Source organism: Nelumbo nucifera, chromosome 8 (genome assembly GCF_055504915.1).
Source record: "Nelumbo nucifera cultivar China Antique chromosome 8, China Antique-T2T, whole genome shotgun sequence".
Taxonomy (NCBI): Eukaryota; Viridiplantae; Streptophyta; class Magnoliopsida; order Proteales; family Nelumbonaceae; genus Nelumbo; species Nelumbo nucifera.
Window position 1 is genome coordinate 57424400 of NC_142656.1, and position 116282 is coordinate 57540681.

General features: G+C 38.1%; 3 protein-coding genes across 9 annotated transcripts; all 3 read right to left on the bottom strand.

Moving 5' to 3' along the window:
- Window positions 1-10703: 10703 nt before the first annotated feature.
- Window positions 10704-19796, bottom strand: ACOS5 (acyl-CoA synthetase 5). Its single transcript, XM_010280196.2, has 6 exons — window positions 18779-19796; window positions 16803-17384; window positions 15664-15862; window positions 15222-15367; window positions 12516-12583; window positions 10704-11048 (listed from the first exon to the last, which is right to left on the bottom strand). The coding sequence occupies exons 1-6, from the start codon at window positions 19370-19372 to the stop codon at window positions 10787-10789; spliced, it is 1851 nt and encodes a 616-aa protein (XP_010278498.2). The 5' UTR covers window positions 19373-19796; the 3' UTR covers window positions 10704-10786.
- Window positions 19797-27381: 7585 nt separating this feature from the next.
- On the bottom strand, window positions 27382-60430 carry LOC104612658 (CemA-like proton extrusion protein-like protein). 7 transcript variants are annotated; one of them, XM_010280176.3, is made up of 9 exons: window positions 59251-60430; window positions 58194-58279; window positions 50185-50358; window positions 40346-40460; window positions 38676-38773; window positions 37210-37345; window positions 34239-34344; window positions 28619-28736; window positions 27382-27937 (listed from the first exon to the last, which is right to left on the bottom strand). In XM_010280176.3, exons 1-9 carry the CDS (start codon window positions 59854-59856, stop codon window positions 27907-27909), a joined length of 1470 nt encoding a protein of 489 aa, XP_010278478.1. In that variant the 5' UTR covers window positions 59857-60430; the 3' UTR covers window positions 27382-27906. The 7 variants fall into 7 exon arrangements, 5 of the variants coding, with proteins under 5 accessions (XP_010278478.1, XP_010278479.1, XP_010278477.1 ...); XM_010280175.3 differs by lacking the exon at window positions 27382-27937 and adding an exon at window positions 28215-28499; XM_010280177.3 differs by lacking the exon at window positions 34239-34344 and having other exon boundaries at window positions 59251-60428.
- A 6956-nt stretch (window positions 60431-67386) lies between these two features.
- Window positions 67387-89216, bottom strand: LOC104612656 (Golgi transport complex protein-like protein). The gene is made up of 3 exons (XM_010280174.3): window positions 87986-89216; window positions 76890-77363; window positions 67387-68787 (listed from the first exon to the last, which is right to left on the bottom strand). Exons 1-3 carry the CDS (start codon window positions 89093-89095, stop codon window positions 67843-67845), a joined length of 2529 nt encoding a protein of 842 aa, XP_010278476.1. The 5' UTR covers window positions 89096-89216; the 3' UTR covers window positions 67387-67842.
- Window positions 89217-116282: the final 27066 nt, after the last annotated feature.

A 116282-nucleotide genomic window follows, 5' to 3' on the forward strand; every position in this document is an offset into this window, starting at 1 on the left:
TTCAGCTAATCCGAATTCAAATCTCGCTACCACTCCACTGGGGTAGGGGTGTCAATTGTTATGGATTTGGTCCAATCCGATCTAATCCAATGTGAATCCATTATAAATGGACTAGGTCCAATTCAATCCAATAAATATTTTGGACTGGTTTAATTCAATGTCTGGACCGTCCAATTTATTCAAATTCGTTTTTGATTTAGATTGGTTTCAATCCAAATTCGATCCATTGACACCTATATTCTTATCTTTTATCAATGGACAAGATATTGACTTAATCAAACACAGTCCAATATAAATGTATTACGTTCAGATCAGGCCCAATCCAGTCCAACCCAATCTAATAAATATTTTGGATCGGATTAGTCCAATCCGATGTGTCTTATTGGTTCATCCAACCCATCCAAATTGATTTTGGACGGGACGGGGTCCAATCCAAAACCGGTCCATTGACACCCTTACGTTGGGGTAGGGGGTCTAGGCCTGAAGGAGATGGGAGATGGGCTACCCTTGCCCTATTGTGTAGAATTTGGATTTCCAAACTCCAATGGAATGAAAACATACAAGCATGATAGATGTTCCCCCGACATGCGGTTGCAACATGCTATGATATGTGTGCGAGGACCCTATTTTGGATTACAGATTTCCTCAGAAAATTGGTCTTTACACCCCACTTAACTGCATTCATTGGGAACATCTCCTGATACAAGAAAGCATACAAATAGAGAGATGCCGCTGTGAGGATCAATTCTCTGAATGGTGAGGAAATCTGAAACCCCAATAGAATCCGGATTTCATCCTGACAGAATGGTCCTTGCACCACTCACACCCACTTCAATCCGGTTTCGATTGTGTAGCCCCATGAAAAAACAGTAAAACCCACAAACCAAACGAAAAAAAAAAATAAAAACAAAATCTGCTACTTTCAAAATGCTTAATTTTCCCTGACTATCTATCATCATTCATATTTTTTGTATAGGGAATAACATGTGACTCTCCGACTCGTTGTCATGGAGATTGGAGAGCCCTCGTACCCTGAAAACAGAAGAAAAATAAAAAATAAAAAACTGAGAGAGCCTCTTTAATCGGATTGGATTGTTGGACTTTGGTGATCCAATTGCAGGAAGGAATCAAGGAATGAAGGTTGGCATAGCTAGGACTAGGAAATAGGAATATGCAAAGGTACACCCTTACCAGTTACCAATTAAATGGAATTACAGCTAGAGTTGGACCCTTTTCCCAAATACGGAAACTGAGCATGCATGTACAGCAGCCAGACCAATCTCTCCACATTGACAGTAGCTTTCTCTTCTTTTGTCCATTCTCTGTGAACTGTGGAGTGTGGACGATGGTCGATCGAGCACTGTTTATTATATCTTGTTCACTTTGAATGGGTAATTAACTCAAACACTTGGTAGGATTTATGCGCTACATAACACCTGCATGTGAAGACAAAGTTGAACCCATATTAATTAACTAATTTCCACGAAAACATTTACGTACAGAGAGGGAAAACCCATTAGTATTTGATAAAGGGGCACTCCCTATTCATGAAGAAGAAGAAGAAAATGTTTAATTAAAAGACAAAAGCAACTTATTGCATGTTTTGATCTTCATTTTGGGTTATCAGTTGTGATCCGGCTAGCTCTCTTTCTTTTGGCTTGGGTTGCACCGCAAGTCTGCAACTGCATGCATAAAGATCCTTGACGACTGAGAAACTACAAAGGTACGATACACACAACACTTTACGATTACTCCAAGGATGGTGGGCTCATGTGGTATCATGACTCCATAGTGGGTCCATCACCCAAAGGTTGGAAATTTGCAGACTGCTCAAACTCAACCATGTGTGCAACTACTGATCACTGATCCAAGTCTCCATGATCATATCATGCTCCATCATCCATTTCCAACTTCTTGTCTGGTTAAGGGTGTATCTTAGAACGGCGACGGATCGTGTCAGTCCGGTCTGGTGAAGTGGTAGAGTTAGAGAGAAAGCCTTCCCGGCTATCAAATAAGAAATAATAACTCTCATCATTTAATAGCAAAAAAGAAGTTGAACTCTCTCCCTCTCGCATGCACTTTGAAGTTCTAACTAGTAGTAGAATCTTTTATCCACGTGGCTAATTAGCTGGTTGCACGCGTAGCGGAATTAACAGTGGTAAAATTTGAGATTACCAACATCCTTCCTTACCCTAGAAGAATTTGTAACCATGTAATGTTTGAAGCTGATTTTAAGGCTTTTGTTTTCCTAAAAAAAGAAAAGGGTGGGGCTGGAAAGGTGTGGACCGACCTTCTTATGATTGACTTGAAGAGTGTGTCTAAGGAAAGGAAAGTAAAGCAAAGCAAAGTAGAGATAGACCTTTCTCCCGGTTATCTTTTATGATGTTTATGTCTATGTTTTGTACAAGTGTTTTTAATTTCTATGTGATTGTTAACGCTAGGTTTCCTTTGAGAGCTTCCATATAACACTCAAAAAGACGTGGGATTCACCTCTTTTTCTTATAATTAGTAATATTGCTACATGTCTCTTTTAAGTTAGGTATATAATTGCAGCTTAGCTAGCTTTGTCGTGGGGAGGTTGTTAGACCGTGTATATCCTTAACTCCAATCAGATTGCTGTACATTTGACATTTATTATAAATGAACAATAGTACATAATTGATTCATGTTATATCTAGTGTATTTCTATGTAATTACTCTTAAATTGGACATTTATGAGACTTGTGTTAGTTTAAAATGTTCTAAGCCGTTGGATAGACTTGGGAAAATTTATCCTGTTAAGGCTTACACTAATGTACTGCCAAGTTAGTTGGGGTGGCTTGTCTCAGTTGTCATGGTCAGACTCGAAACACATGTAGTGTGCGTTTGTTTGAAACACTGAACCCAAATCAATTTTCAGTTATGCCCTGGACCTTAGAGACTGATGGGCAAAACTGGAAAGTTACACCTAGCCCCTAGACTCGATTATGGTACTACACTGGGTGTTGGATTGGGTTGTCTTTGATATGCCAATCGGTGAGATCCTTTGGGGGTCAAAACATGGGTATGTTGGGACAGTCTGAGAATTCACTTGAATGGGTGATTATAGTGACAGAATCAACCCCTTTGTTGGACAAAGTGAATGATCGGGGATTGCACTCTCTCTGATAGAAACCTAAACTGCCGACAGTTGATTTCAAACTTGTTTGAGATTTGTTTTGCAAAATATATTTATATAAAGATATATGTATATTATGTTTTATGAAAAATGTTTGCAAAATATTTTAATTCATAGGATTCATCCGAGTAGAGAGTGCAACTCTGTACCTTGCAATCGAGAGAGAGGTTATCTCTTGTCAGACAGTGTTTGATCATTAAGGGCTGAGAAGTTAAGTGTAAGACCATTTAGGGCTTTTATACCTGATGGGTTATATCTCACTTAAATCCATTGTCTTTGGGCCTTAATAGGATGGTTGGACCTATGGACTATTTAGTTTAAATGCTGGGCCCATTAAGAGCGCATAGTGATGGACTTAGGGGTTCACTGCATCAGTAGTGAATTCGGCCAGGCTTTGTTACAAAAGCTGGGTAAACCCATTGGACTTTTATGGGGTCAATGTTAGGATCCCGCACCATACAAAGAGAGCCAAGTTAGCCAGCAATTAATAAATGGACGTGAGCCACCTACTTAATGGGCCTAAAGCCCAAAGAGTAATTTGATTAATCAATATGGACGAATCTGGGTTTTGATCAATAGATAAGGATAAAAGGATAAGTCTTATCCACTTAAAGAGTCTAGATTCAAATAAAGATTTGGATTAGGAAACTCCTAATTAGATTATGAGATCATCTCTTTAAAGGTTATAAAAAGGGGAGGGCGAATTCTCCAGTTTACAACACTGTTCTCAGTTCTCTCTCTCCCTTTTGCTCTTGCTGCTCTAATCTTTATTCGATTTCCATTCTTGAGCTGATAAAGATCAGTTCTTGGTTTTGATTTTTGCAAGAAAACATCAAAACAAATTCGTGCTCACCTCCCTTGCTCAATCCAAGTTGTTGGGTTGCAGTTATTGTTGAAGGACTGCATTGCTGAACTTGTTTTATCTCAAGCTACGCCATTTTCAGTGGAGGCGGGTTTTGGTACCCTCTTTGGGCGTGAACACCTACGTTGGGAGCTATACGTGTGGATTCCGTATCAGGTATTACTCTCCCTTTCTTTTGGTTTTAGATCTGGTCCGGTTTGGTACAAGAACGATCATTGAAAAATGCAGTTTTTTTCTAAAACTAGGAATAGGATTCCTAGAAGGGAGAAAAAAAATTTGAAAATTTGCCCAACCACCCTACAAGGTGGTTGAAAAATGCAGTTACTCTCCCTTAGAAGGACTGAGCTAACTACTTCGTCACTCGCAGAGAGGTAAAGTTTAAGCTCGTCTCCAGCCTCAGACATGGTCAGCAGGGGTGGCAAGTTGAGACTGTTTTAGCTTGTCAAACACGAGCTGGCACTCCTCAGTCCACTCAAAGTCTTGGTTTTTCTTTATAACTTTGAAGAAGGGAAAACACTTCCCAACCAATTTGGACATAAATTGGTTCAAAGTTGCTACTCGTTCTATCAGTTTTTGGGTTTCTTTAACCGAGCTAGGCGGTCTCATGTCTAGTATAGCCTGGATTTTCTTGGGATTGGCCTCTATGCCTCGCTGGCTAACAAGGTTTAAATCAGAAATCAAATTCTTTGAAATAAGTGTTTTTACAACAATATCATCCATGTAACATTCCACTTTATCACCCATTAAATCAGAAAAAATAGAGTTGACTAAGTGCTGGAAGGTCACCCCATCTTTTTTTTAAACCAAAAGGCATGACCTTGTTGCAATACAAGCCTATTTCAGTAATGAAGGCGATCTTTTCTTGGTCTTTCGGATCTATTAGGATCTGGTTATATCCCGAGTAAGCGTCCATGAAACTGAGTAGCTCAAATCCTGAGGTCACATCCACCAGACGATCTATGCTAGGTAGGGGAAAGCTGTCTTTTGGGAAAGCTTGTTTCAGGTCCATAAAGTCGATGCACATCCGCCACTTGCCATTTGCCTTCTTTACCAAGACTGGATTTGCTATTCAGCTCGAGTATTGGACTTCTTTTGTGAAGTCCGTTGCTAGCAACTTTCCCAGTTCCTCGTGCACTATGTTCCAGCTTTCCGGGGTGAGGTTTTTCTTCCTCTGCTGGATGGGTCTAATTGTAGGGTCAACATTAATCTTACGAGTTATCAGACTAGAATCTATTCCAAGCATCTCAGTTGCTGACTAGGCGAAAGCATCTAAATTATTTAACAAGAAACTTACTAGTTTTGATCGTAGCGGTTCTTTCAGGCGAGCTCTGATCTGGAGCATTTTCTTAGGCGAGCTCTGATCTACGAGCTCTGATCGTAGTGGTTCTCCGACGGTGGTTCTAGGTTGATATCTGTGGCAATCTTACCCTTAGCTTTCAAGTACGCTATGTAGCACTTCCTGGATTCTAGTTGGTTTCCCCATAGCATGCCTATACCTGTTTCCATCAAGAACTTTAGTGCGAGGCGGTATGTTGAAACCACAGCTTGCAATGCATGTAAAATGGGTCGCCCCAAGATTGCGTTGTATAGTGAGGAAGTGGCGACCACTAGAAAACCATGTTCGAAGCACGCCGTGTGGGGTGGCAAGGCCGCCTCAACTAGCAGCACTCTTACCTTACCAATAGGGCGAACTACCTCACCACTAAATCCTGGTATGTCCATAGGCTTTAGGTCGGTTTTGCTGAGTTCCATTCTTTTGAAGGCTTTTGCAAACAAAATGTCTGTCGAGCTACCTGAATCCACTAAAATCCTCTTCACCCTGAAATCGTTTATTAACAATTTCACCACCAGGGCGTCGTCATGTGGGTATTGAATTATGTGCATGTCATCCTCTGTAAAGTATATTATTTCCTCCTTTTGGGGGTGCTTGGTTGGTTGGCTGTCCTCCTGCTCTAATTCTCTTACCGCATTCCTTCCATCTGATGTGGTGTAGCCTGCTACTACTGAGCCACCAATAATCACGTTTATGGTCCCGCAGACCTGCCTTTCTTGTGTTTGCTGACTCTAGGGAGCCTGTTCCTATTGTTTGCTGGTCTGTGGCGCTTCCCTACTCGTCCCTGCTTCAACTTGTTGTTCATCCTTGATGAAGCACCTTAGATAGCCTCTTTTAATGAGGTCCTCTATTTCGTTCTTCAAATTCCAACAATGCTCAGTGTTGTGTCCAATGTTTTTTGTGAAAATGACAGTACTTATTTCGATTTCGGATGGTGGGGTCCCCCCCTCATCTTAGGAGGCCATTTCACATAGTCATTGGATTGTATTTGCATCAAGATCTCCTTCATCTTGGCATTCAATGGGGTAAACGTCTTGGTGTACGATGGTGGAGACACTGGTTGTCTGCTTGTCCCCCTTATCGGCGACTTCCTTGGTGCGACCTACTTCTTCTTGGTGACTTATTTCTCCTCCTAGTTCTTCTTGTGCTACCTCTGTTTTCAGTTTTTTTCCTTTTTCTAGCTTGATCACACTTGATCCCACAACTTCTTTCGCTTTGATGAACCGATTTGCAACGTCAAGAAATTTGTCCATCGTGACTGGTGGATTTAACTTGAGCTCCCACTTAAGCTTGCGATGTTTCACTCCCTTATTTGTTGCTATGAGCTGTATGGTGGGATCTAGGCCTAGGGTTTGCAGACGCTCCATATTGAACCTCCTAATGTACTCCCTGAGAGTTTCGTTTGGTTTTTGGACAACGCTGAATAAGTAGGTCGCTGACTTGGAGCATCTCTTGCTAATTGCGAATTGGTTGATAAAGAGCTTGACGAACTGATCCCAATTCTTTATGGAGCCTGGGGTTAGTCTAGAGTACCAAAGCCAAGCCTCTTCCTTCAGTGTCATGGGGAACGCAATGCACATGCTATCGTCGTTTTCCCCATGGAGGAGCATAAGGGCTTGAAAGCTACTTGCGTGATCTACTGAATCTGTCTTACCCTTGTCGGACTCTAAGTTGGAGCTCAAAAATTCCGAGCTTTTAAGATTTCAGGGGCCAATGGGGTTTCGCGCGTCAAGCTGTGTGGTTCAAAAAGAGAAACTAACTTGCTAGTTGTGACGATGTTTTCCCCATGTTGAGATTCACTACTAGCACGGGCGAGCTGGATCTTCCTTCCAGCGCGATATGTACGTTTCCTGTTCTTTTTCTTAGTAGCTTCAGTTGAACTGGTAATGTCAGTCTCAACTGGAGCCTCAGATCGGCTCTCCGTTGGGACCTGACCATGTCGAACTGCTGCATTAGCATTCTCTTGATCATTGTACCTATCCAGGACTTGAATCTGACTGCGAATTTGCGGACGAGGTGCGTCTTCCTGGTTCAAGTCACCATCTCGAGGTGGTATTTGCTAACTATTCCTAGGTGCTTCCTGGTTGCATGTGGGACTTTCTGGCTGTTTAGCTGCTGCTGTTGACTATTTTTGGGCATCTGTTGGCTGCTCTGCTGCACCTACGAGAATTGTGATTGTTGGTGTTGCTGTTGTTCTGGTCACTGCTGCTGCTGTTGTCCGATGATAAAGGCGAATCGGTTCTCCCATGATCTGAGTTGTTCAGCCATGACCTGTATGCATCTTACCATATCATTGAACTGCTGAATGTCGACTACCGCCGGGGCTGCTATAGGATCCGTGGCTGGAGGTGGCATGTTGGTGTTGTCTTGCACTCCGGCCGGTGGTAAAGGAACATCGATCTGACCAATTGTGATGGTCGGGATTTGGCCATTGATATTGTTATTTGCAGAGGAATTGTTTGAAGATGCCATCGGAAATGGTTTTCCTAGAGAAAGAATAATAGAATAAAAGAAGGGAACACTATCTTTTCGCTGTGTTTCCCACAGATGGCGCCAATTGGTGACGTGCAATTTGCTCACTCCCTCGTGTATGATGACTGGGCTCAAACTGGGTCTGACCTGGCGGTGCCGAGCTGTACTCTGTGCGTCCAAGCTAGGTGAAGTGCTGTAAAGAAAGAAAGGTTAGAGTGCCTAGGGAGGTTTTACCTAGGAGAATACTCCGATGCTTAAGTCAAAATGGGGTTTTCTTGGAGAACGTATAAGAGAGTTCAAGAGCTTTAGTGCACATACCTTTCAAAGTGATCTTGGGGTCTTTTTATAGCCATCTGAGGTTTAGGTGCCCTTAGGCAATGTCTCTGAGTTTTCTTCGGAGCTGTTTTCGTAGTTTGGGGTGTGCTGGATTATTAGTTGTTAGATTCGTATGGCGGTTACAGGTCACCCCCGGGTCTTGTGGCGTACGGTTCAGTGAGCTGTTCCTGTGGTCGTGGTAATGGTGTTCATGAGGGCACGTCATGCAAAACGGTTTTGAACGAATTGATGTTGGGGCGAGCTCGGCCGCACACCTGATGTTGGTTGCCATGTGTTGGTTTATCAAGCTATCTTGCTGAGTTGAACGTTATGTTGTTGACAACATCCACATGTCAGTAGTTACGCGAGGTGACCAAAATGCCCCTCATCAGTTTAGGTTGATAAATTTGAGTTTGACATCAGTTTGGGTTTTAGGTTAGAGTTCATATTTTGGGTTGATTTCAAGTGGCCTTTAACCTGATCTAATCCATCTAATTTATACCTTTTATTTATTAGAGAGACTCAAAAGGGGTTGAGATGGAGAGGAGAAATTTAATGGATAGGGGAGATGTTACAATGAATGAGTTCTTGGGGGTAGGGGTGCCCATGAAAATTAATATTGTTGAAATGTTATTATGGACCTTTATTTGTTTGTTGGTGATGAAATATTAATTGACCGCTTTCTTTGATTGGAAAGAAGAAGAAACTTTTCTTTTGCATGAAAATTACAATAAAAACCAAAAAACTGATCAACTGAACCGGTTAGCGGGTTAATTTAATTCGGATATTTCCTAACAAAAAGTTTCGGGTAGAAAAATAGAGCAAAATATGCCCTCTAATAACTAATAATCTTGGCCAAAGATTTTATTTGTTATTAATCAATAATTATAAACAAACACTATAAAACAATTGATTTTACTACTTTTGGTTCTCAGGTTTGATTCTAGATTTCTTTATATATACTGTTACTGGTACGAGGTTGGTTCTATATGATTTGTATGGAGAAAGTTTTTAGAATTATTATAATGATAATTATATTGCACGTTATGTATTGGAATTTGTATCAACACTCCTTTATATATTAGTTTTTTTTTTTCAAAATAGGTTCAGGGGGTTGGTTAAAGGCTTGGTTACACCCAGATCTCACCCCGAAACTCTTAATATTTCGCGTATCGGCTGATACGAGACAAAATGTGATTAAATTTTGAATCTTACTGGTTAATTAGAAGACTATAACTAATGTTCTTTATGAGTTTATTATTATTTAATTTTTAAATTCTACCCAATTTCATTTTCTTTTTTCTCTAAGAATATTGCCACGATTTGAATTTTGATATATTCACCAAATTTAGAATGTTCTAGCAAGTAGCAAATGTATAGTTTCATTATATTGCTAATCGATCTGAGCTCAAATATATTGTTTTATTATATATCATATTTATTTATTTATTTATTCCCCTTAGTTTAATGAGAATGGGCAATTTTGATGTATTTTTTGTGGTAACAGCCAAGGCAAGTATTGAGCTCAAGCTTGAATTCGAGTTCAAATTCAAAGTCTAAGTAAGCTTTGCTCACTAGACACTATAAAGCTAGACTTGAGTCTATAGTTGAAATATTTGAGCTTGAGTGGAATTGAATTTGACCTAGTATTATTTCTAATCAAATCGAGCTCGAATTCAAACTTTTTATTTTTCTGCTGAATTGAGCTCGAATAATCTAATGTCCCAATTTCATTTATTGCTTAAGCCATTCCATGTGAGCTTCTGAACTTCCAACTTTTCAAAGGGGACCTTTGGTTGATCACAATTTTAATTCTCCCATGCCTTGTCCCCTTCCTATTTAGGATTCCATCCTTACACTCTATATTTTAAAACAAGTACGTATCTCTCTCCACACACCCCAATTATTCACATGGGAATTGGGATCTTCTCCTCACAATAACTTTACAGGCACATCCAACCATGCATTGAAAAGATGTTTCTAATTCACAGTGGGATGTATCTGTGAAATCGGTGTGAAGCGCCATGTGTGAGGAGCAGATCCGGTCTCCTCACATGGGTGCTGCACAACCGCAAACAGACATGTAAACACACACAACTTCCTACATTTGTGGGTTGGGTGAGATTGATGAGGATCAACTAAAGACTCGTTCCAATCACAAACTAGCAATATGAGAGCTGGTAGGGATGGAATAATGAGACAGTTGCAACAGTGGCTTCCATTCCTCCTTTATTGTAACATGCACCAAACCCTAACTGCTCGAGTCATTTAAGCATGCATTATTTCCACCAGACTGTGGCCCCACTTAGGGTCTCAATTAGGTAATAAGATGACAACATGCCAGCTATACGTTGGTTACTCTCTAATTTTGATTGGAGAGAGAAAGAGAGCACATCATATTTCTGCCTCACAACGCCCCACGGCACATCACATCACCACCGTGTATTGGAAATATCTTTTTATAATGATATCATTGAAAGATGTTTCCAATGTACGACAGGATGTGCTGTGGGGCGGCTGGGCAGAGAAGTAATCGAGAGAGAGAGAGATCTTTGATATATAATGTGCAGTAATATGCATGAAATGTTGATCAAAGGAAAAACAACATTAGGTAATTAATTAAGAAATCAACGAGATATGTGAAATGTTAGGCAGTGTGGGAAGAAGAGTGTGCAGCATTAGCAGAGGAGTTGGTCTCCTTTTTCTCCATCTTCTCTCGAAGGAACCTTCTCATAATCTTGCCTGAGGGTGATTTAGGTATGGAATCCACGAAGTGAACCAGCCTCACCTTCTTATAAGAGGCTACGTTAGATGCAACATAGTTCATGATCTCTTCTTCACTCTCCTTTGCATTTGGATTCATTACAACACAGGCAGCTGGAATTTCCCCAGCATCTTCATCAGGCAACCTGCGTTTAATAAACACCCAGAAATCTGATGATGAGGATGATGAAATCTTTAATTAATCATTAAGTAAAGTATGAAAGTATGCAATAAAAACAACTAACTAATACTGCCCCCACTCCCACTCAAAGTTTTGACAGTAAAGCTGTGTTTGGTTTGAAAAAAAGAAACACCAAAAGGCGATGGAGATAAAAAGTTGGGAGGGAAAGTTCTCAAAACAAAGTACCAAATATAGCCTAACATTTTATCTTTCTCCTTGCTTTCTCCCAAACAAACTTTCTCCTTGCTTTCTCCATTCTCTTTCATATGTGGAGTACATAATTTTACTTCCTATTTTAGTATTTTACTCCACACAAATAAAACAATAAAAGGCATAAAATCAAAACTGAAGCAAAAGCAAATCAGAAGTTACACTCAGCTCATTGGCATTATAATTACAAGTTTCTATTGCTACTGCATATACTAGGAGGTTAAGGCTTGGAACTGTTAAGACAATTTTTTTTTTTCAATGCCACAACTGTGGAATTAAAGTAAACCAACTGATAATAATTATTTCAAAAGCATATTGTATTTCACAAATGTTATATTTGTATCAAGGCAGAAAGTAGAGGTTGGGGTTGGAAATCTATAAATTCTCAGATTTTAGTATCTGGGTTCAACGCCGTTGCCGTAGAAAACTAAAATTCGAAACCCAATGGATTTTAGGTCTTCCCTAGTTTTTGCACATCTCAATGTTCTAGGGGGCAGGATTCACTTCAAAATTCAAATCCGTGGATTTGAGATTTTGGGTCATAACTCAGAAGCGGGATTCTTCCTTCCACCCATTTCCACTCTCACAGTCACTGTTCAAATTCAATACTATTCGATTTTTGGTTGGTAAACGTTAAGCCTACACTCGTTCTTATTTCTTACTGCCTGTTTCTTCACTTCTTGTCCTTAGAATACTCTAGTTCAGGCCAGCCTATCCACAAATATTCACAGACCTTTTTCTTGGATGAAATCAGGATCCGTTTGATTTATAGTTGGAGTATTCGGAGTTCAAATTTCTATCAAAATCGGAATGGTCTATTCCTATAATCTATCTGATTCAGACAGAAATTAAAATAAGAAAGAATTAAAATTAGTTGGAATGAGATTTCATTCCCAAGGAGGAGGGGGAGGGAATGACCATCCCACTAAGAATAAGAATTGGATTCTAATTCCGCCCAACTAAAAAATTGGTTTCAATTCCAATTCCATTTCTCTATTACTACAAACCAAACAGACCCTAAATTGTTGAAATCAGAAACCTGTCCATGGGTAGAACTGTAGAAGGTAGGGGGACCCTTTGGAACCCCAACTAAGCTACCACCTACTAGATTCCTACATCATTTGTGTCCTCTAAATAGCTCATCATCTAACAAATTTGCTCCTAACAACAACAATATCATTATGACAAGGACAGAAAAAGTAACAAAGATGAATATACTCACGGGAACACTGCTGCATCTTCAACCGAAGGATGAGAAAGGAGAATGGCTTCTAGCTCTGCAGGAGGTACCTGCAAGTCGAATGGGAACATTTTTAACTCAGAAGCAATTCCCAAAGTAAAATGTAATTTAACTTCTCTATAGATGTAAAAAAGCAATTCCAACCCAATTTCCTACTTGGGTCAGTCATGTAGAGTTATGCCCTACAAAGCCTCCCCCATTTCTATTATGGGGATGGGCGGTGTTGTGGATCCAAAGCAGTCACCAAGCAGGGGACCCTCTGGATTGGCTGCATGTTTAGTCCTCCAACCCATATGCCATATACCAACCATGTATTAGGTGGCTTTCCCAACAGACAACATTAACATTTTAAGATCTGCCCATAAAAGAGGCTTCATTTGCAGAGAGGAGGATCTCTTGGAACGGAGTAATATACTCCAAACCCATTTATCAAAAAATCTATAGGTCGTTTAAGGGTTTCCCAAAATAGCTTGAATAGCAAATCCATTCCCATAAACATACAATCATGCACATGTATTGAAAATTGAAAGCAACGTTTTAAAAAACGACCCAGAAATGGAATCGTTCTGGCCACTGGTTTTTGGGTTGATAGTCCGACCGTTTGATTCAAATGGACGGTTCATTCTGACAAACAAATTAAAAATAAAAAAAACAGCCAAAAACTGTTGAACAGATCGACAGGTCAACGGTTTAACCACTCAGATCAACGGGTTATTGACTTTTTCAATGCTTTTTTATAAAAAATCAGGTTTTGAATAAAATAGAACCAATTGCCTAGATGGTTCCTAAGCCAAACGGTCTGACTATCCGAATCAACGGCAGTTCAAAAACCTTGATTGAAAGATAAGAAAATCCACGATTCCCAGGGCAAACGGTCCGACTATAAAAAATCAGGTTTTGAATAAAATAGAACCAATTGCCTATATTCCATTCTCATAAGTGTATTTTTTGAGGCTTTCTTTGTTCTTCTCATTTATTGTTGCTGAAATTTACTGAAACAAACTTTAATTTATTATTTGTTTGGATAAACGATCATCAAACAATTACCCTTCCTTGTTATATTGTCCTCTGGTTAGTCCTATGGTTTAGCTTTTTAAGACGTTAGGTGATACTCATTATTGCCCTTGACAAATTTGCATCTCTCATATGCATGCCCATATGCAATAATAAATATTTGGACATGACATAAATTAGGGTTTAGTGTTGATGTGGACAAAAGGATTCTTTCAAATGTCAAAAGGAGGGGTGAATATCTAACAGGTTTCTCCGTATGGGCTGCATTTTGTCCATGAAAACGAAGTTTTGGTCGTAAAAGAGGCACAAATATTTACTATTTACTGTAGTTTTGTAGATTGAAATGCTTTTCTACTTGCTTGGTGGTGAAACAAATAGAATACTTTGACAAATAAGCCGCGGAGGAACATGTGGACCCATTTGGGCCCAAATCATATTTGCACTTGAGAAAGAAGTACAAATACAAATATGTACATAGAGTGTAAAATCTTATATTTTGTATTATTTTATATATATTTATATTGTATATATTTGTATTTATACTTTTTTCAAACACTTTTCATCTCCTTCTTCAGGAATTTTCTTTTTTTGTTGTTGTTGTTTGAGGGGAATTAAACAAGAAAGTGAAATAGGGAGTACAAGAGGTAAGGGTTTAAAGAAAAATGGGGTGGAAATGTTTGGGTCTATTATAGATTTTTTTAAAGAAAAATAAATAATTTTTTTTTTTAATTTTAGGAATTAGAAGAGTATTATAGAGTGATCCTCCACTTACTAGCTATGTAAATGAAAGTTTGGGGGAGCCAAGGAGCCCCCACCAATATACTTGGCTCTGCCCTGGCCCAGAAGATGAAAAGTGTTTTGATTTGTTTTACAAAATCAGAATTTTCGTAAACCCGATCATTGTCATTGCAGAATTCTAGTTTTTTGAATTGTTTGTCATACATTACCCAAGTGTTAAACCTGTTGGAAAAAGTTATCTGTTACAAGTTGAAAGGGTTAAAAGAATTAGGGGTAGATTGAAAGTAACTTAGGCGAAAGTGACAAGAAATGATTTAAGCATCTATAATTTAACAATGGATATGAAAGTGATGGTGGAGCTAGGAAATTTTTATGAGGGGGGCCAAAACTTAAGGTAGATTGGGATGAGGGGGATGAAGAATAAATATGGATGGTCGTAGGGGGGGCCAACCCATTGGGGCGTGGAGTGGGGAGGGGAAATTTTATATAGAATAGTAGGGATTTTTTGGGCCATAGGGGGGCCATGGCTCCCCTGAGTCCCCCCTGGCTCCGCCCCTGACTCTATCCACCTTGAATTGCAGCCACACATTGCCATCTTGTATTCCGTTGAAATTGGAATGAGCATGGTTTATTCCCATAGTCTGATTGGTTCAGATAGGAATCAGAATGGGATTTGAAATCAACTGGAGTGGAATTTCATTCCCAAGGGAGGGGAAGGGAATGATCATTCCCTCAAATGGAGAAATGCCATTTCACCAAGAACGGGAATAGAATTTCAATTCTATCCAACCAAACAGTTGGAATTGAAACAACCCATTCCAATTTTGATTCCAGACTCCTATTCCCATAAACCAAACGGGCCCTTAACACATTCAAACTTTTGTGATCCATTTGACAGATAAATATAAAAAGTCCAAATATAAGACGGTATCTTACTTGAAAGCCCTTGTACTTGATCAGCTCCTTTATGCGATCCACGATAAATACATCCCCATCTTCGTCTATGTACCCAACATCTCCTGTATGAAGCCATCCTTCTGCGTCGATTGTCCGTTCTGTCTCCTCCTCCCTTTTATAGTAACCTGCATCCATACTTCACTTCACTTCACTAAATAGGAGTGTGGGACTCTCTCAACCACAATTGTTCTATTTGTTACAGCTTGCAACTAGGAGTCTGCTCTCTAACCGGCATGGTTATAGACAGGGTCACATGTAGTGGTTGGCCCGCTGGTTGGTCCATTCGGACCACTTTCACTTAGTCCTGGACCCTGGTTGCGGGTCCTTGACGGTCTGACCGGTTCAGTTTCTAGTAAGATGAGAGTGGCCATTTGATCTTGGATCACATCACATGTATAAGGTATTGTTTGTAGTGGCTTACCTTGCATTACACATTGGCTTCTGACACAGACTTCACCGGGGATGTTTACGGGGAGTGACAGGCCGCTGTTGGGATCAATGAACTTCATCTCCAGGTTTGGGAGAATGAATCCCACCGAGTTTCTCTTTGCTATGCTGTGGCCTTTGTTAGGATCTCCATGGGTAAGCGTAATGCAGCTGTGCTCTGTCAGTCCATAGGCCTAATGGTAATGAAGCACACATTCCAACAAAGCAACCATCTCCATTAGAACCATCATGCATGAATGTAACCCATCTCTCTCTGGGCAGGCTGGGTCGGGTTTAAGTTCAATCGGGCCTAAGTCTCTAGTCCAGCCTAAACCTAAGATCAAGTCTGACATTTTAACCTGAGCCCAGCCCATACAGAAATTTAATGCACAGGTTCATCATTCAGTCCACTCTGAATTTAAACATAAATATGTTTTTATTAATATATATGTATGCATGTAAATATGTGATATAGATCGGTTTGGGGTTGGGTTGAGATAAGATAAATTCGGGCTTTATACTTAGGCCGAGTTTGGAAGGAGTACAAATGCAAATATGTATTTGTATTATTTTGTATGTATTTATGCTATACATATTTGCATTTGTACTCTTTCCAAACTGAGCCTTAATGGCTAATTCCTTACCCAGCCCAAACTTTTAAGCTGAGGTTCAGCCCAAAGACAAAAAAAATAAAAAGAAAAAAAAAAAGAAAAAAAGAAAAAAGAAAAATCCAATCCAACCTGTATAAAATTGTGGGTTGAGTTGGTCCAGGCTCAAGTTAGGCTTGTCCAAATTGCATACTTAATACAAGTCATTTGGGCCAAAAGGCAAAAACAGTGGGTTCAGATAGTCCTGTGAACCCGTCCAGTTTGCCCATTTGACCTGAAAACTTACCAACCCGGTTTTATTACGGTAGTAAAGTAGTAATATGAGGAGAAAAGAAGTAAAAAAGAATGATTCGGATCTCCTGTCCACGTCTATCCACATAACCTTGCAGTCATATATGAAGAACATCTCATCTTCCTACATAGTATTATGCAAGGGAAGACGTTCCCAATTCACAGGGATAGTGTGTTGTGGGTAAACATGAGCAGAGTTCACGTGGACAAGATAACCCGAATCAGTTCTGTTTACCTCTTGGACTTGGACGTCGGGGAACTTGTGCTCAAATGCTGCGAGCAGCTCCGGTGCAAGAGGAGCTGCCGCAGTCATGACAGCCCTGAGCTTGAGCCGCCGGAGATCGAATTCATCAACCACTGGATCCTTAACCAATGCCAACATGATGGGCGGCACAATTGGAGCAAACGTGATCTCATGGTTGATCAACGCATTCAAGAACGTCCTGAGATCGAACCTTCCCATCACCACAACTGTTCCCTTATTCCTAAGGGTGGCGCAACATATTCCCGTGATCCCGTATATATGGAAAAATGGCATGAGGCCCAGCGTAGTGATCTGGCCCACCATCTCAGGCCCAACACTGAAGAGTGTGGAGCACAAGTTGGCTACTAGGTTCCTGTGCGAGAGCATCACACCCTTTGAAGTCCCTGTGGTACCTGACGAGAACGGAAGGGCACAGAGATCAGTCTGCTTGATTGTCTCGTCGGCGGCATCGGAACCGGCACGGTCGGCTGCCTCAAGTAAATCCTCCCAACAGATGACATTTTCGATACGTTCTTCGCCCATTGCTATGATTGGCAAGCCCAGACTCTTCACCTGTTGGAGGTGCATTTAGCACAATTAGATTTTGAGACAATCTTCAATCGGACGGTCTACTTATTTAACAGAAGACAGTGGGGCCATTTACAAATTACAAAGGATGGGCTGGCCCATTTATCAAGTGTTCATTTACAAATGATCAAGATCCACCGTTGGATGGGTACATAATCTATTAACGTAGACAGCCAATGGAAGGACGCCGCCCTCTATACATGGAAGATGGAACAACAAGCAGCAGGGAAATGTTTGGAGGTCGGTTTGGTTGCAGAATGTTTGGCCAGCTGAACTATCCGGTTTGGTTGAGAAAATGATCATCCAAAATGGACTGACCATTAGCAAAAACCAATCCAAAATGTAAAGAATCGGCTTGGTCCATCAATTCAAAAGACGACTCAAAAATAGTTTTTACAAGTAGGAATAGCAATGGGTAGGGTACCCGTTCAAATGGCCCTACCCATTCCCAAATCCGCCTATATATTCTTAAATCCATTCTGTTTCAAATCTGTTAAACCCGTTCTACCCGTTAAACCCTTTGACCAAACGTTTTCTACTAAAAAAAAGTTTTTTAATGCTTATAGTGTGACTTGAACCCGGATCAATTAATGATAGCACCAAAACAATCAATACATCTATCAAATCCAAATTTACATCAAATGATAATTTTAATCCCAAAAAATTTATATAAATAAACTATTAATAATAGAATAATTATCTTAGTACTTAAAATTTATGAATTTGTACATGATATATAATATAATAGGTACATATTTATGCATCTTGGGTAGGATACCCTAAAGTCAAAACCCAAACCCATCCCCAACCCTATAGGGTTTTAATTTAAAATCTCAAACCTTATAGGGTTTTGATAAACGGGTCCTATTAGGGTCGGAACAAGTCGGGCACCCGAAAATTCATGTGAAATTTCCATCCCTATTTACAAAGTAAAAATCATATATTAAATGGTATTATGAAAACCATTTACTGTATATGATTACAAAAGTGTTTTTTTCACTTTTTCATATTAAGAAATTTAAATTTAAAATATAAATTATTAATATATAACTATAATCAAATCAATTACACACAACCAACCCAACCTCTCAGTTAACATAATACATAAACCGCAACCAATAAAAAATAATTAAAAAGCGACTTCAAGGCCCAGTAGTAGTAGTAGGATGGGTTGGTCCAATTCAGAGCCAGACGGTCTGTTCTGGGCTGACCAATTGGCCACCCAGTGCCAGTTGATCATGATTTAATGAATAGGTCCATAAACCAATATCTTTTACAATTATGGGCTTTGATAGAACGTTGATTTAGAGCAAGATTGTCTGAACTCTGAAGCAAGGACCAAGGATTACCACTAATTAATAACAAATCAACATCATCACCTTCTCGTAGGTGGATCCACTTGTAACAAGGAGCTTAGCATCAGCATCCTCAACCTGCTTCCTTATCTCTGATGCATGGGCCAATGGGTTTGCGCCGGAGAAGACTCCCCCGGCCATCATAATCCCAAGAGCAACAATGGCGTACTCCGCCACATTAGGGAGAACAACCACCACCACCTGCCCCTTCCTCAGGCCAAGAGACTTCAAAGCCTTAGCAAACCTTCGTGTGTCTCGGGTCACCTGGCCATATGTGTACGCCTTCCCAGTTACAGCCTCGACAAATGCTACCTTGTTGGCGTATAATTCAGCCTCATGAAGCACAAAGTCTGGCAGAGTCATGTTTTCCGGCACCGGAACTGCCGGAAGCCGACTGCGAAAAATATGTTCATCCTCCTGTTTGAGCCCTTGTGGTTGTGGTGGGTGGGTTTCCATCATGGTGAGTACTACTGGTGAGTGGTCGAGATGTGAAAGCGTGGGTGGGTGGACTAAGAAGCGCAAGGGCGGAGCAAAGGTTTTAAAGGACTCTCTGCTCGAGTTGTTGTTGTAATGGTTTACATATGGGATGGTGGGTGGGTTAAAGGGTGAGAATTGCATGAGCTTCAATAGGTAGAGGTTTGTTGAGTCATGAATGATCAAAATCAAATTTGTGACTAGTAATTGCACTATATTTTCTTGGGTTTAATTAAAATAACGAGCCTTTTTATTGATGCAAGACAATGAAAGAGTTCTAGAAATTAAGACAGATCAGAGATTTCTGTTCCACTTCAATTACATCAATTCTTTCATTTGAGAAATATAATTTTGGGTAGTCTTCTGTTGCAATTTGCAATTTATAGGCTCAGTTTGGTATGCACAGTGCAATTATAAGATCTATAAGTACAAAATACTAGGTTTTTGTACTGTACATATTTATGTTTGTACTCTTTCCAAACTGAGCCTTGTGTATGATCTGAAATAATTGCTGAAGCCGTTTGAATCATTTTAAGCATGGTCCTAATCCAATTCTATCCAATTAGCCAGCCCATTGGACCACCAAGATTGCTTTAGAATTTCCTCTATCAAATTGAATTTTGGCCATTCATTGTGTTTTGTTTAATTTTCTTCCCTCCTTTCTTTCTTTTTTTTTTTTAATCTATTTTTTCTGCTTGTTTCTGTGTTTTGGGCTGCATAACGCATGGGTAATGCATCTATGGGACAAAGCAAGGTTTTTAAAATCGATTTGGACAGAGAATCGTTCTAGGGTCTGGTTCCTGGGTTGAATGGTCTGACCGTCTGGTTCAAACGGATGGCCTCTCTGACAAAAAATAAAAAAAAATAAAAAATTTTAAAAAACCAAAAACCATTTCAGGGTTGAACAGTTTGACCGCCTGGGTCAGCGATTCACTGACCAAATCAACAGATTTTGGCCAAATAGCGATTTTAGGATAAAACGGAACTGATCAGGTAACCGTCCTAGCTAATTTTTCCAGTCCAACCATCCGAGCCAATCCAGTTTTGAAAACATTGGGACAAAGACGGAAAAACTAATAATAATAATTCAGTCTTGTGAACAAGGCTGGTGTTCACAAAAAATTCCAAAAAAATACATTAATAATATTAAATTTGAGTCTTTGATTATTATAAATAAGGAATATACACATATACTTTGATATTTTATGTAAAGTGTAAACAACTGGAACACACTTGAGAAATATTGGAAATGACAGAAGAATTAAAAATATATGTCTATCCTAATTCTTGGGGAAACTAGTATAATTCTTATTAATATTCAAAAATGTATTAACATTACTTTTTTTTTTTTAATTTTTCCATGGATATACTTTAAGAAAAGAAAATTTCGAAATGCTAATTCAGAGTTCATCTAATTTTGATAACTAGGTGAAGCATCAAACATGTAGTGGTGGGCTTGATGCCTTTTCACCTAGAGGTGAGGTGTGTTCAAATCTTATTAGATCCAATTTTTATACTATAAACTTAAGGTCATTTTTATAGATACCCTCTATAGTTTCATCTATGTAATTATCACCTCCTATCCTATGGTTTGCATATTACTAAGATACCCTTATAGTTTTGCAGCTGTTTTACTTATGAGTCTGGGATCTCCTGCCCCCAAAATATGTTCCAACACTCTTTCAATATGATATGAATCCCCACATCTCATACATGGTGGGTCTCAGTCTCATGATAAGATGTGCCATGTCAGATCATGTTGGAAGAATTTGGAACATATTTTATTGGCAGGAGTTCCCAACTCTTTACTTATGACTGTTTTTCTTAGATGAAGGGAATATTAAATGAAGTCTTTGGTAAATATATGGAAACTATAGGGAGTATCTAAATAAATGACCCTAAAAGTAATGGCCTGATTACAAGTTAATGAGAAAAATTAATCAAAGAATAATAGTTTATAGTGGATCCTAGTCTCAAGTTCAGATGTATAGTGTCAGATCAAGTTGGTAGAGAGTTGGAATGTGTTTTAATTTGTTGGCAGAAGATCCCAATTCGGTAGAATGTGGTTGCATGCATTAAGTGGGAAAAGTGGGTTATAGTGGAGATCAAGTCTTTATAAGTCGGTTATATTTCAAGAGTTTATTTAAGTTGTAATTCTCCTCTTAATTAAATTCTTAAGAGAATTATCCCTTGTATGTTGACAATTATCTATTGGAGGTCTTCGTCTTCCTAGAAGTAGACAATTCACATTGTGTCTTACTCGGGATTGTAACTTTTTCTTGTAGTGTGAATTTCATTTAAATTAGTGAAGATGCATGTGAGTGCTTTTTTTTTTCAGATTTGATTTTGTTTTATTTATTTGTGAAAAGTAAAATGATGTGATCTCCACCTTATATGAAAGAGAAGGGAGGTAGGTCTAAGGTTATTTGATTGGGAGTGAGGAAAAAGCAAGATGATGTGGTCTTCATATGAGAGTCCTTTTTTCTGTTGTTAAGGTGGTCTCCACTGTTTGTGACTCAGGATTCTATTTTATCATCAATTCAATCACCATTCACGTTTTTTCTTCTTCTTATCAATGAATAGATCTCTTTACTTGTACAACTTAAATGTCTCATACTTCTCGAAAAAGTGATTTGATTGATAGGATTTAGTATGATATTTATAAGATTGATGAGATTGATATTCAAATATTTCTTCTCAGAACATATTGATTTGATCCCATAAGAAAGAGCACCGCCTAATAGCATGTTGCCACCAGAAACAGAACCACGTATTTCTTCTAGAGAATCTCCTAATTATTTCAGAGTAACTAAAAATAGATTCTTTAACCAGAAAGAATTCAGTTCAGATAAGATACCTATCCAGAAGTTTTCGTAACTCCACCATGGATGATGAAATCATCAAAGAGATTCTCACTATTTAGCTAAATTTGATTTATCTTGTAACAGACGTGGTCTTCTATTCCCTCTTTTCTACATTATGTTATTTGAAGTGAGATGCTTGATGAATGAATTTAGCCTTTGGGATTTTCAAAAAAAAAAAAATAATAATTGATACAGGAAGGTGGAGCAAATAGCACTGCGAGTGAGTGCAAATGAGACAAAAACTACAAATTTTATACTAGCAAGGAGTGCAAAACATAGTTACAAAATAGATACAAACAGGGTGCAACTTGGGCAGACTCAGGTTGAAGGTTTGTAAAAATTTGAATGGTCTGCACAAAGGTTCAAGCCTGAAGTAATGTAAAATGTTATCTCAGGCCAAGATTTGTAACGCTAGATACAAAATTGAACAAGATGCAAAATTTATATTTACTTCCAATTAAATTACTAACGAACAAAGGGAGAAAGGTAGAGAGGGATGGCTTGGTTAACTCGATTTCTAGTGGTTGTAGCATTCCTGGATTTCGGCATCCTCTTCTCTCCGGAAGCCTTCGGATCAAAATCAGATGGCGGATATTCATCCAAGCTCACCATCACTCTAAAGATCGTTCATCTCTTGTGTTTCTCAACCACTTCTGGTGCAGCTCTTTGGGTTACCTTCATCGGCTGAATTATCATGTTCAAGAATCTCCCGAGACACCAGTTTGAGAACCTGCAGAGCAAGATGTTTCCGGCCTACTTCTCACTGGTCGGGGTCTGTTGTGCAATATCGGTGGCCTCCTTCAGATACCTCCATCCATGGCGGTCATCTTCCCCTGCCGAAAGATATCAGCTTGGGTTTCTAATCTCTTCCTTCACTTTCAATATTGCCAATTTGTTCTATGTTGGGAAAAATCACTTGCACTTTTCTTTGTGCAAATCAGGGATATCCAAAACAATAAAAACAAGTATGTAGTAATAAAAATGAATTATAAAAAAAAAAAAAATAGAGCAAACAACAGTAGATACCAGGTTTTTACGTAGAAAACCCCTTAATGTGAGGGTAAAAACAACGGGACCGAAGTCCAAATCATCCATTATCAGCAATGAGAATGGGATACAATATTTTTCTATCTATTGAGAACTAGATGATGAACATCAAGAAAAACTCGCGTTCCAACAACAAAAACATTAATGGAGTAAATAGCAAATAAGAAATCTCTCACCAAAGGTGGAAATATAGCAATGGAAGCAAGAAGAGATGCTAAAAAATGGATTTCTCTTCCTCGTTTCAGTCCTTGTAAATCTCCTTCTTCTTCCCAAAAAACTTCTTCTCAAAACCCCTTGTTTGTTATCTATTGTCTCCTAGAGAGCTACTAAAGTTGTGAGAGTGGAGAGTGTGAGCTCTCCCAATTCGTTGGACACCAACAACATATTGGCTTGCAAGACAAGTCAAATAATACAAAAGGCTCTTTTTGTTGATTTTCCCTTTTTGTCCTTTCACTTTATTTCATTTGTCTTTATGATTTGTGGGTCCCACCTCATGAGGAGGACAACTCAACAAATCTCCCCCTCCGACTCATGAGGAGGTCTTCTTCATATTCAAACTTGCCAAGCCTCTATAGAAATCAAACTTGTTCTTGGGTAAACATTTAGTCATCATATCTGAACCATTCTTTTCCATATGGATCTTCTCTAGCTACAATTACTTCTCCTCAAGAAAATCTCTAATCCAATGATACTTAACATCAATGTGCTTTGACTTGAAATGAAAAGTTGGATTTTTAGCTAAGTGGATAGCACTCTGACTGTCACAAAGAACAACAAAGAATCGCTTCATCTATAAAATTTCCTTGCAAGCTTCGATTGCAACAATGTTTTCAACTTCTATAGTGGATAAAGCAACACATTTATGTAGTTTGGATTGCCAAGACACTGCTCCCCCTGCAAAAGTAAGTAAGAAACATGATGTGGACTTCCTAGAGTCAGTGTCCCCAAAAGCATAAACATAATTCAGAAGTGTCCCTAGGATACCTGAAAATCCACTTAACTGTTTTCCAATGCTCTTTGTTTGGATTTGCAAGAAATCTGCTAACCACATCAACTGCATGTGCAATGTCAGACCTAGTGCAAACCATAGCATACATCAAACTTCCTACGGCTGAAGAGTATGGCATATTCATCATTTCTTCATTTTTTTTCACTTGAAGGACTTTGTTCAAGACTTAACTTGAAGTGACTTGCAAGTGGAGTGCTAACTGACTTGGCTTTGTCCATATTGAAATTTTCCAATACTTTCTCAATGTACTTTTCTTGTGATAGCCATAGCTTTCTAGCTTTTCTATCACACCCAAGTCTTTCATAGCAAAACATTTACCTAACTCTTTCTTCAACCTGTTAATCTTGCTTATGTCCTACCCAACAATCAACATATCATCAACATAGAGCAAAAGAATGATAAAATCATCATTAGAAAATTTCTTAATGAATACACAATGATCTGTAGCTATTTTCTTATATCCATTGTCCACCATGAATGACCCAAATTTCTCGTACCATTGCCTAGGTGCTTGTTTTAACCCGTACAAGCTTTTCCTTAGCTTACAAACTATGTGTTCTTTTCCCTTGACTTCAAACCCTTCTGGTTGTTCCATGTAGATGTCTTCTTCCAAATCACCATGAAGAAATGCAGTTTTGACATCAAGCTGCTCAACCTCTAAATTCATACTTGCTACTAGGCCCAATACTACTTTGATTGATGACATCTTCACAACTAGAGAGAAAATTTCATCAAAATCAATGCCCTTTTTCTGACCAAAACCTTTCACAACCAACCTTGCTTTGTACCCTAACTGTGAGCCTTTTTCTTCTGTTTTCAATCTAAATACCCATTTGTTCTTAAGTGCCTTTTTGCCTTTTGGTAACCAAGTCATAAGTGTAGTTCTTATGCAAGGAATCTAACTCTTCTTGCATAGCTTTCAACCATTTTTCTTTTTCTTTGCTTTCTACAGCTTCCTCATAACATTGTGGTTCACTTGCATCACTAAGCATAACATACTCATGAGGATAATATTTCTTTGATAGCACTCATTCCCTAATAGATCTTCTCAATTGTGGTTCTTCTTCTTGAGTTTGAGGTTGCTCTTGATGTACTTAAGGAGCTTCTATGGGCTTATCCCCCTCTTCATGATCAACTTCACCTAGGTTGCCACTTGAAGTACTTTCATCATCAACCACATTATCTTGTAAGTCTTCTCTGTTTTCACCATGCACAATAGAGGAAGGAACCAAATCCAAATCAGTAAAGCTTTTAGGATTTGATTGTGACTTTGTAGTTTTCTCAAGCTCAACTATTTGATCTTCAAGGAAGATCACACCTCTGCTTCTTATTAGTTTCTTGTCAACTGTTCATACCAAATACCATTGATTTTACAATATTCCTCAAATGGACCAATATATTCACTTCCATTGTTTGTACGGATGCATTTTAGAAATTTTCCTGTTTTTCTTTCAACTTTAGCATAAAAATGTTTAAATATTTTCAATATCTCATTTTTATGTTTCATGGTATATGCCCATACTTTCCTAGATGCATCGTCAATGAATGTAACAAAATAAGAGGCACTGCCAAGGGACTTGGCTTTCATGTCACATACATCAGAATGAACCAATTTTAAAACACTTTGCTTTCTATGAGGAGGATTTCTTTGAAAAAAAAAATCTTTGTTGTTTACCAGCAAAACAATGAATGCATGAATCTAAATGCGTACCTTTCAAGCCCGGGAGGAATTGTTTCTTGGCAAGAACTTGAAGTCCTTTCTCACTCATGTTTATTAGGAATTTCTTAAAAATTGCCATGTGTCTAGCTTTCTAGAAAATGAAAAGGCCACTTGTTTGAATGGTGGTAGTGGGTTGTGGGCTTTAACAACTTCTTAGAAAATGCAACGTGTCTAAATTTCCAAAAAAATGAGAAGTCCACATGTCAGAATGAAGGGAGCTGTAACCTATCCAGGCAACCGGTTTCGTTTTACCCCAAACCCGGTTTTTGGCCAAAAACCTTTGAAAAAGTCAACAACCCATTGACCCGAGCAGTCAAATCGTCAACCCGTCGACCCGTTCAATGGTTTTTGACCATTTTTATTTTTAATTATTTTTTTTATTTTTTAAATTTATTTGTTAGAATGGGCCATCCGTTCGAACCAAACGGTCGAACCGTCGACCCAGAAATCAGTGGCCAAAATGGTTCCGTTTCCGGGTTGTTTTTTAAAACCATGAACATCACAATTAATTACAAAATTTACCAAAACTAATTTAGAGGAATTAACAAGAATAAATTTCCAAAACAATTATATATTGTTAATTATTGTAAATTTACAATAAACATATTGATAATTTACTGATAATTAGTGATAGTTTACAAAAAAATATTTTACTGATAGCTAATTTTGTCATATTTTACTGATAATTACTAATTAATAATTCAGATACACAAGTTAAATCAATTTCTTAATTAAATCCAAATACTGAGCTGGCTTAAAAATTCGATTACAAAATTTACCAAAAATAATGTAAAGAAATTACCAAGAATAAATTTCCAAAATATATATACATTGTTAATTATTGTACATTTATAGTAAATATATTGATAATTTACTGATAATTAATAATAGTTTACGAAAAATATATTGTACCGATAGCTTATTTTGTCATAATTTACTGATAACCACTAATTAATAATTCAGATACACAAGTTAAATCAATTTCTTAATTAAATCCAATTACTGAGCTGGCTTAAAAAAATCCAATTACTAAGCTATTAAAGTAATGCAACTCTATATTATGTAACTATGTTTTGTTGTGTTTTAATTTCTTGTAATTGTTTCTTTTACTCTTACCCTGCAGGGTATGTTTAGGTATGCATCAGAAATAATGTATGGTTCTTGTCACGACCATAGAGAAAATGCATGGGTAGGTACAATGACAGTTTGTAATGCATTGGCTGTAGGCTTGTAGCTACTGGTTGTGTGAATGCGTGCCTGCTTTTGTACTACAATATTTGATTTGAAGATCATGGGGCTAATAAGCATCATCTATATTTTACTATACAAACCCAAATTAATTAAATCTGTTTGATCATGATTCTTTGTACTGCTAATTGAGCACCTCTGCCCTCTATTCAATCAGAAATCAGAATAATCTTGATAATCTACCATCCATTCAATACAATTTAATGGGTCTTTTGCTTTCAGTGATTCTATATTCGTTTGGCGCCTTAAAAATTAGCCTGGAGTGTGACTGTAATCATATATATTCTTAGTTTGCTGAATATCTGTAACATATGGACAAAACAACAATAATGGAGAAATATTAATTATTTTCTATTAAACGATAACACCCATGTGATTGATGAATTTTGGGTGGAAACCCTTTTCTGTGGCGTGAACCCTCAGTTATATTTCTATGTTGTAGCCTTGTAGGTCATGATCCTCTGAATTGAACTTACAGCACTAGGGAATTTACAGCTTTGTAGGTCATGTGGCTTCACTCTTTAGAACAGTCCCTGCACTATCATGACTTTAGTGCCCTTTCTTCTGTCAATAAGTTACATAGAGACTAGAGAGTATCTCTTCGCTCCCCGGTTCTGCAAACATTTATGTTTCACCAGCATTCGTTACTGACTCAGCAAAAGCAGAAATTTTACAGACAATGGTTCTGCAAGCATTTCTTCAAACTTGGCCGTGTTCCCAAGTCTTCCCTTAGAAATCCTTTTCAACTTGGAAACGTCTTTGTCTCTCCAATATATGTATAGCTGCTTACCTAGGTCTTCCAAAGAAGAAGCTTGCATTTTCTGATAAAGAAAGTGATAAAATGAGCTAATTAAGCGACATCAAATTAAAGCTTGAACTAGGATATCTTTACCAATCGGACCTGAAGAAATTGTGATGAAATCATTACAATTTATTCACATTAAGAACAGCTCATTTATCATCCAAAAACACATTACAATTTATTCACAACTCTTTTCATGCTCTGTTTCACATTAAATGATTCCTTGAATGGATATTAAAGGGTTTTGGATACACTTGATAGCAATGCAGTTTTCTCATGGCTCCTTTGTGACTATATGCTGGAAAGAAATATTTATATTCTCTATCATTTTTTCATACATGTTAGTGAGAGAATATCATTATATCATTATGTACTTAATTTGTAAATTATGTAATAGTAAATGTAAATTTTGACAAGGCAATTTGTTGTCTCTCATGCATAATTAATAACATGGAATTCAAAACTATGAATTTTTCAAATCATAATATTACAATGAATGGCTGATGAAAAACGCAAGGATTTCTGAATGACAACAGGCTCTTGCATAAAATAGCTTTAACCTTTTAACCTTCACTTCAACCCTATAACATTCAATACATTAAATTGATTATGTCGTACTTACAAGTCTTTAGAAAACCATGTAACATAAGTTAAAAGAAAAGATCAAGGGGAAGAAATATAGCATTAATTATATAAAAACCTGGCCAGGTGGTTCCTTGGATGGAGAGAAAAAATTCCAAATAAGAGAACTAATGTCGCTTCATTTCCCTGAAAATGTTTGATACTTTTGGAGACAATCTTGGAAGGAATTTGAATAACTGTAGCAAAAACAATAAAGGAAAACAAAATAAGTTTTGCAGGCATGGTTGTACAAAATGAAGTTTAGGTTTCAGTAACATAATAACATAACGAAGATTTCCAAAAATTAGCAACAATTCCTTTTAGAAGGATCCTAATCTCAAAATTAGAAATTCATCCTTGCTTCGTTGCATACAAGCATGCAAGTGAGTAATAAACCACCACAATAGGTACTCTTCTGTTTGTATTGATGGAAGAAAGTTGGGGAACGGAACTGGTGGTTCCAATTCCAAAAGCTTCCAGATACTACTGGTTAACACCAAAGCCAAAAATTGATGGAGTTAGCTATTCATGAAAAGGGAGGGGAATTGAATTTGTTTCTACTTAACTCATCAAAACCTTATCCCAAGAAAAATCTACATATTCAGAGCAAAGGCACTATGCAAAGATATACCAATTGCAAGCTGAATCATCCACTTGTAATAAGGGGGAGAGGAGTCTCTCAGTATATTACTAAGATTTGACATTGATCTGGAAAGAGTTGGACCATTATCAAAGTGTGAATTGGAAATGTGATGAAAATGCAAAAGCTTACAAGTCCCTTGTCTCCCAGCATCAAGCATTTGCTTTTCTCTTGGGACTGAATCCTACTTAGGAATTTATCAGAGTACAAATTTTGGGAAGTAAGAACTTACCTTCAATCCAAGAGGCCTATGCCTTAATCCAATCTGAAGAGAGTAGAAGTGTGGTGAATTTTTTAGAAGGGGAGCCGGTTGCCCTAGTAGTCAAAGGAGGTACAAGCAGAAAAAGATGGAGTTCTTTTAAGAAGGGTGGCTTCCAAAAGATGGTAGATGACAAAGACAAACTTTGGTGCACTCAATGGGATCTCCATGGGAAGCCCATGTGGCTCGGGAATTAAGTATAAAATCAGCATCTAATTAGACTAAGAAGCTAGTTTAGTAGAATCAGAAGAAATATAATTTAGCAAGTGTGGCCTCTCAAGAGACTTGTCCCACGGTATCTTAGTAATGTCCCTCTGGTTCTGACCCCAAGGAATAGATTATCAATTCTTGTTGTGACCATTTGGAGTTATATGGTAGGACACTTCGTCAGGTGGATTTTGGCCCTACTCCTACCTCTTTTGCATCTACATCAAGTAACTTTGCCACTGCCTTCCATGTGTCATCTCATACATCCTAATCTCCTTGGATAATTGACTCCGAAGCTTCAAATAACACGATTGCTAAGTCAAGTCTATTTCAGGCATATAGCCTCCTCTCTGAGAGAGATAAGGTGAGACTAACTGATGGGTCATTCTCTACCATAGCCGATCAAGGAACCATCTCCCTTCCCTTTGGCCTTACCTTCTCTAAAGAGTTACATGTTCCAAAATTGCCTATTAATTTACTTTCCATCAGCAACATTACTCACTCTTTGAATTGCTTAGTAACCTTTTTTCCTTCTTCTTGTGTGGTTCCAGGATTTGACCTCCAGGAGGACAACTGATAAAGGAAGTATGGTGGATGGTCTCTACATTTTGGAGAATAAAGCTAGTCTTGTGGTTACAAAGTCATTTAAGTCCATCTAGTGAGAGTTAAGCCTACTTATGGCATAGTCGTCTTGGTCATTTTTCTTTTGAATCGTTAAAGGTTGTGCTTTCAGAATTATTTAAGCATGTCATAAAATGAGTTGCAGTGTCTGACATGTCAATCAAGCAAACATTTTTAGAAGTTATTTTCCTTTAAGAAATAAAAGATCTGAACTTCCTTTTCACATTGTTTATTTTGTTGTTTGGAGACTTGTTACTCTACCTTTTGAAACTGGCTATAAGTATTTCATTGCATTGATTGATGATTACTCTAAATATACCTGGATTTTTCCCATGCAATCTAGAAATGAAGTGTCGAAGCTTGTGAAAGATTTTTGTTGACAGATGTTGTTGTAAACAGGTTTAGTACCGCAAGGGTACTGTTGTAATTTCCCCATATTTTATGTTGTACAACCAGACTAGTATAAATAATAACTACTGCACACGCCTGCAGTACTTTTTTGGGGCTTTCAGTCCTCTCGCCTATCCTCTCTTCTCTTCCTCTCTTCCTCCTCTCTTCTCTTCCTCTCTTCCTCCTCTCTTCTCTTGCTCTTGCTCAACATGGTATCAGAGCAAGTCATCCAGGCCTGAAGGGTGGTGTCAAGAAAATCTGTTGTGTTCAATGTCAAGCAGTTAGTCTCTTCATCTCCCAGAACTGTATCCATCGAACTGCTAATCTGTTGTGCTCAGTTCGACCTTATGCAAGAAGATGCCTGTCTGATTTTTCATCTTCCAGCATAGAAAAGGGTTCTAGTTATAGAGACTTTTCATCTTCCAGCCCAGAAGTTGTATCCATTGTCTGTTCGACTGTAGAGAGGCTATCATCTGATGTTCGTAGAGGAAGTTCTGGTTTACAGAGAGGCTATCATCTGATGTTCAAGAAGGTACTGTTCATCCAATGTTCGGGTGCCCTGGTATTCAACTTTTTTTTTTTTGTATTTCTTTGCACCCTTTGATGGACTATTGATGCCCTGAAGTTGGTATTGTATTTTCCATTGACTGTTCACCTACCCTGTTGATTGACTGTTTGGCTACCAGGTTTGCCGATTAGGTGTGTGGTGAACTTCACCATGTATTTTCCATTCTGTTTGGGGGTCATATGACTTCTGTAACATCGTAAATCATATAGACCTGGTTATGTAATGCAACTGCAGTGTTGTTTTTTTGGATTCCTACAAAATCGTAGGTCATACAGACCTGTTCAAGTGCTGCAACAGCAGTGTTTGATCTTGGCTCCCAGTGAAACCGTAGGTCAGAAGGACCTGATTGTGTGCTGAAACAGCAAGTGTTCTTTCTTTCGTGGACTGAAGGTCATAAGGACCTGTTTCTGTAACAGCTCTGTAAGGTAGTACTCCTTTGGTTGTTGTCTTCTCTTAAACCCGAAATCATGAGTAGTGAAGATTCAGCCACATCTGGAGTTTCCTCAATGCTGAATAGAATGGGTGGGGGTGACCTATCCTTTCCTATGGCTGTTGTCCCTCTTGATGGTTTAAATTACCTAGAGTGGTCAAGAGGGATCAAGCTACCACATTCTACTTTTTGCTTCTCCAAGTAACTAGATTTCCTCCTATAAAGGTACAGTAGCCACTAGTTAACTTTCTATCATTCAGGGATCCTGCCCAATCTGCATCAGTGTACTCTTCAACTTTCAAATGTCCGTGCTTTTGAAACAACAAGCCAGCACCTGGGAACTTCTTAAGATATCTGAGAACTCTTTCTGCTGCTTCAAGGTGAGTGGTCTTGGGAGCATGCATGAACCGGCTAAGAACACCGACTGCATAAGCAATGCCGGGGTGGGTCATAGAAAGATATAACAATCTTCCTATAAGTCTCTGAAACTGTTTCACATCCTTGATAGGTTCACCTTGGCAATCACCTAATTTGTGGTTAGGATCAATAGGGGAATCAACTGGCTTCACTCCCAATTTTCCTGTATCCTGGAGTAGATCTAGGACATACTTCCTTTGGGAAATGAAGATACCCTTTTGTGAGCGGGCAACTTCGATTCCAAGGAAGTATCTTAGGGGACCTAGATCATTTCCTTCAAACTGTGTAGCAAGAAAAATCTTCAACTTTTGGATTTCATCCTTCTAATCGCCAGTGATAATTATATCATCAACATATACTATCAAAGCAGCAATTTTTCCTTCCCCTCTTTTCACAAACAATGTGTGATTAGATTGGCATCGCTTATATCCTTTCTACTGAACCACTGCATGGAACCTGCTAAACCAGGCTCTCGGTGATTGTTTCAGCCCATATAATGACTTCTTCAACCTACACACTTTCTATTCATTACCTTGAGCCCGAAAACCAGGGGATTGTACCATGTAAACTTCCTCTTCAAGGTCACCATTCAGGAATGCATTCTTGATATCAAGCTGATGTAGATCCCAGTCAAGATTAGCAGCAATGGAGAAAATGACTAATGAAATTCATCTTGGCAACGGGTGCAAAAGTCTTTGCATAATCAACTCCATACACTTGTGTAAACCCCTTTGCCACTAAACGAGCTTTATACCGCTCCACCGTGCCATCAGCCCTATCTTTGACTGTGAACACCCATTTACATCCAACTAGATCTTTTCCCTTAGGAAGATCTACTAGTTCCCATGTGCTATTCTTATGTAAAGCATTAATTTCTTCCTTCATAGCATCTATCCATTCAAGTACTGAAAGAGCTTCTGCCACATTCTTGGGGATAGGAACACTGTCAATGGAAGTGAGAAAGGCCCGAAAAGAGGGTGAAATGTTTTCATAGGAAACAAAATGGGAAATGGGGTGTTTAGTGGTGCAAGATCTAACACCTTTTCTATGAGCAATAGGAAGGTCAAGGTCATTAGCATAAGAGGTATCAATAGCAATAGGGTCGGGGACATTGATAGAAACCAAGATACCTGAGTGAGTATGATCTGCCCCCGGAGAGGTTCTCCACAGCTCTTGAACTTGGTTGGCCTTTGTGACAACGAAAGAAGACACGAAAAGGAGTAGGATCAGGAATAGGAGGGAGATGAACCAGTTTCTCCTCATTCCTACACTCCCCCTGAGGAGAAACAGGGAAAAAAGGCTCACTCTCAAAGAAAGAGACATCCAATGGATACATAAAACTTTCGAGAAATAGGATTAAAAAAACGGTATCCCTTCTGAGTGAAAGAATACCCCAAGAAGATGCAAGGAATAGTACGAGGGTCTAATTTTCCACGAGTAGGTGGCAGATTTTAGACAAAACAACAACAACCAAACACACGAGGAATGGAAAAAAAGGGAAACTTAGGAAAAAGGAGCTGATGTGGGGCTTTGTACTCTAACCAACGGGAGAGCATACAGTTGATGAGATAGGTAGCACAAAGGACAGCCTCAAGCCAAAATTGTTTCGGGACATTCATATGGATTAGTAAACCCCGGGCCACTTCAAGGAGGTGTCAGTTCTTTCTTTCGGCAATACCATTTTGTTGTGGTGTTCGGGCACAAGAGTTATGGTGAAGTGAACCACGTGAAGCAAAAAATTCCGTGAGATCACTATGAAAATAATCTTTGGCATTATCTGATTGAAAAATCTGGGTTTCAGTTTGAAATTGGGTGAAGATCCTCCGCTGAAAATCTTGGATAATTTTTAGTACTTCATCCTTGGTCCGCATGGGATATACCCATGTATATCTAGAATAATCATCGATAATGGTAATAAAATACTTGTAGCCACTCTCAGATGGTAAAGTAACAGGGCCCCACACATCGGAATGAACAATGTGAAAAGGAAATTCAGATTTATTAATTTTTTAAGGAAAATGAGTTCTACATTGCTTACTCAATTGGCAAGTTTGACAAGAAAAATCTGAAACTGACATCGACTTAAACAATTCTGGAAACACTACTTTTAAAGACTCAAAATATAAATGACTAAAACGACAATGCCATAAATAGAGTTAACTCTTACAGGATTGACTCTTAGACTCTATGACTTGAAGACCATCCTTATTCTCCAGCATGTAAAGTCCATCGACCATATATCCTCTACCAATCATCTTCCCCGAGGCCAGATCCTGGATCACATAGTAAGAAGGAAAAAAGGTTACTAAACAATTTAAGGAATTAGTAATACTACTAACAGAGAACAAATTAATGGGAAATTTCGGGACATGTAAAACATCAGAGAGGGTAAGGCCAAAAGGAAGAGAAATGGTTCCTTGACCAGTTATGGTAGTGTATGATCCATCAGCTAGTCTCACCTTGTCTCTTCTAGAAAGGAGGTGATAGGTTTGAAAGTAAAAGGACGTACCAGTCATGTGTTTAGACACTCCAAAATAAATGGTCCGAGGAGTGTCAAGGGTATGAGATGCAACATAGAAAGTTGTGGTAGAGTTACCTGATGTAGACGCAAATGAAGTTGAGGGAGGGGCATCCATCTGACGAATTGCTCTCCCATAGAGCTCTAAATGGTCACGGAAGGAATTAATAATATCCTCCCTTGGGTTAGATCTAGAGACGTGAGTCGGTGTCACAATAGTAATGGGAGGCTGATTTTCCTGAGAGGCCATGTTTGCCACAGTGTTCTTTCTTGTACTTTGCTGTCCAGACTTTTTATTCAGATCTGAACCTTGCTTCTTATTCAAATCTTGACCCATTTTGGCTTCCCATGAAGATCCTAGCATGTATCTCGAGTGTGTCGGGGTTTCTGGCAACGAGTACACCACAGTTTGTCTTTGTCATCCGCCCCCTTTTTAGAGTCCCCTCTCTTAAAGGTATTCCCACCACCTGTAATCAACTTCCGTTTGCTGCCAACCCAACTACATCCCCTCCAGAACTGTTCATCAAGTTCCTTCTATTTTCTTTTGATTGTACAAGAGCATAAACTTCCTAGACGGAGGGAAGAGCCTTGCTACCTAGGATCTGAACTCTGATGGATTCATATGTCGGATTCAAGCCATGTAGAAAAGCAAACACTCTTTGCTAAAATACAAGTTTCTTGTATAATTTTGCATCTTCATCACACTTCCAGTCCATACTCTGATAATGATCTAACTCCTTCTAGACAGAGGTCAAGTCTGAGTAGTACACAGAAAGACACCTCTCCCCTTGTTTACAAGTGGACGATTCTGCCTGTAACTAATAAATCTTTGCATAGTACGCAGGTTAGAATAAGTTGATTTTGCCTGTTCTCAAATTTCATTTGCCGTTTCAGCCCACATAAAGTTCCTTCTTATTTGAGGTTGCATAGACACTAAAAGCCAGGACATGACCATGCTGTTTTCCTAGTTCCATATGTCATATTCAGCACTCCCAAAATTTGGTTCTTTGATTCTCCCATTTATATAACCTATCTTTCCCCTTGCAGTAATGTACAACTTAATCCTTCTTGACCATTCCAAATAATTTAAACCGTTGAGAGGAATAACAGCCATGGGAAAAGATAGGTCCACACCCCCACTCATTCCATTCTGCATTGAGGAAACACCGGACATAGCAGAATCTTCATTGCTCATGGTAACAGATTCAGAAAAAAAAAAAAAAAAACTCTTAAGAGTGAGGCAAAACCTTAAAAAAAGGCTAACACCAAGGGAGAAAAGGGAGCCCCCTTTTTCTTTGAAAAAACACAGGTGCTGTTACAGCACTAACAGGCCCCCTTTTTGATAAACACCAATGCAGTTACAGGGCTGACAGATCAATTCTGGATTTACGCATCAAACACGGATGCTGTTACAGAAAGTACAGGTCACCTTGACCTTACAGTTCAGCATAAAAGCTGCTATCACAGCACATAAAGGTCTTTATTGACCTATAGAATTTTCCAGGGGTCAGTCGACCCCATAAAAAAGGAAATACAAAGGTGCTGGTCACCTCACATTCAATCAGCAGACTAATACAGGTTCTGCCCTGGCGCATGGCCAGAAAAAAAGAGGGAAGAATAAAGATTACTTCAGGCGTGAGAACTGTAGATGATGGCGGCAAATCTTCAATCACTCGAACTGTAGATGGTGGTGACAGATCTGGAAGTCTGGGCGATCTCTCCTTTCCAGATCTAATGGTCCCGCTTTGATACCATGTTACCAGTATAGTGATGAAGGAGAAAAGAAGAGAGGAAGAAAGAGCGGAGAGAGCAGAAGAGAGAAGAAATATTTGAGAGTCAAAAGGCATGCTGGCAGGCGGCGCCAGCTATTTGTTATATATACTAGGGCGACAACAACTAAAAAAATAAAAAGGTAAAAGTACAATAGTACCCCTGCCTACTATACTTAGGAAAAATAATAGCTTTCAACAACCCTCTTAATATTGATCCCCCTACTATTGATGATCTTGATGTTCCTATTGCTAAGATTAAGAGAAAGGATGTTAGATCTTGTACTACTAATCATCCTATCTCTCACTTTGTTTCTTATGATCATATTTCACCTTCATATCGTATTTTTCTTACCTCCACTGACAACATTTCTATTCCTAAGAATGTGGTAGAAGCTTTATCCACACCTAAATGGACAAATGTAATGAAGGAAAAAATTAATGTCTTGCACAAGAGTGACACTTGAGTGTTGGTAGATCTTCCTAAAAGAAAAGAACCAGTGGGGTGTAAGTGGGTGTTTACAGTGAAGCATAATATTGATGGTACAATAGAAAGATACAAAGCTAGATTAGTGGCAAAAGGGTTTACAAGGTTCAAGCCTCAACATGAACTAGGGATTCATCCTTAACAATTTTATGCCAATTATAGAAGTCATAGGTAGCAGCTGAAAAATGTTAATACTTCATAGGGGATCAAGGGCATAGGTAGCATGCTATCCATAATCAACAAATAGCAACATATACCAGTCCATATATAAAAATGCTTGCATGCATATTCATGCACAAGGACTGTGAAAAAAGCAGCTACGTTGTTTATATACAATTTTACGATTTTCAAGTTTAAGACATACCCAAAGCTTCACACATGCATCGATAACAACTGGAACAAGGCATACAAAAATAGTTATCACAGACTGATCAACCTCAAACCCATAATGCTCAACAATTATTTCCAACAAAGTTTGCCAACCTGATTCAGAATGATACCTGCATTTTTACAGTTACATAAGAAACATGGCAACTTTAGATAGGCAAATTAAAAATGAAAGCATAGTTTGCACATGAAGTAATCCTTCTCTGCCACTAAATTATTATCAGATGGGAGGCCCCATAGCCATCTGACAACAAGGAGCTATCTGTAGAAGGTGAAGTATGAAAAACACCATTGGTAACTGATAATGTGGAGATACTATGAGATATTCAAACTTAATATGCAGAGGAAGCACTTTACCCACCTTCAACAAAGAAAGTATTCTCTTTAAGGAACTAAAAATGAAAAAAAAAATGCAAGTTGATGTTAAGAGAGATTGAACAGAATTAAAGAGATCATGGAACTTCCTGAAACTGCAATTTTACGAAATATGAAGACAAAGTGTTGAGGAGTTGTTTATAAGCTTTTTATTAGCTTATTAGTCTGTTTTGATGATGTTACAGCACATTTTTTTATGTTCTTTATTCCTTTATATGGCAGCAGGGTCGTTTGGTCATTCTACATCTTTTTATTCTATCGATATAAATACAAGTGAAGTTAGTGGCAGCACACCTTTTTGCTTCCCCCACATTCTTCCCTTTTTTTCTTCTCTTCTTCTCTATTCTCTACTCTTCTCTCTTTGCATCAATTATATCAATTCAGATTCAAAGCAAGCAAAAGTAAGATGATTATATGGGGAAAATCTTGAAATAGGATAAGAGATCCTACAAAATGGGTGTTGAAAGATGCAGGTTTTGGAGAGAAAAAATCATTCAACACAATCTTAAACATCAAAACATTGTAAGTTCACCATAAAAGAAATGAATAAGAAAGACAAAAGACATGCTTCGAAGCACAATCTAATCTCAATGAACAAGTCATAAACAGCATAGACATGATTATGGGAGTTGGTTCATATAACTATTTCACACGTGGTTTTAACTCATACAACTGTACCTTTGCATGAATAATTTATTTAACAGTGCAAAACTGTTCAACAGTACTATCTATTAACCATGTTTTCAACCCATCATTGTTGGACCATGTAACCCAGTCACAAATCACAATCCTGGTTGGGGTCAACATCTAACCTGCTATATTACAAAATAAAAAAGAAAAAAAAAATACACTTCGACAACCTCTGTTCTCGGACAGTTGAACTGATATGTATGACCCATTCAACCGGTTTCCAGTTTTTTGAATTATTTTTTATTTTTTTAGAATAATGGCATGACAGGTTGACCTGTTGACCTGGAATGACTGAACTGCTGACCTATTGACCCAGAGGCAGTTCAACATCAGGGCTGTGTTTTAAAGCACTTACTACAAAAGTAGAGGAAACATTACCCCAGAAAAATGTCTGTGATAAGGATAATAAGAAATGCCTTCCCAGTATCTGAAATATTATTTATTAATTTATATCCCGTAAACTTCAGCAGTGCTACCTGCAAAAAGAAAGACGTGTGAGAAGAATGAAACATCTAGTGCTTTAAGTGAATTTAATTTCACAACATAGTCTTTACATACAACTGTAATCATACAAGCATCGCAATTCGCATGCCCACAAACAAATCATGATATTAGGATTTTCCAAAAGGTTTCCAAATAGTGTTAGTCTCCAAAGGATTTAACCTTTTGAGTCAAAAGGAACAGCTGGTCATGCCTGCAACAGTTTATTAACCTGCCCTTGAACCCCTAAAGGTTAATAAACATCAAATATGAAACACAAAATTGATTCATTAGATGGTGAAAATATTCTTTAACCACTTTGCGTAATGTAGAGAAATAGCCCATTCCAATTCCAGTTCCAGACCCCTATTCCTGCGAATCAAACGGGTCCTTAGTTTTCTTTGTTTTAAATAGCTTAATTTCTGCTGTAGTGGGCCTTCTTTATGGGCCTGTTTTTTATTTCTTTTTGTTTATGCTTAAGTCAACCACCCAACTAAGGGCACTCTTCTAACTTTACACATTTTTATTTCAGCATATATAAATCAAATGAGAGAGACAAAGGAGAGAAATCAAACTACTCTCTTCTCTCTTTTCTTCTCTTCCATTCTCTCATCTTCTACCTAAAGCTTCTGCTGAAACTCTTCTTTCTTTCTTTCTCTTTCTATTTTTATTTTATTTTTTGAATTATTACAGGTGTGTTCTGCAACTGCCAGATACAAAGCATCTCTAGAAAACATGGACAGAATTGCCCTTAAGTGGTGATTTGACATTAAATGGACACCCAAAGAAATCAACAACAAAAGCAGAACCAAAAAGGCCTACAATAAACAGAAGATGTTTAAATCCTCCACTTTTTGGGCTGTTTCATGCAATCTATCTTGCCAAGAAATCAGAGGCTAGTTTTCCTCCAAATATCTTTTATCATTATCAGAATCAAGAAATGTATTATCAACTGAAATAAATAAAGCATATGATAAATAACTTCCAGACCAGGAGATCACAACTGTTACATTGGAATATTAATACTATTTTCTGCTTTTGCCTTCTTTTTCTCTTCTTGCCTTTCTGTTTGGGGCTTTTGAATTTCAATAGCTATAAGTTGTAACATATCAACCAATACAATAGCCTGCTAAACTAATGCAAACGGATTGGACTCCAATACAACTCTCCCCTCTCAATTCCCTCCTTAGATAAAGAATCCACCATAGATGAAATGATATAGTCCATGGGCCCTCATCTCCCTATCAGATATGCCCTACTACCAGTGTAACTCCAAATTAAAGACAATATCTCTTCTCAAATGTAGTCCCCAGTGCCTATTAGTCCTGATTAGGCCAGGAAAAATATGCACATATATATGCAAAAATATATGTACATATGTGCACATGTCATTTTTTGATGGATAATGAAACTTATTCCAAAAATAGTAACATGGAAGAAAAACAACTCCAAGAATAAGAATACTAAACAGTAAAACAAGAAGAACAATTAAAATATTAAAAAGAGATTGGACACCCTATAAAGTCAGAGAGAAAAAAGGCAAAGTTGGAAAGTGAATTATAACTTACTTTGCTCTGATTAAAGTATAAAAGAATGAATAATGTAATCCCAAAAACCATATCCGACCATATATTGGCAAATGCTCTCCGGTTCTCTAACCTCCATTCATCTCTCAACTCTAACCTGGTAACATCAGAAGAGATCTAAGGAACAGTCCCTAGTTCATAACTTATAACAAATTCTTAGCTATTACATCAACTTTTGAAAATCAAAGGTTTGCAATTAAAGAGGATAAACTAAAGTCCATACAGAAAATTCATATACAAACATTTCCAGAAGCATAATGCTTTGAACTCAAGTAGTTGGAATCCCAATATATAAATGCATTGGAAAGTTTTTAGTGCCCAAAACCATTCAAACATGACATCCTTCCATATTTGAACAGGGTGTCATGCAAGTTAGAAGCAGAAACATTTGGGCCGTCATGTTTCACTCTCTCTCCTCTCTCTAAGCATCTATCATAATAAAATTATTTTAAAGGTAATATCATAATAATTAAAGATAAATCTATAGAATATTTGAAATAACTAATTGCATGCCTTTGGCTATTAATGTGTGCACAAATACATAAACATGTGCACATGTGAACACCACACAGAAATGCTTTTTGATGTGCAATGAGAAAAGGAAATACCAATTAAAAATGACCAAAACGCTCATAACATGGGAATAAATTAGTTTTATTCGTACATATGAGATGGAGAGAAGAGAAATAGAAGAGGATGGCAAGAAATAAGAATTATTGATCGTGAAAGAGAGGCAAATCTCAAGATATTGCAACAAGCCAGAGAGCTGTGACAAGCAAAGTTTCAGAGAAAGAATGAGGGCAGAAGAACAAAAGTCCGAAGGCCCACAAGCTATTATGTGTAGCAACTCCAAAAGTTGAAGGCTGTCCTTATATGAAGCAATGTCAAGTTGACCACTCAGTATTAAACTATGATTCTGAAGCTAGGAAGATTTTATTGGTGGTATATGTAAATGACATTTATAACTGACAATGATGGTCTAGAGATTGACAAATTGAAGGTCTTTCTGCATGATCATTTCCAAACAAAAGATCTTAGCAAAATAAAGTATTTTTGGGGAATAGAGGTTGCAAGGTTAAAGCATGGTATTAATTTGTGCCAAAGGAAGTATGTGCTTGACATGTTAGAAGAGACAAGATTGTTGGGCGCTAAACCAGCTGAAACACTAGGGGTGCAAGTCGGGCGGGTTGGGCCGGGTTTATGGTCAACCCAGGCCCGACCCTAAAACTTGGGCTTAAGGCCCAAGCCCAGACCAAGCCCAAGGTCAAGCCCGACTTTCCCAACCTAAGCCTAGCCCGCACTGTAATTTGATGCACTCAAGTTGGGCTCAGGCCCGGGCCAGGCTCCGGTTAATCAATGAACCCACTCTAAAATTATACATATACAAATGTATTTATGCAAATATATACATATTTTTTTTATCAATAACTCTGAAAATTTTCATTAATTAAGATGTTTTAATATACAACAAGAAGTTACAAAGAAATCAGCATAGAAGTTGACCCAAGACAGAATTACAAATGTGCCCAGAACATATCTGTTCTTTGAACCCCTTGCTTTGCTAAGCTATCAGCCAAGCTGTTGACCAATCTCCTAACCCAACCCACCTGAATAGACATATTTCTTGACATCCATTTGAACCTTCTGAAATCATTCTTCAGTTGCCAGGTCTCTCCTTCCCCTTTTTGCAACCATTTTATCACATAAATATACATATATTTATGTATACATGTAAATATGCATGCAAAATATGTATACAAATGTTATATATACAAATAAGTATCTATATGTAAATATGTATGCAACATTTACACACACGCACACACACACACATATATATATATATAAATGTATATAGTTGGGTCGGGTTCGAGCTACCCAAGGGCTAGGCCTGAGCCCAGCCCGAGGACCAAAAATCCAAGCTCAGCCCATGTAAAATTCCAGGCTGGGCCAGTTCGGGCTCGGGCTCGGGCTGGGCCCGCCCAAGTTGCACCCCTATGAAACACCCATGGAGCCTAATGTCAAATTAAGTACTAATGCAGGTGAGGAATTTGATGATCCTAGGAGGTATGGAAGGTTATGGATAAGTTGAACTATCTAACTATTACCCGATTAGATTTCTCTTTTACAATCAGTGTAGATAGCAAGTTTATGCAAAACCCACGAGTTCCGGATTGGAATGCAGTCATAAGAATTGTGCAATATCTAGAAGGAGCTTTGGGCCATGGGTTGTTTTACAAGCTTGGAGGGAGCCTTGAAATAGAAGGTTATACAAACACAGATTGGACTGGCTCAATATTTGACAAAAGATTCAATATAGAGTATTGTACCTTTCTTGGAGGGAATTTAGTGACATAGAAGATCAAGAAACAGATACTAGTAGAAACAAGCAATGTTGAAGCTAAATATAGATCCATGGCGCATACTTCTTGTGAGCTAGTGTGGTTAAACCTCCAACATGAGGTTAGGTACTAAGTTAGCAGCCCCACTGAAAACAAGTAAAGTAGTGGATGGTAATATGTTTTGGTGAATCGTTGAATGTAATTTGTGACAAGTTGTACTATTACTACACCCAGTCTTATGTCACTCTGTTGTGACAACAAGGCTGCTATTAACATATCTCACAATCATAGTATCACATGAGAGGAATAAGAAACTAGGGTGATGTATTTACTATCAAGAACTTGGCTCATTATTCTTTGTAACAGGTTGGGAAAAAATGACATATATGACCCAACTTGAGAGGGAATGTTGCAAACTTGCAATGTTGTGTTTAATGTTGTATTTTCTAACACAAATGCACATGAGGGTATATGCTGATAAAAAAAGTCTACATGAGGGTATATTTGTCTTTTTATCCATCTTTATGACACCCTAATATATAAACCTCATTTGCTTTTACTAGGGGTGGCAACGAGTTGAGCTTTTCATGAGCTGCTTGAGCTCGGCTCGTGAAAAGCTCAGCTCGGCTCAATTTCAACCGAGCTCAAGCCCAATTCATTGGCTCGATTATTAAACGAGTTGAGCTCGAGCCTACTAGAGATCGACTCGTGAGGCTCGCGAGCCAGCTCGAGTAACTGAACCCCTCAAGTATCCTCATTTACTATGGGACCCAATGTGGAAAATGGACGTGGGTGTTGTGGTGAATTACCGGTTGACCAACTTACCCCTGAAAGCTAAATTACTAAAGCCGAAGTAACTGAAAAGAGAAGAAGAAGAAGAAGAAGAAGAGATGCAGGAATGTCGAACTCACCTGCTCAGTCGACAGTACTATTATTTATATTATGGTGTAGTACAATGATACAGGAAGTTACTAGAATGCCCCTGATTAGTGATGGGACACCCAGACAACTTAAAACATTAAACATTAGGCCCATTAACAAAGGCCCAGTACAGGACAACTTAAACTTAAGTATAGGCTAATAAGAACTCTTATCAGCCGAATACTCATACATACAAAGACTTCAATCCAACACTCCCCCTCAAGCTAAGCATGGATATCAATCATGTTTAACTTGCCAAGCATGTCCCTAAACTTTGCTGCTGCCAGCCCTTTAGTCAGTACATCCGCAATTTGCATCTCAGATGGAGTATAAGGCACACAGAGTTCACCCGAGACAATTCTTTCTCTAACAAAGTGCCGATCAATCTCAATATGTTTTGTCCTGTCATGCTGCACGGGATTGTTGGCAATGTTGATGGCAGCTTTATTGTCATAATACAGCCTGAGAGGACCTTCAGCCTTAATGCCAAGTTCATTAAGAAGAGTTCTGAGCCATAAGAGTTCAGCAACCCCATGAGCCATAGCTCGATATTCTGCTTCTGCACTTGATCTAGCCACTACATTCTGCTTCTTACTGTGCCATGTGACCAGGTTTCCTCCCACAAATGTACAGTAACCCGAGGTTGACTTCCTGTCTCCAACAGACCCAGCCCAATCTGCATCAGTGTAGGCTTCAATTTCAATTCTATTGTTTTTCCTGAAGAGAATTCCCTTCCCTGGGCAAGTCTTCAAGTACCTGAGAATCCTTTCAACTGCTTTCATATGAGGAATCTTTGGAGAGTGCATGAATTGACCGACAACATGCACAGCATAAGCAATATCTGGCCGAGTGAGGGATAAGTATATCAGCTTCCCTACCAATTTTTGGTATCTCTCTTTATCATAGTAGTCCTCCCCTACTGATTCCTGCAGGCCATGGTTCTGTTCCATTGGAGTATCTGCTGGCCTGCACCCCATCATGCCTGTTTCCTCTAGGAGGTCAAGAACATACTTCCGCTGACATATGTAGATTCCCTCTCTTGACCTGGCAACTTCAATCCCAAGAAAATATCTCAAATGACCCAAGTCTTTGATCTCAAATTCAGAAACTAGAAACTCCTTTAGTCTTTTTATCTCTTCCAAGTCATTCCTGGTAATTACCATATCATCCACATAAACAATGAGTGCAGTAAGTTTGCTATCATGTCTCCTTATGAACAAGGTATGGTCTGCACCACTCTGAGTGTACCCCACTTTCTTCATGGCCCCACAGAGCCTCTCAAACCATGCACGGGGAGATTGCTTCAACCCATATAATGCTTTCCTCAGTTTGCACACCTTTCTACTAAAGTCATAGCCTGGTGGAGGTTCCATAAATACCTCTTCATGAAGGTCACCATTTAAGAAGGCATTCTTCACATCCAGCTGATGAAGTTCCCATGAAAAATTTGCTGCTAGTGACAATAGAACCCGAATTGTGTTGAGCTTTGCTACCGGGGCAAAGGTTTCTTTGTAGTCAATCCCTTCTTTCTGAGTAAACCCCTTTGCCACAAGTCTGGCCTTGTACCTTTCAATGGACCCGTCCTCCCTGTGCTTTACAGTAAACACCCACTTGCACCCAACAGTGGTCTTCCCCTCTGGCAGATCCACTAATTCCCAAGTTCTTGCTTTCATTAGGGCTTTCATCTCTTCATTCATAGCTTCTTTCCACCTTGGATCAGACACGGCCTCTGAGTACCTAGAAGGAACACGCACAGAGGAAAGAGCAAACACAAAGGAGTGATAGGCAGGAGATAAATGTGAGTAAGAAACAAAATCAGCAATGGGGTGCCGGGTGGTGCAAGAGCGGATAGGCTTACGGAGAGAAATAGGAAGATCCAAATCAGAAGTATGAGAGTTGAAATTACCTTGGATTGTAGAGACAGATTGATCCGAGTCCAACTGGTTGTTGTCATGAGGTTGAGGACCCCTTTTTCTTCTGTTGTATGTAAGTATCTCTTTTTGTTGCCTACTGGAGCCTTCAAGAACATCTGCAGCATCAGGAGAGGTAATCGGCACAGTGGGAGCCTCACTGAGTTGACCCAGAATGTCACAACAAGGAGTAGGAGGAGAGGATGGAAGACCCGAGGCAGATAGGGGAACAAAAAAGGAGGGAGAATGAGAATCCTCTTCCATCCCACTAGTCTCCCCCTGAAGAGGATTCTAAGAAGACTGAAAATAGGGTTGAGACTCAAAGAACACCACATCTCTGGTGACATACTTTCTCTTGGAGAAAGGGTCATAACACTTGTAACCCTTTTGTGTAGGAGAGTACCCCAAGAATATTCCCTTTGTAGCCTTAGGATCTAGCTTAGTCTTCTTTGGATCCTTCACATGTATGAAACATATACAGCCAAAGACCCGAGGAGGAAGGGGAAAGTCTGGAAGAGTGGGGCACAAAACAGAGAAAGGGGTTTTCATACCCAACACCTTAGATGGCATCCGGTTTATCAGATATGATGCAGAAAGTACAGCTTGAGACCAGTATTGCTTGGGGACTTTGTGTTGGAATAGTAAGGCTCGAGCTGTCTCCAATAGATGTCTATTCTTGCGCTCAGCAACTCCATTCTGCTGAGGAGTATAAGCACAGGATGACTGATGTAGTATGCCAGCATCTTCCAGGAATAAGTTCAAGGATTTTTCAAAGTATTCAGCAGCATTGTCTGACCTGAATTGCTTAATCTTCTTATTAAACTGTGTTTCAATCATCTTGCAAAATGCCATGGTTATCCGTGGTACTTCATCCCGTCCTTTTAACAGGTAGATCCATGTACAACGAGAGTAGTGGTCAATAAAACTGATAAAGTACCGGAAGCCATCAAAGGAAACAATGGGTGAAGGGCCCCAGACATCAGAATGAACCAAATCAAAAGGAGCACAAATTTCATTGCTGGAAATTGGATACACAGCTCTACATTGTTTTGACATTTGACATACTTCACAGGTTAGACTCTGACTTGGAATGCCCTTAAACAATTCGGGAAACAACATTTCTAATGAGGAGAAAGACACATGACCTAGCTTAGCATGCCAAAGATGCAGCTTAGCTATTGACTCCACACTTTCCGGATTACTAGCAGCAGATGCTTGTAAGGCTGAGCCGATGTCTGCATCAAGGTAGTAGAGGCCTCCACACTCATGACCGCACCCAATCGTTCTCCTTGTCAATCTGTCCTGGAAGACACAATGAGTAGGAAAAAAGGTTATACTACAGTTCAAATTTTTGGTAAGTTTTGAAACAGACAAGAGATTTGAGGTAAGACTGGGAACATGTAAAACTGATTTAAGAGAGAGGTCCTTGCTTAGGTCAACAATTCCCTTTCCAGAGATAGTGGAGAATGACCCGTTAGCAACTCTCATCTTATCCTGACCAGACAACAAATGATATGAAGAGAATAGGGAAGACATATGTGTCATATGGTCAGTAGCACCGGAATCAATAACCCAAGAAGTAGAGTCAATAGAGCCAGTGGCACTGAAGGCAGAGGCTGTACCTGATCTAGCAAAAGATGTAGAAGCAAAAGAATTATTTCTTAGACGGGCTAATGCCCTACTAAGGATCTCAACCTCACTAGCAATGAAGCCCAATGTACCAGTTCCAGAGGAATCAACAACCTGTCCCATAGGAGAAGAAGACACTGTTGGTGTATTTTGTGAGTTGTCATCATTGTTGCTGGCGACAAAATTCCCACTTGCCGCAGCCTGTTATCTCTAGAAGAAACATCTCTGGGTATTGAAGACATCTTGACTGCAGCCACTGTGTAGGTGACACTGATTAAGACTAGCCGAAGCAGTTCTGAAGGTTCTGAACCAGTTCTGGAGCAGATCTGATTAGCTGAAATGATCACAGCAGGTTCTGACAGCACTCGACACAGTTTCAGACTTGCCGAGACTGTCACAGTTCTGAAACAGTTCAGTTACAACAGCAAGCAAGGAGTTCTGGGCTGGTAACCGACCTGAAGCTAAGGGTTCTCAACTATTGTGCTATGCAGACTCCACTTGAACTTTGAGCACTGCAACTGTAAAGAGAGTGCCCTTCCTTGCGGCCAATACTAGGACTGCTGACATCAGTCCTCAACTAGGGTTCACAGTGCTGAACAATCTGGAGCTGGCAGCTCCCTAGGTAATCTCATAGCAGTGGTGAGGGGTTTCGGACTGATAACCACCCTGAACTTGGAGCTGTTTGCCACATTGCTATGATGGTAGAAGTGTTCACAGTGCTGGTAGAACACTAGATAGACTTCACTTGGGCTGAACCAAAAAACTGCAACAGTTCGGGTACAGTAGTGAGTGAACAGTTCGAGGCTGCAACAGTAGCAAGTGAACAGTGGCTCTGTAGAAGAAGCTAAGTCTGTGCGAGTCTTGCTGGAGCACCGAAGCTGTAACTGTAGAAGTAGCTAAGCCCCTTTCGGCTAGTGCTAGGACTGCTGAAATCAGTCCTCAACTAGGTCTGTCCTACACAGACCTCTCTTAGTAGCCAAATAGCTACTATTTGCTGGAAATAACCTAGTAGGACATCTACTTCTGGGTCTTACTTCCCTTGAGTCCTACAACCAAGAGAAACCCTAGGTTCGAACTTGCTTTACTCTCTTACACCCCTAGGTCTTCACTACAGCAACCCAGAAAAGGAAGAGAGAAGATGAAAAGACAGCAAGAGAAGAGAGTGTGTGCCGGTTGAAACCAGGAAGAAGCTAATGCTCTGATACCATGAAAGCTAAATTACTGTAGCCGAAGTAACTGAAAAGAGAAGAAGAAGAAGAAGAGATGCAGGAATGTCGAACTCACCTGCTCAGTCGACAGTACTATTATTTATATTATGGTGTAGTACAATGATACAGGAAGTTACTAGAATGCCCCTGATTAGTGATGGGACACCCAGACAACTTAAAACATTAAACATTAGGCCCATTAACAAACCCAGTATAGGACAACTTAAACTTAAGTATAGGCTAATAAGAACTCTTATCAGCCGAATACTCATACATACAAAGACTTCAATCCAACAACCCCTTGCTAAAAACCGGCAAATGAACGAGGCCATAATAACTATATGGCCACCACAAAACTACTTGGAACCTTTTCAAAGTTGGTGTCCATTCTTTCTTTTCTCTTCCCCGCTCTTCTCAATCGCACTATATACCCTTCAATCTCTATTGAATGAGATAGGCGACCAAAGAATGTGTCCTCTTCATCTTATGACCAAGAAATAAATAAATAAATAAACTATTTCTTGTTGTCCAATCAGTCCAGCAGTGACAGTTTTTTTTCAAAGCAGCATCAAAAATAAATGCAAAGGAAGAAAAGGAAAAGGGAGTGGAATTAAATCAGATTTATGACAGAGATGACTCTGATACCACATTATCTGTCATAGGTGATGAGGAGTGAAGAGGAGCATAAGAATTGAAAGAATCTCCTGTGTGTATTGCCCCAACACTTGTTTTATTATAGGACTGTTTAAAACATGGAAAAGATATAAATATCCCATCATTCCAATAACTAAAAGTTTGCAACAATTAGTCTCGCTAAAATAGGACTGAATCTTACCATAAGTTTAGCATGAACATATATTCATTATATTGTCAAGGATTCTTGACAAAAAAAAAGTTTAAATTTAAAACCTTTTTTGAGGAAAAAACTAATTATATAAAGGAATTCTGTGTACCTGATATAACTGCACTCACCTTCAAAGCATGTTCATCACTTATCCCCACCCCAATATACACAAACACACACACCAAATATAATAAACATGTTTGAAATGTCAGAAATATTGTATGGAAATATTGTAAAATTATAGGCAGAGTGGAAACATTGTAAAATATGCAAAATATAGAATGATATTTTATGAAATGATAAAAGAAGCATAGGCACACATTTTTAAATTATTATCTTGTTCCAAATCATTAAACAAAGCTAAGAAACTAAGGTTATAGACAAGAATATGTTCTGAAAGTTGCCTTGTAAACCTTAAAATTAAGAGATTCGAGTTACAATGAATTAAAGCAGAATTTAAATTCATAAAAAATGTAAATGGTTGTAATAGATTAATCAAATAATCTATTACACAAACAAAAACTAATATTTAACTTCATGTTTGAAATGAATATTGAGCTAGCCCAAAGTGGTAAACAAGTTAGGCTGGCAATAACATTGTTACTCCACATATCTACAATATTGTCACCGACTTATATTATAATACTATCTCTTGTACTCCACATAGTGCTAGTAGTGTTCACTGGGGAGTATGCCAATTCCAGTAAAATTTAATGTCGCTACCCATGGAAGTTGTAATGGAAATATGCCATGGAAACTGTCTCTTGTACTCCACATAGTGCCGGTAGTGTTCATTGGGAATACATCGATTCTAGTAAAATTTCATGTCACAGCCCATGGAAATGGAAATATGTTGGGGAAATATTAGGGAAATTAGGAACATTTTAAACCATCACATACATGTAGACAGCATTAACAAAAATAAGTAAATAATAAAACAAGTGGGCATCAGAAATCTTAATCTTACGCTTTATGTCGCAACTCCAACCAAGCTTCCTCATCAGAAAGAGGAGGAGATTTACCAATCTCTACTTCAAATCGGAATCTTGCTTTCTCAACTTTTAATGCCTTTATCATTTCAAGTTTTTGATTTCTTCGCACATCAAGCATTTCTGCTGCAAGTGGAACAGTCTTCACATACCTATCCATAACACATTATATTACTTGATGAAAAATGTAAAAGTTAAGGCTTCTACATCAAATGACTAGTAACAAATTAAAGAAATAAAAACGAAGTAATTGTACCTACAATTAAAGAAATCAAGTTCAAAGATTGGAGGTGAAAAGAGTTCGGGGAAACCTTATCCACCCAAGGTGGAAGCATTTGCTGCCCTTGTAGATCTGGATAGTATTTTGACGTTGGACCACATTCAAAGTAGAGGGTTTCAATTGGCAGCTAGATGCTACTTGTGTGAAGATTCTGAAGAGAATGTTTTACATCTATGTTTTGGCTGCCCCTTCTTGAAATTCATTTGGGGTTTTATCTTTGGGTTATTTAAGGCAAATATGGTGGAGCCAAGATCACCAATAGATATTTTGCTTGTTAGCCTAAAATGAGAGGAAACATCTAGGCAAGGATAGTGCGGAGCTGCATCCCTTTTGCTGTACTTTGAGAGATTTGGAAGGAAAGAAATAGAAGAATTTTTGAAGATAAGGCACGAGGAAGGGATCAAATCACTCTTTTATGTGGGAAAAGGATAATGGATTGGATGCTTGTACTTCCAGAATATGAAGAAATCTCAAAGGAAGATCTTGGTGCTAGTTTTTGGTCTCTCCTTGAGCTGGAGTCAAGTAGTTAATGTTAGTAAACCCTAGCAGATTCTAGGTTGAAGTAGAGAAGAAGAAAGAAAAGAGAAAGAAGAAGAAGAAGAAGAAGAAGAAGAAGAAGAAGAAGAAAGAAAGAAAGGTTCGACCAGACTAGAAGAGAGTCAAAATCACTCCCCTAGCTGACCCACTTGTATTTATTCAAAAACATAGAGTTACAGGAAAGACCATTTTGTCCCTCATAGAAGATGGGACACATAACTTAAACTCAGATACAATAGACCTTTCACTCTCAAGCAGATAATCCAGAATGACCAAAATACCCCTGACTCGAGCATTCTAACACTCCCCCTCAAGCTGGAGAGTATATATCATATAGTCCCACCTTGTTACAAATGTAATCTATTCTTCCCCAAGACAATCCCTTTATGAGGAGATCTGCCCACTGATTTCCTGAGCTCACATGAGATGTGGTTATCACCCCACTTATCACTTTATCTCTTACAAAGTGACAATCAACCTCAATATGCTTAGTTCTCTCATGAAAGACGGGATTGGAAGAGATGTGAACAACAACTTGGTTATCACAGTATAATTTCATGGGTTTGTCAATTGAGAATCCCATCTCTTGAAGCAAGTTCTTCAGTCATACTAGCTCACATGTGGTATGGGCCATAGCCATGTACTCTGCTTCTGCACTACTTCTTGCCACCACTGTTTGTTTCTTGCTCTTCCAAGTTACAAGATTACCACCGAGGAAGGTACAATACCCTGTAGTTGATCTCCTGTCTGATACAGAACCAGCCCAATCAGCATCTATGTACCCTACTATCTCAAGAGTTCCTCCACTTTGGTATAACAAACCACGACCTGGAGCACTTTTTAGGTACCTAACAATTCTCAGAACAGCTTCCCAGTGAGGAACCGAGGATGTTGCATAAATTGGCTCACCACACTCACAGCAAATGATATATCTGGTCGGGTAATGGTCAGGTAGTTCAATTTGCCCACCAACCTTCTGTATCTTCCAGGATCATCAAACTCTTCACCCGCATCAACACTCAGCTTGGCATTGAGTTCCATAGGAGTCTCTGCTGGTTTAGCACCTAACAACCCTGTTTCTTCAAGTAGATCAAGAACATATTTTCTCTGACATAGGTTGATCCCATGTTTTGACCTCACAACCTCTATTCCCAGGAAATATTTCAGCTTCCCCAGATCTTTCGTATTGAAGTGATCCTGTAAGAATTTCTTCAACCTGTTGATTCCATTGCTATCACTCCCAGTTATGACAATATCATCCACGTACACGACTAGCAAGATTTTCCCATCCTTTGAGTTATAGCTGAACACAAAATGATCAACCTGACATTGTTTCATCCCAAAGGCTTTCATCACTTCACTGAACCTGCCAAACCAAGCACGTGGAGATTGTTTCAGTCCATAAATTGCCTTTTTGAGCTTACACACTTTGCTAGACTCCCCCTGAGCAACAAACCCTGGTGGTTGCTCCATATACACCTCATCAACTAGATCACCATGCAGGAAGGCATTTTTGATGTCAAGTTGTACAAGAGGCCAATCATACATAGCAGCTAATGAAACCAGCACCCGAACTGAACCAACTAGATCACCATGCAGGAAGGCATTTTTGATGTCTCCATATAGTCCACACCATACATCTGAGAATAACCCTTGGCCACCAACCTCGCTTTCAATCGCTCTACACTGCCATCAGGAAGATACTTCACTGTGTAGACCCATTTACACCCAACTGTGTGCTTACCGGAAGGAAGAGCGATGAGTTCCCATGTGTGATTATGTTGAAGAGCAGAGAGTTCTTCTTCCATGGCTTGCCGCCACCCTGGGGAGGCAAGAGCTTCCTGGACAGTCTTGGGAATGGGAACAGATGAGAGTAATGATATAAATTTGCAATGAGAAGCAGAAAGGTGAGCAGTAGAAACATAGTGTGAAATGGGGTGAGAAGTACAAGTACGTTTACCTTTTCGCAGAGCAATAGGAAAATCAGGATCTGAAGGAGAAGGAGTAGTAGCAGGATCTGTCGACAGGGGCTGAAGTGGAGGAGGGCCCGATGCACTTCTACGGGTATACACTTGAGTGATTGGCGGCTTCTCAGTAGTAACAGGCATAGGATGTGCATCTGCAGTAGAAACAGGAGCTACTGGAATGATGTCCACAACAGGTACAGGAAGGGGAACCACAGAGGGAGAGGAAGAGACCCCAGCATCTGAGAAGAACGGAACTGACTCAAAGAATGTGACATCAGAGCACACAAACGATTTATGGGATTTTGGGTTATAACACTTATACCCTTTCTGAGTCCTTGAGTAGCCAAGAAAGATACACTTAGTAGCTCGAGCATCTAGCTTGTCTAACCCAGGTCCCAAGTGTTGAACAAAACAAATACAGCCAAAGATTCTTGGGGTAAGAGGAAATGGAGATAAAGTGGGAAACAACACGGAGAAAGGGGATTGACTTCCAAGGATTGACATGGGCATCCGATTGATAAGAAAATAGGATGTAAGAACAGCATCACTCCAAAAATGTTTTGGGACATTCATATTAATCATCAAGGATCGAGCAGTTTCGAGAAGATGTCGATTTTTTCGTTCAGCTACACCGTTCTGTTGTGGGGTGTAGGCACAAGAAGTTTGATGAATGATCCCATGATGTTCTAGTTATTGCTGAAATGGTGAGGAGTTGTATTCTTTGGCATTATCGAAGCGAAGAATTTTAATATGAACACCAAATTGAGTGCGTATTTCAGCATAAAATTTTTTGAAAAATAGGGAACAACTCACTACGATCTTTCATAAGATAAATCTATATCATCCTTGAAAAGTCATCAACAAAGATTACAAAATACTTATACCCATTGTATGACACCACTTTAATTGGACCCCATACATCGGAATGAACTAAAGAGAAAGGACTTGAGACACGACTATCAACTCTTGGACTAAATGAGACTCTATGATGTTTACCCAATTGACATGACTCACAATCTAATGATGAAAGATGACTCAAGGAAGGAACCGGTAACTTCAAGGCCTTGAGAGAAGAATGACCAAGTCTGCAGTGCCATTGAAGAGGAGTAAGAGATGACTGAAAAGCTATTGGAGGACCACCACCATCAAGGTAATATAATCCACCTGCTTCATGCCCTCCACCAATCTTCCTCCCCGTCTTGAGATCCTGAAACACACAAGAAGAAGGGTAGAAGGTTACAGGACAATTAAGAGACTTGGTTAATCTGCTGACAGACATAAGGTTAAAAGGAAACTTAGGAACATATAAAACAAATGATAAAGGCAAGGAGGAGAGATTAACATCACCAACACCACATATAGGAGATGTAGAACCATTAGCAAGTGTAACTGTTTGAGGTGTGGAGGAGTGGGAAAGGGAAGAAAATACATCATGAGTCCCAGACATATGGTCCGAGGCCCCGGAATCAATGATCCAGTGTAAGTCTTTGGAAGCTAAGCAAGCGATACCTGAATGGGCAAGTGTAGCGGTGTTCTGCTGAGATATTTGAATGAACTGCTCATATACTGCACGTGGTACACTCACCATTTCCTTCTCAGAAGCACAAGTAGATGTGGAGGGGATTGGGTCAGTTTGCTGACTTTCAGTAATTGTGTCACTACCCTTAGTCCTAGCATGGTTAGCCCAAGTGTTGGGTGCACCACGCAAATCATAGCAGAAATTAATTGTGTGCCCCTCTAAACCACAATGTGTACACTTTCTCTGAGTATTACTCCTTCCACTTCCCCGACCTCCCCCTGAGTCTCGGCCTCAAGTCCGACCACTAGCCCTGCTAAACATGTGACCACCACAGTTGCTTGGGAGTCCACTCCTGACACCACCACTTCTATTTCCACGACCACCCCCTTTAGTCACTACCAAACCAGATCTGTCAGAGAGAGAAGAATGTTCTACTGACTCAATGGATGTCCTCTTAAGACGAGCAAAAACTTCTTCAAGTGAGGGAAGAGCAGATCCTCCCAATATTTGTGCTCTGACAGGCTCATACTCAGCCTTCAACCCCACAAGAAACCTTGTCACATCAAGCTGCTCACGTTGTTGTTGTTGGATCTGAACATCTGATGTTAGAGGACGATACACATTAATCTCATTACGAATGTTCCTCAAACTTGCATAGTACTCTTCTAAGCTTTGACTCCCTTGCTTCAAATTGAAATACTCTTGGTACAACTGATACACCCTAGTTGTATTGTCTTGTCCAGAGTACAACTTCTTAGCATGATCCCAGATTTCCTTAGTTGTATCTAGGAACCTGAAGTTCACACTAATCTTTGGTTCCATGTTGTTCCAGAGCCATGTCATTATTTGTGCATTTACTTGTTCCCAGTCACTGAACCCAGGGGAATTAGAGGGAGGTTTCTCCTCTCTTACATGTTTTACCTTCCTCTTGGCCTTCAAGAACACCTCCACAGATTTTGCCCATGGTACATAATTCTCACCATTCAACTTGATGGATGTTATTTGAACACTTAGATAGTCTGGAGAAAGCATGACACCTGTTTTGTTATCATTCCCATTTTCAAATGAAGCCATCTTAATTATTTCACCTTCAAATATACAACACAACCTCACACTCTTTCACAAGACTTATCTCACTTATAACACCACCAATTCCAGCTTCTTTAAATACACATTACACACCACACACTAAGGCTTAAATCACTCAGTCCTCACATCAAACACCTGGGCTGCACACTGCAGAACCATTCACCATCAACACACTACTGAAATCACTCAGTCTTCACATCAAACACCTGGGCTGCACACTGCAGAACCATTCACCATCAACACACCAAGACTGAAATCACTCAGTCCTCACATCAAACACTTGGGCTACACACTGCAGAACTGATTACACCAAGGTATAGGAGATCACTTTTAAATATTCTGAAACATAGATACACCAATCACCACGACACAACCACCACCAATCTACTGCTGTTGCGAACTTCAGTAGTCGACAACTCTTCTTTCAACATACATACGAAGAGAAATGCAGAGGAACACGACTGAGATGCATATCAGTCACACTGAGCACCACCACAACCAACTTTTGAAACAAAAAGAAACATTCACAGTCCCTTACTTGGACAAACAACAGTAGTGTTCATACCTGTCCACATTCAGCCCTCTTCGATACTGAATAGAGGGTTTAGTATACCACTCCAACGACCACCACAGCAACGACCGGAGGCATCCTCACCTCCAGGCCCACAAAACGACAGCTCCTTTCCAGCCCCTTATCGAACCTCCACTCAGGTCAGTCGAAAAGGAAGAAGATGACTGTGAAAGTTGGCGGCGAACCCAGAAAGAGAACAACAGCAAGAAAGAAATGAAGATACGACCTTACAGCTCTGATACCATGTTAGTAAACCCTAGCAGATTCTAGGTTGAAGTAGAGAAGAAGAAAGAAAAGAGAAAGAAGAAGAAGAAGAAGAAAGAAAGAAAGGTTCGGCCAGACTAGAAGAGAGTCAAAATCACTCTCCCTTAGCTGACCCACTTGTATTTGTTCAAAAACATAGAGTTACAGGAAAGACCATTTTGTTCCTCATAGAAGATGGGACACATAACTTAAACTCAGATACAATAGACCTTTCACTCTCAAGCAGATAATCCAGAATGACCAAAATACCCCTGACTCGAGCATTCTAACAGTTAATATTCTTTTTGTGTAATAATTTGACTGATGTAGTACTTCTTTGGTTTTACTATAAGATCATGTTGGTGATGTCTCATCACCTTGCAGTTGTACTCACGGCCTAGAGCACCCTTCAAATATCTCAACACCCTCTTAACTCCATCCCGATAAACCATTTTTGGGTTTTTCATAAATTGGCTCAACACTCCAACATTAAAGAAGATATTGGGCTGAGTAATAGTGAGATAAATCAATTTACCAACACATTGTCTATACTTCCTAGGGTCAGTCAATGGTACTATCAACATTGGTGGGATACCCATTTAGGAACCCTAGTGGTTGAACCATGTATACTTCCTCTTCAAGATACCCATTTAGGAAAGAATTCTTTATATCTAACTAATTAATTGGCTAAACAAAGTTTGCAACAAGAGATAAAGGACTTGTATTGAGTTCAGCTTTGTAACCAGCACAAAAGTTTCATTTTAATTCTCTCCATACATTTGAGAGAATCCTTTCACAAAAAAAAAAAAAAAAAAAAAAAAAAAAAATCTAGCTTCATACCTCTCTATAGAACTACATGTTCGATGCTTGACTAGAAATACCCACAAAAAAGGATGGAAAGAGGTCTGCACCCATTTTATATTTGAAAATATGTAGATTACCCATCCAAAATTATTGAATTCAATCCAAGGTTCAAAGTATCAACACGTATCGGCCGATACGTATCGTTTCGGGAGCACCACAATATGCCCCTACAGAGGGTGTATCGATACTGCCCCCTAGAGGAGCCTTAAACCGGCCCCCCTAAACCGGTTTTGAAAAAAAATAAAGAAAAAGCACCGATGCTGCCCGATATGCCCCTACCGGCGTATCGGGCGTATCGATATTTAGAACCTTGATTCAATCAAGATATGGTGGAATGAAATGGAAGTGGCATTTGGGAAAAATAGGTATAAATTTGTCAAAAAACTCCAAGAACTGAAGGGGAGGTCAAAGACTTGGAACAAGGAAACTTTTGCGAGGATTGAAGAAAATAGATATGCACTCCTCAACCAAATAGAAGACTTAAGCATATAGGAAGGCCAAGGAAATATCATGGGAGATGAAAGATATTTAAGATGGCAGTTTTATGAAAGTCTAGTTTCTAAGCTATTCATGGAGAACTCCATCTCCTAATATCTGTTTCTTTGTCATAGCATTTAACTAATAATAATAACAATGATAATATGATGGTATTACTTTCAAGTTCCCACCAGTAGTTCAATAAATTTAAGAACAACTGCAAAACTCAGCTGTCAGTATCCCTGCTAGAATATTTCTTGCATCAACCAAAAAGGGATTTTTATCAGGATAATGCAATATCTTACCCAAAATCATCAGGAATATAAATATATGAACCTGGTAAGAAAAGAGTGTTTCCCATGTTTTTGGTACTACAATTGTTCTGGACAAAAGAAATAACTTGATCAAGAAGTGGGTTAAGAAGCATGCCCAAAATTTACCTATCTAAAAATGGCATGAGAACGTAGTCATGAACCAAAAAATCCAATGTCCATGGTATAACCACCAATACTGCCAAAAATTTTGCCTGGAAGAAACACAGAAAATGAATAAGTCTACTCTAGTCTACTTAATAGAAGTGATAACAGAAATCAGAGAATTTAACAGAAGAAAGAAATGGAATTATGGATCACCAAAAAAGAAAAGGAAAAGAGAAGAAGACTATTATTCATTTGCAGACTAGTAGTTTCAGAATTGGTCATGACAGGGAGTAAACTGAAAAATAGGTCTAGATATACTAATATTTAAGTTTTTTTATCAATAACTTGTGAAAATTCATTAATAGATAAAAGGTGAACAATAGGTACAGTATAAAGAATCATACAGTGGAGATAAACCCTCTTATCTCTCCCCAAAAGACTTTTCCTTAATTTTATAATTGTACCCAAAAAAGCTGATCCCTTTACACCCCTTGTTTAGCTAGAGTATCAGCTGAGGAATTAGCATTTTTTTAACCCATTTAGGCTTCCTATTATAAAAAGGTAACTTTATGTTTCCTGTAACTAATTCAAATAAACATTGGAAAAAGCATATAAAAATATCCAACTGACTTGGCTAAGGGAAGCAAATTTCTAGTATATTGACAACAGAGCAGATAACTAACTATATTTCAATAAGTTCAGAGGATTGCCTGAAGATGGTCTTTTGAGCTTGAATGTGCTAACCATCCACAGGGCATAGAAAGAGGTTCATGAAACAAATAAAAATGCTTGACCCATCCGGAAAAAAAAAAAACAAAACAAAAAAAACAAAAAAAGAACAAAACTTTTTTCCTGTATTTAAAATATATAATTCCGAACCTATGAATCCAATTTTTTGCTTGCCTGGCCAAATCACAGGGACTTTCCAATTTTTTACGCTTTCACCATATCTGTGCAACGTATTTAACTATTAAAGTCATTATTTTTATTGCATATTCATCACTATGTAATTCAGATCTTCTACCATGTTCTCCTTACCGAACTTGATGAGGTATACTGAGATTTTCGAATGACTTACCGAATTTGATGAGGCATACTGAAAAACACGGTCTTCGTATAGCAAGTCATCATCTTCTTTCCCAAGAACCAAGTCCCTTACAGAGTCAACAAAGCCTTTCTCAGGTATCATCTCACTCTGATCGACCGGGATATCATCCCTTGATTCCCCGAGCCCATCAGACCAATCCTGAACCCAAGAAGAACTGTCATCCTCAGGTGTTCCCTCCACCAGCCAATCTTCCCATTCTCGACTCGCTGCATTCCTCATATCTTTCTGTGCCTCCCTCAGCTCTGTAATTGCCTCAGCTCTCCTCTTCCAGGCTTCGAACTTTTCCCCCTCCGACAGTTTGTTTTCTCCTGAACTCTCAGGATCCTGAAGCAAATCGTCCTCCTTGAAACCAAACCAATTCCCGTCTTCATCAATAAAGAACTTCTGCCACCAAGTTCTTTTCCCTGAGTGCCCATTCCTCGCATTCGGAATCAACCCACGAAGCCGTCTCCTTCCACCAGCCAATAGAACCACAGAATTCGATGTATTGCGGGACGGTAGTGTCGTTTGGAACGCACTCCGTTTACAAGCAATGAAACTCTCGGCTAAGACCATGGAAGTGCTCATTAAGGACATAAATAAAACGACACATTTTTCAGCCTTGCGGACTCGTATTATCCAGCAACCTCTGCACTCTAATTTTCACATAATCCCAAAAAGGAACCATGAAATCACTCACCGAAAGAAAAATGACGATTTAAAACGAGCATTCTTCAGTCTTCCCAAATTTAATTTTCTCCGCAAACGAAATTCAAAGTCATTCTCTTCAAAATTCAAGCAACCCTCGTACAAAGCCTCGAAACACAAGCATGATCGACACAGATCAAAATCCCAAGAATTCCTCGAATGAATTAAAACGGAAGAAAGAAGAACTCAAACAAGTCCCTTCTGGAACAAAATTTCTCTGGACTGGAAATCAATGAAATAATTCCAGAATCTCTCCCAAATTTTGCTAAGCTGAGAGAAATGGCAAGCCTCTACAGATTCCTGGAACCTAAAAGAAACCTAGAACTGAAAAACCACGAAAAGAAACTCTTCTTCGTATTCTCATCTGACTTTTCTCTTTTTCGGTCATCTGAAGCCTGAAGGTGTACGACACTCGATCAGGCCAAGTGAAAACAAAGAACAGAAGCGGGAGAAAGGATAACGGCTTCAAGCGATAGATAGACCAGACCTGTTCATTGTAAAAAGACGTAATTAGCCTTCCTTATCTATCAAAATTACAAATTTTTATTTCTTGGTGAAATTACTTAAATCTCCTTGTGTCTTTTTAACAATGCTTTGAAGGAAATTTAATAATTTATAATCTTAAGATAATCAACATTTAAAATTAGACTGATTGATTCAAAAATTAATAAAAATTTCGAAAAAGTACGGACAGGCTCAATGCAAATTTCTGATTTCCACTATAGAACATAAACATTCAAAATATCAAAAACCCACACTATATACCATAGAGTGAACTGTTATTCTCCCAAATAATTTTGATAGCCTATCTACATTTCAAATTATAAAAACCCCCACCATATCATCAAAGGCCTATGTGGTTATTGCCAATATGGGATTCTTAAACAATATTGCATACAACAAAAAGCCTATATCAAAATCACCCTTAATGTTTGGGTGATTTGAAAATAAACAAAAAGGGTTTTGTAGTTTTTCTCCCACTCCCTCTGTCTCTTGATTTCCCTCACACTCTCTCATTCTTATAAACGTCTCTCTCTGCTCAATGACTGTGTGATTTGAAATAAACAAAAATGGTTTTTGGTTTCTATATTTACGTTATCTTTGTCAAATTTGTATAATGATTTGTGAATTTGTGAATTTTATTAGTGTTTGGGAAATAAGACGGAAATAAGTGCTTATTTTAAAAATAAGGGCTTATTTTTTAAGCCCAGATTTCCAACTTTTTTAAGTGCTTATACAATAAGCACTTATTCAAATTCGTTCTCCTAGAATTGTCCTCATTAAATTTTTAAAATACCAATTATGCCCTTTCAATATTGTTACTTTTAGCAACAACATTGTTCCGTTTACGAAAGTACTTTTATGGAAACACTTTTACAAAACTACTTTTACAAAAGCACTTTCATGAAAACAATTTTATAAAAGTACTTTTACATGAAAGCACTTATATGAAAGCACTTTCATGAGAGCACTTTTATGAAAGTACTTTTATAAAAGCACTTTTACAAAAATACTTTTACAAAAGCACTTTTACAAAAGTACTTTTATAAAAGCACTTTTACGAAAATAATTTTACAAAAGCATTTTTATGAAAGTACTTTTATCAAAGTACTTTTATGAAAGAACTTTTACAAAAGCAATCAAAGTGCTTTTATTCATTCACTTTGGATTGGATATTTTGAAATTTTGAAAGAAAATGAAGGGAAAAAGAGTCACAAGTACTTATTTAAGTGCTTAATGGAGAAAAAGACTACCAAACATCCAATATAAAATAAGTGCTTATTTTTTTTTAAATAAGCACTTGAAAAAGGTGGGTGCCAAATGTAAATAAGTGCTTATTCGAATAAGCACTTGTTTTTAAGCACTTATTTTTAACATAAGCACTCCCAAACATGACCTAAGTTAGTCAAGGGACCAACCACTTGTACAATCAAGTTATAAATTTCTAAAGTTTGTGTAAATTTCATAATCAAGAGTTTCTTGTGAACTTTTATCAAATTGGTTTAATGACTTTAGAACCATACCAAGTTGGTCTTATGTTCTTCTATATGGTTTGATTAATATTGTATGTGCCATGTGTGTAAGAAAAATCAAAATAAAGAAGGAAGAGACAAAGAGATTGAAAGGTTCGTGGAGAGAAACCGAGAGAAAATAAGAGAGATTGAGGGAGAACAAGACATTGATGGAGAGAGACTGAGAGAAAACAATAGATATTGAGGGAGAATGAGAGATCGACCAATGAAGAGAATGAGAAAAATCAACCAAGAAAGAGATTGAGGGAGAAAGATAGATTGACAGAGAGAACAAGAGAAATTGACAAAGAAAACATAAATATAGAAACTAAAAAACATTTATTTATTTATTTTCAAATCACGGTCATTTTCTTTTTGTAAAAAGAGCAAATTTATTAATAAAAGAAAGGTGTCTTTAAAACATTTGAGTAGCCTCGGCTACCACTTACAACAAAAAAAAAAGAAAGATAAAACCCTAGTGACTTTGCTCTTCAAGGTTACAACTATGCCCAAAAAAATTGATCTCTGTTGTACACCTTGTTTTGCTCTGATTGGCTAGATTGTTAGCTGACCTTGGAACCCAATAAATTAATAGTTTCATGTCTTTTGACAATTTTCTAAATTTTTTGATCTCATTTCTGAACCACTACAGTGTTGTTTTTCTTTTCTTAGCCAAGTCAGAATCACCTTCAATTATTAGCTTCTGAATACCTAGCTCCACAACGTTCAATCAAACATCACAACCTTCAGCTCTAATCTCGTGGAGTCTCCTTCCCCAATTGGTCCTGAAAACAAACCCAAAATTCCCCTCTCCCATTTCTTAACATCCCACCTATCCTCAATGGACCTGGATTGCCATCAAAGTTTGGTTTGAGAAAATAAAAAAAGTCATAGTCTTGACCCAATGTATAACTTTAACCACAATGCCTTGAAAATAGCTCCTGCATTCCTTCTTTTTACCTTGAAAATTCTAAAGTTTTTTTATTCCTAGATCATCCATAACATTGCTGAATGTGGATGAATTGAAGAGTATCTTCCCTCTTTTTCTTGGGCACCTGAATGTGGATGAATTGAAGAGTCTGTCCAAACTGCTTGGGGTACACTATTTACAATCAAACAACACAAAAATTCTCTCCCAAATACATTCAACAAAGGGACAAAGATATGAAAGATGCTAAGCATTTTCACCATTAAAATTACACATGATACACCTATTTGGAGAGAGGCACCAGTCAAGTCTCTTCCTTTGCAACATGTCACAGGTGTTCATTGCACCATGAAAAACTTCCCAACAAAAAGCCGCCCACTTTGGGGGGTATAGGCCGACTCCAAACTTCTTTTAATGGAAAGGAAACATAAGGGAGATTTAAGGCAACCAAAGCATTGAAAAACGATAACTATCATATCATCAATTAATCCACTTGACCCAAACCACTAGTCCACCATCCAAAAAGGAAAATAGTTTGATTTCCAGGTTGACATTAAATTTTGTATTACATTTCCATCATTGATAAAATTATTTCTTATGTATAATACTTATTTTTATTCAATATAATGAATGTATAATATTGGAGATGTACCAAATATTTTATTTTTATAAATATATAACATTAGATATGTTCCCAAAATTTTCTCTATTTTTTTTATTTTTGTGATTCATTGTATTTTCTATTTTTAAAAATTTTATTATTTGACTATGACACCATTTCATTTATAGGTTGATTTTAAATTTGGCATTCCATTATCATTAATAAAAATAGTTCTTACATTTCATACTTATTTTTGTTTAGTATAATGAATATACGATGTTAGAGATATGCCCAAATATTTTTATTTTTTATATCATATATTTTGTATATTTTAATTTTTTTTATTTAATTATGACATTATTTATTAACCATGTGACTCCAAATGGTTGAATTGCTTACCCACCAATGGAGGGAAGAAAATGGTTTTGCTTTTAAATTATTTTTCAAAATATTTCTTTTTATACTATTAAAATTATTGTTGTGGATTTAAATAGTAAAATTTAATGATGAGAAAATCTATCTTAAATATAGGATTTAATGAGAGAATATACCTTAGATATTAGATTTAATGAGAGAGAATTGGAAAATAGTTTTATTTTCAATTGGTTTTAGATTTTACATTCCATTTCCATAATTAATAAAAACATTTCTTATTTATCATGCATATAATTGTTTAATATGTCAAATGTATGATGCTAAAAATGTTCTCAATTTTTTTAGTTTTTATATTTTTTCATTTTATCTATTTTTCATTTTATTATTTAATTGTGGAAACATGGCTTGGCCCATTTGACCCAAAATGATTTAATTTCTTACCATCACCTAGATGAAAACACAATTGTTCTAGGTAGATTATGTTATTAAAATTATTAATTTATTATTTATGTATTTAATTAATAGAATTTAATGATGAGAAGAAACAAAAATGCCTTAAACATATGATTTAATGAAGGGCTAATGCAAGTTAATAACTTAAATTTTAGATACAATGAGAGGGAATTGAATGCATTGAATATTTTAAAGTTACCTCTTTTCAACTCATTTAATATCAATAACCAATTTGCCTATTTGCCCCCATTTTTATCAATAAATTTAAATATGAAAGGGTAAATTTTGTCCTAAAAAATTTCTAGAAATATTCATGAGGCTATTAGTGCTTTTTAAAGTAGTATAGATATATCTATAATGTTAAGTCTTTAAGGCTAATTTTGGAAAGACTACAAATACAAATATATACAATACAAACATATACAAAATACAAGGCTTTGCACTCTACAAATTTGTATTTATACTCCTTTCAAACTGAGATTAATTTGTTGAAAAACAAAGAAATTTGTTTATTTAAATGGTGTCCCATATTTATGAGATATAGGATACCAGGCCTTCTTATTTATGAGATATAGGATACCCTAGGTCATTTTCTTTAATCAATGATATCTAGTGTACAAGTAGCAAAATCAGATACAAGAGTAAGTTCAAGGAAAATGCCAATCTGAATTTCCTACTCGCAAGAATCCTACCCACAGGACACTAATGTTGTACATCAGGAACATCTCTCCATGAATGGTAATGTGCAAATATCAACATGTGGCTATAGTGATATATGGGTAGGGTATCCAATCACAAAAAATGCTCAAGGAATTAGCATCAGGTCTAACATGGCATGTATGTACCATGGTGAAGCATCATTGATCACCCAAAAATTTTGGAATAATTCCAAAGAATTTTCTTTAGGTTATATTTGGTTTGAAGGAAAAGGTAGGGAAAAGGAAGGAAAAACATTCCTTCCAAAATTCCTAAGATTGTGTTTGGTTTAAAGGAAAAGACAAGGAAAGGAAGGAAAGCTTCTTCCTGATTTCCCTTTCTTTTCTTGCAAACCAAACACAACATTAACGAAAAGTCAGGGCCTTGGCACAATTATAGCTAGGCATTTGGAAAGAGTGAGAGCAATGCCAGCGACATGATCACCATCCTCATTGCCAATTATCGATATTATATATAAAAGTGTGGATGCAATGTGCAACTTTTTTTGGACTAAAATTATCCTTTATTTCTTTGTTTGAGAAATAGTATAAAAGTCATTTTATTATAGCTTTAGTGTTAGCTTTAATCGTTACTAAAATGACAATATTTGTGTATTTAATCCATTTCTAATTGTAAGAGTTGAAAATGTAACTTCAATTATTACTTTCCACCTCATTTAATCCCCTCTCATTAAGTCTTATACTTAAGGTATTAAATTTCATTTTCTTTTATTAAATCCTATATTTTTGAGTTATTTTTCACTAATAAATGCTACTAATTAGATATATGTCAATATTTTTAACAATATAAACCCATATATTTTAAAACTTGAACAAAAATAAAACCATTCTTTATCCAAGTGGTGTCTAAGCAACTCAACCATCCAGATCAAATTGATCAACCTATGAAAAAGTCATAGTTAGGTAATAAAATTTTTAAAATAGAAATAAGTATATAAAATTATGAAAAATGTAGAAAAAATTAAACACATTTATAATATTTTTACTAATCAAATTAAAAAAATAAGTGTAATAAAAAGAATTATTTTTATTGATAATGAAAATGAAATACATAATTTAGAACTGACCTAAAATGAAATATAAAAATCAATAATAAATAGTTCAACTTTTGGGTTAAATTTGCTAGCCTTTAATATCATAAATAAATAATAAAAAATACATAAATTTTACAAAAAAAAGCATTCATGCACATGTATAATATCATATATTTATCATATTAAACAAAAAGTAAGATCGGTGCGTGTATCTCAACTTTCTAATATAAGATCGATGTTTAATCTCTCATATCTTGCACTAAAAGCGCCATGACTAATTTTGGCCATTGGGAATAACCGAACAAGATTATAATAAATAATAAAATAATATATTTATATTTATATATATAGTGTATATATAATATATATAATACACTAGTAGATTCGGTTAACCACCAGTTTTTCTTTTAAGCTAACAAAGAAACAAGGGATAAGTAGACTGCACTCCACCTCAGAATTCTGAATTAAATTGCAAACCTACAACAATTCAAAATTATAAACACCGAACCAATCAATTTAGTTAACAGCATGGTTTTCAAAACCGGACCAGAAAAACCGGGAACAGTCAAGTCACCGGTTCCATTTTACCCCCGAGCCGTTATTTCCCCCAAAACCATTGGTTTGGTCAACAAACTTCTGACCCGGGTGGTCGAACCATTTGAAGCGTTCAACGGTTTGACCAGTTTTTTTTTTTAATTTTTTTGTCAAAACAGGTTCAAACGGTCAGACCATTCGACCCTGACCTGTTCGTTATCCAGTTCAGTTTTAAAAACCTTGGTTAACAGAATTTGAATTTTTCAGTATGGTTCAACTTTTGTTTCCTTCATATACTAATAAGATATGCCCTCTATATAGTATCATGCTAATATTTTGAAACTTGGATAGATTTAAAGTAGTCAACAAACATTTTTGCCATGTCCTCTTCGCTAATGATTGATCTCCCATCCACTACCAATATTAAAAATCAAATTATTCTTTCTTCTACAATTTGCCAGCAAATGAAAGAACTTTTAGTGTTTCCGATCACTCAGCCGTTTGCATCGCGACTTTTAAACCAGCTATCTGAGTTAAATTACATAAAAGGATTCTTCGGAAATCATTACTGGAACTAATTCTACAGTTTTAAGATTATTTTAAATGCTTATTTCTAGAAAATTTGCAAATCAAATAGCAAGCGCTAAATGGTTTTGGAATAGAAACATGAATGAAGAAGATAACCGATATCTACACATTTACCAAGTACCAAGTTCTAACTGATTCAATTCCAGCACTCTAGTTGAAAAAGATCTTGAACAACAGGAAAAGAAAAGTTGAAAGAATATATTTTATGTATAACAACCAAGAGTTTGACATGGTATCAAAAAAGAAAACCGTACTGAAATAATAATAAAAAAGTGGGTGGTAAAAAGGGGAAACAAAGAGGGAAGATCTCCACTCCGTAGACTTGTAGTTTGATCAGACATGGATTTCATTATGCCTCATTTGATAGGGGATCAATAGACCTTACAAATCTACTTGCTAAATCAAGAAGAAACAAAATCAGTTGATCCCAATCATGAAGTATCACAAAGATACAGGACAAATGGCTAATCTCTTGACTACTCTGCAGAGCGACATTGCAGTAAAAGATGAAAGGTTCAATTGGAAGCTGATTTGGCCATCTTATCTGCAAAACATCTTTCTAAAACAGTAGTTGGACTGCCAAAAGTTGGTCTGGTTTCCAGAAAGCACAAGGTTCCAAGAGCTCCATTGGCCATCAAGATTTTTGGTAGACAAAAGCATTTTCTGTTAGTAATGATCCTAGTCGAAGCATAAGAGGATATACAGGACTGAATTCCTTGTCTCCTCTAGCCCTAACCTTTGCAGCATAATCATCAAGTGTTGCTTTGATGCCTTTCCATATCTGATCCTCTCCTTGAGAATCCAGCCACAATGAATACTGCAAAGGCGTAAGTTTGTTCCGTTGCATTGGTGACTGTAATTCTTCAGGACCTCGAGAATACAAGTGGTGGAGTATCACACTGGGTGGCAAATCTTGAAGAAGAGGAGAAGCCCCCAGTTGAGATGTTTCTAAGAAAATAACAGGACGAAATGCACGAAGTGCTCGATATGGTGCACCAAGCTGTTCCACTGGAAACAAGTTCTGACCAACTGCCAATTCCAGCTCAGCCATGTCCCTTGCCATCCTAAGCTTGCCTGACTCTGAAAGAGGCCGTACAAGAGAAGCATGGCGAATGAAGAATATTAGAACCCGTGATGCCATACTCCTTAGTAGACGTGTACATATTGTCTCTGTACCTGTGCTGATAACATTAGTTGAAGAGGAAGGTAATAGCCTAGACAGGAACTCACTGCGGAAGTGAACTACGCACTTCTGCAACTCTTCTATGTAAGATGATGCATTATTGTCCATTGCAGCATCCATTCCATGCACACTAAAGTTCTGCTCATGGATTTGCAAAATGCAAACCTCAAGACGGTCAAGCATAGCTTGGAATAAGGATGTCACAGAATCATGAGCAACTCCATAAATAACACCGAGGGAAGGAGACAAGACCTCCGAAGCAATAGCTGGTAGCCCCATTATTGTGGATGAAATGCGTGCATGAACTTCTTGCAGATGTTGATAGAGAGTGAAGTTTTTAAGTTGTGATGGAGTTGCAGGACCAGTCACTTGACGAGCTTCAGGACCAGCAGATATCTGTCATTATAAAGTGCATATCAGCTTTGCTTGAAAAACAATATTAAATCGATAGGTTTTATAAATATTAATTTCAAACCATGTTATATCTGAGAGTGAGGTTGATGGCTTTTTATTACATTGCAACACAATACTACTAAGGGAAAATCTATGATGCGGAAAAGATATGGTAATGGGAAGATATGGCTTTTTATTACATTACCCATGATTTTGATAAATAACACCTGATTGGCTACCACGTTTATGATTCTAGTTGACTGGTCAGAAGTTTTTCAGATATCATATCTTTTCCATATCATAGTCGAACCCTACTACTAAAGACACTTAACAAAAAAATTTATGACATCCAACTCGATGCATGTATTTCACTCACAAATCTTATAATTAGATGAACGTGAATAGGACTGTATTTGGAAAAGGACTTGTGCATATAAAAGAAGAACCGTTGCTTGGGGTGAAGGTACTTCAAATGCCACTTCATGCAAGTAAAAGCCAAATGTGAATACCCAGTCCATCCTCCAAGACTCCAAATAGACAGGTTCAGCATTTGAGTAATATCCCTAATTGTCATATTATAGAGGAAGCAATAAGGAATGTATCAGAAATTTCTTCGAAGACACCATGGTGAGTGTTAAAGTTCAGCCTGCCCTAGAAATCTGTTTTGTTTGTTAGCTGTAAAGTAAACAGCAAGAAGGAAACGAAGAAAGAAGAGGGAAGAAAGAGGAAGGAGAAGAGAAAAGGTCTGGTTCGAAAATTAGGAAAAAAAGTCAACCTAGTTTTGGCCAGACCTGTTATTATATTATTAATGTGACTGGAAAAGACAAAAGTTAAGTATGAGGCACTCGAACTAACATAATAGTACACATCAGCACTCTCAACAGGTACAAAGACCGAAATACCCACTAACACTCCCCCTCAAGCTGGTGAGTATATATCATATAATCCCAGCTTGTTACATATATAGTCCACTCTCCCCTGACTCAAACCTTTTGTAAACAAGTCTGCCCACTGATTTCCTATATTAACATATGCAGTCTCTTCCATTCAGCACCTTCTCTCTCACAAAATGACAGTCAACTTCGATGTGCTTGGTTCTTTCATGAAACACTGGATTGGAAGAGATATAACCGCTGCTTGATTGTCACAATAGAGCTTCATTGGAGTACTGATGTCATATCCTATCTCCTGTAGAAGATCCTTAGCCATACTAATTCACAAGCAGTATGTGCCATGGCCCTATATTCTGCTTCTACACTGCTTCTTGCCACAATTGTTTGCTTCTTACTTTTCCACATTACCAGGTTACCCCCCAGGAAGGTACAATAGCCTGTGGTAGACCGTCTATCAGACAAGGAACATGCCCAATCAGCATCGGTGTATCCTTCTACTTCCAGTTTTCCACCACTTTTGTACAGTAACCCATGGCCAGGGGCTCCTTTCAAGTACCTCACAATCCTTAGCACTGCATTCCAATGTGGGACCAAAGGTTTCTGCATGAACTGACTCACCACACTAACCGCAAATGAAATATCTGGCTGAGTAATGGTTAGGTAGTTTAGTTTGCCTACAAGACGTCGGTATCTGCCAGGGTCTTCAAATACTTCACCTATATCACTGCTCAGCCTCGTATTTGTTTCCATAGGTGTCTCAGTCGGTTTAGTACCCAACAAACTTGTTTCTTCCAGTAAATCAAGCACATATTTCCTCTGACACAAATTAATGCCATGCTTAGATCTTGCTACCTCTATGCCCAAAAAGTATTTCAATTTGCCAAGGTCCTTTGTCTAAAAGTGTTCCTGTAGGAATGCCTTCAATCTGTCAATGCCCATTTTATCATTCCCAGTCACAACGATATCATCTACATACACCACCAGTAGTATTTTTCCTGCCGGAGAGTCATGACTGAAGACAGAATGATCAACTTGGCACTGTTTCATACCAAACTTCTTGACCACCTCACTGAACCTACCAAACCATGCTCGAGGGGACTGTTTAAGTCCATATATAGCCTTCTCAAGTCTGCATACCTTACCATCCTCCCCCTGAGCAACAAACCCTGGTGGTTGCTCCATGTAGACCTCCTCGAGCAAACCACCAGGCAAAAAGGCATTTTTGATATCTAGTTGATGTAGAAGCCAATCATACATAGCTGCCAGGGAGATGACAACACGAACGGACCCTATCTTAGCAACCGGGGAGAATGTCTCTGTGTAGTCAATGCCATAGGTTTGGGAGTACCCTTTTGCAACCAGCCGCACCTTCAGGCACTCAACCCAACCATCTGGCAAGTACTTAACGGTATACACCCACTTACAACCGACAGCCTGCTTCCCAGGAGGAAGAGCGGTGAGGTCCCAAGTGTGATTATGATGGAGGGTAGAGAGCGCTTCTTCCATAGCACGGCACCACTCTGAAGAGGTAAGGGCTTCCTGGACATCCTTAGGAACAACCACTGAGGATAACAAGGAGATGAACTGGCGATGGGAGGCGGAGAAGTGAGTAAGGGAAACAAAATTGGAAATAGGATGAAGGGTGTAGGTGCGTTTACCTTTCCGTAAGGCAATAGGGAGATCAAAGTTGGAGGCTGGTGTTGGATCTGTCGACGGTGATGAAGCCGGAGGAGGCGCATCTAGTACACGTGGGCGATGTGTATACACGTGACGGATAGGTGGACGGTCAACGGACGGTGGCACCGGAGGCAAAAACGTAGGCACGACTGGAACCAGAGGAGGAGAATTAGCCACAGGAAGGGGAAGAGGAGGAGGTGATGTGGAGAAACCAGCATCACCGAACCCCACGAAGAACGGAGTAGACTCGAAGAAAGTAACATCAGCACATACCAAAGAACGACGAGAACTGGGATGGTAACACTTGTACCCTTTCCGAGTCCGGGAATAGCCAAGGAAGATACACTTAAGGGATTGTGCATCTAACTTGTCAGTCCCGGGACCCAGATTATGGACAAAGCAAACACACCCAAATACCCGAGGAGGAAGCGGAAACGGAGACATGTTGGGGAACAAGACACTCAAAGGAGAACGACCATCAAGAATAGACGTGGACATCCGATTAATTAAGAAACAAGAGGTGAGCATTGCATCACTCCAAAAGGGTTTGGGAACATTCATGTGATGCATGAGTGAGCGGGCCGTTTCTACAAGATGTCAGTTCTTTCTCTCAGCAACCCCATTTTGTTGTAGGGTGTAGGTACATGAAGTTTGGTGTATAATGCCATGTTGGTCCAAGTATTCTTGAAAAGAGGAAGACAAGTATTCACGGCCATTATCAGAACGAAAAATTTTGATGTGAACGCCAAATTGATTGCGGATCTCAGCATAAAATTTCTGGAAGATGGCAAATAATTCACTTCTTTCTTTCATTAAATAGAGCCACGTCATTCTTGAAAAGTCATCAACAAAAATAACAAAATACTTGTATCCATTATATGACATCACTTTATAAGGACCCCAAACATCTGAATGAAATAAAGAAAAAGGACTCGACACACGGTTATCAACCCTAGAACAAAAGGGAACACGATGGTGTTTCCCAAATTGACACGACTCACAATCTAGAACAGAAAGTTGACTCAATGAAGGGACCAAGGACTTCAGCACTTTCAGCGAAGGATGACCAAATCTACAATGCCACTAGAGAGGAGAAATAGATGATTGAAGGGCCGTTGACGCTCTTCCACCACCATCAAGATAATACAGTCCACCGGCTTCATGCCCACCACCAATCTTCATCCCCGTCTTGAGATCCTGAAAAACACACATAGAGGGGTAAAATGTAACGGAGCAATTAAGGGACTTGGTCAGCTTACTAACAGACATTAGATTAAATGGAAGTTTAGGTACATATAAAACAGAGGATAGGGACACAGGGTCTAGGTCAACATTACCAACACCACGAATAGATGATGTGGAGCCATTAGCAAGGGTAACAGATTGTGATGTTGAGCAATGAGTGAGAGATGAAAACACACCTAGAGTTCCCGTCATGTGATTGGAGGCTCCAGAGTCAATAATCCAGGGGTTGGGTGTGGATACCAAACAAGCCATACCTGAGTGTGCAAAGGTAGTTGTGTTCTACTGCGACGTGGATTGAACAAACCTTTCATACTCATCACGAGGAACACTCACCATCTCCTTGCTTGGACCATCTGGAGAAGTAGAAGGCATCTGGTCAGCTGACCGGTTCTCCTGTCTAAAGCTGGAACTGGTGTCACTAGTCATGGCATGGTTGGCCCATGTCGAGGGTGGACCATGTAAATCATAGCAGTAATTAATAGTATGTCCATCCAAACCACAATGAGTACACCTCCGTGGACCCGAGCCACGTCCTCTACCACGAGCTCCCCCTGAATCTCTGCCTCCAGTACGACCACCACCACGGATATGTGTAGGTCCACCACTACCACTCCGGCCATACACTGGACCACTACTGCCACCACGGCCAGGCTGGGCTCCTCAAGCCCCACTTCTGCCACCTCGTCCTCTTGACACTGCCAATGCTGATTTATCTGAGATATTAGAGTTTTCCATAGATCCAATGGAAGTCCTCCGAAGACGAGCAAACACCTCCTCTAAAGATGGAAGGGCAGACCCTCCTAGTATCTGGGCTCGTACTGGTTCATACTCAGACTTCAGCCCCACTAGAAACCGAGTCACATCAAGCTGCTCTCTCCGTTGCTGTTGAACCTTGACATCAGAAGTGAGAGGGTGATAGACATTTAGCTCATTACGGATATTTCTCATACTGGCATAGTACTCCTCAAGGCTCTAATTTCCCTGTTGCAGATTGAAGTATTCCTGAGACAGTTGATATACCCTAGTTGTATTATCCTAACCAGAATACAATTTCTTAGCATAATTATGGGTTCCATAACCATGTGATAATCTGTGCATCTTCCTGTTCCCAGTCTTCATACTCCTAAGAACTAGTGGGGGGCTTCTCCTCTCTTATGTGCTTTACCTTCTTCTTCGCCTTCAGAAAAACCTCTACAGACTTGGCCCAAGGGACATAATTCTCTCCATTCAATTTAATGGAGGTCATTTGGACATTCAGGTAGTCAGTAGATATCATCACACTAGGTTTACTATCACTGTTATTTGCCATTGCCGAATTCCCTTATCACTGAATCCTGAGCACTACACACTACACACTGCACACAGATACTTCACCGAAATCTGCACACTCATCGCCTAAAGGCCAACCACACGAAGGAATGAAACACCACTGCACCACACACACCAGCCCTACATTAATTAGGGGAGGGCTTAGAAACCACAGCAGCCAATCACCAACAACACCACCGGAGGCATAGAAACCTCCAAGGGAAGAGGGCGATCACTCCTTTTCAGCCCTTTTCCCAGTCTCCAACCAACAACTGAGAAATCCAAGAAAAACCCTAGTTCGAATGGGCAGAAAACAGAATTCTAGCAGGACTGATTTGTTTGATGTTGCTCTGGTACCATGTTAAAGTTCAGCCTGCCCTAGAAATCTGTTTTGTTTGTTAGCTGTAAAGTAAACAGCAAGAAGGAAGAGAAGAAAGAAGAGGGAAGAAAGAGGAAGGAGAAGAGAAAAGGTCTGGTTCGAAAATTAGGAAAAAAAGTCAACCTAGTTTCGGCCAGACCTGTTATTATATTATTAATGTGACTGGAAAAGACAAAAGTGCCCTTATTTAAGTAAGAGGCACTCGAACTAACATAACAGTACACATCAGCACTCTCAACAGGTACAAAGACCAAAAAACCCCTTCACTAACAATGAGACACCTAAATCACATTGGCCGTTGGACCCTAAACTAGCAGGAGAGCAGTTCTTACAAAGTTGATCTTCAAAGGTCAGTGGCTGAATCTTCATCAAGGAGAATTTCGATGACAATTGAATGGGAGAATCCTGTGGCAGGTCTCATCAAGTTGAATTTTGATGGGTGCAGCTTGGGTAATCTAGATCAATCTGGAATAGGGGTGCCTTTAGAGATGAGGAGGGGCATATCCTAGCACTTTTTACTGGACCTGCCAGGAATGGAGATTTAACTAGAGCAGAACTATGGGCAGTGTTAGAAGGAGCAAGAAGAGCTAACTCCATTAATCTAAGGAACATCATAATTGAAGGGCATTCAAAAGTGTTAACAAGGTGGCTAAAAAGAAATCAAGAAGGCCAATGGAAAAATGGATACGCATTACGCAATAAGGGAGGTAAAAGATATTTGAGTGCTCTCTATGCCATAGAGGTTTGGGTACCAAGGCCTGCAAATGCTTTGGCAGATTCTCTACCAAAGCAAGGAACAATGAGGAATCATCTTTTTAGGGGACTAGTCCATCAAGGGAAAGGGGGTCCTAAATTCAGCAATGAATGCCATAGTGTAGGTTAAGTGGTTAATCGTAGTTAACCACCACTGTGGCTGTTTTTTGTTTTTGGAAACTAACATTTTTTTTTAAATATCAATAAAGTTATCTTGATATTTTACAAGAAAAAAAGTTCTATTAGGCATTAAACATTGAACAATGTTAAAAATGCACCAAAGCTTTTTGAACAAATTGTTGCACTTAACAGTGTTATGCAACTTTTTCAGAGACTTTTTGGGTACATGTCTTTTGCAACAAGCCAAGCATATTCCCAGTGAAAAGAAGAAACCATAGTTTATTATGATGAAAGTCAAAACTTGGTGGTGTTTTCCTTTTTTTTTTTAACTTGTAGTTGCTGTCTCATTATAAGGGGCATGCCCCGTTTATCTAGAAATGAATATGGCCAAATCATACCCCACTTTTTTTCATCCCCCCCCCAAAAAAAAACTTGTGACCACATGGCAGATTCAACCTAGGATCCTGCAAGGGTTTACATATCAATGTCCAGTACAAGTCCTAAAATACTAATTTCAGAAGGTAATTCCTTTTTTACAAGCATATGTCATGTATGACTATGTCAAATATTAGAAAGGAGCAACAATCCAATTAGAAAAGCTTACATGGTCCTTAAGAAAATGACTCGTACACAATATTAACAGCTTATACAACATCCACTCCCTAGAAGATAATAGCATGCCAGTTAAAAATAATAAAAGAAGAGCTGATAAGATAAAATCATGAAAGTCAGAACTATGAGCAAAAATAGAACCTCTCAATTTTCTCTGACTCTCTCCTCTGGATGGTTCCTTGTGTAAAAAATAAAATAAAATAAAATAATCTGTATTTCACTCCTCCAATAAACACCGACAGATGGCAAAAGGCATTAGATCCCAAAAAATACTTCCCCTTTTTAAAAAAGCACTTAACTGCCTTAGGCACCAAGCTTGAAAAGGAGATCTCATATCAGCAAGGATCATACCCGCACTGACCCAGATTTTTATGTTTCAGAAAGAAAATGAAATATTCATACTTCAAGAAAGTTTTACAGTACAATATTTCATCAGTAAATCACGCTTTAAACAAAAGGAACTTGATTTAGCAGGTATATGACACACAAATGAGCTTTTAAATGCCTCAACAACCCCTCACTTTCCCTCTAAAGAAATGGAAAATACCATGATGCTTTGAACTATGATTTTATGCAAATGGTTCCATTTATCTATCTATTGAGACTATCTGTACTTGTAGTCACGCATGTTCTATTTCTTATGAAATTTGTGGATACATACAGACAGAACAAAGTGAAAATCAAATTCCCTTTCATATGGATGTATTCTTTTGTTAGTGGCTCTCAATAAAGTGATCATGGTGCAAAGTCTTATTCATGGGGGAATTCGGGATTTCAAGTTCCAAGCCAACAAGAGAGAAAAAGAAAAACACAAAAGCCCCATAGAAAGGGAAAACAGAGAGAAAAAATACAGAAAGAAAATTGTACAGAAAAAGCCCCTTGAAAAAAAAAATCAAGGCCCTAAGACCACATGCCTTTGACAAGAATGAACAACCCCAGCAGCTAAAGGCACTAAATGACACAACTGCCTTGAATCCCAAAACAACCTACACCAAAAGCCTCCCCAACTGCAAATAACACAGGATTAATTTAACTGCAGGTAGTGCAGAACCAATGACATAACTTCCATGAAAAGAGATGCAATTATAAGTTCCCTGTTGGACGAAGTACTCACATACCTGGTACTCAGCTCTTTCTGCTAGCAAGTGCAAAACTTTTCCAATTTCATGCAAGACAAGAAGAGTCAAGTGCCCATCCAACTTAACTGCTTCAATCTCCTCCTGGATGCGTAAAATAATTCTTGAGATTTGATCTTTGGAGGGAACACTACCCCGAGTGGACACTGGAAACACACTATTGACAAGATCTGACAAGCGCCCCAAGCAGAGAGCCAAGAAAGCTGTCTGGAATATGTCAATGGCAGCAACCATTTGTTCTTTTCCTTCTGAACTAATAGCTGGTAAAACCCCTTTGACATCAGTGTCATGTGAAATTCTTTCAAGAAGATTCTCAATCATCGAGATCAGCTTTGGGTATCCCATAGTAAATATTTCTTTAACAAAACTTGATGCAGTAAATGCAGACTTCATTTGACCAGCAAATGATTTCACAAGTGTTTCCCAAACTCGATCTGTTAACATTGGATCACTATCCTGAAAACAAAACAGTTGAAGTTAGAGTGATTCCTTAGATCCTACAATGCAGAACAATAAGTTTCACTCATAACCAATGAAAAACATTTACTTCATTAGAACATTTGGTAGATGCTGCTATTCTGTGCAAACCAAGTTATTGGAGTGAAACAAGATGCTTTGCACAAATTGTGAACTGAAAAAAGAAAAAAAAGAGAACGTCTGAGATGGCAGATGTTATTACAAGTTTCTTTTGAGTAATAGAGAGAAAAAAATATTAAAATAAAAAAAAAAGTTTTGAGATTGTACAAGTACCAACAATAAATTTCTAATCCTGAGTTTTGAGCCCGTAGGGTTATGATGAGAACATTAATTGCCCAATAAGACAAAACAAAGGTCACTACCCAATGTTAGTGATGGTCATAGTTGTCAAGGCGACGCCTAGGAGACAAGGCACCCTTGGAGGCTCGCCTTGCCCAGTCACCAAGCAGTTTTGCATACTGTGTAATAAAATACTTCTATATTGTTTTTTTTTTTTTGAGATTATAATTATAAAATAGACATTATTAAAGAAAAATATTATTTTTTGTGTTTATAAACTAATTTATTTTTATTATTTTCTTATTTGTTAGGGATTAATCAACACAAACATTGCTAACTGCTGTACTGAGCTCTCAATGACTTAAAAATCTGAACCAATAAGTAAGGGAAGAACTTAAAATTTTGTCTAATCAATACATTTCTTCTTCCACCTTTTCTTTTCTTCTTTTCCTATAACAAAAATAGGGGTTCAGCCCCTATATTTTTTGAATTTTCTTTCCTTTCTTCTTTTTCTTCTCATAAATATGTTGATTTTCTAGATTTACACATGAAGTTTATAATTTTCTTATGAAAATTATGGATAGTTATTAAAGAAAGTTGGTTATGGAACCTAGGGAACTACCCTAGGATATGTGATTTTTACTTAAAAAAATCCATCGCCTAGGCGACAAGGCGCCCCCTGTCACCTAGCTTCACCTTGGAGCCTTGAAAACTATGGTGATGATGGTTATCTGGGTCTTGTGAAGGATGAACTGGACAGGGACCTAACCTTCAGCAGTTATTTACCTGAAGTGGCTACCCTCAGACTCCAACTTGCATTCTAATGCTTGTCGGTCTGAGACTTTACCACTACACAAAGCAAGGCCCTTGCTCCCTCAAGTAATATGATCAATAACTAGCCAAATTTATGTAGTAAGGAAAACAAAACAAACACAAGCATGGCAATTTAAAGGACTAATCAAGGGAAGGGAAGTGGCTTGGAACATTATCCCTTTGGTAATCATATGGACAACAAGGATGATATAGGACGCTGCAGAATTTTAGCAAAAAACATGCTTTAATACCAAAATATTGTAGGACATGTATGATCAGGGGCCAGTGACTTGACTGACAGTCATATGGATACTAAGGATGAAATAGGCTGGCTGGAGAATTTTAGCAAACAGATCTTTTAATATCAAACGTATGACAAGTATGAACAAGGACAATAAAGTAAAGAATAAGTATTTATAGAGCTTGGCAACAGATTCAATTTAGATTTAGGATGAACTAGGCCTACATGGGGGCATTTTTAGAGTTACAAACCAAGTCAATGCTATTGCCATGTCAAGCTCAATAATTACTGGATCTGGAATAGCATCACTTGCCAACATAATCATGCTCTTCCCCAAAAATGCAAGCTACCATTCTAGTAGCACCACAGTGAGATTTATAAAACACAGACTGCTAATATATATCATCATCATTATCATCATCCCAACCATATGGGGTCAGCTATATGAATCCTGTTTCATCATTCCGTTCTGTTCAATGCCATATCCGTTGTTAATTTTTTTTTTCTTTGGTAACAATAGAAAAAAGAATTTTATTAAAAAAGGAAAAGATTGAGTACAACTGAAGAAGGTGTGAAACAACACCTTGATTACAATTACTCAAAAAGACTCAAAATAACAATGTTAGATATATCTAAAACTTCCTAAAATTATCACCCATGACCCATCACTCTATCAAAACTTCAACACTTCCCTGCACATAGTCTATTACGCTCCTTCTATATTTCCCAACAGATTGTGAAGGGGATGCAACTCCAACCAATTTTGGTCTTGTTGCGGTCTTCAAGCCTCGGACATCTTGGAAAAAGTTCACCTGTGGAACTAGGCTGACAATACCTCACCCCAAAGAGATCTGAAAAGAAATGCCAACTGAAATAGGCCACCTCACAGGAAATGGATAAATGACTTACTGGCTTGTTATGGGCCCGGGAATAGGATCTCGTCACGGGTCGGTCCACAGGGAAAACCTCATGTTTTCCCTTGTTCCTCCCTTTTCTTGATGAACCTATCTTGGCGCCCTAATGGTGATTTGTCCAAGAGATCACCTAGCTCTCTTTCTTGACTAAAATTTTCGATATCTTTATTGAATAATATCAGCTCCTTAAATAGGAGATTACAAGAGGTAGAATCCTACTTTTAGGAGGACTCCTTGCTAATCTACTACTCTATCCTATTAAACTGATAAGATAAGATAAGACTTCCTTAATCTATTCTACTGAACTGATAAGATAAGATAAGAACTGTAATTAGATAAGATAAGGCTCCCTTAATCTATCCTACTGAACTGATAAGATAAGATAAGACTCCTATTAATCCCTGCTACTGAAAGCAGATAAGGCAAGTGTTAACAGGTGTAATATATGTACTGTTCACAGACTTGGTACCCACAGGGGTATTTTTGTAATTCTGTAGACATATTGTTATGTACGGCCAGAATAGTATAAATGCAAAGCTTCACTCGACTGAAGCTAAGTTTTGTTGAGGCCTTAACTCAGTTGCCTCTTATTCTTCTTCCTCTTCTCCTTCTTCCTTCTTCTTTTTCTCCTTCTTTTTCTTCTTCTTCTTGGCCTCCTGCTCAACATGGTATCAGAGCAGGTTCGTCCAGGCCTAGAAAACAACTAACTGAGGTCTCTCTCCTCTGCTGCGAAGGAGCTATAGTACTGATGCTCGAAGACAAGGAAGAGGAAGCTTTTCTAGTGCTGCGGTTAGTCTTCACTGCCGAGTAGGGCTCTGCTACAAGTATGTTGACTGTTCAACTTCCTAGAACAGAAAAAGAGTTCGGCTACATGTTTTTTGCTGGTAACTGGGTTGCTTCGGCTAAGAGGACTGTAGAAATCCATCCCAAATGTTCGAAGGAAGACTCTGACCTGAAGGGGAGTTCGAGTTCATGACTGAACTGCCTATTGCAATCTGACCTGAAGGGAAGTTCGAGTTCATGACTGATGACTGTGCTGCCTATTGCTGGTACTGAGATTTTTTTTTTCTCTCTTCCTGTTTATGGCTTCTTGCACGACTGTTAATGTTCCAGAATCTGAGTAGGGACTGTTCCCCTTCCTCTGATTGTATGTTGCCCTAGTCTGCACTCTAAGGGGCTGTTGATGAACCCTAGAACTTGAGTGACTGTTCGGCTGCCGTGGAAAGTGGATATCAACCGATTAGGTGTGGTGAATTACCACTCGTATTGCTGCTCCTACTGTGTCTTTTTTTTTGGGGGCTGAGAAGCTGTATCAAAGTTGTGAACTGTAGGTCTTTCAGACCTGGTTGCACTGCATGTGCAGTTCGTATAGTGTTTTTTGTGAACTCCTACACAGTGTAGGTGATAACCCCTAGTACTGCAGTTGCAGTGTTTGTGTTTGGTTCTTTGTGAAACTAAAAATCAGCAAGTGCCTAGTTATGGACTGTAACAGCTCTGTAAGGCAGTGTACTTGTGTTTTTTGAGTACTTCTAAACCTAGAATCATGAATAAGGAAAGATTGTGGTGCACTAATTGTCAGAGGCCCCGACACACCAAAGATACTTGTTGGGATCTCCATGGGAAACCAAAGTGGGTTCAGGATTTACCTAAGAAGCAAGGCTCAAATGTAATTAGAAGACCCGGGCAACAAGGTACCAAGAAACACCACATGGCAAATATGGTTTCTCGGAAGAATCAGCCCTCCACTTCTACTGTACCTCAAACACCACATAGCCAACACAGCTACTCTGGATCAGACCCAAGGGAGGATATTGTAAACTCCACCACCTCTTTTGCATCCATATCAGGTAATTCTGCCACTGCTTTCCATGCTGCCTCACACAACCTTGACTCTCCATGGATCATCGATTCTGGAGCCAAAACACATGACTGGTATGTCCTCTTACTTTCAAACTTATCACCCTCTTTCCGGAAGAGATAAAGTGAGACTAGCTGATGGATCATACACTTCCATAGCTGGTCAAGGAACTCTCTCTCTTCCCCTCAGCCTTACTCTTTCTGATGTTCTTCATGTTCCAAAATTCCCTATGAATTTGTTCTCAGTTAGTAGTATTACAAATTCCTTGAACTGTTCTGTGACTTTTTTCCCAAACTATTGTGTGATTCAGGATCTGGCCTCGGGGAGGACGATTGGTAGGGGTCATATGGTTGATGGACTCTACATGCTGGAGAATACGGCTGGCCTTCATGTTATAGAGTCTATGAGTCAGTTCAAAAAGAGTAAAATGTATTTGTGGCATTGTTGTCTGGGTCATTTGTCTTTTGAAACCTTGAAATTGGTTTTCCCAGAACTGTGTAAGTCAATGTCTGTTTCTAATTTTTCCTGTCAAACGTGTCAGTTAAGCAAGCATTGTAGAACTCAATTCCCTCAAAGAAATAGCAAATCTGAGTTTCCTTTTCACATTGTGCATTCTGATGTGTGGGGCCCTGTTACTTTACCTTCTGAGAGTGGCTACAAGTACTTCATTACCTTCATTGACGATTATTTCAGATACACTTGGGTATATCCAATGCGAACCCGTGAGGAAGTACCAAAAATTATCCAAGATTTTCAACGGACGGTCTTCACCCAATTTCAGACCGAGATTCAAATATTCCAGTCAGACAATGCAAAAGAGTTTTTTCATAGTGACCTCACGGAGTTCTTTGCTTCACATGGCTCTCTTCATCGGAGCTCTTGTGCCCGTACGCCACAACAAAATGGTGTGGCTAAACGGAAGAACCGACACCTCCTTGAAGTGGCACGGGGTTTACTACTCCACATGAATGTTCCCAAACAATTTTGGCTTGAGGTTGTCCTTTGTTCTACATACCTCATTAACCAAATGCCCTCTCGTTGGTTAGAGTACAAAGCCCCACATCAGCTTCTCTTTCCTAAGGCCCCTCTTCTTTCTATCCCTCCTCGTGTTTTTGGTTGTCGATGCTTTGTCCAAAACCTATCTCCCACCCGGGGGAAATTGGACTCTCGTGCTATCCTGTGTATATTTCTTGGCTACTCATTCTCTCAAAAAGGGTATCGTTGCTTTGATCCTGTTTCTCGGAGATTCTATGTCTCCATGGATGTTACCTTCTTTGAAGATGAGCCCTTCTTTCCTGTTTCTCCTTAGGGGGAGTGTAGGCATGAGGAGAAACTGGTTCAGCTTCCTCCTCTTCCTAATCCTTCTCCTTCTCCCCCTTCTCTTCCTGATCCTCCACCTTTCCGTGTTTATTCTCGTCGTCATAAAGGCCAACCAAGTTCAAGAGCTGTGGAGAATCTAGAAGCTGTACCTCAAGTGCCATCAAACTCCTCGGGGGAAGATCATACTCTCTCAGGTAACTTGACTCCCAATGATAGTCCTGACCTCCCTGTTGCTAATGATCTTGACCTTCCTATTGCTCACAGGAAAGGTGTTAGGTTGTGCACCACAAAACACCCCATTTCCAACTTTGTCTCCTATGAGAACATCTCACCTTCATTTCGTGCCTTCCTTACCTCCATTGAAAGTATCCCTATTCCCAAGAATGTGGCAGAAGCTCTCTCAGTACCAAAATGGACAAATGCCGTGAAGGAAGAAATTGATGCTCTTCATAAGAATGGCACGTGGGAACTTGTTGATCTCCCTAAGGGTAAGGTTCCAGTTGGATGTAAATGGGTGTTCACTGTTAAGCATGGGGCTGATGGAACTGTGCAAAGGTATAAAGCTCGTTTAGTGGCAAAGGGTTTTACTCAAGTATATGGAGTTGATTATGCAGAAACCTTTGCCCCTGTTGCCAAAATGAACTCTATTAGAGTACTTTTCTCTCTTGCTGCCAATCTGAATTGGGATCTACATCAGCTCGATATCAAGAATGCCTTCTTGAATGGTGACCTTGAAGAGGAAGTTTATATGGCTCAACCCCCTCGGTTTTTTGGCTCAAGGAAGTGAACAGAAAGTGTGCAAGTTAAAGAAGCCTTTATATGGGCTGAAGCAATCACCAAGAGCTTGGTTTAGCAGATTTCATACTGCAGTTCAACAGAGGGGATACAAGCAATATCAGTCATATCACACACTGTTTGTAAAAAGGGTAGAAGGTAAAATGGCTGCCCTAATAGTATATGTGAATGACATAATTGTTACTGGTGACTGGGAGGATGAAATTCAAAGTTTGAAGGGCTTCCTTGCCACTCAGTTCGAAGTGAAAGATCTAGGACCTGCCAAATACTTCCTTGGAATTGAGGTTGCCCGATCAAAAAAGGGTATCTTCATCTCCCAAAGGAAATATGTCCTAGACTTGCTTAAGGACACTGGAAAGATTGGGGTTAAACCAGATGACTCTCCCATTGACCCCAACCATAAGTTAAGTGACAGCCAAGGTGAACCTCTTAAGGATGTGAAGCAATTTCAGAGGCTTGTAGGAAGATTGTTGTACCTCTCTATGACTCGTCCAGACATAGCATATGTTGTTGGTGTCCTCAGCCAGTTCATGCATGCACCTAGGTCCACCCATCTTGAAGCAGCAGAGAGAGTACTTTGGTATCTTAAGAAGTTCCCAGGTGCTGGTTTATTATTCCAGAAACATGGACACTTGAGGGTTGAAATTTACACAGATGCGGATTGGGCTGGATCCCAAAGTGATAGAAGGTCTACTAGTGGTTACTGCACCTATCTTGGTGCCTTAATGGTGATTTGTTCAAAAGATCACCAACTCTCCTCTGCTCTCTTTCTTGACTGAAATTTTCGATGATTTTTATTCAATATTCTCAGCTCCTTAAATAGGAGATTACAAGAGATAAGGGTCCTACTTTTAGGAAGACTACTTGCTAATTAGGAAGACTCCCTACTAATCTATCCTACTGAACTAATAAGATAAGATAAGATAAGACTCCCTTAATCTATCCTACTAAACTGATAAGACAAGATAAGACTCCCTACTAATCCATACTACTGAACTGATAAGATAAGAACACTGAATAGATAAGACTCCTACAAGCAGATAAGGCAAGAATACTGAATAGATAAGATAGGATGAGAACACTAAATTGCTGCTGCTGAGAACACTAAATTACTGCTGCTGCTGCACTAAATTACTGTTGCTGCTGCCGGCGTCCACATCAGATTTACTCAAATTAACCTTGAAGCCAGACACCACCTCAAACCAACTCAAAATTCCAAGCACCATCTCTCTTGTTTTTTTCAAAACCTTCAAAAGCCTTTCTGGCAAACTCCTCTCCTCCCCAAAAGACCAGCCCTAAGCTCTTGCCCACTTCCACACTCCTATCAACCAAAGCATCAATCTCCACATCCCCCACCTCTCACGTGCCCTGACTAATGAAGATTGATTCCCAACCAATCTTACTACCTCATATTTTTTTTGAAAGGTAAAGTAATAACTTTATTGAATAAAAAAGAACTCAGTACAACAAAAGAGAAAGCCACTAGTAGCTGCTCAGATTTCAGGACAATACAGGTCCCAAATCGAAGTAGACTTAACTAATACAAGAACTTTTAGCTCTTTAAAATCAGGTGTAACAGCCACCCAAGAAATCAGCTTGCTATCGCCTGCTGTAATATCTCCTCCAAGTTCTTAGCTTTGTTGCTGAAGATTCTTCTATTCCTTTCAGACCAAACTACCCACATCACTGCCGCAGGAATAGTTCTCCAAATTAAACTTCCTTTTTTCTTCAAACCATGGAGATTCCAGCAAAGCAGCAGATCTTTAACTGACTTTGGCATAACCCAATTAAGACCAGCCACTCCAATGAAATGGTACCAGACTTTTGAGGAGATAGGACAATGTAAGCACAGATGGTCTGTGGACTCAGGCAACAAGGCACACAACCCACACATCAGAGAAGGGAGCTGAATGCCCCTTCTGTCCAGGTTGAGTCTTGAGAGACATTTGTTCAGCACCATAGTCCAAACAAGGAATACAGATTTCGAGGGAGCACAGGACTTCCATACTTGCTGATAGGGGAACTCAGTAATACCCGTACTACTAAGCTTCAAGGTAAGGGATTTGACTGAGAAGTAGCCATCCTTACTCCAAGACCAGCTCCATTCATCTTCACCTGTAATGTCTATCATCTGCTCCTGTAAAATCTGCAGAAGTTGCATCACACCATCTATTTCCCAATCAAATAAATCTCTTCTGAACTGAGGGTTCCAGATCACATAAGACTCTGCCACTGATATTTCTTGATTAACTGTACATTGGAACAGAAGGGGAAACGCCTCAGCTAAAGGTCTGTCCATGCACCAGGGATCTTTCCAGAATTTCAGCCTATTTCCACTTCCCACTTTCAGTCTCACTCCCTCATACATCACAGGAAAAGATTTTAGAATCCCTTTCCAAACCGAACAACCCCATGTTGTGTATGGATCCTGAGATTTGCATTATGAAGTCTTAATGCTACCTTCATCTCCTTAATCCCTAAAGTGGAAGGGGCCACAAATATTAGGGACTTTAGGCCCATCAGCCTTCTAAATAGCTTCTACAAGGTTCTCAGAAAGTGTTACCAGTGAGAATGAAGTAGGTGCTAAGCAGTGTTATTTCTAATAATCAGTTTGCTTTTGTACCAGGGAGACAAATGCTGGATTCTGTCTTGATTGCAAATGAGCTTATTGATTCAAGATTAAGGTCCTAATCTTCTCAGTTCTTTCTGCCACCATCCCCAGGATCTTCAAAATTGATAAATAATAAGTAGGAATGCTCGATAGCACACTCTTAATAAGAGTAATCCTTTCCCCCAAAAGAAAGATGCTTTGCCTTCCACCCACCAACCTTTTATCAATTCTTTCAATAATTGGATCCCACAAAGAAGCATAAGAAGCCCTTCCCCCAACTGGAAGACCCCAAAAAAAAAATGATGGGAAGCTCTCCCACTCTAAAATTTAATGCAGCCAAACACTCTCTTACAAACTCCCTACTCAAATCTCCCACCATACTCTTTGAAAGATTAACTTTTAAGCCTATCGAAAGCTCAAAGTTCTTCAGAATTGCTCTAAAATTCAAAACCTGATCCACTGAAGCATCAAGAAAGATAAGAGTATCATCAGCAAATTGAATATGAGAGATCAAAGGGCCATTTACCCCACCCTGAAAGCCCCCTATCAAACCCAACCTGTTCACCTCTCTTTATAAGTAAGTTCAGCGTCTCCACTACTAAGACAAAACGGAAAGGGGAAAATAGATCTCCTTGCCTCAAACCCTGAGAGATTGGAAGAAATCCCATTGCCATACCATTAATGAGAATGGAAAAAGGCACTGAGATATGAACCTTTTAATAATTTCTTACCACCTCAAACCATCTTCTCTTTGATCTGTCCCTAGCTCTTCTATCCCTTCAACTTGTAACAGATCAACTCCTTCCCATGGGGGCCTTAAATGTTTTCTTTTATTCACAGATGATTGCCAGTCCACTAAAAGTTCATTTATGACTTATGAGCTTGCCATTGCAGTTCCAAAGAAATTCCTCTTGGAGATTTTCAAGTTCTATCAATACAGTACTGGAATCAAAAGGTGGGACATAATGTAGTGGTGCAACCTTACTAGGACTGAAATCCTTCTTTATGATGCAACTTCCACTAATCTAAAATTAGCAGTCCTGTACCTAGAATTACTTTGCAGCAGAGTGAGACTCCTAACTATGGAACCTTCTAAAGTTGGAACCAAATCAGAATATCAGATGCCTATTCAATGATACCATCATCTTCTACAGAAATGACAATCATACTCTTCTTTAAAGACTTAATTCACAAGTCAGATGCCACCTAAGCATAATGACAAACTGGTATCTGAATTGCAGATATGAAGGTCTGAGGAGAATGCATATATCACCTCTGAGTTGTAAGTAAGAGGAACAGATAACGGGTTTTTCCACCAAAAGAATTTCAATAATATTTTCTAATCTTGCATTCAAGTGATTGATATTTGGAAAGGATTTTTAGTTAGCTCATAAGACACCAGAACTTGAAATAAATCCAAGCACTCTCACCATGAAGCCGCATATATAAAGCATGACATAGAAATTTGTTTTTTACTTATTACTGAATGGTACTACAAGAAGTTAAGGGCTCTCGGTGGGAATAACACATCAAGAAAAAGATTGGTGAATATTATTTTTCCTTGACATCTTACTAAAGGAAAATCACTGAAATGCAGCGAGTTCATCACATTACATTCATTCCATTAGGTCTCGTTCAGCTGATCCAGTTTAGAAAACCTCTAAAGTTATTATGCAAACGGTAGGCTTCCATAAAGAGGAAAAACAGAAAAACAATTACGATCAAAGCAACACCCTCTTAACCTGCGAAGTGAAAGAATCAAAAGCTCACCTGTATGACCTCGTCGAGGAGCAATACGTGCGTGAACGGGTCCCGTTTCTTGGACAGAACCCTCTGTAGGTGCCAAATTGCGACAATAATGGAATGCATCTGATCCATACAAGTATTCATCCTTTGCCAAAGCGCTTCCTTTGCCTTTGCTCCTCCACCAAGCTGAGGGGTCCCAGTCCTCTGTACCCCTCCAGGCCCAAAGTTCCCCGAAGAAGCAGATATAGCCTTCAAATCCATAGCCATATTCACACTCTTCACACCTTGATTCTTATACTTAGTAATCAAAGCATCCACAGTAGACCTCAATTCTCCAAGATTATAGAAAACCTGCAAACCGCTCCCCACTTCAGCCTGATTAAGCCCTTCCATCCCCCTCTCCAAGACCTTCATTGCCTCGGATCTCAGCTTGTTTCCGGTCTCTGCTAGCCAAATCATTTCCTCATCAACAACATCAATTCCGGCAAGCGAATTCTCCTCGCACAAGATCTGGATCTCCCGATGCAACTGAGCAGCCTTGGATAGGTCCAATTTCTCAGGCTCGGTGGCGGAAACTGCCATCAAGTCTTTCAATTTCTTCGACAACCGAAGAACCCTGACAGTGGACTGCAAGAGCTCAGCGGTATGGTGAATGTTGGAGAGCTGGACGGTCTTGAGACGGATCTGACGGTACGGATCGGAGATCTCCTGGCGGACGCGGCGAACAGAGGACTGGAGGTTAGAAATTCCGGATCGAACGACGGAGAGAGCGCTTTCAACGTCCTTGAGGGAAGATAATTGGGAGAGAAGGTCGTCATGGCGGGAAAGGACCTCGGAGCGGAGTTGCTTCTCAAGGAGACGGATGCCTTCTTCGAGCTTCTCGGCACGGGCGGCGGCTGAGCCAGAGCTGAGTGCTTGAGTGGAGAATCGGGTAGAATCAAAGTCTGGGGAGAGTAAGGCGGAGAAGACGGGATCAGAAGAGAAGGCATCGAGGGGGGAAGAAGAGGAATGAGGAATGGGAGCTGAAGGAGTTCGGTCTTTGAAGGTAGAGAGCCTTTGAAGAGGTGAAGAAGGGATGATCGTTCCTGCTACTGCCGGTGTAATTGATCTCTGAATTGCGGCCGGGGATGCCATTGCCAATGGCTGCCTGTATCTGTAATGGCACTGTCTGCCAGTCTTCTTCGAGCGCTCCTCTCAGTTAATCAGTTATGCATCAAACATGAGAAAATAACACTTAAGGCCCTCAGCTTTCGAATGATCACAAAAAAGTACCTTGAACTTACAAAAATAAACACTGAAGTCCAAATACACTGTCAGTGATTAATTTACCAAAATCCCCTTTCTTTCTTGATTTATTTAAGAATAAATGCCATAAGTAACTACGCTGCCGTCCCTCAACTCCAAATTTGAGCTTTAATCCTTGGCCGTGCTTTCGATTGGTATTTTGTAACTAGGGCCGCAAGCTTTCCATTCATGAGGGATGATTTGGCCCTCAACCACGTAGCACTATCTAACCATTGGGAGGCCCCTCATCACCTCGACATCTTGGCTAGGAATGGCTTTGGGAGACGCATGCGCCTCAGCGGATCTTACCACAGACGCCGGCAAGAGGGGCAACCTCCCTCCTAAGACTAACTGACTTGATCGAGATCAAGGTGGTGGTCCACATGACGTGGTGACTAATTTCCGTTCATATGACTTATCGTCTCTAATCCTATGGGATCACGATGCCCAACCAAGGAGACTGACTCCCACGCCGCCTGTTTTGGAGATAACCAAATAAACCTTATCGCTATTCATGTAAGCCACCTTCGAGAGAGGCAGCCCACACGATTTAGTTCTCACTTTTTATCTCTCTTAAAGTTCTTTGCTAACTTAAGCATCAGAGTCCCACCCTAGGTACTCTAATTGTCTTCTTGCAGGCCAGCCAGCCAACCTCATCAAACAAGCGTCCGATTTGTCATCTAGCAGGGAGCACGAAATTGCACACCATCAATTAGTGTCATCTATGGGAATCGCTACACAAAAGCTAAGTTCTCACCAACCTAATGAGCATTAAGCAATAGCCTCACTTAGCAATAACAACATCAACAATTCCAACAACATTTAGATTGAAGGCACCTCAACTGGGGGGGCAGAGCTAGTCTATCCAGAATGCGACAACTCAGAACATCCAGATAGGGCAGATCTTCGTCCCCCTAACACTACCCACCATCACAGTGTTGCCGAGACCGAGCCTCCCTTCATTGCCCACTTCAATTGTGCCTTCCCTGTAGGTCGAGCCATCCATGGTTTCTATTGGGGTCGACGACCAACAGTTTTAGGAGCTGGTGCAATACATCTGCGACATTTACCTACGGATAAAAAACTTGGAAGGCCATCTCGCTACGGTGGCATGGATGCAGCAACAGTACATGTCCACCCTCCAAATGTCGCAGCCACCACAACAGCTTCAGCAGCAGATCATGGTCAGATCCTCGGGTTGACAATGAGCTTGAACCAGTAACCCGACGGTCAGAACAAGAGCCACAACATCCCAAGCACCAACAACATGCAAGCACCTGGGATTTCTGACCTGGAGAGGACTAGCACCTCGGAAGCCCAGGACTCCACCTACGTCTCAAGTGAAGAAACCAACCAAGCTACCTCCTCGGTTGGACTGACCAACACTGGCTCTACTGAGGGGTACCGAAGGAGATGCCGTAGACGCACCCATCGTGACCCTGGGAAAAGATGCTCTGCTCCAAAAGATATGGAAAAAGCACAAAAAATGAACAAGTCAATCGGACCGCCACGTCGTCCACCCCGTATGTCTCCTACACATCTCCGTTGTCAGCCAAGATCCTTGCAGCCCCTAGACCCAAAGACTTCAAGGCCCCCAGCCTTGAGTCGTATGACGGCACCAGTGACTTGGTGGACCATGTTAAAAGCTTTCAAGCCCTGATGCAGCTATATGGGGCCTCAGATGCGAGTCTATGCATGGCCTTCTCGACCACCTTTAGAGGTACAACCCAGATGTGGAATTCTAGGCTGGCTGCAGGCTCAATCTAATCTTAGAAGCAGTTCGCAAATCTCTTCATCACACACTTTGCCACCAGTAAGTGCTGCCCTAAGTCTGCCACAAGCCTGATGAATGTGGTACAATGCTGCAATGACTCACTAAGAGACTACATCAAGTGATTCAATCTATAGATGCTGCAAGTTCCAAACCTCGACCCCGCCTTTCAGCTTACATAGCAATTAATGGCATCCATCGTCCTGTCCTGCATTGGAAAGTCAAGTTGAACACTCCGACCAACATAGAGGAGTTCCTCAAAGAGGTAGGCAAGCACATCAAAGCTGAAGAGGCACTTAGTTCCAAGAACAAGCCGAGCAGGAAGAGAAGGAGGTCAGATGATGATCTTGATAGCAGCAAGCACAAAAAGAGAAGCAGGTCACCCAAAAAAAGGTCTCCTTGCCATAGAAACATATCCTTCGCCCAACGCAGCAGTAGGTTGTCCAGTTGACATTCCCAGACTCCCCCAATAAAGACAAAGAATTACACTCCTCTCAACGCCAAAAGGGGCAAGACCCTGGTGCCACCTCGGCAACCTAACCACCCACTTTGGAGACCTGGTCGAGCTGGCCCACGCTATGTGTGCTTCAACTAAAACTAAACAGGAATCCTGGCCCCTCTCAGCTCGAAGAAAACTTCATGTCGACCTATTCACAACACGTCAGCAATAAGTGACTAACCTATGTTGTGTGTACCTTGGCATCACTTAAACACCTCGACACCTCAGCAAACGTTTTGGCTTAGCCAACTTTCTAAGTTGGAAAATAAAAAGGCACAAAAGGGAACTTGACACATCGGGAAAAATATGAAGAACCGAGCTTGGAGGCTCAGGATACATAGCATATGTGCGGAAGGTCCAAGAAAAGAGGCAATGAGATCAGACATTTTGGGGCTCATTGTTGCCCTTAGAGTTTGCTCTCTCAGTGCTGACACCATCCCCTGCATCGCCTTCAGCTTCGTCGTCCTCCTCCTCCTCGAAGTCAGGCTCCTGGTCGACCTTGGTCATCATCTCATTGGTGCATGCCGAGCACTTCAGCTTCCCTAGGTAGAATTGCAGACATACTAAGGCCACGAGCATCCGGCATAGCTTGAATACTTAGTGAAAGGCACTGATACCAAACTCTTCTCTGTCCTTTTGAAATTCTAGGGAAGCTTGGAATTCCAAAACTGCATGGACCTTAGCGATACAAACGTCTTTAGTAAACTTTGATCTTCACTCCACGAGCTCGGCTTCTTTTTCCTTCCAACTCGCAACGTTTTTATTCTAGCTCACTAAACAGATTTTTTATCCTTGTCGCTAAGTTTCCACTCTTACCTCGCTCTTGTACAAGCTCAGCTTTCAAGTCGGTGATAAGTTTGATGGCCCGTTCAAGGCAAGCTCTACACTCTGCTACCTCCTTCTCCAAGGCCTCCGCCCTCTCCACATCTGCCTTGGCTTGCCCTAGCAAGGTGTGTGTTATGGTGTTTTCCTGAGAAAGAAGAAGAAAGATCAGGAATTGGTAAGGAACGATAAGCATGCTAAGTATAAAGGAGGCAGTTAGACCCTTACCACCATGAGGTAGTGCATGGCTCTCCTAGCAATCTGGACGGGGCATGACTCGCGAATCTCCTCGATCTCTTTAGGAAAGACGGTACACTAGCTCTTCTCCAAATCCGTCTAGAAGTCCATGAGGGAGTGCCTCTCCATGACCCCAGCCTCCGCCTCTAATGTGGCAATCACCTCTGCCTCAGGGGGTGGTTGATCCTCCTTGGTAGCCCGGAAAACACCGGATCCGAATGCATTCCCTTCTGACTGATCAACCACCAACACGGCCTTAGTAGTGCTCTGCCCAATAAGATCGGGAGCAACGATGTGAGGGGACACCTAAGGAGCCACCTTCCTCTTCTTCCTCTTCATGGCTTGGAAAAACACAGAAGTAGGTACGCCCGACATGTCTCCTACACAAAAAAAAAAAAAATGAGTGAGCCAAAATGTAGAGTTAGAAAATCAAAGAAATAAAATGCCTAAGTCTGGCATGACCTACCCAGAGGACTCAACTAGAACTGGATCAGCTTCTCCTCAACAAAGAATTCACCTACCTGCAAGCGCTCACTTAAGGTCTCCTCCCCGACATCCCTGGTGCTTTCCCTCCATGTCATAGAGAACGACCATCCGACGTTGAGATCCAAGAAGAAATACTTCATCTTATAGTCCTGGACCTTGGAAGGGAATCTGCCAAGCAGCTTACAACCAGAGCGGTAGGACAAATAGTAACTATACTTTTCGGCGAGATTCCTTTTCAACTAGCATGTGTTGGCAAAGGTCTAAACATTTAGGGGAAGCCAAGAAGAAAGTCCTAATAGAGTTCGAGTGAAGCTAGCCTAAGGTGATATTATAATAGTTTAGCACCTCAGAATGAATGGATGAAGAGGGAACCAAAGACCTACCTTTAGAGCCTCCTCAAAGACAGTGACCTTGTCCTCATAGTGTTCCCAGGGATACAACCCCAAAGGAAGGGAATAACTGAACTAATCTAGGATCCTATACTGAGCTTTGAGCTTGTAAGCATCCCCGGCGATCAATTCAGTGGGACCGAACTCGGACTTAGTCTTGTGTGGTTAACACGAGGATGAGGCCCCTTTATGGGAACCTCGTCGTTCTTGAGCTGAGGTCCCCTCCTTGAACTGGTTAGCATGATCCTTCTCTCCCTCAGACTCAATATCAAACATAATATAAAAGAAGGAAAAAACAAGACGAGGAGGGGGGGGGGGGGGAGAACGGCTAACCAAAGACGAAAAGACCAACCTTGCCGACTACACCAACCACTACAACCAGGCCAAGCTCCAAACCTCAAATGCACTAACTCCTCTTCAAACTCAGGTTGGGCAGTTCACGGTTCAGGTTGGATCGGTTTATTAGTTTTTTTGAACCGACCCGACCTGGTTGGGTTACCTAAAGAGTAAACCGAAACCGACCCTCTATTAAGCAAAACCCACCTAGTCGGTTTGGGTCGGTTTGACTGCTAAAAAAACCTACCAATGCACCACACTGAAGTTACTGAACATCATTTCAATTTTCAGCCATATATATACAAATATATTGGAATCTATATTTTCTGGAAATATATATCTGATATATTTCAAATATATATTTATTATTTAAAACTGAAATATCTATATTTAATAGATATTTTTTTCAATATATATATATATATATATATATATATATATATATATTTTAGATATTTCGGTTTTTATGCAAAACCAAAATATCTATATTTAACAATTTTAAATGTAATATATATATATAAGTTCAAATTGAAATATATATTTAAATAGATTAGGTTTTTCATACAAAACTGAGGTTTTTTTTGCAAATATATCATAAATAACTGGATTTTTTTAAAGCTTAAAAAAACACAAATAAAATATATCAACTCTTAACATGCATTAAATTTTAAAAATATTAAATAAAAAATACTACCCTGTAAATGTGATGCTTAAGTCTTGAGAAGTTGAAACTTGAGAGTTGGGAGAATGAGAATTGAGATTTGAGAAGATGGGAGAGCTAGGTGAATTAATGAGGAGGCAGACCAGGAAAGAGAGAGTCAAAGAAAAATGAAATTTGGAAGAAGACTAGGACTTGCAATGCTTAGATATTAGAGAACCTCTAATCTAGGAAAGAAATGACTCCTATTTGCCTATTTGGTGTAAAGGTCCTTAGAGAGTAGGGAACCTTTCTTTTAATCTTTCAAAAAATGCAAGAAGCCAATCTTTCTAAAGGTGTGTAGGGAGTAGGGACTAGGGATTTTGCTTGCCTTGCAATACTTGCCATTAATGCTAATCCTAAAGACAAGAAAGAATAGATTACTAAGTTAGTAAGTAACTAGAAAGAAATAACTAAAAAAATAATGCTAAAAATAAGTAACTTCCTCTTGCAAGTTGAAGGGAGTTGCAACAACCTTCAACTTGGAGCGTAGTAAACAAAACCGGGATGAATTGAGGAGCTTAGTAAGAGCATTAACAGCCTGGTCCTTTCTTGATGCGATCATGGAACATTGGGTTGGTAATGAGATAAGTGGCACCCAAGTTGAATAGGTGGTGGGCTAAAGGAGACTCTAAGTTCAATATAAAGAAAGTGGAGCCAGACCAATTCAAAGGCACAAGTGGCTAATCACTAATATTCTAATTCAGTTCTAAAATGGGAAATTATAGATTGATTACAAGATGCCCAAGAGATGAGGTCACATCCCATGAATATGCAAAATCCACATTGAGAATGTCGTCATCTGGTCCAATCTATATAAAAAATGGCATGTAACCATAAAGTATCTAAGGGAGAAAAGTGAACGCCAAAGGAGAGAGTACCTTTTAGATATCATAAGATCCTCCTTACCGCCATCTAATGTTCTAAGAGAAGATTATGCAATAGTTAACATAATTTGCTTACAACAAAGGCAACGTTAGGCCTTGTGAATGTAAGATATTGCAAGGTACCTACAACACTATGAAATAATGAGAGATCGGAGACATGATCATTAATTAAAGAACTTACTAAGTTTGCAAGAAGAAGACATGGGGGTGAATACGGGCTTGGCACAACATAAGAGATCCATGGTATATCATCGTTGGGAAAGAAAAAGGCCATTACAATTGCGATGGACTTTTAAACCAAGAAAGTGATGAAGATCACCCAAGTCCTTAACCGCAAAAGCAGAGCTCATGAAGTGATGGACCCGGGTTAGATCCAGTGACAAGCATGTCATCTGCATAAATGAGAACTAAGAGGATGTGGCTATCCCAATGTTTAATGAAGAGAAAGACATCAGACCTTAATGCAACAAAGCCATCCTATAGAAGAAAACCCATGAGTTTGTGGTACCAATCCCATGAGGCTTGCTTTAGCTCCTGTAACAATTTTGTAACTTGTAAACATGATATGTGAAATCAAGATGAATAAACCTTAGTGGTTGCTTCATGTAGATGGTCTCATGAAAGTCACCATGCAAAAAGGCATTTTGAATGTCAACTTGACAAATATGCCACTTATATGAGAGAGCAAGTGAAAGAATCACTCTAAGAGTAATTGGTTTAATTACTAGGTTGAAAGTCTCCTTGAACTCCACCCCTTCTCATTGATGAAATTCTTTGGCTACTAAAAGAAAAGACCCACTTACAACCCATTACATTAATCTTGGGTTTGTAGGGTACAAGTTTCCAAGTATTGCTCCGATGTAAAGCATCAAATTTGGCTCCCATGGCTTGTCTCCAATTTTCATCCTTCTTGGCCTCGGAAAAACAATACATAGACTGAGAGTTTAAATAAGTCGTTTTTGCTCCTAGTCACCATAAGGTGTATGTTCATGGAGGGAACATCGATAATGGGAGCTAAAGTAGCAACTGTTGTTGGTTCCTCAATGGGGCCCACTAATGGAATTAGATGGTATTGAAGTAGATTCAATAAAAAGCCCATTAGGAGAATTAGACAATGGAGATAGATGAGAAGATGGACTCGTGCCATGAATGGACAATGAGGGCCCACCAAAAAAAGTCATTCACGTGGATTGGTTAAGAGTTCCCATGTAAGGAAGAGATAGGTGCTTGTGAGGGCCTACTAGATAGAATACCATGATCACGTGCTGATTGAAGCTTAGGAGAGTGATGTTGGTCCACTTGAGAGAGATGATACATGGAGTCATTGCACGAACTAGCTGGGTAAACAATAAGGGGTGGACCCCAATGCGTGTGGGCTGAGGACATGGCCGAGACGAATAACCAATGGGAATTCTAGGAAATGAAGCTTCATCAAATAGAATATGTCGTGAAATATATGTACGTCCAGTGGCATTATGATAGCAGTGATAACCTTTTTGTTCATCACACTAACCAAGAAATATGCAGTGTTAAGATTGTTGGAGTTGTACAGCCTAGTGTATGGTAAACAAGAACACCCATAGTCCGGAGGAGAACCATACAACACCTATGGGAAGACGATTTTGGCCAAATACACAACCGCGTGAAAAGGCTTCAGCCAGTAACATTGAGTGATGCAACAAAGATTAGGATAATAATGTCAGCCTCGCTTCTACAATTTGGCGGTAACACTGTTCAACTGAGCCATTTTAAGATAAATCCAACAAAATTGACCTATCTACCATATCCCACATGTGTAACATTGTGTGTGTGTGTGCATAGACCTATCTACATATCCCATGGCTTTAAAACCTTTCAATTAGGGCTGCAAGTAAGTCGGATCATATATAATTAGAATCCAATACCAATCCGTTAAGAGGCAAATTTGAATATCCCTCTTGATCGGATCGGATCGGAAAAGTCAATCTGTTAACTTAACTGATCGAATTCTGATATTGGCTGATCGGATCTATTGTGACCCAACTTGATCCGTTAATTATGAAATATTATATATTATATATTATTTAGATATTAAATATGTATATTCTACATATTATTTATATAATTATGTATTATATATTATATTATATAAATAATATAATATATTATTTATATTACATAATATAAATATAATTCTAATCGAATCAGATATCCGATAATACATTCAAATTCGAATTTGAATTATGCTTTTGAAAATCCATTAGATCTTTATCAGATTCGAATCAGTCAAATTTTCTTAACGGATCAGATCGGATATTCACTTACCGAATCCGATCCAATCTGTTTGCAGCCCTACTTTCAATAATATAATTAATTGAGAATGCCATATAATATAGTTTGATTGGAAAGAGATGAATAACTATAGGAGGTTACAATGGTGGAGATGGATCTACTATTGGTTTTGGCGGTGGAAGTGGCTGTAGAGGTTGATGACATAGTGCACGTGAGTCCGAGAAGACTCTGATACCGAGACAAAACAAATAGAGAGCTTTGAACATATGGTATTTATATAATAATGATACTATGTACAATTGGCAACACTTGGTTTGTTTGTGGGGTTACAAATAGAGAGCAACACTTGTAAATTACAATTACAAATAAAGATGACTAAGATATTGTTAAACATTGAGGTAACAAAGCTTGTCTTGATTAGTCAAGCTGTACTACGGTTGTTTTGCATGAGTTGATTGGTGGAGAGAGAAAATAAAGCAAAATTGCACGTGGACCATTATTATGGATTGAGAACTCTCATGAGTTGTTATCCTTAATATCAAACCCACCACCAATCCACCTCCCCTCGAAGATGCCCTAATGCCATCTCGAAATTATCCTTTAGAGTGGTAGTTATGAATTCCTTGACCCACCACTTAGCAATCTTGGATGAATGGAGTGAGTCCTCTTTGTAAGTAGGGTGGTAAGGCGACGTATAAGAGTTTCTTTGAAAGATAAAGAAAAGCCAAGAGCAAAGGGTAAGTTAAAGGTTAAGACAGATAGAATGCCATCCATCATTATGACTCGGTCCTCCTTTTATAGTAGATATCCCAAGGTCCTAAAAGGAAAGAGCTAAAAGTGGTTGATTCCAATTTGGGAAGGGAATCTTAGATTCAATGTTAATCGCTAGGGAGACATTGCTATGGTTTTGCCATGTGTCTTATGAGATATCTCAAAGACGAGGTTTTCTTTCGTCCAAAAATTCTCGTAGTACACGTATGCTATTTTCTTTTGCGAGTCTCTTGGACTGATGTGGCACTGATGGCGTCGATATTAGTCTTGCATGTCTTCTCTTAATCTTATTAGGCATTCTATGACATGTGGCGTTGACTATTCATGTGTTTCAGAATCTCGTTTTTGACATGCGATGAATTTGAGCTCATCGCAGCCTCACAATGAGCTTGGACTCATCGCAAGCTTGCAGAGGTCTCAAGTTTACCCTCGGTATGTGACTTTGAATCTGTTGCTGGCCCATGGTGGCCTTGAGTTCATCGCGAGCCTGTACAGGCTTGAAACTCAATGCATGTTGGTGTTGAGTCCCAGACTCATCGTGGTTGCCTTTGTGGTACCGATTTAGCACCCTCTGTGCTATTACGGCTGTGGTGATCTACATGTACCTACACCCTCAATATAGGCAAGCATATGGAAGAAACCAATTTGTCAATTCCTTTAAGGTATTTAATTGTATATGACAATAAACATTAGTTTGGTAATTTTATTGTTCACTGTAATGTTCATTCACAATACTGGACTATAGTGGTATTTTTTTAGATCAAGTACTATAGTGGCACATTTTAAAGTTTGGGAACTAAAATTAGACTACCCTCAAAGTATAAGGTACTAATATGTAATTATTATTATTATTATTATTATTATTATTATTAGGGTAAATTTCTTAAACTACCGGTTTAGGAAATTAACTAACTATACTTCTATTATTTTAGTATTGTCTTAAAGTACCCCTATTGTTTTTGACAATTACCGCACAGCACCCTTCCTAAAATCTCCATCACAGACTGTTTACACATGACTTCACATGTTTGATTTAATGTTAAATTATACCCAAAATACCCTTTGACAATTACTGCACGTCCCCTGGGATGCAAACTGTGTAGCATTCCCTACAAATCATCTTGATAATTCCTCCATGAAGCCACAGAACCAAGTTAGAAGGATTAGAACCATCATAAGGATGGCCGAACCATGTTAAATGGCTGGTGAAATTTAAAAAAAAAAAAATCCTAACCCTTTCAAGAACCGATTTCCCAATTAATTTGAAAACTGATTTTTTTTTATCGATCTTGCACTAAACCAAACCAGATTTGAAACCAAATTGAAAGGAGATTATACCTGATATGGAGACTATAAATCGCAGCTCCCAAGGTGGAAGTTCATGCTCAATATCAATCCCAAAATCAGCCTCCAACTAAAGATGTCGCAATGTACAAGATAAACCGATTCAACAACTCTAATTTCAGTAAATCTGCTATCCAACTGACTTAGATCGAGTGAGATAAGTGAGCCTAAATTTCTTCTATGTTTTTGCAAAAACTAATAGAAATTAGTTCTTGAAAAGGCTAGGTCATGAGGGGTTTCTTGAGAGATAAGAGAGAAGAAGAGAAAGCAAGAATGTGAAGCATACAAGACTGGTTCACTCTCTTCTCTCTTTATCTCTTTATGGAGCAAGACTCCCAATCTAATTAGGAGGTGATCCAAATCTAATTTGGATCAAAACCTACCTTCTTCATAAACATTATCCTCTTGAGAGCATAGATGTTTTATACCCAGATCCAAACCCAATTTGTAATGTGACAGCTTAACTAATCATATTAGTAATGAGCCTTAGGCCCATTTCTCTTAAAGGCTCACGACCCTAAGTGTTGCATAGCTACTTTGGACCTAATATTGTATGGCGTGGGACTCCAAAAAGGTCTCACATAAGTCCATGAGGGTTCGGTCCCACCTCTGAAAGAGATTGGACCGAATTCACTACTTAGGGCAATAAACCCCTAAGCCAATTAACATGGGCTCAATTTGGGCCCAACATTTACACCTAAATAATCCTTAGATTCAGCCACCCTATAAAGACCTAAGGATAATGGATTTATGTGGGATAAAGCTCATTAGGTAATCGTCCCTATAATGGTCTCTTACACTTAACCTCTCAAACCATAATGATAACACTACCCGACAGGGAAGGGCCTCTCCCCCAGTTGTAAGGTGCAATGGCACACTCTCTTCTCGGATGGATCTTGGATTAAAACATTTTGTAAACATTTTTCATAAAATAATAATATAGTATATAAATATATTTTGCAAAACCAAATTTCAAACACAAGTGAAATCTATTGTTGACAATTTAGGTTTCCATCAAAGAGAGTGCAAACCCTAATATTTACTTTGTCCGACGAATGGGCCAATCATATCACTATAATCACCCACTCAAGTGATTTCCCAAAATGACTCAATATGCCCAAATATTTGACCCTTAATGGATCTCATTAGTTGGCATATCAAAAACAGCTCAGTCCAACACCTAGCGCAATACCATAATCAAGTCTAAGGTAAAGTGTAGTTTTTCAGTTTTGCCCATCTATGTCTAAGGTCTAGAGCATAATTAGAAATTGATTTGATTCAGTGTTTTTTCAAACACCCACTGCCTATACTTTGGGTGTAACCCTAGTAGATAGGACAAGCTACTCCAACTATTTGGCAATACACCAATATTAGCCTTGTCAAAATAAACTCCCCAAATCTATCCAATGGCTGAGAACATTCTAAACTAACACGAATTCCATAAGTGTCTAGTTTAAGAGATAATACACAGAAAACACACCAACATAAACATGAAATAATAATATACTTTATTCATTTACAAATAAATATTCATGTACATAACTCTGATTAGAGCTAATGGCATACATTGTCTAACAAACCAGATGCAATGTAGACTATTTCTAGATGTTGTAGTTAGCAAGGGTCTATCCATCTTTGATATTCTTTTTAGTGAAGATCACCATCTTCTCTACTCAAACCAGTGGTGGCGACTAACCTTCCATCCTCCTCCTCTCTCTCTCTCTCTCTCTCTCTCTCTCTCTATATATATATATATCCCTCTATTTTTCCCTTTTCCTTTCCATCTTTCTTTTCTTCCATTTTTTGGCCATTGTTCATTGTCTTCCGAATAGAACAATGAATTCTCAGCGGTGATCTTCTCTTAGTCTTCTCCGTCATCACCATCGACAAGCACTTCCTTGTTCCTTTTTCTTATGTTTTTTCCCTACCATTCTCTCTTATCCTTCCCTCTCGATTTTGTTCTTCTCTCCCCTTCGTCCTCTCTCTTTCCATTCCCCCTATTTCATCACTACCTTTGCAACTTGTAGTAGCGGATTTAAATGCCTATCTCACTTTCTTCCCCTCTCTATCATTTCTCTCTCTAGTTATCCCTTCCTCCCTCATTCCTACTTGTCCCACATCAGACCGTGTCCCAAGATTGATCGTATGATTCTAGCTGGGATACAGTACCCATCCCTCATCAAATCGTGGTGGAGTATATAGTGTTTGCCGCAAACAGTAGCCAAAATGCCATAGAAGAGGGTAATGATGCCTTTTGTTTGAACCATGTCCCAGGATCGATTGTATGATGTCAGCTGCGATGTAGTACTCGTCCCTTGTCAAACCATGGTGGAGTATAGTGTTTGCCATAGGACAGTAGCCAAAACGCCAGAGAAGAAGGCAGCGATGCCTTCTATTTGAACAATCCAAATCCCGACGGAGATAAGGCCGTGTGAACAGACCATTCACTGCCGCACCACCGGACGGAAGTTGCAGCAGTTGTTATTGCAAGCAATGATGTTCTTCTCCACTCCACGCCTATTAAATATAGGGTCAAAATAGTAATATACTATTTGGCACCCTTTCTTAACACAAGGGTAAAAATGACTTTTCGTGTGTCTCCATTATGGTTTAACGATGGCGGCAATTGCTAAAAACCTAGGGATATTTTAAAACAATACTAAAACAGTAGGGGTATAGTTCAAGTAATTTGCCCTTATTATTATTAGGAAAAATTATTGATTAGTACCCTGTACTTTGGTCCCCCAAACTTTAAAATGCGACAATTCAGTACCCAAACTTTCAAAACGTGCCAATTTAGTATGTATCATTAACTAGCCATTAAGTGGCATGCGAAAAGACATAAATGCCCTTCGGTATCATCTAATATTATTTATCAATCATTCGCTCAAATCAAAACCAACCATCAATTTTTTTGTCACTTTTAATTTCTCCCTCTAAAATCAAATCCTTTTTCCACAGCCATAGCTGAGAGATTTGAGTTTCCAATTTTTTCGATGAAAGCTATCATAAACAAGTTCTAAAGCATAATCTTGGTTCCAAGGGTCAGAAATTGGGTATTTTCTTCCAAGCGTAATCTTTGCATTAAAAAATAGCTTGTGTGACCATTAGGCACCCCTACCTTCGGTCCCTATCCACTACTCTCTAGCTTCCACCCACACTCTTCCTGCTAGAAGACACCATGTTAACACTGTAGCACTTGATCTCGCATCTGACATTGGAGGAAAGATTGAGAAAGCGTAAGTTCTTTCAGCTGTTGACAAGTAAATTCTCCTTGCATTTGCTCTTTTTTCTTAGTGCATTTATGTGTGCTATTAGTTGGTTCTTGGATCTCTGTTTTTCTTTTCCCCTCTTGATTGCAATGTTTAGCTTTTTATAAAGGTTTATCAAAAGAATCTAATCGTAAAGGTTTAAACCAGTGAAACTCAAGGAAGAGTTTGGTCTTTCAAATCCTATAGAGCAGATATGATATCTGTATTTCTTGAATTACGTATGTTATGTATGTGATCCTTAGAGTGTATGCCTTTTCTGCAATATCAGTTGGATTTCACAGCATAGACTACTCCAAGGAAAATAATGAATAACTCAGATAATGTCTGTGTGATCATTGTTTAATTAGCACTCTGCACTGGTCTTGTTTTGGGGAATAGATCATTGAACGTAGGTTGCCAAAGAAGCAAATAGTAAAGGAACAATTTTGCTTTTTGTAGGCGGGTTTTGGTGTTTGTGACAAAGAGGTTGGACTTTGTTTCATCTTCTTGTGATGAATAATGTTTTATTTCAAGGGTAATTTTGATATTTTCAAAAGTCTTAAGTCATTCATGATGTTACGTGATACAAATAGCTAATGGTCTGTTAACGATAAGTACTCGATTGGCACGTTTTGAAAGTTCAAGTACTAAATTATCACATTTTAAAGTTTGGGGACCAAAGTGGCACTAGACCCAAAGTACATGGTACTAATAATGAATTGTTCCATAATAATAATAATAATAATAATAATAATAATAATAATAATAATATATTATTATTATTATTATACCATTAAGATAAGATGCCAAAAATAACTTATGACCAATCAGGTATTCATCAAATTTCACAGGGGTGCTTTGATCGGCCAAACCTCTTCTAGTATTAGAGATTTTCCCCCACTATTTATATCTAGGGGTGAGGATTAATTTGGTTTATTCGGTTCAATTCGAACTGAATAAATTGAATTTTTTAAAACTAAAATAAAAAATGAAAATCAAACCAAAACCAAATTAAAAAAATGAAGTTTTTGGTTTGGTTTTTGATTAATTCAATTAAAACTGCATTTCATTAACATACATAAAATATTATATATTATAACATAATATTATCTATTATGTATTACAACATAATACATATACACACACATATATATATGTGTGTGTTGTGAAACTCAATTTCATTATAATATATTATATATCATATATAGTATATTAAATGTCATATGTTTATATATTATATATTATATATTACTTGTTATATAATGAAATTTGGTTAATTCAGTTTTTCTGGTTAAACGAATTTATAATTCTAAAAACCAAAACCAAATCCGAAATTTTCAAAAACTGAATTAATCAAACCAAATTAACCAAAAGCCAAAAAAATTGAAACCGAAATTTTCGATTCTTGTTTTTTTTTTTATTTTAATTTCAGCAAGCATCCGCTTGTATAAAGGGATATAACTTGTGCCTGGGCTTGGCCAGATCTAGATATAATTTCAGCAAGTATCCGCTTTATACAATCATGCATAACTTTTATATACATCTATGCATGTGCAAGCGGAGCTTGGGCCCAATCTTTAATCCTGATTTGGGTCAGGCTGAAAAATGATAACCCCTAGCATCTCACGTAATATATAGATATTGCCTAATATTAATTGATCAATTTTTCATAAACTAACCGATTAGTTGGTAGGATGTCTGACTCGTTGTAGCAGAGACTTGATAGTAAAATCTGCTGCCCACCAGCGCTGGGGGGCTAAGGGGATGGAGGATGGGCTACTCCCAGTTGTTTATCCCCATGTAGGGGTGTCAATTGGATTGGATTTGGTTTAATCCGATTTAGTCCAATGTGGGTCCATTATAAATAGACCAAGTCCAATCCAGTCCAATGAATATTTTGGACCATTTTGAACTGGTTCAATTTAATGTCTGGACTATCCAATCTGTTCAAAGTCACTTTGATTTAGATTGGTTTCAACCCAAACCTGGTCCATTGACACCTATATTCTTATCTTATACCAATGGATCAGCTATTGGCTTAATCTAACCCAATCCAATGTAAATTTATTACGGATGGACCAGGTCCAATCCAATCTAATAAATATTTTGGACCGGACTGATCCAATCCAATATGTCTTGTTGGTCCGTCCAATCCGTCCAAATTGATTTTAGACTGGACGGGGTCCAATCCAAAACCGGTCCATTGACACCCTTAGCCCCATGAAGCCAACAAAGCTCAGAAACTAGAGGCAACCAATGCCTATGCCTATATTATTGTCAAAATATCTCATAAGATCATATTCAACTAGTGAATGACCCCATACTAAGTATGGGGAAGTTATTATATATATATATATATATGAATAAACATTAATGGTTTTTATTACCATTTTTTATTATTGTTTATAAATTGCCATTTTTGAAGACATTCATACAGTACACGGGTCCACATAAATTGACCCTTATATGTCAAACCCTTAAAATTATACGGGTCACTAAATTCAACTTGAACCATTTATTACTTTAATTTAACCATTATTATTATTATTATTATTTTATTTTAGTATTTAAATTAAAATTTTTGTTACATAGTAATAATATTAACTAAACTTGTAATATTTAAATACTTACTTAAAATATTTTTTCCAACCGACTATAATTATTATATAATGATTTGTTAATTCATATTTTGAATTTAAGAATAAACATAAATGATTTGACTTAACAATTTTAATGACTGTAATAAATATTGATTCTTATTTAAGGTTTAATTACTGTATTCGGTAATTATTATGAGGCATAAAATTAGTGATAATTGATGATTGTTATTTAATTAAGTACTTGATGATGATGATGATGATGATGGTGATTATTATTATTATTATTATTATTATTATTATTATTATTATTATTATTATTATTATTATTATTATTATTAATTATTTCTATAAATAATTGATTGTTATTATTATTTACTTAATTCAATAATTTTCAGCAAGTAATTATTTGATTTAATTTGAATTATATTATTTTTTAATTATTTATAATAGACATTTAGGGTAGTCTATTTATTTGATTTAAGAGACTTACCATGTTTTATCTAGACAATGACCCCATACTAAGGGACAACTACAGTATCATTTAATTTGAAATTTACTATTTAACAATAAAAAATCAATGTTCTGTTGAGCAACCCACCCCCAAAAAAGTATCAATAACTTTGAAATCATTAATCTATTTATAAATATAGTAAAAATAGATGGATATTTACAACAATATCACCAATACTACTTAATATTTAGGGACATATGAATGGATAAAAAGCATTTAAATGATATTCATTCAAAGCGGCAAAGAATGAAGAAAATCATTTAAAGAGTTGCTAAGAAAAACAATCCATGCTAAACAATATTTGCAAATGCATCCATCCTCTGAAGTAAGAGATGAACAATATATGACTACAATCAAATCATCATGTATGGCTACAATCAACTATCAGGACTCCAAAGCCCATCCAACAAAGGAAACATGAAAGAAAGGAGAATAATGGGATCATCCTACGTATGGAAGTCACTTCCAAGTTAGGTGGCAACACTTCTTTTGGTCGGTCATGGTTACGGATTTTAAGTTTAAGCTCCTCACATTGCACGTAGACTAGCTAGAATTTTTCTTTAGGAAAAAGGAAGGGAAATGTGTACATAACATAATGTTTTGTTTGAATTATGGGAATTGGGAGATAGAAATAGGAAATGTAGGTTGAAATTATAATTTTGGGCATGTTGATATGTCAAATTCAAGTCAATTAGAATACTCATAGATTTTTAGTTCATTCAGTTAGTAGCAATTTGAATATTTTTTTATTCCATGTCTTTATTGAGTAATATAGGTTAATAATATATTAATAATTATGAAATCAGTAATAATAATAAGTATATTATTATTACTTACTATTATTTACTAATAATATATTCTTATTATGTGTGTATTGATTTTGAAATCTGTAATATTAAATTATTATTATTATTATTAAATAATTAATTTGTTATAATTATGATTATTAGTTAATTCCTAAAATAATAATTGCTTTTATATTTCTTTTAGTTTAACAATAATGGATAATTGAAAGTTTATAATTTAACTTTAACCAAATGAAATATTTATTGGAGAATAATAATAGTACTAATTATAATTACTTATAATAATAACAATGTAAATAAGTAACACTAATTATATATTTATAAAATAATCAATATGAATTAATATAAATATAAAATTATTTTATCCTAGTTAATAATTTACATTATTAAAATACTTATTAATTAACATTCCAAAGTAATAATTATCATTGTTGTAATTAAGGAATTAATTATCAGTAAGTAATTATAATCAGTAATTAAATTTTATCACAAATCATTATTATTAGTAATAATTAATTATAATTATTGATAATAACAATAATAGTTAATAGCTATTATGAAAGTATTTATTAATTATCATTAATTAATCACCATTTTGACTTAATAAAGAGCAATATTGTGAGTAATAAATTATCAGTAATTATTATAAGAAATAATTTTCAGTAATTAATTATTATCAGTGAGTAATTATTTTTTCTGAATTATTAATTACCATTATGAAAATATTTATTAATTAATCATCATTTTGACTTAATAAAGAGCAATATTGTGAGTAATAAATTATCAGTAATTATTATAAGAAATAATTTTCAGTAATTAATTATTATCAGTGAGTAATTATTATTAGTAAATAATAGTTGGAATTAATTAATTAGAGGTAGTTAACAGTAATTAATTAGAAATTAACAATAATTATTATTAGTAATTAATAGTTGTAATTAATTAATTATAAGTAGTTAATAGCTGGAATTAATTAATTAGTTTAGTAGTTAACATTAATTAATAATACAGTTTCCTTTTTTTAGGAAAGGATTGAAAGTGGGAGTTTCTCACTTCTCATAACTCTGCAGGGTGGTAGGTTCCACTCTCCATGTTAACGGGCTCTTTTCTTGAACTACCACTAATTAGAATATGACACATGTCTAGTGGGCTCTGTTCTTGAACTACCACTAATCAGAATTTGACACATGCCCATTTTGTTTAAATCTTTGGCCTGAAATTATTACTTTAATATATATATATATATATATATATTAGATTTCTTCATAGAAATGGACATTATGGCTGTACGAGGCAGATTTAAGTAATCGCTTTTAGAAAAATTATAAAAACCATAAAGGAGTTGTGCAGTTAACAAAATATGACTTTACATATGAAAATTTAATTTTGGCTTCTTATTGCCTAATATTTGGAATTTTTTGTTATGCAAAACTCCAATCCAGCTATTGGGGTTATCAGTTTTATGATACAAGTAATTAATTGGTTATGTATTGCAAAATTAGTGAAGAGGAGGAGAAAAACTTGATTTTTTTAAGGGGTAATAACATATAAGGGCAATTTGTTGGGTTTAATATCAATAAAAGTAATATATTTAAAAAAAATTCAAAAATAGGTTAACTTTTTAAAAATAATATCAATAAAGGGCAAAAATATTGTTCACCTTCTTCTTCTTGCCATTTGTTCACCAGAGCCGCCGCCCGCCACCGCCTCCACCCACCTCCGCCTCCGTCTCCGGTAATATTGCCGGAGGTGGCTAGAGGCAAAGGTGGCGGCAACGACAGCGGCACTGGTGGTTTCTCTGTCCAACGCCGCCACCTCCGCCCACCTCCGCCTCCGCCTCTGGCAACGTTGCCGGAGATGGGTGGAGACAGAGGTGGCGGCGGCGGCGGGCAAAGGAATGACCACCAACGCCGCCGCCGCCACCTCTGCCTCCAACCACCTCCGGCAACGTTACTGAAGACGGAGGCAGAGGCGGCAGTGGGCAGAGGCGGGCGGCGATGGGTGGCAATGGGCGGCAACTTTGGTGAACAAATGGCAAGAAGAAGATGATGAACAGTGTTTTTGCCCTTTATTGATATTATTTTTAAAAAGTTAACCTATTTTTAAATTTTTTTTAAATATATTACTTTTACTAATATTAAACTCCAAAAGTTGCCCTTATATGCTAAAAACCCTTTTTTCAATAAATTATTATGGCCCACCATCCTTTCTACATATTTATCTTACACAACCAAACAAATGAGATGACTGCTTTCAACCAAATAGTCTTCTCATCTCTTTCATGGTTGCCGCCACCCTATGCCCAAGTGGAGCTTTAGGGGGTGTTTTGTAATATGTACCATGGTTTTTAAAAATGAACTAGAAACAGAGCCGGTCAGGGGACCGGTTTCCAGTTAAGCGGTTCAACCGTCTGGGTTGAATGGTTCAACCTGTGACATCATAAATAAATTAAAAATAAAAATATATTTGTAAATAATAAAAATAACATAAAATTAAATAAGAAACAAAAGACAAAGAAAATAAAACTATCTAAATAAAAAATAATATAGTACAAAACACATAGAAAATATAAAAATAAAATATAGAAAATTTCTAAAAATACAGAAAAAAAAAACACAAAGAAGTTCAAAAAATACAGAAAAAAATAGCTTGAAATAAACCCATAATATCTATAAATAAACCCTTAAATCTCCATGTAAAAATCAGTGCTCACTAACCAAGGGAATGTAAAAACCATGATTTTGGGTTGTGAGAGATGTTTGGCTGAAGATTCTTCATTCGTGAAACGAAAGGCCCCTTTAAGGAGGAGGAAATTGATTTATTGAGAACAAAGATTTTGTAGCAAGACAAGTAGCCTGAAGAGACAAACCGGAGCAAGCTAAAGAAGACAAGTGAAAGAAGACAAACTCACTAACCAATTCTTCATCGTCTTTTTTCTTAGCAAGGCAGCAAGGCACTTAAACCAGAAGTCGCCCAACTTGGTCTGGTGTTTTTCCAAAAGAAGAAAAAAAAAAGAGAGATAAACAAGCTACAAACTCGCGAGTTTGGGTTGTGAGAGACTCGTCATTCGCCGCTGCAAGTCGGCTGCCATTGCAAACTCGCCTGCTGCAACTCTTACTACTAGAGCCTGGAACTTTGGAAGTGCTACAAAATATGTTGGCCGCCGCTGAAAACTCGCCGTCGCCAATAGATGTTAATCGTCATTGGTCAGTGTGTGTCGTTGTTGGACACCGTCAATTGGGTGTGAGGGTTGAGAGGAGGGAAGGGTTAGAATGAAAATGGGGTTCTAACCCTAAAGGGCCTTAAACATTTGATTTTGATTTGGGAATATTCTAGTCATTTTATTTTTTGTTTTTTATTTAAAATAGTGAAAATAAAAAAGGATAACCCACGAATTGCTACTCGAGTCAAACGTTTTAGCGGCCCGACCGCCCGGGTCAGTGGTTTCCTGACTTTTTCAACGTTTTTTAGAAATTTCTAGTTTCTAGTATAACTGGACCCGAGGGGCTGACTGGTTACTGGTTTTCCAGTCCGACCGTCCGGTCCAGTCCAATTTTGAAAACCATGATCTGTACTATGGTCTATGGACCAACCCTTTCGGTGTTTGTTTGACATTGTTGCATTGATTGATCCACACTATACGTCTATACCATGGATCGATTTACACTATCTCGCATTTTATTCTCCATGTTAATATCCTGAATCGATCCGTGAAATTGTGGTTATCTATCCAAAAACTATTGCCATGCTTCTCATCTACCTTAGGCTACGTTTGGAAACGATGCAAATATGTAGAGTGTAAAACGGTTCATATAAATTGTAAAGTTGGATTAGTTTTGCACTAACAATTTTACCTTCTTACCAAACAAACTTTTAGATGTAATGGATGCAAACACCTATTCCAATAAAGCATATGCTTTTTTTATCAAAAGCCCACTTAAATGCAGATTTATTTCTTTTTTATTGATGTACTTTTACATCTTATTATCAATGTAAATATGTATTGGTCTGTCATTTGTTAATGCATAAAATGTAATGTTGCCAAACACAGGCAAAAGTGAACTAGAGTGTAAATTTATCCTGAACCGGGATTTACACTCCATTTGCATCATTTCCAAATGCAGCATTAGTGTTTTACCATTAGAGAAATCATCTTCAAGCTTTTGTTGATGAGAGAAGCCTATAGTTAGGGATGCAAATGGATCGGATCTGATTCGAATCAGGGTATATCCAATCTAATCCGATCAGATCTCAGAAGTATGGATTCGAATTCAAATCCAATGAAGAAGTCATATTTTCAGTTCTGATCCAATCCTATTCAAATTTATTAAAAAATCAATAAATTATTAAAATAAAAATAAAATATAATATTTTAAAAAGAAAAACAAAAAATACAAGTATCTTTTCAACTATTTTCATCATATATATACATGTTTTTATAAAAAATCATTAATATAGAAATTTAAAAAAATACAATATAAATAATATATTTATAAATAAATTAATGACATATATTATTTTGTATGTATTTACACTGTACATATATGTATTTGTACTCCTTCCAGACTAAGCCTTTGGAAGGAATTCAAATGCAAATATGCAGAGTGCAAAACCTTACATCATATACTCCATCCAAACATATGCAGCTACGAGTTTCATCCCATGGGTAGAGGTGTCCATGAAAAACCGAAAAATGGAAAACACCGAACCGAATCGAGAAAATTGAATCACAAAATGTAGTTAACCGAACCGGCTAGTATATATAATTATATGTATATTTTATATATATTTTTAATATATGTCATATTTTATATATATTATATATAAATATATATATATATATACTTATATTATATTTATAGTAATCTATGTATAAATATATTATATATTATATATTTATAATATATTATATATCATTTATTATTTATAATATATTATTATATATATTTATATAATATATATTATTAATATAAAAAATCAAAAAACCGAAGAACCGAACCGGTCAAAAACCGAAACTGATGGATCGGTTAACTAGTGGGACCAGTTCAATTTCGATTTGGAGAAATAAAAAAAAAAAAAAAAACAGATACACCAGTTTGATTTACAAAAAAAAAAAAAATGCCATAATTTAATTAACCGAACCGTGAACACCCCTACCCATGGGTCAGATTAAACGATAAACTTGGCTTTAACCTAACCCGGGGTCGGGAGAGAAATGAAAGCTGTGTGGGCCTTGATTTATTGCTTAATTCATCCGCATGCAGGCGAATGGATGAAAATATAGGTTCCTTTCAGATTCAGCTATTAAACAAATTAATAAATTAAGATATGAGCTTAATTTATTAATAAATTAATATATGTGCATTCTAAATTAATTAATGTACAATTTTTGCCTTCGAGGAAATTTTAAAATCCAAAGGTGTGTACAGATGCTCCATTGAATCATCATCTTACTAAAAGCAGATTCCCTATGTTACAGTCCTTTTCATTGCGATATATATGGTCTGAAGACTCTGAACTGTGAATGAATCCAAAATTCTAGGATTTCAGTGGATTTACGTTGAATTTTAGCCAAATTTTACACAAAGAAATGCTAAATTTTGATCATTTCAGAAATCTTGCAGTATTTTTTCAAAAGAAAAAAATAAAAAGAGGAAAGAAACCTTGGAATAGTATAAAACTAGAGCAATGCTAGTTTTATATTATTTCCATGGTTTAAAGTATCGATAAATAGATGTATTGGGTGTTTCGATTCTTTCTAACTTTTTTTTCTAATTTTTTTTCAAAAATGTTATAGGGGGTCGTTTTAGGCTTGCCTATTCCCTGAAAATGCCAAAATTTTAAAACACCCTTTATTTACAATTTCGAAAAACTCATTTATTTTCTGCTGAACATCGATAGTTGCCCATCTTTGGTTATCATTTGTCAAATACAAGTGTAAATTAGTATATACGTGTAGTTCTAAGGTTGTAAAAGTATCAAGCTCTGTAAAAATACATTATTTCTGTTATTGCTATTGCTTAAAAGCTACGATGAAAGTACATCATTTCATGCACTTTAGCTTTTCTTCACGCTTATTTGCACTACTTTATGACATAAATTGGTTTGTATCATTTCATGCACTTTTGCCTTCTTCACGCTATCATCTAGTCATCTGCACTACTTTATGCAAATTAAATTGTTTTTTGTCGATCTTATAAAACCCATTTCGCTTTCACGATACTTGCATCTTTTTCTCTTATTTTCTTCCAATGGAGGTTACTAATTTTTCTCTTCTGTTTTAATTTGTAGTTGGCAATTTGCTAGCTTTAGCCAATAATGTTTGGTTTTGGTTTGTCCTATGTTCTTCAGATGATCGTGCTGAAGGTACGTCTCCATTGCAAAGCTTGCGAAAAGGCCGTCCGCAAGGCCTTGTGGAAGATCAAAGGTTTTTCTACGTGACCAGCTGATAGATATTTAGCACTATGTTTGGTGAAAAATCAGAAAGCTGAAAAAAATATATACTGAAGTCTTCCCAAATGGGACGTTTGTTTTATTTTTCAAAGAGCTCGGATTGAAATTGAGAACATGGAACCCGAAGCTGATTGGAGATATTCTTGATGTACAGCTGGAACATGTTGTGAGGTCGATCAGTGTGAGGAACAGATCTGAACTCCCTTGGGATACCTGTTGAAAGGGCCCATTTGGGAGGATAAACTGAAGATTCAGCTAAGCTGGTTGCATTGCTTTAAAGTGACTCGGGATCTACTACCCACAAGTTGTTCCCACATATATCCATACCCACAGAGTACCACCACCATGTATAGGGAACATCTCCCCATGAATGACAAGGAAAATTCCCAATGTGCAGTTGTCATGTCTCGTGGTGGGTAGCAGCAGCACTCCAAATAGACCATTTAAACAGCTCAAGCGGACACCCCTTCAAATAATTGGTTGGCAGCCTATTTGGGTTTTCTGGATTTTTTGATTTTTCGCCAAATATAACTTATAGGCTATGCATATGAGACCCATTCTGGAAAGCCAGAAGCTGATGTACTAGAAAAATTTTAGGTTCAAGTTAGATATGCATAATTTTCAACTTCATCCAAAAACAAACAGTGCAATTGAAACCATTGTTTTACAAATTGCGCTGGGATTTTTGCAATCAAATTTCTGGGTTGAAAAGCTTATTCTGAAGCAGCGGTTGAATGGGTTTTCATTTACAATTTTCAGGGGTGAAATGCGTGGAAATGGATGTGATAACGAGCAAGATCACGGTTTTGGGTTATGTTGACAGCAAGGTGGTGATAAAAGCCATTCGCAAGACTGGAAGGAGAGCTGAGGTGTGGCCTTCGTCGTCTCGCCGGGCGGATTCCGTCCGTTCTGAACCAAATGTCGCTACGTGGGTGTACCAGTTTTGATTCCTGGTTAAGATAATTCCCCATCGGCCAAGTGGTGGCCCATCAATTAGAATGACACTGTTTGTTTGTGGTATAAATCTGAATCTGTTACAAACTATTATTTACACTCTTACCTTAAAAAAAGTCCTATACAAAACTTGTTTTTGTCTCATTTGCAATCATTAATTAGCAGTGGATATTTTGCATGGTTTTCAAAATCGGATCGGATTTAGGTGATTGGTCAAAACCATTATTTCATCAAAAATCGTTGATTTGGTCAATAAACCACTGACCCGGCCGGTCAAATTATTCAAACCATTCAACGGTTTTAGTGATTTTTATTTTTATTTTTAATTTTTCTATTTTTTGTCAAAATGGGCAGTCCATTCGGTTCAAACGGTCAAACTGTTTGACCCAGGAACCAGACCCTTGACCGATTCGGTTTTAAAAAATTTGATATTTTGTTTCTAAAAACTGAGAGCAAATTTTGCATCAATTCTCTAGTAGGTACCTCAATTTTCTTTTACTAGTAAATAGTGTACACGTGTGACAATTTTTAATGATGATGATAATTATGATATTAAATAATATGTTTCTAAATTTTTTTATAATTTTATTCTTATTTATCACACTTATTTTTGTTTAATATGATAAATATACAATATTAAAAATGTGTCCAAATGTCTTCTACAATTTTTTTGTATTTTTTATATTTTGTTTGTTTTCATCTTTTTAAATTTTTATTATTATTTAATTATGACATCAAGGGTTTACACATTTAACCTGAAATATTGAATCGTTGACTTGTTACCAAATAATAAAACAACCCGGTTTTGGATTGATTTCAAATTTAATTTATCACCAATAAAAACAATTATTCTTTGCCACACTTAGTTTTTTAATATGGTCAATTAATATACGAGTTGATGAATGAGAGTTAATACCCTAAATATGAGACTTAATGAGAGTAAATTGAACGAAGAGAAATGTAATAATTCAAATTACATGTTACGCTTACAATTGGAGATACCAAATTCAAAAATAGGGGTATTCTAGTCAAGAATAAGATTCAATGAATGTTATTAAGAGTTAATACAAGACTTAATGAAATAAAACTGAATGAGGATAGTTCAAATTACATATTATACCCTTACAATTGAAGAAACAAAATTCAAAAATAGGAGTATTTTAATCAAGAATAAGATTCAATGAATATTATTGGGAGTTAATACAAGGTTGAATGAGAATTATTTGAATGAGAAAAAAAGTAATTATTCAAATTACATTTTTGTTTTTACAAGGAAAGAATGACCAAATTAAAAAATTGGGGTATTTTAGTTAAACAAAAAATTTAACATTTTCATTCACACCTTTAATAGTAGTATAGATATAGGCTTAATTCGTTTTTCATAAAGTCATTTACCTAAGTGGCATTTGACAAGTCTTTCTAGGTGGTCTGTTAGGTTTCAACAAGCACGGAAGACCGAAAATTTTTCTTTTTGATAACCAAAAGTTGATAAAACAAGAATATACATGCACATAAAGGCCCGAAAAGACCAAATATGTCAACTTTTGGAAAGCTTCAAATGAAATTATTTGGTCTTTCCGTGTGATAAATAACTTCCAAATGCATTTTTAAAAGCCTGATAAACTTAGTCATGTGCCAAACAGTCTTTATCTCTAAAGATGAACCCAAAAAAGACTTGCCAAACAGCACCCTGGATAAATGCACTGCACCCTGGATAAATGCACTTGACCAAACAAATGTTTTTTTTTTTTTTCTAAGTAGAATTAAACATCGCTCTTTTATCCATGAAAGTGTCATTATATCAGGGGAATGTTGTCCTCACACCGGCCTCACATGCATTGAGAATATCTCCGGTGAATAATACCATATAAATACGAAAGATGTTCATGTGCCTGTGAGGTCGGTGTGAGACGCCCTGTGTGAGGAGCAGATCCGATCTCAATACTTAGATA

Coding starts and splice junctions, on each gene's coding strand:
- ACOS5 (XM_010280196.2), bottom strand. CDS start 19,372: ATGCAATTCTCACCCTTTAACCCACCCACCATCCCATATGTAAACCAT. Junction 15,368..15,663: donor AAGCCAATGTGTAATGCAAG/GTAAGCCACTAC, acceptor GTATGGATGCAG/GTTACTATAAAAGGGAGGAG. Junction 11,049..12,515: donor GAAGATGCAGCAGTGTTCCC/GTGAGTATATTC, acceptor TATTAAACGCAG/GTTGCCTGATGAAGATGCTG.
- LOC104612658 (XM_010280175.3), bottom strand. CDS start 59,856: ATGTCCTTAATGAGCACTTCCATGGTCTTAGCCGAGAGTTTCATTGCT. Junction 37,346..38,675: donor ATCACAGACATTTTTCTGGG/GTAATGTTTCCT, acceptor GTAAAAATGCAG/GTATCATTCTGAATCAGGTT. Junction 28,500..28,618: donor CCAAGGAACCACCTGGCCAG/GTTTTTATATAA, acceptor TGAATGTTATAG/GGTTGAAGTGAAGGTTAAAA.
- LOC104612656 (XM_010280174.3), bottom strand. CDS start 89,095: ATGGCATCCCCGGCCGCAATTCAGAGATCAATTACACCGGCAGTAGCA. Junction 77,364..87,985: donor TCCTCGACGAGGTCATACAG/GTGAGCTTTTGA, acceptor TTTTGTTTTCAG/GATAGTGATCCAATGTTAAC. Junction 68,788..76,889: donor CAGAAAGAGCTGAGTACCAG/GTATGTGAGTAC, acceptor TTATAATGACAG/ATATCTGCTGGTCCTGAAGC.